This window comes from Haliotis rubra, unplaced genomic scaffold (genome assembly GCF_003918875.1).
Source record: "Haliotis rubra isolate DU_JTF1 unplaced genomic scaffold, ASM391887v1 Scf491, whole genome shotgun sequence".
Classification (NCBI taxonomy): Eukaryota; Metazoa; Mollusca; class Gastropoda; order Lepetellida; family Haliotidae; genus Haliotis; species Haliotis rubra.
Window position 1 is genome coordinate 223,182 of NW_025767181.1, and position 144,179 is coordinate 367,360.

The following is a 144,179-nucleotide window of genomic DNA, read 5'->3' on the forward strand; positions in this document are numbered from 1 at the left end:
GCCTCTACCGACGGGATCTAACAACGTATAGAGACAACCTCTACCGACGGGATCTAACAACGTATAGAGACGACCTCTACCGACGGGATCTAACAACGTATAGAGACGGCCTCTACCGACGGGATCTAACAACGTATAGAGACGGCCTCTACCGACGGGATCTAACAACGTATAGAGACGACCTCTACCGACGGGATCTAACAACGTATAGAGACGACCTCTACCGACGGGATCTAACAACGTATAGAGACGACCTCTACCGACGGGATCTAACAACGTATAGAGACGACCTCTACCGACGAGATCTAACAACATATAGAGACGACCTCTACCGACGAGATCTAACAACATATAGAGACGGCCTATACTGACGAGATCTAACAAGGTGTAGAGACGATCTCTACTGACGAGTAACAAAGTACAGATTCACAAGATGTTTAAGCTTTGGTTAACTTAGTATTTAGGTTTGAGGATTTGAAACACTCGTCGATTTACCAAGTGTAAAAGCACCCGTAACCGCACCCGAACCCCCACCCGCACCCCCACCCTCCGTGCTGAGATCATAATGAAGTATATCTGTCCTGAAAACAAAGGTAAAACGTTAAAAGTGATATATTCTCACACGCAAAAGAAACGCAAGTTTCTTACTCAAAGGAGGAATTAAACTCAGACCCCTAAAATTATAACAACGTTGGTAAATAATGATGGTTGATGGTGTTGTTAACATTTTCTGTTGCGTTTTGCAAAGCCAGTGTGGGAACAGAAGACAAAAAACGAATCATCAGAACGCACCGCTTCATGGGCATCATGCACACTTTCATCATGCAATCAAACATGCACGAGGAACCAGGCTATCGGACGGTTGGAAGCTGGAGAGTCTGTCCAAGATGTTGCCCGTCACTTTAATGTCAATATAACCACGATCTACCGTCTGCAGCATCGATACAACACAACGCAGACTACATATGACCTTCCCTGAAGAGGCCGACCTAGGGTCACCACCCCTCGACAAGATGACACATTACACGTCAACACCAGCTAGATCCCTTCCTGACAGCAAGCCAAACTGCTCGAGACACCATTGGAACGCATAATCGACGCATCAGCCGTGACACGGTCATCCGACGTCCGTGTTCCAACAACCTACGATGTCGCCGACCAGCACGTCGTCCTGTCCTCCAACCACGGCATCGACAAGCACGACTTCAGTGGGCACAGGGTCATCAAACCTGGCGTGAACGTGAATGGAGACGTTTCATATTCTCTGATGAGAGTCGGTTTTGTGTGTCACATGCAGATGAAAGGGTCAGAGTTTGGCGACATCAAGGAGATCGTTTTGCTGACAGAAATGTTTTGGAAAGGGATGCATTGGGTGGACCTAGTGTCATGGTTTGGGCCGGAATTGGACTTAATGCGAGACTTGGACCAATGTGCTTCCAGAATGTAGGTCAAGGTCGAGGACATGGGGTCACAGCTCAGCGTTACATTGACCTAGTCATCAGTCCCCATGTTGTTCCATTTTCCGCCCAACATCGTAACCACCTTTTCCAGCAGGATAACGCTCGCCCACATGTTGCAGGAGTTACCATGGACTTTCTTCAACAACACAACATCCGTGTCCTACCGTGGCCAGCTCTCAGCCCTGACCTGAACCCCATCGAGCACTTGTGGGATGAGGCTCAAAGGCGCCTGAATGAAGTGCGACCAGTGCCTACAACTGCTGATGAACTTCGTACAGCTGTTCTGGATGTGTGCAGGAGGATCCCCAGGGCCTTTACGAATCGTCTGATCCACTCCATGTACAGGAGATGTGTTGCAGTGATCAATGCTAATGGTGGCCACACCAGGTATTGAATGACGTCATGGTAATTGACTAGAATCTGCGCAACTCTTTCGCTGTCACAAAATGTAATGACGTCATCTGTTTTTGTTGCGAATGAACTGTTCTTGCTCAAATTTATGTATATCTGAAGCTGGGTACAATGTTGTGAAGCCCATTTCTGGTGTCCCCCGCCGTGATGTTGCTGGAATATTGCTAAAAGTGGCGTAAAACCAAACTCAGTCAGTCAGTCAGTATATCTGACGCTGTTGGTATTTGTATTCTATACTGTTAAAAAATAAGTACATATATACTTTATACTAGACTTGCGTTTCTTTTGCGTGTGAGTTTATATATAATCAATACTATTAGCAATAACAACGCCTCCTCATATAAGCACTCACAACAATAGAAGAAAAACAGACTCAGGTCAATAACAAGCGTTGATGTTTGGGACATTCACATGTCCCTAAACGATGTCCTTAAAACGGAATCGCTGTCCTATCCTGTGTCCGCCTAAGTTAAAATGAGTGAAATAGCGTGCACTAGTTGCAATATTGATTACCACAAAATGATGGTCGTGGGAACACGGTTGATACAGATTGTCTACCAAAGTTATGATTAACACACAGAAACATGTACAACATTAAGATATTATCTTTCTCACACAACACTGCCTCCAATCTTTGGTTTCAATAAGGATACCGTTGCTGTGACTACTGTCCAAATTGTGATCCCTGGCAACACGCATACAACTCATATGTTATGTATATTGGTTAAGTTATGCATGTTTTCGTAGTCTATTCACTGATAGAGGAAACATAAAACATTTCCATAGCCATAAAAATAATCTCAGTTAAATTGTCCATTGTATGGCACGATATGAACATGTGTTTATGAATCATTATCAAATACAACACTTATATTGATTATATTCGGAAATTGCTTGCTTTTTATCGTTACTACAAACAAAGCAAAACACAAAATCCATATTAATAAGAAATTCTTTGCTAAAAGCAGAGTCGATCGTATTGTTCCGGCAATATTACAAGCGTGTTTATGAAACGCTATCAAATGGCAGTGATACCAAGGTCCGCGAAGCTGGATTATTGGCGTCCCAATGTCAAAGGCTGTCCTTCTCAGCTGTATACGTTCTGATGTGTCATGTGTAAGTTGTTCGGTACGGTGGGAACTATGTATGCCCGTGTAAGATTACTTGAAAACGTGACATAGTGCTCTTTCACAATGATTTATCGTGACGAGAATAGTACCATTGCAGCCTACACATTAGGCCTGCTCTTCCGTATATAGCACGTGTATCTAGACAGAAAGTACAGGGATAATTTTAGAAAGCATTAAACAAGAAATCAGACAGAGACCAGGCCTCATTAACATGAACGTTGTATCATCATCGAAATCAGCCCACAATATGTATTTTCAATTTTTGTTTCCTTTTTTTTCCTCATTATTACGCACTTTAAAACTTACAATTACATATAAGTATGAAAATGTACAGAGGAGCTATTGTGTCCGCATGTCGGCATCCTCGTCCTATTGGGAAGGATTCTGAGGCTGGTCCATTGACTTACAACCTTGGCTCTGTCATTATTAACCCAATGAGCAATCTGTGTTTGCGAGTTACTGGTTCTTAACACTTCGGTGTGAAGTGAATGAACAACACATGCTTGTTTTGTTATTGGTTGTCTTGATGTAGAGGAGACAGCACAGTGGTATACCCAAACTTCATATTAGACACTGTCGTTGGTGAATCCCATGACTAAGAACATATTAATGATTACATGATTAAGTCAGTGTTCATTGTCAGAAACCCCTTTCTTTTTGCAAATAAATACTAGCTTGATTCTGGGGTTTCGTAGAAAAATCAGCAAATTTCATTATCGTAATGCCGTTTTATGAGGTGTGTTTTTAATGTCATTTTAATGCGAAACTCGGACTCCCGTGTCCTAATACTGTATTGACTCGGATTCAAATAGTCTTTTCTTTACCAGACATCTTTAATTATGCACGTTTGTGTTACAAACGAATCTGTTTTGATTAATGACAATATAATATACCCAATGCACATGCACATGGGGAATAAATGGCTTATCTTGCGTTTGGTCGGTCATCTTTACAATGTGTTCTATACTGAAAGGCGGGCGGTGGGGTAGCCTAGTGGTTAAAGCGTTCGCTCAGCCCACCGATGACTCTGGTTCGATTGCCCACATGGGTACAATGTGTGAAAAACATGTCTGGTGTCTCCCGCAATGGCATTGCTGGAATATTGTTGCATTCGTCGTAAAACCAGGAGTCCTTTTTCGTTTGCATTATATGTAAACTATATAAACTATATATAAACTATATAAACTATATATAAACTCCAAATGTAATGCTACCATCACACGTGTTTAATCTCTTAAACCGATATGAGTACCTACATACAATACCCGAAGCTAGTGAAACAATTCCACACCCCAGACATACTCTTACAAACAACATATCTGCCTACTGCGACACCCGCTGACGTCTAAACAGCTGTTGCAGTCTGCGCATGAATCGCATCCGACGAGAGTGGGTAGGTGCACGACATGTACAAAGGTCAGTTAGCGAAGCCTCAGTCAACACTGGCAACACTGACTTTCCATTTTTGCTGTATTTTATTCGCCCACACCATGTATGTATCTCCCACCGTGCATCCACCAATATCGTGACAGTACACGCATTCAAGCATCAGCCCATATCGTGACAGTATACGCATTCAAGCATTCGTCAATAATCTCCAAGCCCTCGACTGTTCAGTGTATTACATACAGTTAACGTATAACCTCATTACAACCTAAATGAAACTTGTCACTTATTTCCCAGAGGACGGCTCACCCACATGTGATCTGATTGAAAAGGCTATTTTAGCAATGTCTATCAGTCACGGTCTAAGGAAGCCACTGAAGCGAGGTCTTCCAGGGATTTCACCATAACGGAATGGGGGCATTATACCTGGTCAATCCAGGAGGTTCACCAACCGGAACGAGGGGATGCGTCCAGACACCCGAGGTTTCGAAACAAAGGAATGAATATCAAATAGTGATATCTCAGGCTAGGCTCGATTATTTCTTAGTTTCTCACAACATGATTCCCTCCATAACAGATACGTCAATAGAGGCTACATTTAAATCGGATCACTCTCCTATATCAATTACCTTTACTCTAAATGAAATAGACCGCGGAAAAGGATTTTGGAAATTTAATAACTCCCTTTTGAGAGATAAAAAATATGTCACAATGGTTAAACGTATAATCTCAGAAACGTGCTCACAATATGAAAACAAAGATACGAATGAAAATGAATTTACTATTGACGATCAGTTGTTCTTTGAAACATTATTGCTATTGATACGAGGAGAAACAATTAAATACTCATCACATAAGAAAAGAGAAAGACAGAAAGAGGAAAATAGTGTGACGAAACAGTTAGAAGACATTACAGGTAAAATGGACCAAACAAGCGATCATGAAATTAAAACTGAACTAATGAAAGAACTTGATACTTTAAGTCATAAGTTGGAAGAAATAAATACGATAAAAACGTCTGGTATTATGATAAGATCTAAAGCGATATGGTCTGAACAGGGGGAAAAACCTTCTAAATATATTCTTGGATTGGAATCACGAAACTTCCTCAATAAGTCAATTACTCGTTTAGAAAATGATAAAGGAGATGTTTTATCCAGCCGACATGAAATAGAAGATGAAGTAAAAAACTTCTACTCCAAATTATATAGAAAACAGGATATTAGCGATGTTAATCTCGACAATCTACTCAGACACTTTGATATCCCCAAATTAAGTGTAACTACATCATCAGCACTAGAAGGTGAATTGGAGTATGAAGAAGTACTTTCGGCTTTAAAATGTTTGAAAAATGATAAAAGTCCAGGACCAGATGGTTTTACCGCAGAGTTCTTGAAATTCTTTTGGATTGATTTAGGCAAATATTTAATCAAATCGTTGAACTTATCTTATAAAAAGGGGAGAACTTTCTATATCTCTTAAAAGGGGACTCATCACATGTATCCCAAAAAGCAATAAATCAAAAAATATATTTAAAGAATTGGAGACCAATTTCTTCGTTATCAATCTTCTATAAAGTTGCGTCTCTCACAGTTTCCAGACGGATAAAAACAGTTCTTAATATACTGATCAATGAAGACCAGAAAGGTTTTATGTCTGGTAGGTATATTGGGGAAATTACTAGAATGATATATGACCTTATGGAATATACAGAAACGCATCAAATACCTGGTCTACTTTTACTTATAGATTTCGAAAAAGCATTTGACACTGTGGATTGGGCATTTATAGATAAAACGTTGTCATTTTTCAATTTTGGAACTTCTATTAGAAAATGGTTTAAAACTTTGTATGGAGGAATCGAATCAAATGTTTTAGTCAATGGATATGGTTCCGCTATGTTTAATATATCTAGAGGATGTCGCCAAGGCGACCCTCTCTCGCCATATATATTTATTCTATGTGCGGAAATACTTGCCATATTGATAAGAAATAATAAAAATATAAAAGGTATAAATATTGGTAATATAGAATATTTACTTCATCAGTTTGCTGATGACACAACCTGTACCTTAGATGGTTCTGAACATAGCCTTTTTTGCAGTTTTAAATGTATTGGATATCTTTGCAAGATTCTCAGGACTAAAAATTAATATCGAAAAAACAAGGCTTATATGGATAGGATCAAAAAAAGCGCTCGAGAATGAAACTTTGTCCTCAAAAGAATCTAAACTGGGATCAAACGTCCTTTAACCTACTTGGTATAACATTTACGCTAGATACTGACGATATAGTCGAAGAGAATTACAAAGAAAAACTTAGAGCATGTGAAACACTAATGTATATCTGGTCTGCCCGTAACCTTACTCCGCTCGGTAGAAATGTAGTTCTAAAATCACTAATCATTCCAAAACTAAATCACCTCTTTGGCTCTATTCCTAATCCAAGAGATGAAGTTATAAACGCATTTCAACGAAAATGTTACAGATTTATTTGGAACAGTTAACCTGATAAGATAAAAAGAAAACAGATAATTAGTGATAAAAAAGATGGAGGATTTAATATGCCCAACATAAAAGGTATTATACAATCGCAAAAATTGTCCATGCTAAGACGCTTTCTTTCACACTCTGCTAAATGGTGTAATCTTTTTATTTTGAATCTCCCAAAGATAGGTTATGTTAATATATTTGAGTATAGTTGTCAACATTTGAGAGATAAAATACTTCCTTTTATAAGAAATAATTACTACAAAGATGTCGTTTCAGCGTGGTGGGACTTTACATCTCAACTTGAATTAAACTCTGAAAAAGATAGTGATAATGAAATCCTTACTGAAAGTATATGGTATAATAAAAATATTATGGTAGAATGTAAAACGGTTTACTACAAAGAATGGTATGAACACGGGGTTCGCTCGATTAATGACTTGATTGATAATAATGGTAATTTCTTTCAATTTGAAACGTTTTTAAAACAATTTGACATAAAAACAAATTTTTCTGAAATATCATGGTCTTATTTGCTCCGTTAAACAATATCTTAAAAGGATCAATACAGATTTAAAAACAATACAACGCAAACCAAACCCTGTTCTACCCCGATATATGCAACATCTCTGTAAGAATGTAAAAGGGACACAATACTTGTACAAAACTCTAATTTCAGGTCTAGGTTTAAAAAAACCAACATGCATCGAAATGGGAACTTAACATTTTATACGACGACATTATATCTAATGATTGGCCACTTTACAATACTATTCCCTTTAGATGTACGAAAGATACTAGATTACAATGGTTCCAATACAGACTTTTACACCATATCTTGCCAACAAACATTTTTTTAGAAAAGATAGGATATAAAGACACTAGTAATTGTAGTTTTTTGCTCCGAAGATATTGAAACAACTATCCACTTATTCTGGTCTTGCAGCAAGGTAAACCATATATGGAAAAAACTTGAGAACTGGCTACAGGCTAAAGCACAAATAAAACTCAAAATTGAAAAGAAACATGTAATGCTTGGTTACCCAAATAAAAACAATGATCCAATAAATATCATCTTAATTCTCTTCAAGGAACTAATTTTTCGAAACAAGTTTAACAACATTATGCCATCTTTTCAAGTTTTTCAACATAAACTGTTTGAATACTATATGTTAACAAAGTGTTCGTCAATAATTAGTTGTAATATCAATGCTTTCTACACGTTCTGGTCGTCATGCCATGATTTATTCTGCTAAACTATTTGATTTTTCATCATGTATACTGGAATATCACTGTTATTTGTTTGTACAAAATATTGAAAAGTGCAACAAAATAAAAAACTATTAAAAAAAGAATAGTGATATCTCAAGCGATCATTGGCTTAAACTCGAAGTTGATTTGTAATATAACTGATACTTCAACACTTCGAAGTGTCAAAACAGGCACATGGAACGTTACAGAAAACATAAAACATTAGTAAAGAGGAACCTACGCTCCCACAGAATACAAGCCTATCAACTTGTCAGGAGATGCATGCTAACTTTAGTGAAAAGGAACCAGCAAATATATACAGAAAATATACCTTAGCTTCAGCAAACTGACATGCATGTTGTACACAAGGGTCAAGACAGACGCTGTTGTAAAAGTGCAGACTGTCGTTGTAGAAAACAACCTTAGAGCTGCGACTGTCGTACAACAGCGCCCTGGGCACATAACAGTAACTGCAGGGAGGTTATACAAAGAGACTTCAGTGACACAAACTGGTAAACACAGGTAAACAATACATTATTTCACAGGCACTGTGCCTTAGGAACACCCAAAGTAACGAACATCATGGACATTAAGTTTGGATTAAATCGCTTGTCGGATATACAGCCGAAAGGTTGATGACAGACATGGTGCTTATCTTACCACGGGTTTGCTTCCCAGCGTCGATAACCTATACACCATGGGTTCATGCACATACACTAGATGTTCCAGTAACGTGTGCTTGAGACTGAGTCCGAAACGAGTTTTGCACATACTTCTGTCGTCTGCAGATCGTGGCCATGAACGGAAGTCGTCTGAAGAAGGTTCGTCGGTAGGCCTTACTCAGTGCAATGTAGAACACGAAGTCGGTGGAAAGGCTGAACATGATAAGTAAACCGTTGACGTCTTTCATCAGCATGTTGACATAATGTTCCTTCCTATATATATTATAGTCAGTCACAAATGTCTGGACCACCGAGTCTGTTGCCAGAGGAATTGCCAGCACTGTGAAGAGGAACGTCGACGTCAGGATGGTGATTGTCGTCTGCCTCTCTCGCTTTGCCGTCTTCTCTGCGTCCACAGTCGTGTTCATCTTCGCTCTGTTCTTGCTGTGCATCCTGAGAGCCAGGAGGACGCACAGGTTCATGATGAGGCCGCACACGAGGACGATGTAGGTGAACAGTACTTTGTTGGCCATTCCAAGACCAATAAGGAGGTCCCTGTTATTTATGTACATCGCCGACGGAGTTATGGTATAGTCTGTCGAGTTTAGTTTGGGAACGATATCGTATTTAAATGCTCCCGGTAAATGACAAGAAAAGCATATAATCGTCACCGATATTATAAAGATAATTGGTGATTTGATTAGACGAAAGTTTCTAGACTTCAAAGGGAAGCCAACAGCAAGGAAGCGTTCTGTGGACACCAGAACAGTCAAACAGTACATCAGGACTCGGAGAGTCGCCAAAAAGAAATTTGATCCAAACAAAGCAAAATACAGATAGGCTTGTTTCTTGACAGCGTCCGTTCCGTATATTTGTCTAAGAATGTGCCTCGAAAAAGATACTAAGGCAAAGAGGAGTTCGTCAGTGGCGAGAGCTATCAGGTAGGTGCTTGTGGGACTCCTCATGGCGGGGTCCGTGTACACCATCAGATTGAATGTGTTGAAGAGAATTGCACTGGTCAGCAGTGGGTAATAGATATATCTGCATATCTTCTCCCCTTTTACGTAATTGGCCTTGCTGAGAGAGCCCATGGATATGAGGGAAACCCTTTTAGTATTTGTTGTCTTGCAAATAGTAATGTTACCGTCTTCTTCGTTGCACTTAACAACGATGGCGCCGGTGTCGTTGCGTGGGTCGTCTGAAGTATCGTCAAAACATCCATCAGAGGCATTGTTCCCACTTCCACCAGTGGTACATTTCGCTGGAGTAGAACCCACACTGGCATTGTTCAGTCTGTCGCCGCTCCTCAAATCTTGCTTTGCAGAACGTCCTCCGAAACGTGATTCTGTTGTTCCATGCTGAGATATGGTTGTCTGTACGTGAACCTCCGTAGTCTGACCCACCACAGCCCCCAACAACATCATCAAGGCGACGACGACGACAACACAACATTCGGCCATGATGACTCTGAGAAAGTGACTCGGTGATCGCAATGAGTGTCTGTTTAACACTCCTCTGAGATTCATTATGGATGTAAAGGCAACAATCAATCTGTGGACAAACCCCACCTAATGATAATTGATAGGTGTGTGTAAAGAGTGTTAGATTGTTGGATAATCGTAATATTCAATCGATGCCTTTCGTGGCATGCTGCTGAGAGGAAGTCAACGTGGTGGCATTAGCAACAATCTATAACAGCTTGAGCCGATACAAGTTTCATGTTCTTAGCACATTTCTAATAATGATAATACAGTGTTGAGGCAGGTTTGATTTAGTAAGTTCTACTTAGAGTTCAAAAAACAATTTCTTGTGACGGCTTCTTCCGTCGACTTCAAACAACATGTTCAAGTGACGAGTTCTAAGAATTAGGACTGGAGATGTGACTTCGTGGCAGGTTCCAATAAAATTTTGAACAAGTTATAATTATTGAAACGGCGTGTCCTGACGAGATCTAAAAACGTATAGAGACGACTTCTACCGACGAGATCTAACAACATATAGAGACGGCCTATACTGACGAGATCTAACAACATATACAGACGGCCTATACTGACGAGATCTAACAAGGTGTAGGACGACCTCTACTGACGAGTAACAAAGTACAGTTCACAAGATGTTTTAGTTTTGGTTTACTTGGTATTTAGGTTTGAGGATTTGAAACACTCGTCGAGTTACAAAGTGTAAAAGCACCCGTAACCGCACCCGAACCCCCACCCGAACCCCCACCCTCTGTGCTGAGATCATAATGAAGTATATCTGTCCTGAAAACAAAGGTAAAACGTTAAAAGTGATATATACTCACACGCAAAAGAAACGCAAGTTTCTTACTCAAAGGAGGAATTAAACTCAGACCCCTAAAATTATAACAACGTTGGTAAATAATGATGGTTGATGGTGTTGGTAACACTTTCTGTTGCGCAAAACAGGCTGACATTTATACAGATACAAGCATATTGGATTTGAGGTGGGTGTTTTGTGGGGGTGGAGGGAGGGGGAGAGGGTACCTTGGTCCAGGAAGTATCAGATACCCCACATCTCAGACTCTCTATCACGGCAAAATGCCCCTTTTCAGTGCTAAAGAAAGTCATGGAAGGTTCGTTGAGGCTCTAGGATATATTCTGTAAAATTCGGTTAAGGAACGTCCGTTACTTCCCCTTACTACAGACAATCTGCCATGACCCATTGACAACAGTAATATGAAAGAAGCGGGTGAACGTCGGTATAAGTATGTTACTATTTGTGACCATGGCAGTAGAAGTTACTGTGCGATTGAACTATGCAGTTGTGACTTTAATCATACTAGTCCCTTTAATCATACTAGTCCCTTTAACGTTTAACTCATCACGGCCTTACAAGGTGTATGTCGTAACGCTGACCTTCGTCCAGGTGCCCTGGACATACCAGACCGTACTCAATACACTGTACATGTACACAGATTTGTAATGTTTGGATCTCTATGTTCAATGCGGCAAAACTCTGATTTTCTGGAGAATCTACTATTGTAAATGACTGGGTTCTGTCTCACCCGTGATTTCGCGCAGCTCATTACACAGCTTCTTCTTCTTCTCCACGGCAGACTTGTGAGACTGTAGCGTGTTGTTCAGCTGTTCCACCCGGCGCGTGGTCGTCATGATCTTGTCCACCATGTCGGCGGCTTGCTGCTCGGACGTGGACAGCTTGTCCCAGCACACCTGCAGCTTGTCCTGACTCTGCCGGAATATCTGGGTGGTCTCCGTCATGGCCTGAGCTATCAGCTTCACGTTCTGCAGGACCGCCGGGGTCGGGGACGCCACTCTACCAAACGCCTGCACGCCTACAGAAACCCCTGCTTGCAACGCCATGACGATAGAAGCAAAGGGGAGACAGTCGGAGGAATGGGGACAGACGATTCGCCTTCAGATGTCAGACTACATCCACATCTGGACGTTGTCTGCAATTAGGCCTATGACGTTGTTAGGGTGTGACGTCACAAACACGATCACGTGACGTTGTCTATAACGCGTAGTCCACAGGTTTCCCAGTGCGCCATGACGTCGTAATTAGCTGCTGTGACATAGGTCTCAATGACATATAATATGCTGTTCGCGGGTTCGAATCCCGGTCTTTGATAGGAACAATGATTTCTTTCGTATTGCCTGCATGGAAATCGTACCCGTTAGTATCACCAAAGTAGCCTAATGGACATCGTTAACTTTCAACACTATGCCCCTGTAGTGTTCCACAGAGCAAAGCATTGTTAGTGTCCACAGAGCAAAGTATTGTTTATTGCACCTGCTGCAATTGGTGAATTTTAGTTTGCTCAACTGATCGTGCTATTGCGTCCATGATCAAATGAACGTACAAGTGCAAACAGCAATGCAACTGTTACACTTTAAACAGAGAAAGGGTTTTAAATCTGTAATGCATTTGCATTTTAAATATGCAGTAATATACTTGGTGTTAGCTCTCCATTTTAACTACTCCATGTATCTTCTGTGCCAGTGTTAAATAAATATTGCATAAATGAGTTGAAGAATAGCAGATGACAGTAAAAGAAGCCATTGAAAATTTAAAAGAAAATATTTGGGGTAAAACAAGGGTTCAAGAAACAGCCAAGCATTCTAATAAATATGCTTCGTATAATCTTCAATACAAATGAATATATTCGGAAGTTAAATGATGCACCTTAAATACCTACTCATGAAGGCGTATTTTCGACTTGAAGGTCGTAATTTACAATGTGTTAGTGCATATTAATGCAGGGCGCACAATTTGGATGGTTGCGTGTTTGGTGGAAGCTTGATACCTTGTACGATTGTTTGCTGAATTTTAACAGCACGATGTTTGTTCAGCTCATAAAACCTTTACCCTATGCCCCGGTCTCTCGAAAATGTACATGCTGAGTGAGTGAGTTTAGTTTTACGCCGCACTCAGCAATATTCCAGCTATATGGCGGCGGTCTGTAAATAATCGAGTCTGGACCAGACAATCCAGTGATCAACAGCACAGGCATCGATCTGCGCAATTGGGAACCGATGACATGTGTCAACCAAGTCAGCGAGCCTGACCACCCGATCCCGTTAGTCGCTTCTTACGACAAGCATAGGTTACTTAAGATCAATATTCAAACCCGGACCTTCACGGGTAGTACATTCTGAGGGAGGGAACGTTAAGCTGAAACTGGACAAATCCTGTACGTGCGTTGTTCATGTGGTAACAGAGTTTTTGAGGCAGCCTAAAATTGCTATGCTGTTTCTCCACACCTCTTCCTCATAGAATATGTATGGGATGAGATCGATAGACATCTACGACAGGATTAGAATCAACGTGTAGCGCAAAAGGTGGTCACGGTCGATACTGACATCATTAACTGAGGTGTTACACCAACCCTCTGTCAGGGTGTGGTATGAGAACTCAATTAAAAATATCAATATCGGGTAAGATCACAACTTGCGTACAACTACTGTTTTGGTGCACACTCTGCTTGTAATTGTTTTCAGATTCCTATGCTTGATCCGTGTGCGATACCCGCATTTTTTCGGAAAGCGAACATAAAATCTCTAATCATCATTGCCATGCTTGTCATACAGCGACAGGTTTACCGACTTGGTTGATGCGTGGCATTGTATCTCATTTGCCCAGATCTATGTTCATCATGTTCATGATCACTGAATTGTCAGGTTCAGGCATGAGTATTTACAGACCGCCTTCATACAGCTCGAAAACTGTGCAGTGTAGCATTAAAAACAGGCAAACAAACAATTTCAGGGTGAGCCTCTGTCTTTAAATACCGTGTTTTGTCAATGAGTAAGGGTGAGTGAGTGTATGAGTTTAGTTTTACGCCGCTTTAAGCAATATTCTAGACATCAATATCACTGCGGGGGACACCAGAAATGTACTTTACACATTGTACCCATGTGGGGAATCGAACCCGGGTCTTCGGCGTGACGAGCGAACGCTTCAACCACTAGGGTACCCCACGCCCCCAGTGAGTAAGATGTGACGAAACATTGACGAGACAAGGAACAAATATTGCGTTGTCGTTTCCAACATTTGCACCGTATTATCTGGGGCACAGTTGTCTTCTGCTAGATAATATTTTGATTTGAGTACATTTGTTTCTTCTCTTTTTGTCATTATGCAGAGATGATGAAGTACACTTCTCTTCGTGCTTGTTCTTTATATATTTGTTTTTGGTTTTGAAACTTTTGCAAGTAAAAATAAAGAAACCTAATATACATGTGCGCTTCCAAAATTACATATTTTTATGTGTATATTTCAGCTTGAAGGCATCACGGGGGTGATAGAATAACCAAAAAATGAAATGTTTAAATGCAATAATCATAATATATTTGCATATCATTTTGTAATAATTTGCCCATTTTATTCATATCTGAGAGAACAATATATGAAGAAATATTCTGTAAACCCGTTACTGTACACGTGCACAAAGCTATTGGCAAGTGGAAACAGTAGCATTTTCACAAAGGCGGGAAATAATATTATGTTAACTAAGATTTAAGATGCGAAAACAGCTAAAGTTACCAGAAACCGACCTCTACGGTGTCATCCATTGTCGCCTGTGTACGGCCAGAGTTGCAAGGAGTCTGTGTGTCTGTAGTGTGACTGACCACAGAGGTACATGCACGACGTTGAACAACTCCAAATGACTGGCATGGCATGACTTCACACTGGATTCACATGACAATAAGACCTGACAGGCTTGCACACCTACAGTTTGGTAGGTACGACAAAAGCGGGTTTTTCAACTGTAGTCCACACAATTTGGTGGCGCCTGCATTTCGTGAAAGCCATGTTCTGTCACTACTCCAACGTCATCCGAGGTCTCATATAGGTAACGGAAAAAGCCGAGTTGACCCGAGTGTCGCACAGATCGACGATCAGTAAGAGGGCAAACTGCATCCCGGCACAATATCACAGATAATATCTATTTACATGTATGTCTGTACCAAAACTGAATAGAGTAGTATACCACCAGTACCTACATATCACTGACATACGTCATGGTTTTAGATGACCGCTGCAATGACGCGTATCTGTACCTCAAAGCTGTACATGCAGGGACGCACACGCAAGCACGCGCGCACACACACACACACACACACATACACACGACAAATATACAGACTGCCAGACAGTGTAGTTGTCAGTGCAAACTGTCAGTTACAACCATGCTCGAGGTTTACTCTATAAGGTCCATAGTCCCCACGATCTCTGCTGAGATGTTCAACACTGTAGCCTTCAATTTCTCGGGCGTGACCCCAGAAAGGTACCTCCCCACTCTTTCTAAGACATTCTGTACGATCCACGAGGCAGCCAACTCCACCATCGACTGAAACAGAGACATCGTCGTTTAAAACGTGTAGTGCTAGTAATGATGGCCTTCACCTCAGGCTGGCACGTGATTATCAAGTTGTCAGTCGTATAAGCTTTCCAAGATGATTCTTGGTCAAAGAGGCCGTCTGAACCTTATCATGCGGTAAGGCACACTTTCAAAGTTAGTCATATTGGGCTGGCGTTATGGTGCTGTTAAAATTATATACCTCAGAGTATCCTTGATAACATCGTTAATATAAGGTATAGATCGGTGATATAGTTTAACTAGTAATGTAATTTATTCTGAGAAGAAATATGGCAAGAACTGTGACGGTACCACGGCAGCAACAAAGTTGTCCATGAGGATTGTATAAGTTCCCCCTCCTTACAATTGCATAGGTCTCTGGACACAGGAATCAGCAATCCGCCATATTCCAGAACCGGCATGTACACATGTATGGTGCTCAGTGAGGGAGATAAACCTACTGATGTAACATTTGATGTAATCCCACTGTTGAGTAGATACATCTCGTTTTACTTGGCTTGTGCTCTGTACTATACTGGGTCTAGATTTTCGAAGCTCTCTTAGAGCTAAGATAGTCGTAAGTTAATGTTAATGTAAGGCACCTACGACCATCTTAACACTAAGAGAGCTTCGAAAATCTAGGCCCAGCTATGTAAAACATTTTATCATCCAAAACTGTGTTCCACTGAGATATTGCTTTTTATTACCTACGAGGGCGAACATATCGGGGTTCATATTTTCCTAGGGCAAAATATCGCTTTGTCATGGTGACATGACGTCATGAACAATGCTATGACGTCACGTTTCTTCTGTGACGTTGCGTTCTACATGCGGCGACGTGGGTAGACAGCCCATGTTTGAAAGTAGATTTGGGTTATTTTCCTCAATTTGACGACTTCGGTAATAAACAGAATATTATATTCGTGTCCATATCACACTATGTTTAAGACACTCGTGCCTAAATATCTGTATATCCCTCGCTCTCGCTCGGGAAATACCAACATTTAGGCACTCGTGTCGTAAAGATAGTATGACATGGGCACTCATATAATGTCCTCTATGTGTGAGATCAAACGATCTCCTAGGACATATCGTTTTGACTATAGATTCTGTACAATGCCCTGACGTCATCAATTACATGAGATCACAATACTTTGACACCATCCATTAGATGACTCACAATGCTATGACTTTAAATACCTGATGACAGCAAAAGGTGTCGGCCCTTCAAAGCGAAATTTCAATATTCCCTATTCCCGGTAAAGCGAAAACCAAAGTTGTGCTAGAAGTGCCGCGAAAGCGAATTGCTATGAAAACATCGGATTACCGTACTTCAGATTAGCGCGCGGCCCCAATACTCGTTCTGTGAACCGCTTAACTGAGATGAAGTTTCAGTTGTTTCAAGTTTCAGCACTTGATCTATGACAAGTTTAAGCATCAGTGTAGGAAAACCCTCCGAGAAAAGAAGTATTGGAGCTGTGTAGTAAAATTTGTTTGTTGTTTGACTTATTTGACTATTTTATTTAATCCACCGTGCAAAGACGGTTGATCGAGGAGATCTCACTAATTCTCAGTTACTGGGACAATGGCTGTCGCCGACATTTGATTATGTCGGTAGAGTCAGAGTAATTTACGTTACGTTGTGTTTGTTTACAGCTTTTCTTGTGGTAAATCATCGCACAGACCCACAAGATAATTTTTCTTGATTGGTCTGTTCATCTATTCTCGATATCTAAAAACATATAGTTTCGTTAACATTGATTTTTCTTACAATATGGAAAAATATGCTCGACATCAGTAGAGATTTTTTAAGCAAGTACTCATACGTTACCGTTTTAACTCAAAATCTAGCATCACAGTAATAGTCTTCATCACTGTACATTTGTTGTTATACATGTGCCCCAACCAAGCATTCTGTATTTATTCATCTTGCCATAACATTATTCATTACCAGAACTGACCCGTGAAGATCAGGGGTAGAATAGGTCTTCAGCAACCCATTCTTGTCATAAAAGGCGACTATGCTTGTGGTAAAAGGCGACTAACGGGATCGGGTGGTCAGGCTCGCTGACTTGGTTGACACATGTCATCGGTTCCCAATTGCGCAGATCGATGCTCATGCTGTTGATCACTGGATTGTCTGGTCCAGACTCGATTATTTACAGACCGCCGCCATATAGCTGGAATATTGCTGAGTGCGGCGTAAAACTAAACTCACTCACTCATTACCAGAACTAGTTTACGTTACTATAATTTACATTACCGCCATATTTGGAAATTTGGAAAGTTTCGCGAAACTTTTGTGTTTTGTTGTCTGGCATTGCCGAAATATCAAATGTGAATCAAACTTTGACAAGTGAAAATAGTTTTAGGTTGTTATCGCTCTCTATATATAAGTAACGTAAAATACTTTGCGGTAACGTAAATGACGTCAATGAATGCTTAACGATGTAAGTTGTGTATGCACGATATTTTCAATTCCATCTCCACATGATCCATCCATGTGACTTATCGGTGAACAGTTTGTGGCTCAAACATTTACTGATATTTATATATTAAATTTCTACCCTGACTACGGTATCAGACGGCGACTCACACTTCTTTGTTTTTCTTGTGTATTGAGAGTCCCGGGAACGCGAAATTCAGTGTTCACTGTAGCTTGACCGTTCTCGCGAAAGCGAAACCTAAATTGAGGAGGTTTAGTCCTGGGACCTGTTTCTCAAAGCGATCGTAGCGCTACGACAGTCGTAAGTCTATGTTAAAGTATGGGAGTTACGATCATCTTCACGCTACGACTGTCGTAAGTCTATGTTAAAGTATGGGAGTTACGATCATCTTAGCGCTACGATCGTGTTGAGGAACGAGGCCCAGATTTCGCTTTCCCGGGCCATAACCCAGCAAAATGCTATGACGCCATAAACTTGATGACGTCACAATGCTATGACATCGCTGCACTGCAAGTCTAATGGCAACACCGTGTTCAGAGATGTATATATATCTCATTGAAACTTAATGAAGAGCAATATTTGATAATAAATAAAATCACTTTAAACACAGCAGGATTACTCCCTACCTCTACCATAACACTGAAGAACGGTTGATTTTGATTAGTATCTATGTTCCAGCTGAGACGTCTTTAAATTCAGCCTTTTCACACAAAAAATCGTATAAATACATGGATAGCCTCAGTACGTCTGAGGCTATCGAAAACTACGAAAACTCTCACAGTCGATTGGTGATGTTGGCTTGTGGAGTAGAGATCCGTTTAAGCCATATTTTCCTCAACACCAATATCGAAATTGTTTTCAATACTTTTTGACATGATCACGTTTACCTTTGTCCGCCAGTACACTTGTTAAAACAAGGAATGGCTTCATAAAGCAGGGTGCTGTCATGTCTTCCAACAACCACGGCCCTATCACACTCTTCACTGTAGACAATTTGGGTTAAGGATTTATTGTGAAAATAAGAGATTATTACTGAATGAGAAGCCATACTTACAACATCACCATAGAAGCTGAGGCTTCTGTTAAGCTCTGCAAGATCAACGGATGCCTGTGATTCATTGAGTGATGAATTCTGCAACTCCTCGCTGATGTTGAAATCATTTTCATCCAAAGTAGGGACAGAGTCAAAGTCGAAAGGAAGGTCATCAAGGGAGACAACCTCTTGGACCTGTGCGTCCCCTCCAACTGGTTCACGTGAAACCGTGGACAGAGCAGCTCTCTCTATTTCTCGCGCTAATGCCAGATCGGGCAGAAACATTAATTCTGGACCATTAAAATTATACATTTGGTATGCATCTCCATTCCTGGAATTGTCTCTGGAAGTGGGTGATTGGAAGGTTCGCGGCTGCCGGTGTCTGTAACCTCCATGTCCACACAGTCTTGCGTGTTGACGATCGGAGGCTGGGGCTGACTCTTGGTCTTGGACTGTCTGAAACCGGTTTTTGGTTGTGCGGCCACGAGATGGCCTTTGGCTTGAGTCCAAGTCATGTCCAAACTGATCCCCCAGAAATTCGGAAGTGTGACCTTCCTCATCGAAACTAGAATTAGCTCTCGGGGGACCAATATTTTCATGTAAAAGAGCTTCCCCGAACAGTTCGTCCAACTGTTGTTTTATCCTTGGAGAGTCAGACCCGTTCACACCACTGCATCCGGGCACGGGGGACGGATCTCTGGTGCTTCCTAAACTTACAGGGTTACTGCTGGATACTTCCCGCTCCTCACCACCTACCCTGTGTACTTGGGAATGTCCGTTGCTAGATGACGACTGCTCTTTACAGTAGGGACAGTCATGAAACACAGAGGCACGCCAGTCCGGGAAGGACTCCACCTGGGATATGTCTGTATCCAGCGCATCGGGCCCACGAATCTGCTTCGATAGAGTTTTTGTAAGCTCGTCGTTTATACTCGCCTGGCTGCCCGTCACTGCACCGTGCACCAGATCATGTCCAGATAACGATTCGTGATATTTCTTCACAAATTTCTCATCTCTACCCCACACGTGTACCTCTGTCGGTGAAACATCTATTGTCGAATACGCACTTTCATCAGGAACTATTATTTCTGCAACCCCGCGACTATAGGGAACGCGTTCTCTGGGTGTGTTGCCATAAGGAGAAGTGCCTGTCTCATGAGACCTCTGTTTGGAAGAATCTTCGGTACCCATTTCAAGATGATAAGGATGCTTGACCAAGATCTTGCAGCCTCTCAGTTCATACCGGCCATGATCATGTTCACAGTAGGGATCAATACAAAACAGAACGTCCAAGACATCCTGTGGTAAAGTGTCTCTGTATCTGATGTCGTACACAGCAATGGTCCGGTCAGTCGTTACTTCTCCGCCCTTCACATTGCTCTTATCGGGCGAGCTTGGCATCTGCGGGCAGCTGGCATCATGGTCGTTTTCTGAGATACTTCGAAAAGTTTCTTGAACCCGCCTCTTGACATTATCAAGAGAATATTCAGACGATAATCCGGCAATATATCTGAGAGAATTTTCGTCTATATCGTCAACATCTACAGCCTCATCGCGAGTCTTAGTCCACCTTGGGTAGCAATTGCATGGGTCTTCGTCAACACGGTCAACGCCATCGTTAGGGTAGTCGTCCGTATCGGAGGATCGGTAACGGGAGGCACCTCTTTGGCGCTGTTTCTTCTTCTTTCTCTGTCTGTCTTTCTTGGAGGGGTGATCCGTCTTCAGTCGTGCTAGCCGTTGGGATCGTCCCGAGGAGCTTTCTTTACTTGGACAAATGTTTGAAAACGTTACTCTCTTTTCTGAAACGTCAACAGAGGATCGTTTTATGCCCGTACAGAGGGTCAGTTTATATGAAAACGTATAAATCTATTTATACTGTAAACATATTATCTATTTGTATTGTATATACAACATATTTTAAAACAGCACACATAAGTAAGAGTGAAATAGAATCATGAGTATGTAAACCATTGGTTGATAGTGCTTATCCGCGTCCATGAAAAACATTAAATGAAACAGATCAAATAATTGCCACCATCCGATCTTCATTATTGTCTGGTCTTTCGAGATGCATGACTGCCTATAACATTACATACCGGATGTAGTATCATCGCAGATGAACCAGTTGACAATGGACAGCAAGACGAGGCAGACGACAGCCGACAGCAGGTACACGGAGGTTGGATTGAAGTAGGCCAAAGTTGCCACGTACGTCAGGGCATTGCTAAAGTAGTTCACTGCCCTGTTCAGCGTGGCCAGGTCAACATTTTGGGCAGCAAGGCTTAAGTAAGCCAGGTGGAAACTGATGTTGTCCCAAATTGCTAGATGTGACAGGTGTTGATGAACACTTCTCCAGAAGTACAGATCGGGGAGGGAGGAGAACATGCTCTCAAATGGGCCTTGCGTCGTGAGGTGCTGCAATATACTCTTGATGGGGCTCATGTCGGGCATGTAGGCGTGTAGGCTACCACGAGTGGTTGCCCAGTAGTCTGTGACAAAATAACATGAACGATGTAAAATAACTGGATCATGGGAGATGTACCATGAAAAACCTGAACGTTTTTGAAACGTGTCTGACGAGCCAAAGGATTACTACAAATAGAAATCATTGAACACTGTCTTAAGTTTGTACTCAGTACAGTGGATTCATGTAAAACACAGAAAATCTACAGATTGCTTTTAAATATCATATGCATATCACGTTTAATGAAAGTAAACGTAGCTCACCATCATATGGGTTCATCATCTCCGACAGTTTTCTGCAGCATTTTTCTTCCGGCTCAAAGAGATCCCAGTCCGGCTCAGGGTATTCAGGACACATGTCAAACACGTCATATCCATCTTTGTCGAACCAGGTTATACTTGATATCACGTAATTCCAGATCTTCTCAGAAAATCCTTCTTCTTCACCCATGCCCCTACGAAGAAACAACAGTACAGTAAAAATGTAGTAAGGATCAAACTGCAGTATATCCATATATTAAACACTTTCCGGACATATTTAGTACATTACTACACAAATATTATGAATATTTGTTGCCTTGAACAGAATTTGATGGCTATACCGCATACGAAGGTGAAAAGTGGAGCATTCAGTGTAAACTAAACGAAAACATTCACAGACGTGTTTGTGGAACCAAGATAGCCAGGACTTACTTATATGTACACCATCCATCTGTGCAGGTTGAGATCTGATGAAAGATAAAAGCACCGATTACTAAGAAAAATGGTATGGTTCCCATCTCTCATTATCGGTATCAGACATCTTCTAGTTCCCTAAAAATAACGACATCCGCTTCCGGAATACCACACCCCCTTTCTGACGTCATAATTGTGACGTCACAGAACCTCGGTACACTTCAAAGTGGCGTCAGGCATCACGACAGACACACTCGTGTCTTTCCTTCTTTTTCGATTCTTGTTGGGTACAGAAACTTGTGAATTGTGACGAATGGCATGCCTGTTGAAGTGGCCAAAAATAGTATAAATTGATAATTATGCATTTATTCATGTTACGGTAAGACAAAATAACAAAGGCATTTTTAATCAAACCACAAATATGAAAATAACTACTGACATATCAGAAAGTACTGATATTTCCAATGTTAATAACGAAAGCGCTTGACATTCTACGTTTGATGTTCGTCATAAAGAGAAACGGCAAAGAGCAATTTAATTACACGATACGCGCACTGCGACTGAACGCAAGTCTATATTGCAAAGGCGAATAACTCTAGTTTGATTTGGGACCAAGTGTCGACCTCAGCAGTCGAGTGTTATACGCCGGCAAAATCATGTCACACTCTCAGGGTGGCTTGATCACATGACAATGACAGGAGATAAGGGCATGAGAATGTTCATCTGACGGGCATTTCTCGCCGGTCAGTTGCAGTAGGAGAGGCGCGGAATAAAGAAATCAGAGAATACGATGGTGCCGGTTAAAGTGATGTTATGGCTCCTGGCTTGTCTACACGTGACAGCAGTGCGATCTTACGCCATGGACGACGTAGGAGCTTTGCTAAAACGCTATCGCAAGCAAGAAATTGACCCAGAGGTCAACATGAATGTTGTGAGTAAAAACAAATTTGCCCTGTACCTTCAGCTTCTGGGTATTTTTTCAGATTGTGTCGATCTTAGGCACCGTTCATAATTTATGGCTAAGGGGATGGTGATCATTTTTATGGAGAAGCATGTACAATGTGAATGCCGCCCCCCCATTTTCTTTTAGGACCCCCCCTATCATGTCATGTACAAAATCACTGACAACCCCACCCCCGCCCTTCCAATAATTTTTAGCATAATTTCTAAAATTTATGCACAAATTGCTGACATACGCTAGTTCATGTGTACAAAATTGATGACCCCCACCTCCCCCCAGAACGAAATGGGTGACCCCCTTAAAATCATCATCATAAAACACACACACACACACACACACACACACACACACACACACACACACACACACACACACACACACACACACACCGCCCCAAGCCATAAATTATGAATGGACTCATAGTTTAGATTCTAGTACCAGTTTAGATCTAGTATTAGTACAGATTTTACGTGTTAATGATATTAGTACAGCACATATAATACTAATTAGCACAGACTGAAACTATCTGATTATATTTGTACAGCCTGTATATCATACAATGTCTAAACACATCTGCAGTGTTAGTGACACTTTATACCATGAACAAATGATGAAGTGTATGATCACTTACTCTAGATTCTAGATAATTGAGCAGGGCGTTGTGTTTGGGATTAAATTACAATCTTCTGTCAATGTCAACATATTAAGTGTCTTCTCAGAAGTATTTCAGAATATTTAATATGTTCTGCGGTATACTGGCTGCCAAACAGTTATTACTGAGTAACAGTTATCACAAATACATCAGTATCACGCATACATTGTTCTGGTCAATTACAATTCCGGTATAGGATGTTTGACTTTTCCCCCATCACTTTCCTGGCAAGGAAGACAGTCATGACCTATGAAGGTATTCATCTGGATCTTCTGAAAGGCTGATATTTGCCACCATGTCTGAAACAGTTGTCAGTAAAACTTCCCAGGTTGGAATACACAAGTTGCCAATTCTGTTATTGAAGCAGTTACTAATTACTAAAGTTTGCAGAGTTATTGCATATCACTGACAACAGGACGAATAACCACAATGAGGCCCTAATGAGGTTTTACAATTTTTGTCAAGGAAAGGAAGTATTTGTTAAGTGCCCATTTCATTTAATCGCTCGAAGCAATACTATCCATATTGTCCTCATATTTCCTTATTGCATGTCAGCCAGATTTTGAACTTGTCAAACTTCACCAACTTTCACAAAACATTTGATTGATGGTGCGATCCCTAGCGAGTGTCCTAAATGAAATCTTTGAAACTTTACTGGCAAGCTAACAGTTATCGCCACGTAACAGTTATCGCCAGTACATCAGTATCACACGTGCGCGGTTCCATAACGAGTGTCTCAAACGAAATCTTTGAAACATTACTGGCAAGCGAACAGCTATTGCCACATAACAGTTATCGCGAATACATCAGCATCACACGTGCGCAGTTCCTGTCAATTACAATTCCGGTATTTTCCCCCACGGTATTTGACCACAATAAAGGACAGCAAAAGCAAATTATTCACAGTAAGTAACATAAGAGAAAAATTAAAGATAAAGAAATGAACCCTATACAAATAGCAAGTTCAACGACCTATATAATAGCAAGTTCAAGTTCACAAGTCATTAATTGTTTCATTTCCTATCAATCTACTGTAAAAGAAACACTCAAATAGTCACACAATCAATTATTCGAGGTTACTGTATGATATAAATATATATATATTATATCACGAATGGCATGAAAAATTCTACGTGGCGATAACTGTGTGAGAAAACATCTATTTGTACTGCTTTGAATCCCTTCCGCCGCATTATGTAAAAACATGATCGGCGGCAGTGAATGGGCTGGACACATCGGTGAATAGCTAATTAAGTATCATAATTAAATTTGTTTCATTAATTTAACGAAAGGCATAGTAATTTTGTAAATATCGCTAAAATATGGCGATAACTGTTGGGCAGCCAGTGAATGCAATTTTACATATACATGTGCGATGTGTCTATTGCACGGAGTGATGCTCAGGTCACGGTGACCTCACTGTTGAAGGTTTTCAGTAAACATTTAAACAGAAGATTAAAACAGTCGGTGTCATGAAAAGATGACTTGAAGATGATTGAATTTCTTATTGAATACATAAGGTCCAAATACTACCCAGAAATTGAGAAACTTTTAAGAAAGTCGTATTTCACAACATTTTTTAATTAAATTCCTCTTATTTGTCTGCCAAGGGCTTTCAGTTTAGAATCCTTGATAGATTCCTGCCCATGATATGCTTAGATTCCCAGTTTTGTAAAGATCAAGACATTTATAGCCAATCTTCATCAAAAATAGAATCAATTAAGTTAAGTAACTGAGTATTGCCAAATGTAGAGGCACACGAACACCTATAAAAGCCATTGTTGACTTATTGTTTCATAATTTACCATCACTACATTGTGTGTTAGAGTAAAAATATCAATTTTACCTTAAAGAATTTGGAGATATGATTATTCATACCTGTTAGCACAAATTTGCCAATGAAATAAAATCCAAATGTAAGACACATTCCACATTCCATCATGTAATTGTGGTAGATACAAGACAATCTACCAGTTTTATCATGTGTATATCATTTGTGCTTTGTATTTCTGCATGATTTAAAATGTTGGTAGACCTTTTACAAACTGAGTTTCTCTACCAGCAATGAATGTACAAATTTTAGTTCTCTTTTATGAGCTGCTGAAACCACACTCCCTGTGTACAGCACCTTGTGTGAATTAATCAAGTATGCTGGGAAGAGGCTGATCTAGTTACACAGAAGTGGGAAATATTGTCGGACCCAGTCCAGACTCGATTATTTACAGACCCATGCTTGTCGTAAGATGCGACATATAGCTGGAATATTGCTGAGTGGCTGTTGATCACTGGAAAACTAACTTCACTCACTCATTACTATCAGTTTGTTCTTTTCACTTGATCTGAAACAACACACTACAAATTCATCGAACTGTGAAGACATACTTCAACATTGTAAACATCAGGTTTTAGGAAAACACAACTACAGATATGTGAACAGACGAAGCAGAAATTAACTATTCTGTTATATATTCAGTCAGTGACATGAGGGAAGATCACTAGAGTAGGAAGGTTTTTTTAGTGTGTGTTACTGATGTACTTCCTTCATGATGATCATTAAAGTAATTCAACCATGTTGGAGTTAATTAATTAGATGATGTTTTACATTAGTGTGTGTTAGTAGAAACAACAGGAAGTAGTTCCCGATGACATCTGTATTTGTTTCTTGTGGAGTAGATGCAGTGCACACACACTATGATGTTCAGTAATGATCTGGATTCACTGTGTTCTCAGCTGTATACTAAAATATTCATTTCTCCAGCTTTGATGCAACCAAAAGTTTGAATGTAATTTTCAACAGATATTTAATATGTTTCATATGCCCAGCCCATATGATAGTATTATTATTTGAACAGGTGGCACCTAATTGGGGAAGTTGAAAACTACACATGATTGTGAAATTACATGGAGAATGTAGCAGTACTAAGTAATTGGGAAATATAGTTGTAATTGAACTTATTCACATTTCAGCTCAGCAATAATGACACAGATTGATACTACACTATGCTAATGATAGTTTTCATAATATCAGGGATGAAATGCAGGTGTAGAGACTCTATTTGTTTCTGAGGGTGCTATAGGACACCAGGCAGATAATTTACATGTGCTTTTGTGAAAATAAGTTGTGCCCATACCTTTTGATCATCCAATTAGACTTAAAACATCAAAACAATTATGTTATTTCAATTATTGTTTAATAAATCAGTAAAAAATATGTAAAACTGTAAACCTGAGTAGGGCTGGGACGGGTAGGAGAAAATGGAATCGAGTACCCGCATGTACTTACCCGAATCGGAATCGAGTACCCGGAAATGTAAGGAATAAAGCGCTTCTGTCAACTTTCTGATTATTCAATCACGAGTTGACAGACATTTTTCAAGAAAACTTGAAATGATAGCAATAAGACACTGAAACTCAACTTAGGCTATATAATTTGCGTTGGTTTAAACAATATAGAGAGTAACACCATTACTTACATTCCTCCTTAAAACACAGATTGAACTTTTCGCTCCTGCTGTTACTGTAACTTGACTACTCACTGCTCATGCTCAGATATATTATAGTTGTTAATAATAACCTCTATTAATCGGACAATACCAATGATGCAAATGAGTGCTAAGTCAATCATGAAAAAGACAAGCTATTATCTGCCCTTGCCATTACAGAATTCTCTCCTTTTCCGGGTACCCGATTCCTAGAAATAGGACTCGATTCCAGCTGTACCCGACCCGGATTTGAGTACCCGAGTACCCGTCCCAGCCCTAAACCTGAGAACAAGATTTCCTAAACGTTATCAAATCTGTTCAGCTTCATTTGTCCTGGACCATAACTAGCCCACAAGCTGTGTTATCATCCAAAATAAGATTTCCTGTCACGCTCACTGGCATTCAAAATGGCCGCAGCCATGTTGAGCTGTGAGACTGAGAGTACCACTGACGTGCAGTCTAATGGGTGCCAAAATATGTTTTAAATAATTTGAGTTGGTCAAATTTATCACATTTTCCATTAATTGAATCATTGTGTGTATTATTTTAATTTTAATCTTGATACCAGGGCACATTGAAAATATTTTTTCGTGCCATTTTAATATTTACCATGCCGTGGCACACAAATTAAGCACCATTTTGATCCCTTAAATGCTAGCAACATTGATGATTGTTTGTGAGTAGTCTGTTCAACAATCCCTGAACCACATTAGTTTCCCTTCTTCCTCGTCCTCTCTGCAGTGCTAAAGCCCTAAATGAAGCAAGTCTAGATTTCCTCAGGTTATGAAGCTCCCTTCTCACTTGGGCTCCTTTTCAGTTTAAAAGGAATTATTTGTTTCTATCAAAACTATATATATTCAGAGACTAAGCGTTAGTCTAGTTTGTGAGCATCTGTTCAGGACACACAGTGTACCTTGCAATCTACTGGACGTAGTTGGTCATGGTTGCCCAGCCATCAAAGACATTGCAATTCACCATGTTGCATCCCTTAGGCAGGTCAGACACCTGTGATTGTGGGCTTGATTATGTTAAAGGTTTGTCAGCACCACACCTGTGGTGTTTGCTTCCATCAGCGTGGTAAATGTCAGAAAGCTGCATCACTTCGGGCCTCCCTCCTACTCTTGAGCTGATGTGCCATGATGCAGCTGGAATACTGTTGTAAGTGGCATTAAACTCAACTGGACTCAGGAGAAACTGTCAACAGTGAGGAAGTCTCCAGTATGGAAGGCGTAGAGCCAGAAGTAATCACATTCCATCACAGTGCTATATTGTTACAGACCACCTTGGTGGTGTACAGGATGGAGTGTCTGCCTGGACTGCTGAATGTTGGTAGTTTCATCCCACAGGCTAGTCATAGGTCAAGATGCTGATGACGGTATTTATTGTTTCCCTGCCTGGTTCAGTATAGCTACTGCTCACTAGTGGAGGTGACCCCAAGATGTAAACCAGTCTTAAGGCTCTTTAATTATTTACTAGAATCAATGCTGATGACAGAAATAATGCTACTCTGCCTGGTTCAGTAGAGCTCTCCTCAAACCAAATCTGAACTAAACATAATCCTTGCAAACAGTCACACACAGGCATGTTTGAAATTCACATAATTTGTTTTATCATTACACTTCTTACATTTGTTGTGGTCTTGTAGAGCCAGCTGATCACGAGCAAGGGCTACCCATGTGAGGAGTACAGTGTACAGACGGAGGATGGCTACCTCCTAGGGGTACAGCGTATACCGTACGGGGTACGGAACAAGGACCCCCAACGTCCTGTGGTCTTCCTGCAGCACGGGCTGCTCTGTTCCTCCACCAACTTCGTCACCAATCTGGCCAATGAAAGTTTAGGTACACAAATGTTCTCTTTTTCAATTAGAAGATAGCTCAATGAATAGTGCACAGTTGACTTGGGTCTGTATGTTTTGAGTTAGCAGATTCTTGGTAATAGAGTTTGGAATTATGAGGTTTGGGATATCAAAGACTGGCGTTCTGTGCCATACTTTGTTTTCATTTTAAGATTTCTACATGGGGGTGGAAATAACTTTAAAATTGCTAGTGTACTCCAGTACATGGCAAAATCACTTGCCCTGATAATGTTTCCACTATACCGGCCATTTTCTTGTTGATTTTTTAATAAACAACATAATTAATATTGGAATATCAACTGGACACCGGTACAGTGTGATATACAAATTTGCTTGGCCGACAGAAAAAAACACTGGACTCGGGCGTCGGGCAATGGGTTATTTCCACCCCTGCTACAGATGTCATATCATTGCACATGCTCAGAAGCCTTAAGTCTTTAACAGATGAGGATTTCATCTTGAACTTTGAATGGATTCCTTACCAGGATAAAAATATATCGTTTTGTTTGTAAAATAGATTTTACGTTTTCAATAATTCAAGAACAGTTGGTGTGCAGAAAAAGCTAGTTGCCTCTTTCAGAGAATCATAAATAGTAGAAACATAGGTTGCCTCTTTCAGAGAATCATAAATAGTAGAAATATTGGTTGCTTCTTTCAGAGAATCATTTAAATAACAGAAACAAGATTGTTGGTATGTTTATAAGTAAGGCGTTCTTCAATACAGCAGGCCTCTCTTGGACATTTACTGTCAGTCACAGCTCTCCATCATTATATATGTAGATGTACGAGACAGATGATTAATTCTGAGTTCATGGATTTATCTTACACACAGAAAACATTCTGCCTGCCCACACCAACTTTTGAAGCTGAATTACCGGGAATGGAGGATGTATTGTGTTTATATTTACCCCCATAGTCAACTCGCATGTTCACATGGACTTTGTACTTGGTTAAGAAAATATGCAAGTCATAAATCTCTGACTACATACACAGCACAATATGTCCGATGACTTGTCAGATTTTGTCTGTATCGGGATGTTGTGTATGACTCAATATCTCACCTTGGCAATGATGTTTTGTGCCATTTCCTTGGTTTTCAAGCTTTGTACCACCCAAGATTTAGTTTGTTCAAAATTGTTAAATTTTATTTTATCGGATTGTTGTTTTGTAGCATGTGTTCATGTTAGATGGTTAAGGATTTGTATAACACTTCTTTCACTGTTGACATGAGAAACAGTTCAATACTGATACATCCTCATTTGAGAATATATTTATCTTGCCTAGCATATATACTGGCTGATGCTGGCTTTGATGTCTGGCTCGGCAACAACCGCTGCAATACCTACTCTCTCCGACATGTTTCCCTCAAACCAGATCAAGATGCATTCTGGGCTTTCAGGTATGTAGAGACAATGACACCTGCAATCTTGCTGAACACAGTGCACAGGAGACAAATAATTAATACTTGAATAGACTGTAAACAGAGAAACAAATCAAGAAATATGAAAAGTCGAGCTTTTGGTGTTGATGAGGCATTCCAAGAAAACATCTTAGCATTAAGATAATCCATATTTCCCATAGCATCACTGTACCTACTACAGTCACAGCGCTAAGACAATCCACATTTCACATAGCATCACTGTACCTACTACAGTCACAGCGCTAAGACAATCTACACTTCACATAGCATCACTGTGCCTACTACAGTCACAGCTCTAAGACAATCCACATTTCACATAGAATAACTGTGCCTACTACAGTCACAGCGCTAAGACAATCCACATTTCACATAGAATAACTGTACCTACTACAGTCACAGCGCTAAGACAATCCACATTTCACATAGCATCACTACTACCTACTACAGTCACAGCTCTAAGACAATCCACATTTCACATAGAATAACTGTACCTACTACAGTCACAGCTCTAAGACAATCCACATTTCACATAGCATTAACCTACTACAGTCACAGCTTAAGACAATCCATATTTCACATAGAATAACTGTACCTACTACAGTCACAAGCTCCAATTTCACATAGATCAACCTCCATATTTCACATAGTACATAGATAACTTCCATACTACAGTAGCAGTCACACCAGCTAAGACAATCCATATTTCACATAGAATAACTCTTACATAGTGTAACTACTACAGTCACAGACAAGACCATATTTCATGTACATGTAGAATAACTCATCCTGTGTGCCTACTACAGTCAATAGCTCTTTAAGACAATCACGAATTTGCCAAGTATGACTTCCCGGCACAGTTGAACTTCGCCCTCAAGCAGTCTGGCCAATCAGACCTCTACTATGTAGGTCATTCCCAGGGAACCTTGCAAGCCTTTGCAGCCCTATCTCAATATCCAGAAATGAATAAAAAGGTATGAGAGAAGTGAAATATCTCCATAACTCCAATAATGTGCAGTGCATTGGAGGGGGATCAATTTTGTATGCATGTACTAGGGTGTTGTCATTGATTTTGTATTTGTGGCGGGGTGGGGGGTGTCACGTATTTTGTACATAAATTTCAGTGGGGGGCCATCACATTGAACATGCTTCTCGAGATTCTAGGCTAGAGTAGGTCCAGAGCAATTGTTGCTGGTCGAGATTCGAGAATAGGTCCCTAGCAACTGTCGCTGGTCGAGATTCTAAGCTAGAATAGGTCCCTAGCAACTGTTGCTGGTCGAGATTCTAAGCTAAATAGGCCCATAGTAACTGTTGCTGGTCGAGACTCTAAGCTAGAATAGGCCCGTAGTAACTGTCACTGGTCAAGATTCTAAGCTAGAATAGGCCCCAATTAACTGTCGTGGGTCGAGATTGTAGGCTAGAATAGGCCCCAAGCAACTGTCGTGGGTTGAGATTCTAAGCTAGAATAGGCCCATAGCTACTGTTGCTGGTCGGGATTCTAGGCTAAAATAGGCCAATAGCTACTGTTGCTGGTCGAGATTCTAAGCTAGAATAGGCCCTGGTAACTGTTGCTGGTCGAGATTCTAAGCTAGAATAGGCCCATATAACTGTCGCTGGTCGAGATTCTAGGCTAGAATAGGCCCATAGTAACTGTTGCTGGTCGAGATTCTAAGCTAGAATAGGCCCATAGCTACTGTTGCTGGTCGGGATTCTAGGCTAAAATAGGCCAATAGCTACTGTTGCTGGTCGAGATTCTAAGCTAGAATAGGCCCTGGTAACTGTTGCTGGTCGAGATTCTAAGCTAGAATAGGCCCATATAACTGTCGCTGGTCGAGATTCTAGGCTAGAATAGGCCCATAGTAACTGTTGCTGGTCGAGATTCTAAGCTAGAATAGGCCCATAGCTACTGTTGCTGGTCGGGATTCTAGGCTAAAATAGGCCAATAGCTACTGTTGCTGGTTGAGATTCTAAGCTAGAATAGGCCCATAGTAACTGTTGCTGGTCGAGATTCTAAGCTAGAATAGGCCCATATAACTGTCGCTGGTCGAGATTCTAGGCTAGAATAGGCCCGTAGCAACTGTTGCTGGTCGAGATTCTAGGCTAGAATAGGCCCATATAACTGTCGCTGGTCGAGATTCTAGGCTAGAATAGGCCCGTAGTAACTGTCGCTGGTCGAGATTCTAAGCTAGCAGAGGCCCATAGTAACTGTCGCTGGTCGAGATTCTAGGCTAGAATAGGCCCGTAGTAACTGTCGCTGGTCGAGATTCTAGGCTAGAATAGGTCCATAGTAACTGTCGCTGGTCGAGATTCTAGGCTAGAATAGGCCCATATAACTGTCGCTGGTCGAGATTCTAGGCTAGAATAGGCCCATAGTAATTGTCGCTGGTCGAGATTCTAGGCTAGAATAGGTCCATAGTAACTGTCGCTGGTCGAGATTCTAGGCTAGAATAGGCCCATATAACTGTCGCTGGTCGAGATTCTAGGCTAGAATAGGCCCATAGTAACTGCCGCTGGTCGAGATTCTAAGCTAGAATAGGCCCATATAACTGTCGCTGGTCGAGATTCTAGGCTAGAATAGGCCCATAGTAACTGTCGCTGGTCGAGATTCTAGGCTAGAATAGGCCCGTAGTAACTGTCGCTGGTCGAGATTCTAGGCTAGAATAGGCCCATAGTAACTGTCGCTGGTCGAGATTCTAAGCTAGAATAGGCCCATATAACTGTTGCTGGTCGAGATTCTAGGCTAGAATAGGCCCATAGTAACTGTCGGCTGGTCGAGATTCTAGGCTAGAATAGGCCCGTGTGAGTAACTGTCGCTGGTCGAGATTCTAGGCTAGAATAGGCCCATAGTAACTGTCGCTGGTTGGAGATTCTAGGCTAGAATAGGCCCGTGAGCTACTGTTGCTGGTCGAGATTCTAGGCTAGAATAGGCCCATATAGTAACTGTCGCTGGTCAAGATTCTAGGCTAGAATAGGCCCGGTAGTAACTGTCACTGGTTAGAGATTCTAGGCTAGAATAGGCCCATTGTAACTGTCGCTGGTCAAGATTCTAGGCTAGAATAGGCCCATATAACTGTCGCTGGTCGAGATTCTAGGCTATAATAGGCCCGTAGTAACTGTCGCTGGTCGAGATTCTAGGCTAGAATAGGCCCGTAGTAACTGTCGCTGGTCGAGATTCTAGGCTAGAATAGGCCCATAGTAACTGTCGCTGGTCAAGATTCTAGGCTAGAATAGGCCCGCCAAAGCTACTGTTGCTGGTCGAGATTCTAAGCTAGAATAGGCCCATAGCTACTGTTGCTGGTCGGGATTCTAGGCTAAAATAGACCAATAGCTACTGTTGCTGGTTGAGATTCTAAGCTAGAATAGGCCCATAGTAACTGTTGCTGGTCGAGATTCTAAGCTAGAATAGGCCCATATAACTGTCGCTGGTTAGAGATTCTAGGCTAGAATAGGCCCGTGAGCAACTGTTGCTGGTCGAGATTCTAGGCTAGAATAGGCCCAACTATAACTGTTCTGGTCGAGATTCTAAGGCTAGAATAGGCCCATTAGTAACTGTCGGCTGGTCGAGATTCTAAGCTAGCAGAGGCCCATAGTAACTGTCGCTGGTCGAGATTCTAGGCTAGAATAGGCCCGTAGTAACTGTGGCTGGTCGAGATTCTAGGCTAGAATAGGTCCATAGTAACTGTCGCTGGCTTAGGTGATTCTAGGCTAGAATAGGCCCATATAACTGTCGCTGGTCGGATTCTAGGCTAGAATAGGCCCATAGTAATTGTCGCTGGTCGAATTAGATTTCTAGGCTAGAATAGGTCCATAGTAACGGCTGTCGCTGGTCGAGATTCTAGGCTAGAATAGGCCCATATAACTGTAAGCTGGTCGAGATTCTAGGCTAGAATAGGCCCATAGTAACTGCCGGCTGAATCGAGATTCTAAGCTAGAATAGGCCCATATAACTGTCGCTGGTCGAGATTCTAGGCTAGAATAGGCCCATAGTAACTGTCAAGCTGGTCGAGATTCTAAGGCTAGAATAGGCCCATAGTAGCTAACTATCGCTGGTCGAGGATTCTAGGCTAGAATAGGCCCATAGTAACTGTCGCTGGTCGAGATTCTAAGCTAGAATAGGCCCATATAACTGTTGCTGGTCGAGATTCTAGGCTAGAATAGGCCCATAGTAACTGTCGCTGGTCGAATTAGAGGATTCTAGGCTAGAATAGGCCCGTAGTAACTGTAATAAGCTGATTCGAGATTCTAGGCTAGAATAGGCCCATAGTAACTGTCGCTGGTCAAGATTCTAGGCTAGAATAGGCCCGTAGCTACTGTTGCTGGTCGAGATTCTAGGCTAGAATAGGCCCATAGTAACTGTCGCTGGTCAAGATTCTAGGCTAGAATAGGCCCGTAGTAACTGTCGCTGGTCGAGATTCTAGGCTAGAATAGGCCCATTGTAACTGTCGCTGGTCAAGATTCTAGGCTAGAATAGGCCCATATAACTGTCGCTGGTCGAGATTCTAGGCTATAATAGGCCCGTAGTAACTGTCGCTGGTCGAGATTCTAGGCTAGAATAACATGTCATCATACCCTAACTGCCTATGTTGTATGAGGTGACCACAATGACTAATGTGATCACGTGAAAACATGTCATCATACCCTAGCTGCCGATGTTGTATGAGGTGACCACTAGTGTGATCACGTGATAACAGGCCATCATACCCTAACTGCCAATGTTGTATGAGGTGACCACTAGTGTGATCACGTGATAACATGTCATCATACCCTAACTGCCGATGTTGTATGAGGTGACCACTAGTGTGATCACGTGATAACATGCCATCATACCCTAACTGCCGATGTTGTATGAGGTGACCACTAGTGTGATCATGTGATAACATGTCATCATACCCTAACTGCCGATGTTGTATGAGGTGACCACTAGTGTGATCATGTGATACCATGCCATCATACCCTAACTGACGATGTTGTATGAGGTGACCACTAGTGTGATCATGTGATACCATGCCATCATACCCTAACTGCCGATGTATGACGTGACCACTAGTGTGATCATGTGATACCATGCCATCATACCCTAACTGCCGATGTATGAGGTGACCACACTGACTAGTGCGATCACGTGATAACATGCCATCATACCCTAACTGCCTATGTTGTATGAGGTGACCACAAGTGTGATCACGTGATAACATGCCATCATACCCTAACTGCCGATGTTGTATGAGGTGACCACTAGTGTGATCACGTGATACCATGCCATCATACCCTAACTGCCTATGTTGTATGAGGTGACCACACTGACTAGTGTGATCACGTGATAACATGCCATCATACCCTAACTGCCTATGTTGTATGAGGTGACCACTTGTGTGATCATGTGATACCATGCCATCATACCCTAACTGCCAATGTTGTATGAGGTGACCACTTGTGTGATCATGTGATACCATGCCATCATACCCTAACTGCCAATGTTGTATGAGGTGACCACTAGTGTGATCATGTGATACCATGCCATCATACCCTAACTGCCTATGTTGTATGAGGTGACCACTAGTGTGATCACGTGATAACAGGCCATCATACCCTAACTGCCGATGTATGAGATGACCACTAGTGTGATCATGTGGTACCATGCCATCATACCCTAACTGCCGATGTTGTATGAGGTGCCCACTAGTGTGATCACGTGATACCACGCCATCATACCCTAACTGCCGATGTTGTATGAGGTGCCCACTAGTGTGATCATGTGATACCATGCCATCATACCCTAACTGCCGATGTATGAGGTGACCACACTGACTAGTGCGATCACGTGATCACATATCATCATACCCTAACTGCCGATGTTGTATGAGGTGACCACACTGACTAGTGTGATCATGTGATAACATATCATCATACCCTAACTGCCGATGTTGTATGAGGTGACCACTAGTGTGATCACGTGATAACATGCCATCATACCCTAACTGCCAATGTTGTATGAGGTGACCACTAGTGTGATCACGTGATAACATATCATCATACCCTAACTGCCGATGTTGTATGAGGTGACCACAAGTGTGATCACGTGATAACATGCCATCATACCCTAACTGCCGATCTTGTATGAGGTGACCACTAGTGTGATCATGTGATAACATGTCATCATACCCTAACTGCCGATGTTGTATGAGGTGACCACTAGTGTGATCATGTGATACCATGCCATCATACCCTAACTGACGATGTTGTATGAGGTGACCACTAGTGTGATCATGTGATACCATGCCATCATACCCTAACTGCCGATGTATGAGGTGACCACTAGTGTGATCATGTGATACCATGCCATCATACCCTAACTGCCGATGTATGAGGTGACCACACTGACTAGTGCGATCACGTGATAACATGCCATCATACCCTAACTGCCTATGTTGTATGAGGTGACCACTAGTGTGATCACGTGATAACATGCCATCATACCCTAACTGCCGATGTTGTATGAGGTGACCACTAGTGTGATCACGTGATACCATGCCATCATACCCTAACTGCCGATGTATGAGGTGACCACTAGCGTGATCACGTGATACCATGCCATCATACCCTAACTGCCTATGTTGTATGAGGTGACCACACTGACTAGTGTGATCACGTTGATACCATGCCATCATACCCTAACTGCCTATGTTGTATGAGGTGACCACTTGTGTGATCATGTGATACCATGCCATCATACCCTAACTGCCAATGTTGTATGAGGTGACCACTAGCGTGATCACGTGATACCATGCCATCATACCCTAACTGCCTATGTTGTATGAGGTGACCACACTGACTAGTGTGATCACGTGATAACATGCCATCATACCCTAACTGCCTATGTTGTATGAGGTGACCACTTGTGTGATCATGTGATACCATGCCATCATACCCTAACTGCCAATGTTGTATGAGGTGACCACTTGTGTGATCATGTGATACCATGCCATCATACCCTAACTGCCAATGTTGTATGAGGTGACCACTAGTGTGATCATGTGATACCATGCCATCATACCCTAACTGCCTATGTTGTATGAGGTGACCACTAGTGTGATCACGTGATAACAGGCCATCATACCCTAACTGCCGATGTTGTATGAGGTGACCACTAGTGTGATCATGTGGTACCATGCCATCATACCCTAACTGCCGATGTATGAGGTGACCACTAGCGTGATCACGTGATACCATGCCATCATACCCTAACTGCCTATGTTGTATGAGGTGACCACACTGACTAGTGTGATCACGTGATACCATGCCATCATACCCTAACTGCCTATGTTGTATGAGGTGACCACTTGTGTGATCATGTGATACCATGCCATCATACCCTAACTGCCAATGTTGTATGAGGTGACCACTAGCGTGATCACGTGATACCATGCCATCATACCCTAACTGCCTATGTTGTATGAGGTGACCACACTGACTAGTGTGATCACGTGATAACATGCCATCATACCCTAACTGCCTATGTTGTATGAGGTGACCACTTGTGTGATCATGTGATACCATGCCATCATACCCTAACTGCCAATGTTGTATGAGGTGACCACTTGTGTGATCATGTGATACCATGCCATCATACCCTAACTGCCAATGTTGTATGAGGTGACCACTAGTGTGATCATGTGATACCATGCCATCATACCCTAACTGCCTATGTTGTATGAGGTGACCACTAGTGTGATCACGTGATAACAGGCCATCATACCCTAACTGCCGATGTTGTATGAGGTGACCACTAGTGTGATCATGTGGTACCATGCCATCATACCCTAACTGCCGATGTTGTATGAGGTGCCCACTAGTGTGATCACGTGATACCACGCCATCATACCCTAACTGCCGATGTTGTATGAGGTGCCCACTAGTGTGATCATGTGATACCATGCCATCATACCCTAACTGCCGATGTATGAGGTGACCACACTGACTTGTGCGATCACGTGATCACATATCATCATACCCTAACTGCCGATGTTGTATGAGGTGACCACTAGTGTGATCACGTGATAACATGCCATCATACCCTAACTGCCTATGTTGTATGAGGTGACCACACTGACTAGTGTGATCACGTGATAACATGCCATCATACCCTAACTGCCAATGTTGTATGAGGTGACCACACTGACTAGTGTGATCACGTGATAACATGCCACCATACCCTAACTGCCGATGTATGAGGTGACCACACTGACTATTGCGATCATGTGATTACATATCATCATACCCTAACTGCCGATGTTGTATGAGGTGACCACTAGTGTGATCACGTGATAACATGCCATCATACCCTAACTGCCTATGTTGTATGAGGTGACCACACTGACTAGTGTGATCACGTGATAACATGCCATCATACCCTAACTGCCAATGTTGTATGAGGTGACCACACTGACTAGTGTGATCACGTGATAACATGCCATCATACCCTAACTGCCGATGTTGTATGAGGTGACCACTAGTGTGATCACGTGATAACATGCCATCATACCCTAACTGCCGATGTTGTATGAGGTGATCACACTGACTAGTGTGATCACGTGATAACATGCCATCATACCCTAACTGCCGATGTTGTATGAGGTGACCACTAGTGTGATCACGTGATAACATGCCATCATACCCTAATTGCCAATGTTGTATGAGGTGACCACACTGACTTGTGTGATCACGTGATAACATGCCATCATACCCTAACTGCCGATGTTGTATGAGGTGACCACTAGTGTGATCACGTGATAACATGCCATCATACCCTAATTGCCGATGTTGTATGAGGTGACCACACTGACTAGTGTGATCACGTGACAACATGTCATCATACCCTAACTGCCGATGTTGTATGAGGTGACCACAAGTGTGATCATGTGATAACATGTCATCATACCCTAACTGCCGATGTTGTATGAGGTGACCACACTGACCAGTGTGATCACGTGACAACATGTCATCATACCCTAACTGCCGATGTTGTATGAGGTGACCACACTGACCAGTGTGATCACGTGACAACATGTCATCATACCCTAATTGCCGATGTTGTATGAGGTGACCACTGCTGAATGTGATGTTAGTAAACAACAAGAGATGAACCAACAAGTGGTGTATACAAATGTTTCAAACTGCTGAAGTAGGATGTTAGTGTCAAGCTGGGTAAAGAGTCTACATTGTATATAAAGAGGATTCTGTAATCTTGCTGTTGATGAGTACACTGGCAGGAGTATCATCTATGTTACCATGGTTTCACTTGATGAAGGTATACGTGATGTTTGCTCAGCTGTATGAACCTGGCAGTACATATCTCTCTTTGAATAAACCTTTGATGTGGAATGTTTATGACTGGAAGTTTAACTGAAAACACAATGAAATCCAGTGTTCATGACAAGGGTATTGATCTTGGTGTTCATTTATGTATATTTGGATGTTTCCAGGTGAAGAAGTTCTTTGCAATGGGTCCTGTTATCACTACGGGCGAGATCCTAAGTCCGATCAAGTACCTGGCTGATATCTCTGACACGGTGAGCGGACTGTCAGCATGGCCACAGTCGGGGGTCACACTTACTGCATGAATTACGCATGGCTGTTATGAATACAACATTGTAGTAAGATGAACCATTGCTCAGTAGTACAGTATGGTCTGGATTAGATTACTTACAGACAGAATATTGCTGAGTGCACTGCGAAACAACAAACACACATAACAGTCAAATGTGACATGAATATTTATGGACATATGTAACCATAGAAACTGGTCTTAACTAATGGAACATTCCTGATTACTTACCAACAATTACCTCTCTTCCCATGTTTACAAATCGAACAATGTTCACCTTCCTACAAATGTTAACCTATCTTCCAATGTTTACCTCTCTGAGCATGGTACTGAAAACACAAGAAAATCTGTCTTGACACAGGACAAACATCAACAGCTTCAAGTTTGACAATTAATGAAGCTGTTAGCAGGTATGTTGAAGGAACTGTTCTTGGTTCCCTTGTCCATGCTTTTGTGTTTTTGCAGGAGCATCTGAAGAAGCTAATATCTGTAGCCAAGACTGGACATGTCACTGACCTATGACCTGTGACCTCTGTGTGTGTGTTTCAGTTTATATACGAGTTGTTCAAGCACAGGGACTTCCTGCCCCACAACGAAATTCTGCAGCTTCTGGCCGACACAGTGTGTGTGGACGATTACACACGCTTTCTGTGCTCCAACGTCCTCTTCCTCATTGCTGGATACGATGTGTCTAATCTCAACAAGGTCAGTTCCCCTGTAGGACCTCAGTCAGGTCAATCTCCCTCTCTGTAGAACCTCAATCAGGTCAGTCTCCCTGTCTATAGAACCTCAATCAGGTCAGTCTCCCTGTCTATAGAACCTCAATCAGGTCAGTCTCCCTCTGTAGAACCTCAATCAGGTCAGTCTCCCTCTCTGTAGAACCTCAATCAGGTCAGTCTCCCTGTCTATAGTACCTCAGTCAGGTCAGTCTCCCTGTCTATAGAACCTCAATCAGGTCAGTCTCCCTGTCTCTAGAACCTCAATCAGGTCAGTCTCCCTGTCTATAGAACCTCAATCAGGTCAGTCTCCCTGTCTATAGAACCTCAATCAGGTCAGTCTCCCTCTCTATAGAACCTCAATCAGGTCAGTCTCCCTCTCTGTAGAACCTCTATCAGGTCAGTCTCCCTGTCTATAGAACCTCAATCAGGTCAGTCTCCCTCCTCTGTAGAACCTCAATCAGGTCAGTCTCCCTCTCTGTAGAACCTCAATCAGGTCAGTCTCCCTGTCTATAGAACCTCAATCAGGTCAGTCTCCCTCCTCTATAGAACCACAATCAGGTCAGTCTCCCTCTCTGTAGAACCTCAATCAGGTCAGTCTCCCTGTCTATAGAACCTCAATCAGGTCAGTCTCCCTCCTCTGTAGAACCACAGTCAGGTCAGTCTCCCTCTCTGTAGAACCAGTCTCCCTCTCTGTAGAACCTCAATCAGGTCAGTCTCTCCCTCAATCAGGTCAGTCTCCTCCCTCCTCTGTAGAACCTCAATCAGGTCAGTCTCCCTCTGTAGAATCAGGTCACCCTCTGTAATCAGGTCAGTCTCCCTCAGTCTCTGTAGAACCTCAATCAGGTCAGTCTCTCCCTCAATCTGTAGAACCCCAATCAGGTCAGTCTCCTCAATCAGGTCAGTCTCTCTCAATCAGGCTTGTAGAACCTCAATCAGGTCAGTCTCCTCTCTGTAGAACCTCAATCAGGTCAGAAGTCTCTCTCCTCTGTAGAACCACAATCAGGTCAGTCTCCTCTCTCTGTAGAACCTCAATCAATCAGGTCAGTCTCCCTCTCTGTAGAACCTCAATCAGGTCAGTCTCCCTCTCTGTAGAACCTCAATCAGGTCAGTCTCCCTCTCTGTAGAACCCCAATCAGGTCAGTCTCCCTCTCTGTAGAACCTCAATCAGGTCAGTCTCCCTCTCTGTAGAACCTCAATCAGGTCAGTCTCCCCTCTGCAGAACCTCAATCAGGTCAGTCTCCCTCTCTGTAGAACCTCAATCAGGTCAGTCTCCCTCTCTGTAGAACCCCAATCAGGTCAGTCTCCCTCTCTGTAGAACCTCAATCAGATCAATCTCTCAAACCTGCAGAACCATATCCAAATCAGTTTCTTCTCCCTGTAAAACCCAGGTCAGTCACTCTACCCAGTAAAACATCTCACATAAATAGTGCTGGATTGTTTCAGACACGGCTCCCAGTGTACATCAGCCACACACCTGCTGGAACCTCAGTACAGGACATGGTACACTTCGCACAGGTGAGGAGGCAATGCTAAACTTGATAGTTATGATAGCTTGTATTGCTATGAATCCGTTGGAGATTGGGACCCAGGATATCAGTCACTGAATCATCTGATTAGCTGGTCTATTGCTGTGTGCAGTGGTAGAAACACATATAAACAATTCATGCACGTTTCTACCATATACAGAGCCTGTCATTCAGTTCCCCATGTTTCCCTGCCATACACAGAGCCTCTCTCAGTCCCCCATGTTCCCCTACCATATACAGAGTCTGTCTTTAAGTCCCCCATGTTGCCCTACCATATACAGAGCCTGTCTCTCAGTCCCCCATGTTTCCCTACCATACACGGAGACTGTCTCTCAGTCCCCCATGTTTCCCTACCATATACAGAGCCTGTCTCTCAGTCCCCCATGTTCCCCTACCATATACAGAGTCTGTCTCTCAGTCCCCCATGTTTCCCTACCATATACAGAGCCTCTCTCAGTCCCCCATGTTCCCCTACCATATACAGAGCCTGTCTCTCAGTCCCCCATGTTTCCCTACCATATACAGAGCCTGTCATTCAGTTCCCCATGTTTCCCTACCATATACAGAGCCTATCTCTCAGTCACCCATGTTCCCCTACCATATACAGAGCCTGTCTCTCAGTTCCCCATGTTTCCCTACCATATACAGAGCCTCTCTCAGTCCCCCATGTTCCCCTACCATATACAGAGCCTGTCTCTCAGTCCCCCATTTTTCCCTACCATATACAGAGCCTGTCATTCAGTTCCCCATGTTTCCCTACCATACACAGAGCTCTCTCTCAGTCCCCATGTTCCTGTCTACCATATACAGAGCAGAGTCTCTCAGTTCCCCATGTTTCCCTACCATATACAGAGCCTGTCTCAGTCCCCATGTTCCCCTACCATATACAGAGCCTGTCTCTCAGTCCCCATGTTTCCCTACCATATACAGAGTCTGTCTCTCAGTCCCCCATGTTGCCCTACCATATACAGAGCCTGTCATTCAGTCCCCCATGTTTCCCTACCATATACAGAGTCTGTCTCTCAGTCCCCCATGTTTCCCTACCATATACAGAGCCTGTCTCTCAGTCCCCCATGTTTCCCTACCATATACAGAGCCTGTCTCTCAGTCCCCCATGTTTCCCTACCATACACAGAGCCTGTCTCTCAGTTCCCCATGTTTCCCTACCATATACAGAGCCTGTCTCTCAGTCCCCCATGTTGCCCTACCATACACAGAGTCTGTCTCTCAGTCCCCCATGTTTCCCTACCACATACAGAGCCTGTCTCTCAGTCCCCCATGTTTCCCTACCATACACAGAGTCTGTCTCTCAGTCCCCCATGTTTGCCTACAGGGCGTGAGGAGCAAGGCCTTCCAGATGTACGACTACGGATCTGCAGCAGATAACCAGAAGCATTACAACCAGGTGAGTCACATTGTGTACCACAGATGTCCTGCTTCCCTGATCTTGGTCAGATAGGTCCCCAGCAACCTGAGCTTTTGGTGCAAGGTGACTTTATGGAACAACACTGTATCATAGCTAACTTTATCTGACTAAACAGCATTGCTTCACCTTAAAACAGGTGTCACTGGATTGAGTCATTTGTTCCGTCAGGTATTCAGAAACAGGTGTGAATACTGAGGAATGTTTGGATGAATTCACCTGAAATGGTACATAGATGCTGATGTCTGTTTCACAAGACATCCGTTATTCTGTCATATCTCAATACAAATCAAACTTTTTTACAGTCAACACCACCTTTGTATGATGTCAACAAAATGGACACACCTGTCTACCTGTTCTATGCCGAGAATGACTGGCTGGCTGATGTACAGGTAAGTCAACTAACATGGACACACGTCTACCTGTTCTATGCCGAGAATGACTGGCTGGCTGATGTACAGGTAAGTCAACAAAATACACACACTTGTCTATCTGTTCTGCACTTTAAGTTTTGGTCTCATACACATATTGATGAACACCTGGTGTTTATGTTTATAACTAGCTTTCTAGATGTAGTTCAACATAACACCACAAAAATACCTGAAGAAACTGTTCTGCTTTTGTGATCAATTGTGAACAGACCTTCCCACTGGACTTGTTTTCAAGCATATGTTGGGTGAACTGATTTACTGAAGTGTGTTTTGTCTGCAGGATGTAAAGCTGCTGATGTCCAAGCTGACCCGCGGTCAACTGCAGGGGAGTTTCTACGTCCCAAAGTGGAATCATCTTGACTTCATCTGGGGCAAGGACGCTGCCACAGTTGTGTATAAAAATATCATTGACATCATCAAGAGATCATAGTGACAGAAGGGAGGAGGTGGCAGATTAATCTCATTAATATTACATCTTTTACTCTGATAAAGTACCTCTCTGCTTGAAAGTCTGAGGACACCATGAGATCACGAAAACAAAGTAAGAGGTGAAGTTCTGAATGAAGATGAAAAAAGCAGAGAGGAATTATATCAACCTAAAATGTCTTGCTTTAAATGAAATTGTTGGCAAGTGAAGGAGGTAAATGGAGTTGCTTCTACAACAGAACAGAGGATTTCTACTTGCTTCCATTTAGTATGAGGATCCAAGGTTTTTGCCAACAAATTCAAAAAAGGGGTAAATTCCAAGTTATTCATCAAAGCCAAAATACAAATACAGTGAAACCTTTTGTAGTGAAGGCCCTGTGAATCCAGGAATGATCTCTTATTGACAGGTACTGCTAATAACACTTCCATGCACATATGTACTGAGGGACATTAACACATTTGTTGTTATGTTGTCATTGTACATATATAGTTGTACCTGAACAGTTATTCACTGGGACATTTGTTACATTGGGACAGTTGGGACAGTTGTACACTGGGACAGTTGTACACTGGGACAGTTGTTGTACATTGGGACAGTTGTACATTGGGACAGTTGTACATTGGGACAGGTTAAGTGAGTATTAACATGCAGATGATGTTGAGGGTGGCATGTATACTGAACATAAATGGATGGATGGGAACAGCGGCTGTTATATATTAAAGATTCATGGATTCAACATGACATTTATTAACTAAATTAATACATCAGGTATGTATAACGTCATGGACTGACACATTCCGATGTCATGTGAATCATCTCTACTACATGCAGCAATACACACTTCTGCTGTGTGTTCTGTTATTTTTACCATCAGTATATGTAACTGTTCCCCATGTGCAAGGCTTTACAGTGTTTGTTACCAAATTCATTCAAATACCATTCCATGGAACTTGTGCTTGACTGTCATTAATTCTATCTCAACTTCCTAATGATAGCATAGGCTTGCATTCTGTGTCTGAACACAGACTGTGTCATGATGGTGCCATAATTCCCAGAATCTAGTCTCCTAACCTGGAAAATATTTGATTGTGGGATCAAGGTCATTGTTCATCATAGTGCATCTTGTTCATCAGCAACACTCTGATGAATGTCTAAGATCTGCATGAATTCAGGTTTTCCTTCCACATGAAGTCAAAAATCAAAAATGAAACTGGTATGGAGTCAGGGAATACCTGTAAGAAACTGCCGTATGTGCCTTATATTCCTGGTGTGACTATCAACATGCTGTTTATTGATATGGTTGTTTCTATTAAAGTGTTGTTGATACAGATATGGTTGCGGGTTGTTTTACACATGCAGGAAGGAAATGAAATCAGGGAAACTTCATAATTGACATAATCAAGGGCTTTCACATCAGTTTGTTTATACATACTTGGGACATGCTAGTAATTCATGACGGTTTCATGTCCATGTTATCAAAATCCTATTGTTCCTGTTATTGTATTTCATGAAAGCTTTTTTCTCACTATCCACATATTATTTAGTGTGATGGTCTATTTTGTATCCTATATGTTGCAAAATAAAGTATGTTGATTAATACTGATGTATTTGTGATCTTTCAGAGAATGAAAATTTCTGTTCACTTCAATAGATGTTCAGTTTGACACATTCCAACCTCATTAGATCGTTTTGCTCAGATGATTCCTCACAGTAGATGAATTTTGTGTTCAGTGTGTATATTCCTGTTTTCAATCAACATTTCAAAGTTTAGATGGTAAAGAATGGAACCAAAATATTTCACAAACCCTCCATCTGATTGGCTCAAGAACTAGTCTTCAGATTGGATGGTCAGAGGTCTCTGAAGTTTAGCATGAGGTGACCTTCAGGACAGGTGTTGTGAAATCTTCTCTTACGGAGGTTATCTATAGCAGTAAGAGATCAGATTTAGAGGCTGGACACCAACAGCTGGGCATTTCCCAAGGGGTAAATCACGTACACAGGGGTGGAAATAACCCATTGCCCGACGCCCAGTCCAGTGTTTTTTTCTGTCGGGCTAGCAAATTTGTATGTCACGCTGAGCCGGTGTCCAGCTGACTTTCCAATGTTAATTATGTTGTTTATTTAAAAAATCAACAAGAAAATCAGCCAGTATAGTGGAAAAATTATCAGGGCAAGTGATTTTACATGTGCCACTGTACCGGAGTACATTAGCAATTTTAAAGTTATTTCCACCTCTGGTACACATATTTGTACTATGGTGCTGTTTTTTTCCAGCTGCCACATGTTCTGCTCCTTGTGTTGAATGTGGAGCAAACCTGGTCTTGGTTTCCGTGGCCTTGACCTGTCCAGTCTGCTGATAACTCTGGGACGTGGCGGACAACAGCAGAAAGCAAACCTACATACATGACCTGCTGGGAAGAAGTAGGACATTAAGTCCTGTAGGAGATTGCGAGTATAGGAATGGGGTTACAGGAGTGATAGCTAATACTGGAAAAACACTACCCATCAAGCATGCAGCTTCTATATATGTGTAATATTCTGCACAAGTTTCTGACATCCATTTAACTCCAGAACCCATCGACCGCCTCCGTGGTGTAGTGGTTAGAGCGTCCGCCCGGAGTGCGGAAGGTCGCAGGTTCGATCCCCGACCGCGTCATACCAAAAGACGTTAAAATATGGTACTTGTTGGTCCCTCCCTGGCGCTCGGCATTAATGGGTACAACAAGGACTGGTCGGCTCAGAGTCAGTATAATGTGTCTGAGTGGGGTATTCATGCTTCACTGCAGCATGGTATCTCAGTGGGCTAGCACTATAAAACCAGCTGAAGTTTGGGCTAGTACAAGCAGCCGCGGCCGCGGCATCACACACATACACACCCATGCACGTCGTCATATGAGCGAAATATTCTCAAGCACGACGTTAAACCCAATTCCACCACCACCACCACCACCACCACCACCCATCCTTCATTCAGATTGGTGGTGGGGTCAAAGTTCACTCAGGCTTCACACTACATGACCTTGGGGGTTCACTGGTCTTCATGCAGAGATCTGATTTCTACGAAGCTGAGTCACTGATTTCCAGTAGGGAGCTGTCAACAAATGTCATTATCAAAATATATTTAAAGTTCTTAACAGACACTTTCCAATTCAGTAAGAAGTCCAGTAATTATGTGCTGATAAACATGAGAAGCAATCCAGCCAGGCCATGTATACTCTGCAGCTAAGTATGTATGGTATGATTACAGAACATCTTCACACACAGGTACAAAACGCTGGGTTTATTATCACAATGGTTAACAACATATCACAGTTTTCTTGTTGGTATCACAGCCAGTACGATGTACACATCACATTGGGAATTCAACACACATTTAAAGACGATATTGAGTAAATCTTAATGGACCATCCATACCTCATCACACAATCATAATATAACGTTAGAATACATATTGTACAATTATCACTAAATTCATTGATGTTTACTGGGAAACAAAGCTTATCACATGACTTCCTAAAATATTAAATCAAATTTTGAATTCTTAAGCCCTCTACCTGGTTGTTACTTGTGATATTATATCTCTTCCTTCTTGAATGATGTCATTGCTGTAGTGCATGGTAGTGATAGTGTATGAGTGAGTGAGTTGGGTTTTTTGCCACTTTTAGCAATATTCCAGCAATATCATGGCAGTGGACACCAGAAATGGGCTTCAGACATTGTACCCATGTGGGGAATTGAACCCGTGCCTTCGGCGTGGCGAGCAAATGCTTTAACCACTAGGCTACCTCAGCACTCCAATTGTGTACGTAAAATGGTCAGACAACAAACTTCCACCATCTTTAATGAATGTGATATTATAATTCCTTAAACTGAAGTACCATGTAATCCTTTAAACACCTACAGCAAGGGCCACATGAACTCGACAAAAGTTTAATGAAACAGGGTTTAAGTTTAGTTAATGCAATTATATAATGAGAAAAGTACATCGGACTATTATTTCACTTCAAATTGTGTAATACTAAAGAGAGTTAATAAGTTACCCATGCATATTACAAGGGTTTGGCCATGCACATTTCTCTGTGGGTACAGATTTATTGATGTGGGTGGAGCTTGTAAACACAATTTGAGACTTTGTTGCAGTCTTTGTTGAATCTGTATCCAGTTGATGCAATGAGACTGCATCAGTCTAGACAACTCTCCAGATCAGGAAATAATCTGTAGTTAGTTGCACATAATTAGGTTGTTCCTGACAGTCATTGCCCTGAAGATTCTTTCTTTCATATTTCTAAAACATCATGATCATAAAAAAACGTGGTTTGTCTAAATACTAACATTTGATTGCCTACAAAACAACTGACAAGTCATCAAAAACTGTTCATGCCCATCAAATTATAATGATAGTGAGAGACGACATTGGTTAAAGGGCTGTAGTATTCTGCTTATATAACAGCACACTTCTTGATGGGGGAAACCTGCAGTGATGCAAGCTTAAGGTTGACGTCTTTGGTAAAACCAGCGACAATAGATGCCAAGACCATCACAAGGGTGAAACTAGGATTCTGAACTCACAAACACTGAATACAACTGTAGAGTGAACTGATGTAGGCCCCCCAAAGCCCCTCATGTGCATCAGAATCTCTGGCTGGTTATCATCTTGTCTGATGCTGAGGAGGATCTGGGTTTGGGTGAGTTTGACCTTGCTTCATAGTTGACCTTCTCAGCAGACGTCGGCAGTCGGCGCTTGGTGGGGCCTCGTTGGACCTGCCACGCTCTTTGTCCAAAACCAAGACACTGCAACGACTCTGTTATGTAACGCTGGGATGGCGACACACACAGTAACACCAGCAGCTTGGCATCACCACCTGGGAAATAGCAAGAGGGAGGGAGTGTCAGAAACATTTTCTTTTACATTTCTTAAACAAATAACCATTTGTTAAATCTGTCAATTAGACTTTTGATAAATGCATAAATTGATAGAGTTTTGTATATTACTCTTAGTAATTGTATTTACCTACTAGCTGTAGGTTAATTTATGAAACTTCCTATTTGGTAGGTTTAGGCTTACCTATGGAGTCTTGGAGTAGATGTGTGAGTTTGCTGTTCCGCTACGGAACATGTGTCCGGTTCTCTGACAGTGCACCAAGCACATCCGCTAAAGCAGACAAGCTCTTGTTGATGTTTGACGCCTCCCTTAGAGCTGCTCCCTTCACACCTGACATACCTGTTAGTAGACAAACAGCTGACAGTAGACAAACAGCTGACAGTGGACAAACAGCTGACAGTGGACAAACAGCTGACAGTAGACAAAACAGCTGATAGTGGACAAACAGCTGATAGTGGACAAACAGCTGATAGTGGACAAACAGCTGATAGTGGACAAACAGCTGACAGTGGACAAACAGCTGACAGTGGACAAACAGCTGATAGTGGACAAACAGCTCAGTGGACATTTGAGCTGATAGTGGACCAGCTGAACAGGGACAAAAACAGCTGAACAGTACACCCATTTCCTTGATTTGACGGTACGCCATCCATTCATTGTCAAATCAATATATGTATTGTTTTCAAAATACAGTGCTTCATTCAACACATATCATCATTACCTTGATAGTGGACAAACCAGCCAGAAGCCATTTACCATGGTCCATGGAAAGGTCAGTACTAATGTGGGCGGTTTCAAAAGCCAATGGTTAAAGCGTCCTGATTGATCGACATGCTGAAGACCGGGTTCGATTCCCCACATGGGTGCAATGTGTGAAGCCCATTTCTGGTGTCCCCCGCCGTGATATTGCTGGAATATTGCTAAAAGCGGTGTAAAACCATACTCACTCACTCACTCACTCAGTACTAATGTGACCACTATGAAACAAACCCACTCACCTACACATTCACTGCCAGCTAGATCAACTAGCTGTAGCTTGGTACGGATGACTGCTTGCTGATTGGCTGCCGGGGAGGAGGAACCTGATTGGTCAGGAGATGACCAACCACCAGTCAGGGAAGAGTGGGTCAGGGACTGTGACCGGCTCTTCTTAGGCTGGACAGGTTCTAGAACAGTGTTGGCAACAATGCTCATTCATTTCTGTAGTCTCTTTTCACATCTATTTTCAAATAAAAAGTCTTGCATATTGAGTGAATTATTGAACTGGGAAGAGTTCAGAAAATAACTTCAATGACATGTACAAGTTGGAAGAAGGTGAAGAAATGAAACTTTCAGGTGATGTTTCAGGTGAATGATTAACAGGCAACAGGTAGCCCGGAAACATTGTAATAAACAAGATGGTCATCAAAATCCCCGCCACAGTTTTCTGTTCCTACTTGGTTCATGTTTTTTAACTCCACCACAACATTCATGGCCTCCACCACACACATACCACATTTGGCTTCCCTATCTATAACGGTTTCTGAGAAAATCTGTTCCCATTGGGGGTAACGTGCACTATGTCAAGAAACGCACGACAAGGGCCATAACTCTGTAACTCGTAACACAGTTTCCTTTTTTGAAGTCCATCAAGGCATTCATGTCCAGAAAAACACATACTACATTTGGTTTCCCTATCTATAACATTTTCTGAGAAAATCTGTCCCCATCATCACGGTCAGATGGACGGACAGAGCTCAAACCTATATCCCCCTCCCACTTCATGGCGGGGGATAATAAACAAATTCCATGAAAGTTTCATGTCTTCATGACATACACTCCAGCCAACAAACTTCATGAAGCTGATACCTTCAGTGTCAGGTTTAGGTCCGCCACGGACCCTGAAGAAGCTGGGAGCCTGACTGATGAGCGTCAGGGTGACAACCAGGTGGGAGCGACTCGAGTGTTCGTGGACCATTGTGGCGGACTCCCGCCGGGTCCGCAGACCTCGCTGTACCAGGCACATCACATCATACACGGTCGACACCTGTCTACAACACATTAAGAACACAATTACAAGCATCAACAAGCAGAGATGTTGACATGACAAGGTAGTGGTTGACATGACACATCAACACCTGTGGAGATTCCAGATGAGAATTGGTCCTCAGTAACCTATGCTTGCTGTATGGGGAAATGGAATGCAATTGTTCAATGTACCCAAAGTGTTGTTCACAATATCAATCACTGGTTTGTCTGGCCCAGATGTTATGAGTTACAGGCAGCCATCATATAGCTTGAAAGTTATTCAGTATGTTATCAGATAATATACACTCTGTCAAAACCTACCGTTTGGTTTCTTTAGGTCAGTTAACTCTCATTCTATTAAACAAATATGAACTGTATGAGTTATTTTGCAGCCTCAAAGTGATTTCACCCCACAAATCATACTTCTGAATAAAGCATAAAGTCATTAGGATGTACTACAGCAAACTTTCTAATCTTACAGGATTACACAATAAGCATACTAGTATTACACAAAGTGACATAATACATTTCCACATGTATGACATGATATCCCCCAGTTGGGTTGGTATGACTCCTCCAGTATGACAGTGTAATACAACAGTACAGTAATCTTACTTTGAGGTAATTGTGGGCAGACTGAGTAACCCATCAGAGCCAGTGACTACATCATGTTTCACGCTGGTGTCGCGACTCAGTAAGTCTCGGATGTCGTTGTTGTAGATCTCCACGACCGACACCTCCAGGGAGTGTGTTCCAGGAGGCTTCTCCGACATCAGTCTGGGATATATAACTTGGATATCATTCAAGGGGAATATAACTCTGATATGTGTCTAGGGATATATAACTTGGATATCATTCAAGGGGAATATAACTCTGATATGTGTCTAGGGATATATAACTTGGATATCATTCAAGGGGAATATAACTCTGATATGTGTCTAGGGAAATATAACTTGGATATATTACTCTTATGTGTCTAGGGATATATAACTTCATATTACTCAAGGGAATATAACTCTGATATGTGTCTAGGGATATATAACTTGGATATTACTCAAGGGGAATATAACTCTGATATGTGTCTAGGGATATATAACTTGGATATCATTCAAGGGGAATATAACTCTGATATGTGTCTAGGGATATATAACTTGGATATTACTCAAGGGGAATATAACTCTGATATGTGTCTAGGGATATATAACTTGGATATTACTCAAGGGGAATATAACTCTGATATGTGTCTAGGGATATATAACTTGGATATTACTCAAGGGGAATATAACTCTGATATGTGTCTAGGGAAATATAACTTGGATATCATTCAAGGGGAATATAACTCTGATATGTGTCTAGGGAAATATAACTTGGATATCATTCAAGGGGAATATAACTCTGATATGTGTCTAGGTAAATATAACTTGGATATCTGCCAATATTAAGTATAACTGTGATATGAGTCTTGGGAAATACAACTCTGATGTCAGTCAAAGGAAATATTACTCTGATATAAGTGAAGGAAAATATGACTCATCTATTTGTACTGGGAAATATATTTCACACATCAGTTTAGGAATATTCTGTGGATTGGAACCCAGAGAAACTAACATATCCATCTTCATTGCCTACTGAGATATTATTCTGATGTGAATCAAAGCATACACTGACATATTACATAGCCTTAGCTCACTGTGTATAACATTACTTGCAGATGCATGACATGCCCCCTCCTTCAATGTATGATTTCCCTACCTGAAGAGTTCACGTGTGGCCCTGGGAATTACCCCCTCGTCTGGGTGCATGTCGTTAGACGGGTGGTAGTCATCATTGCGGTGACTCCCTAGCATGGTGTGCGTCTTGCCACTTCCTGTCTGACCATACGCCATGATGGACACGTTGTAGCTGCAGCACACAGAAACACGTCAACACTTGACATGGTGATCCTCCAGATTTACATCCTAGTACACTCGAAACATACCAATACCAAAACCTGAGCCAATCTGACATTCTACCTCTAATCACGTGGACAGACCTTTTTGATAAACTATATTAATTTAACGTACAAAAATATAATAAACATGGGTGTGTTGTGTAGTGCCTCACCATGAGTGTGTTGTGTAGTGCCTCACCATGAGTGTGTTGTGTAGTGCCTCACCATCAGTGTGTGTGTAGTGCCTCACCATGTGTGTAGTGCCTCACCATCAGTGTGTTGTGTAGTGCCTGTCTTCTCTTCTTCTCCTTCCCATGCCTGTCTGTGATGTCCTGTAGCGCAGCCTGTAGCACCAACACCTGGTCCTGTAACACTGTGTCATAATACACCTGTAATTACACCTGGTCCTGTAACACTGTGTCATAATACACCTATAATTACACCTGGTCATGTAGCACTATGTCACATTACACCTATAATTACACCTGGTCCTATAACACTGTGTCAGAATACACCTATAATTACACCTGGTCCTGTAACACTGTGTCAGAATACACCTATAATTACACCTGGTCCTATAACACTGTGTCAGAATACACCTATAATTACACCTGGTCCTGTAACACTGTGTCACAATACACCTATAATTACACCTAGTCCTGCAACACTATGTCACAATACACCTATAATTACACCTGGTCCTGCAACACTACGTCACAATACACCTATAATTACACCTAGACCTGCAACACTATGTCATAATACACCTATAATTACACCTGGTCATGTAGCACTATGTCACAATATACCTATAATTACACCTGGTCCTATAACACTGTCATCATACACCTATAATTACACCTAGTCCTGCAACACTATGTCACAATACACCTATAATTACACCTAGACCTGCAACACTATGTCATAATACACCTATAATTACACCTGGTCATGTAGCACTATGTCACAATATACCTATAATTACACCTGGTCCTATAACACTGTCATCATACACCTATAATTACACCTGGTCCTACAACACTATGACACAATACACCTATAATTACGAATGGTCCTGTAACACTGTGTCAGAATACACCTGTAATTACACCTGGTCCTATAACACTGTGTCATAATACACCTGTAATTACATCTGGTCCTGTCACACTGCCACAATACACATAATTACACCTGGTCCTGTAACACTATGACACAATACACCTGTAATTACACCTGGTCCTGTAACACTGTGTCAGAATACATCTGTAATTACACCTGGTCCTGTAACACTGTGTCATAATACACCTGTAATAACACCTGGTCCTGTAACACTGTGTCATAATACACGTATAATTACACCTGGTCCTGTAACACTGTGTCAGAATACACCTGTAATTACACCTGGTCCTGTAACACTGTGTCAGAATACACCTGTAATTACACCTGGACCTGTAACCTTGTGATGTAATACACCTGTAATTACATCTAGATCCTGTCACGCTGCCGCAATACACCTATAATTACACCTGGTCATAGTAACACTGACACTGTACACCTATAATATACACCTGGTCCTGTAACCTTGATTTTAATGCACTATAATTACACCTGGTCGCTAGCGGCTGCGTCATAATGCGCTTATAATTTACGCACCTGGTTCTGTAACACTGACGCAATACACACCTGAGTACACCTGGTCCTGTAAACACTGCCACAATGAACCTATATGTTACATCTCTGGTTAGCAGCTGTCACAATGCACCTATAATTACACCTGGTCCTGCAACAATGTGTCTTAATACACCCAAAATTACACCTGGTCCTGTAATAGTTGCTAATAAATCATACACCTATCATACACCTGGTCCTACAACACTATGATGCAATACACCTATAATTACGGTCGCTGGTCCTGCAGCTTACCTATGCGGTGTCACAATACACCTATAATTACACCTGGTCCTGTAATAATGTCATCGCTACACCTATAATTACACCTGGTCCTACAACTTGCTATGATACAATTGCACCTATAATTACACCTGGTCCTGCAACACTGTGTCAAAATACACCTGTAATTACACCTGGTCCTGTAACATTGTGTCACAATACACCTATAATTACACCTAGTCCTGTAACAGTAATGTCTTAATACCTATAATTACACCTGGCCCTGTAATAATGCCCTGTAATAATGGTCCTGCAACATCACAATACACCCTGGTCCTATAACTATAATTAATTACACCTGCACCTGGTCCTACAACACTATGACACAATACACCTATAATTACACCTGGTCAATACACCTATAATAATTACACCTAGTCCTGCAACACTGCCACAATACTATAATTACCTGTGTCACAATACACCTACCTATAATTACACCTGGTCACTGTAACACCTACTAATTAAACGTCCTGCAACACTTCGTCACAATACACCTATAATTACACCTAGTCCTGTCCAATACACCTATATAATTACACCTAGACCTAACACATAATGCACCTGTGTCAGAATATACCTGTATAACACTGGTACCTGGTCCTACAACACTATGCAACACTGTGTCCTGTAACACTGGAATACACACCTATAATTACACCTGGTCCTGTAACACTGTGTCACTATGAATGCACCTGTAATTACACCTGGTCACCTGTAACACTGTGTCACAATACACCTATAATTACTGGTCCTGCGGCAGAATACACTGTAATTACACATGGATGTCTTACAATGCAATTACATCCTATAATTATAATTACACCTGGTCCTGTAACACTGACACAATACACCTATAATTACACCTGGTCCTGTAACACTGATACATATAATTACACCTGGTCCTGCCATATAATACACCTATAATTACACCTGCACCTGTAACGTGACACAATACACCTATAATTACACCTGGTCCTGTAACACTGCCACAATAAACCTATAATTACATCTGGTCATAATAGCGGCTATCGCAGTACGCCTATAATTACCTGGTCCTGGTCAATGTAATACACCCAAATTACACCTGGTCATAATGCACCTCATACACCTATAAGTACCCTGATCCTCCAACACTCGTCCTACAATACACCTATAATTACGCACCTGGTCCTGCAACACTTTGTCACAATGCACCTATAATTACACCTGGTCAGTTCACTGCACAATACACCCTGTCACCTGTCCTGTAACAATGCGCACTATAATTACCTGGTCCTGTAACCGTAATCATCTTATAATTACACCTGGTCAATATGACACCTATAATTACTGGTCCTGCAACTGTACCTGCAATCATGGATCCTATAACTGCTGTGTCTACCTAATTACACCTGGTCACTGTAACACTGTGACATAATACACCTGTAATTTACACCTGGTCACTCTAACACTGTCCGCAACACACCTATATAACCTGGTCGCAATGTCATAATACACTGTAATTTACACCTGGTCCTGTACCTAACACTGTGTGTCACAATACACCTATAATTACAATGGTCCTGTCCTGTACCTGTATTTACACCTGGTCCATATCACACTACAATACGCATGAAATTACACCTGGTCCTAACTTACTATGAGCTACACCTGTAATTACACCTGGTCCTGTAACTGTGTCATAATACACCTGTAATTGCACCTGGTCATAATCCTGTGTCATAATACACGTATAATTACACCTGGTCCTGTAACACTGTGTCAGAATACTCTGTAATTACACCTGGTCCTTAACACTTCATAATACGCCGCCAATGGTCCTGTCACGCTGCCACAATACGCCTTTTGCACCTGTCCCTTAACACTGACTGAAAATACTGAGTCCTGTGATCTGTGGCTTTATGCCTATAATTACACTTTCGGTCATATGGCGGCTCTTAATACACTGAGTCCCTGGTCTGTATGACACAATATGCCTGAAATTACCCTGGTCCATAACTGCCACGGCAAACCTTTTACATCTGGTCCACTGCTGTGTCCTGGGTCCACCTGGTTTAACAATGTGTCTTAATACGCCCATTACACACAATGCCGTAACACTGTCATCATGCCCTATAATTTCCCTGGTCCTACCTTGATACAGTCCACTGTGAAGTTCACCTGGATCCTGCAACGCTGTCCGAAGCCACCTGTCTTTACACTGGTCCTCCACTGCCTGTAAGTCCCTATTTACTGGTCCTGTCCCTGTGTGATAATACGTACCTTACACCTGTCCATACACCTGTAATTACACCTGTGGTCCTGCAGCATATTGTCCAATGCACCTATAATTACCTGGTCCTGTCCTGGTCCTGTGTTACACTGGATCTATAACACTGTCCTGGTCCTGTGTCTGGTCCTGTAACTGCCTGGAATCACTATAATTACACCTGGTCCTGTCCTGTGTCCGTCACCTATAATTACACCTGGTCCTGTCACTGTCGTCACCTGGGTCCACTGAATCCTGCACCTATGTCACAATACACCTATAATCCTAGTCCTGCAACTGTCACACCTGGGTCTGTGCGTGTCATGTCCTGGTCCTGTAGCGTCACAATACGCCTATAGTACACCTGGTCCATAACACTGTCATCATGTCTGTGGATCCTCGCGGTCCACTCGTCCAATCACCTATAATTACTGTGTCCTGGGTCCCTGTGTCACAATCCTGTAATTACACCTGGTCAACACTGTCATGTCCTATAATTACACCTGGTCATGTGTCTATTCACAATATGCCTGGGTCCCTGGTCCTGGGTCCTGTGTCGTAGTGTCCTGTGGTCACCTGGTCCTACTCGGTCCAATGTGGTCACCTATGTGAATGTCTGTCTCCTGTGTCGTGTCCTGGGTCCCTGGTCCTATAACACTGGTCCATGTATGATTACACCTGTCCTGTCTTTCTGTGGTGTACTCCTGTGTCACCTGGTCCGCTCCTATGACTGTGTCCTGTGGTCCTGGTCCTGTCTGTGTCCCTGGGTCCTGTGTAATTACTGGGTCCTGTAACGCTGTGTCCTGTGTCCTGTGTCCAACACCTGGTCCTGGTCCTGTGTGTCCTGGTCCTGCAGGTCCTGGATGCCTGGGTCCTGTAACACTGGGTCATGTGTACACTGTAATTACACCTGGTCCTGTAACACTGTGTCAGTGTCATGTGTCATAATACACCTGTAATTACACCTGGTCCTGTAACACTGTGTCACAATACACCTATAATTACACCTGGTCCTGTAACACTGTGTCACAATACACCTATAATTACACCTGGTCCTGTAACACTGTGTCACAATACACCTATAATTACACCTGGTCCTGTAACACTGTGTCATAATACACCTATAATTACACCTGGTCCTGTAACACTGTGTCACAATACACCTGTAATTACACCTGGTCCTGTAACACTGCCACAATACACCTATAATTACACCTGGTCCTGTAACACTGTGTCACAATACACCTATAATTACACCTGGTCCTGTAACACTGTGTCAATACACCTATAATTACACCTGGTCCTGTAACACTGTCATCATACACCTATAATTACACCTGGTCCTACAACACTATGACACAATACACCTATAATTACACCTGGTCCTGCAACACTGTGTGTATTACACAATACACCTGTAATTACACCTGGTCCTGTAACACTGTCACAATACACCTATAATTACACCTGGTCCTGTAACACTGTGTCACAATACACCTATAATTACACCTGGTCCTGTAACACTGTCACAATACACCTATAATTACACCTGGTCCTGTAACACTGTGTCACAATACACCTATAATTACACCTGGTCCTGTAACACTGTGTCACAATACACCTATAATTACACCTGGTCCTGTAACACTGTGTCACAATACACCTATAATTACACCTGGTCCTGTAACACTGTGTCACAATACACCTATAATTACACCTGGTCCTGTAACACTGTGTCACAATACACCTATAATTACACCTGGTCCTGTAACACTGTGTCACAATACACCTATAATTACACCTGGTCCTGTAACACTGTCACAATACACCTATAATTACACCTAGTCCTGCAACACTATGTCACAATACACCTATAATTACACCTAGTCCTGCAACACTGCCACAATACACCTATAATTACACCTGGTCCTGTAACACTGTGTCATAATACACCTATAATTACACCTGGTCCTGTAACACTATGTCACAATACACCTATAATTACACCTGGTCCTGTAACACTGTCACAATACACCTATAATTACACCTGGTCCTGCAACACTGTCACAATACACCTATAATTACACCTGGTCCTGTAACACTGTGTCACAATACACCTATAATTACACCTGGTCCTGCAACACTATGTCACAATACACCTATAATTACACCTGGTCCTGTAACACTATGTCACAATACACCTATAATTACACCTGGTCCTGTAACACTGTCACAATACACCTATAATTACACCTGGTCCTGTAACACTGTCACAATACACCTATAATTACACCTGGTCCTGTAACACTGTGTCACAATACACCTATAATTACACCTGGTCCTGTAACACTGTGTCATAATACACCTGTAATTACACCTGGTCCTGTAACACTGCCACAATACACCTATAATTACACCTGGTCCTGTAACACTGTGTCACAATACACCTGTAATTACACCTGGTCCTGTAACACTGTGTCACAATACACCTATAATTACACCTGGTCCTGTAACACTGTGTCACAATACACCTATAATTACACCTGGTCCTGTAACACTGTGTCACAATACACCTGTAATTACACCTGGTCCTGTAACACTGTGTCACAATACACCTATAATTACACCTGGTCCTGTAACACTGTGTCACAATACACCTATAATTACACCTGGTCCTGTAACACTGTGTCACAATACACCTGTAATTACACCTGGTCCTGTAACACTGCCACAATACACCTATAATTACACCTGGTCCTGTAACACTGTGTCACAATACACCTATAATTACACCTGGTCCTGTAACACTGTCACAATACACCTATAATTACACCTGGTCCTGTAACACTGTCACAATACACCTATAATTACCTGGTAATTACACCTGGTCCTGTAACACTGTCCTCACAATACACCTATAATTACACCTGGTCCTGTAACACTGTCACAATACACCTATAATTACACCTGGTCCTGTAACACTGTCATAATACACCTATAATTACACCTGGTCCTGTAACACTGTGTCACAATACACCTGTAATTACACCTGGTCCTGTAACACTGTCATCATACACCTATAATTACACCTGGTCCTGCAACACTATGTCACAATACACCTATAATTACACCTGGTCCTGCAACACTGTGTCACAATACACCTATAATTACACCTGGTCCTGTAACACTGTGTCACAATACACCTATAATTACACCTGGTCCTGTAACACTGTGTCATAATACACCTATAATTACACCTGGTCCTGTAACACTGCCACAATACACCTATAATTACACCTGGTCCTGCAACACTGTGTCAAAATACACCTGTAATTACACCTGGTCCTGTAACACTGTCACAATACACCTATAATTACACCTGGTCCTGTAACAATGTGTCTTAATACACCCAAAATTACACCTGGTCCTGTAATAACACTCAATAACATAGCACCTATAATTACACCTGGTCCTGTAACACTGTGTCACAATACACCTATAATTACACCTGGTCCTGTAACACTGTGTCACAATACACCTATAATTACACCTGGTCCTGTAACACTGTGTCACAATACACCTATAATTACACCTGGTCCTGTAACACTGTGTCACAATACACCTATAATTACACCTGGTCCTGTAACACTGTGTCACAATACACCCATAATTACACCTGGTCCTGTAACACTGTCATTACACATAATACACCTGTATTTACACCTGGTCCTGTAACACTGCCACAATACACCTATAATTACACCTGGTCCTGTAACACTGTGTCACAATACACCTGTAATTACACCTGGTCCTGTAACACTGTCACAATACACCTATAATTACACCTGGTCCTGTAACACTGTGTCTTAATACACCCAAAATTACACCTGGTCCTGTAACAATGTCATCATACACCTATAATTACACCTGGTCCTACAACACTATGACACAATACACCTATAATTACACCTGGTCCTGCAACACTGTGTCAAAATACACCTGTAATTACACCTGGTCCTGCAACACTATTACAACACACCTATTACACCTGGTCCTGCAACACTGTGTCACAAAACACCTGTAATTACACCTGGTCCTATAACACTGTGTCAGAATACACCTATAATTACACCTGATCCTGTAACACTGTGTCAAAATACACCAATAATGACACCTGGTCCTTTAACACTATTACAACACACCTATTACATCTGGTCCTGCAACACTGTGTCACAATACACCTGTAATTACACCTGGTCCTGTAACACTGTGTCATAATACACCAATAATTACACCTGATCCTGTAACACTGCGTCAAAATACACCAATAATTACACCTAGTCCTTTAACACTATTACAACACACCTATTACATCTGGTTCTTTAAAACTGTTAAATACACCTATTACACCTGGTGGCATCAACACCAGCTCTGAGTTATATTACAATGTCTGAAAGTGTTACTACTGTACACCTGTTCACCTGTAACTGATGCACAAATCTCTACCTGTAACTACTGTACAACTGTTTATCTGTAACTGATGCACAAATCTCTACCTGTAACTATTGAACAACTGTTTATCTGTCAGTGATAAACATCTGTTAAGGTAGGTTTCAGCTCATCCTCTGCTTCAAACATACACCGGAACTACAAGTGTTTTCCAGAGCTAAAACTTTTTCCAGAGCTAAGTGATTATGTCAGCTTCCAGTAAGCGGAGCTACATGCGAGGGTTTACCTGAGAGACTAGAGGAGTGGTCCTGGTAAACCTGTCTGTGTTGTCTGACAACAGCACTGGCATGATCGATGTGAGACTGGAACTGCTCTGGCATCTTACTGGCAACTGTCATCACTTGCCCCATCCCCTCTCTCAGCAACTACAGGAGACACAAGAATCAGTAATACAAGGCACACTTTGTTTTTATTTGTTGTTAATGCCACACAATGACAGCAGGTCTGTAAAAGGAGAGTCTGTATCAGGCAATGCAGTGGTTGACATCACGAGCATCGATCTACACACTTGGGATAAAATGACATGACATTCTACCCCGATCTTCATGTTCAGCTTAACATGAGGACTCAACCAGGACACTGTGCAACAACTCCGAGGTGACAAGATTTTGGTTTATGCACTTAATGGCAGAGATGGTGACTGCCTGCAGAGTCTACATTATTATTCCTGCCCTTATCAGACAGTGCAGGTGAGTAGATAGTATCTCTCACAGTTCCTGAACTATATAATTCTCCCTGCTGCCCAGCCCTCCCTGCAATGCTAGAGCCTTAAATGAAGCAAGTCTAGATTCCCTCAGCTTCGAAATTTCCCATCTTACTGGGGCTCCTCTTCAATTTAAATGGGTTTATTTGCTACTATCAAAATTATATACATTCAGAGACTAAGCATTAGTCTAGTAAGGTCCATGTCTGTCCTGATCTATTTGTTCCCGTTTCATGACAGTACTATAACATGGCTGACAAGGTTTTTAAAGAGGCCTTCATTGCATGTACATATTCCCCCACATATGAGTACTATTGGTATACAATAGAGTAAGGTGTACATGACAGGTAACTGTTCATATATTTGTTAATAAGCAAGAAGACTGCAATCACTCAGTTATAGAGGAAAAGAGCACCTCCATGTGGGGTCACACTGTGTAATAGACAACATTCAGACTCACTCACAGAGTCTATGTTCCTGCCCTTATCAGACAGTGTAGGTGAGTAGACAAAGTTACCTACTTCTATTTCCTGTTTAAACTTGGAGGCCTTTTCTGACACTTGACTCCGGAACCGTCTCTCTGATTCATACTTTGTTGTCACACCTGTCAGCTCCTCCCTGGAGCTCTGCACTTCCCCCCTCAGCTGAGCGAGTTTCAGATATAGCATAGCATTTTCTGTTTCAAGTGAAGCTATTCTTTCCTGTTTTTTCTGAAAGAAAGAAATGACACTTTCATAATCAAAAGATGATTATCAAAGATGCATATATCCTCATTGGAGGGTGGGTTGGGTTGGGTGGGGATATCCTTACCGTAGACTACTGGGAGATATCCTTAAACTGAGATATCCTCATCTGGAGATATCCAAAAGGTGATATCCAAACATGGAGATACTGTAAACTACAAATTGATTGGTTTGTTTGGGTCCCAGTCTCTCTTTGTATATGTTTTAGTTCTATAATAAACTATGGTTATAATTAACTCATAGATTTCACAGGTAGATATCCACATGGACAGATATATCCTTTTATCATTTGTATATAAAGATGTCCTCACTGGGATATATCCTGAAGATAAACATCCTTGGGGGATATCTTCAATGTCAGATATTCTCATTTGCAGATTTCCTCATACTGCAATCATAACAACTTCTCATACATATATAATTCAATGTTAACTGTTACTGTTACCTACATTGCTTATCTGAACTAAGGTCGTTGTCATCCTCGAAACCACAGCTATACATTTCAAATCTCCCTTCAGACTTTAACAAGCACATGACACCTGTGATGCACACACATTTTTTATTGAAACAGAGATAATAAATGAAAAAAGGTAAACGAAAGACACTAACAAAAAATCCAGTCGGAAACTTTGTGTTACAGGACACATCCCACAAGGTGATATTGGGAGATATCTCATCATATGGAGATGTCTTGAGTATGAGTATCTTTTTGGTAAATATCCTCAATGTAAATATCAAATAGAAACATCCTAATTGGAGGAGAATACTCTTAGAAAGAGATATCTTGAATGGAGATCTGTTTGTATTGAGATCTCCTTATGTGAACTGGGGTAAAATCAATCACAGGGGAGATATCTCCAATGAGGATGCCTAAAGATTAAATGTCAGGACAACCCACAATAATTCAGCTGAAAAAAACCAGCATTTGAAAGTTCAAAAATAACTTCAAGATAGTCTCTATTTTGTTGTTGTGTCTATGAACATCTATAGTTTCATTTCATTCTTTCTTTATTCTAACATTTATACCAGCTGCATTTTCTATGTACAGATTGTCTATAGGTACACAAGTTAAAAATATAACAAAGGTGGTCTCCAAATAAAAAATGCAAATAAATGATTTAGTTATTAAGTTCTCATAAAACTGCATGTTTATATACAGGTATATGAATCTAAATCTTCGTATCGTTGTTATCTGTCAGGAGTTAGTCAGTAGTGAACAACTAATAGGCCTAATAACGTTGAAAGGAAGAAATTCGAAGAACTGTCAAAGAAATCGCAGATTCTGTCAACACTGACAACAGTTGTCAAACAGCTGCGACAAGACTGTGTCGATTGATACTCACTCTCAGCTGAATGTCTTGTTCTTTCACTTTTCCTGATAGGAAATGACTCCTGTCTAATCCCAAAGGCATTATCGTTTAAATATTGTGAATCTGTGAAAGCAAGCTCAGACAATTTCGGATTTCGCCGCCATAGAAAATATTTACGTCTTCCACACAGAAAACCCGGAAGGGAGATAACTCCAAACGCATAAAAGCGAAAACACGTGAAACTCGAACTAACTAACTGTAAATTTGTTTTAATACCCTAATAACTTGGCGTCAGAGTATCCAGCAGGTAAGTCTCGGCTCAGTATTGCTAAATTCTTCATAACCTGTTATCTTTTTCGATTGCTGTGGTGTGATTCCTGTCATTAAGACTGTTTTTCTTTCATCGCTAACATTTTCATGTAGTATATTCAAGGAAGTGTTCTACAGATTTCTACACTCAACACTTAACAGTCGTAATTATAGGCTTGAAGTTTCCAAAGCAAAATGTTAAACTAGTGGCAAACGATACTGTGTCCATGTGTATAAATATATCCAGTATAGATTACCCTTCATAAACAAACATAAAGTTATTACACAAAAATATACAATATGAACGTGCAAAGAAAATGAATTTATCTATAGTGCATAGGAATCGTCAGCTGTACACAAAATTAATGAACATCTTGTTTAGTGACCCATGTACACCACAAACTAAAAATGAAATATATTTCTGAGTATAGCTAGGAATTCCTGTGATCAATATCACATAGTTTTTACATTGATCTCACAAGCTGAATTGCATCTGTGAAGTAGGAGCAGTCATGTATTAATGTCTATCCATGAATAGAATAGAATAATACTTTAATGCCTTTTCATGAATTTGTGTTACATCAGCAGAGCTACTGATGCATTAGAGAGATACCAAACATATTTACATAAATTCTCTGATTTAGGTATCTTCACATTTGTTTAAGAGAGATATGGTACTTGGAATAAAGGATGTACGGGCTCTCTTAGTTTTCACAATTGGAACTTTGTAGCGGCAGCTTTAAGGGAGGAGGTTGTATTCGAATTTAATTACTGGGAGTGGTAGAATAGTCAAGGCACGACTGCCTGCCTACGTCACAACCGACAAGTCACAGTGTTTCACTTCCATGCATGTTGTTTGTCCAGTTGTGCGAGTCAGGATCGAAACATGCCAGTAACGACAGGAGACTCACAGGCCACAGTGATGTCGTTTTCTGATTTTGTGGAGCTACACAAACCACAACTGTTGGCATCAGCAGTTCCTGAGAGGTTCTGGAACACTTTGTTTGAAAAGCTCAAAGATGAGGTATGTCTTGTTGATTTATGTTAATTGCCAACCAGGTCTTCTCTTATACAAACAAGTACAGCAGCATGCGCAGTTGTTGTACTGAGATATCTGTTGTGTTTGTCAGGAAGTATTATTCAGCTGTGTTTTTATATAATTACACAGAATACTCTTTGTTATGTCAACATTATGCATTGATAAGGATATATGTATATTTCCAAAACTGATTCAACTAATTTACCATTCATAATTTATGGCTAGGGAGGGTGATGATTATTTTTATTGAGAAGCATGTATAATGTGAATGACACCCCACCCCACCCATAAAATTTATGTACAAAGTAAGTGACCCCAGTGCATGTCATGTACAAAATCATTGACACCCACCACCCACTCACCCCTTTCCCATAATTATATTTTAAAAATATTTTTTTCTACAAAATTGCTGACCCCTACATGTACATGTGTATAAAATTGATGAACCCCCTACCTCGCCAGAACAAAATGGGTGACCCCACTTAAAATCATCACCCCCACTAACCATAAAATCTGAACATACCCTAATATGTCAGGTGTATACATATTTAACTAGAATGACATACAGTGGAAACCTGATAAGTAAAATTTCAAGGGACTCGTCAAAATTGTTTACTTATCAAGTATTTTACTTATCCAAACTTATAAAAACCTGCAAATGACAACCATATGCATGTATATGTATGCATATCTAACAATGAACAACTTATCAGGGCTGGCCTCCAGTTGTCAGTGTATTGTCAACTGCATAACGCCAGCGAGCTGTATGTAGGATGTTTGTTTAGCTGGAGACTGACACATGCCCCTCATGTCGGATTATGTGGTGATCGCTAATTTAGTTATCCGGTCTCTTTTGTTAAGTAATTTACTTCCAGGGACCGTGAGAAGACGTTTAGTTAAGCAGTATTGTTTACTTATCCGAGATTAGTTAACCGGACTCTAATAGTGATAATTAATGAAGAAATTTGCCGGGACCAAAGAAAAGTGTTTACTTATCCGGTCTGTTTAGTTAGGCAGTCTTTACTTAGGCGGTTTCATCTGTACATGTGTATTTCAGTATCATTATCAAAAGTTGTAGTTCCTGTATTTCCACTTGAGAGGAACGTTGTCGGGGAAGCATCTCCATCATGGCTAGTATGCTAATGAGGACAGACAATGATATTGACATGAGCTGTCATGGCTAAGGTTTTTGCTTGAGTGACTTTTATTGAAGGCATCATGGTCAGGGATTAGTTTTGGACCAGTTGGCAAGTTTGAATCAAGCCAATGAAACAATGCTCTATTTGCCAAATTAATGTTTTATAACTACAATCAATCCAGCAATGTAGATGATATAGATGATTCTACTCTAACAACACAGACACAGTGTGTAGGTTTCACACAGAACAGACATGTCCAGCTTGTAGAATCTCCACTGACAGAGGGCATCAGATCACATGGCTTCCATGGCCAGATATTCCTCACAGATATTATATTTGACCAGAATGAATCTGATGTTTGTTTTGTTCTTTAGTTGTTTAACACGACTCTCAGCAATATTCCAGTATGTGATGTCGGCCTGTAAATAATAAACACAATCCAGTGATTGATATGATGAACAGGATTCTGAAATGTCTTGGTCTAATATAGATAAGAGGGTGTTGACAGGAGTCATGTCAGGGGAAATGTCTTGGTCTAATATAGATTAGATAGTGTTGCCAGGAGTCATGTCAGGGGAAATGTCTTGGTCTAATATAGATTAGATAGTGTTGACAGGAGTCATGTCAGGGGAAATGTCTTGGTCTAATATAGATTAGATAGTGTTGACAGGAGTCATGTCAGGGGAAATGTCTTGGTCTAATATAGATTAGATGGTGTTGACAGGAGTCATGTCAGGGGAAATGTCTTGGTCTAATATAGATTAGATGGTGTTGACAGGAGTCATGTCAGGGAAATGTCTTGGTCTAATATAGATTAGATGGTGTTGACAGGAGTCATGTCAGGGGAAATGTCTTGGTCTAATATAGATTAGATGGTGTTGACAGGAGTCATGTCAGGGGAAATGTCTTGGTCTAATATAGATTAGATGGTGTTGACAGGGTGTTGAGTCATGTCAGGGAAATGTCTTGGTCTAATATAGATTAGATGGTGTTGGTGTTGTCTTGGTCTAATATAGATGTCATGTTGACAGGAGTCATGTCAGGGAAATGTCTTGGTCTAAATGTCTTGGTCTAATATAGATTAGATGGTGTTGCCAGGAGTCATGTCAGGGGAAATGTCTTGGTCTAATCTTAATATAGTGTTGCCATTCATGATGGTGTTGAGTCAGGATGTCAGGAGTCATGTCAGGGAAATGTCTTGGTCTAATATAGATTAGATGGTGTTGACAGGAGTCATGTCAGGGGAAATGTCTTGGTCTAATATAGATTAGATAGTGTTGCCAGGAGTCATGTCAGGGGAAATGTCTTGGTCTAATAGATTAGATAGTGTTGCCAGATTCAGATGTCTGGTCTGATTAGATGGTGTTGCCAGGAGTCATGTCAGGGAAATGTCTTGGTCTAATATAGATTAGATGGTGTTGACAGGAGTCATGTCAGGGAAATGTCTTGGTCTAATATAGATTAGATGGTGTGTTGACAGGAGTCATGTCAGGAAATGTCTTGTCCAGGAGTCATGTCAGGGTCATGTCAGGGTCTAAATGTCTTGGTCTAATATAGATTAGATGGTGTTGCCAGGAGTCATGTCAGGGGAAATGTCTTGGTCTAATATAGATTAGATGGTGTTGACAGGTGTCATGTCAGGGGAAATGTCTTGGTCTAATATAGATTAGATGGTGTTGACAGGAGTCATGTCAGGAGAAATGTCTTGGTCTAATATAGATTAGATGGTGTTGACAGGAGTGTTGACAAGACTCATGTCAGGGGAAATGTCTTGGTCTAATATAGATTAGATAGTGTTGACAGGAGTCATGTCAGGGGAAATGTCTTGGTCTAATATAGATTAGATGGTGTTGACAGGTGTCATGTCAGGGGAAATGTCATGAAGTTTTATAAATATACGGTTTGAACATTTTGGAGCATGGTACTGTTTGAACCATATGTAATGTGATCCAATGAATGTCTTCCTCTCCCTCCATGGTGTTGCAGGTGTATGATGCAGGGGACAACTTCCAGATCATATGTGAGCAGTATGTCAGTGAGGACAACGATGAAGACGATGGTGCTGACGACCATGGATGGAAGGTTATCGTGTACACAGACGATGGTATCTCGCACACAGATGAAAAAAAGTAATTTGGAATATATTTTTATATGTTACAGTTTTGTTGATATATGTAAAGTAATTATTAATTCCCTCAGATAAAGGTAATCAAAGATAATTATATAAAACTCAGAATTCCTGAATTCACTTCAGAGTCAGTTTAGAAAATTTGGTAAAGAGAATCAGTTCCACTAACTGAGATAAAATATCTCCCGGGTTTGAGACAACAGGCTTAGCTAGCTGATTGTGAGTGTGTCTGTCCATCTACAGCATCTTCCTGATTGACCATGCCTGGACGTTCCGTGTGCGTGATGCCCGCCAGTACCTGGAGGAGGTACCAGGGTTGTTGGAACGGATGACGGCGCTGATTGAGGTCTCCACAGCAGGGAAGTCAAGCGACGAGCAGAATGAGGCTGTTCTCCGTAAAATGTGGAAGTAAGAATGCTACTGTTTATTGTGTTTATTTACCTTGTTTATTTACCTTGTCTTAAACTTATGATACCCAGTGATGTCTTTTAACAGAATGTTACTATGATTTTATTGTCCTTTGTTGTAACACAAATGTCACTGAGATTCCCTAATTGTGGTTAATATGTTTCTAGTACAATTGTTTCTTGTTATTAACTAGCTGATTTAAGTTTTCAAAGATAATCTTTATTTGGCTGATAACAGGACCCATAAAGAGCAAAATGACTTTAAATCTTATTCTTACATATATAATTGCCTTGAATATAATGGTAAAATAATTCTGTAGTTGAGGAGATCAAAATATTTTGGCTTTATAGGCACTTTTTAGTTGTGAAGTTTATTTCTCTTAAATTGCCTGCATATAGTTTGATAGTTTCCCTATATGCCCTGTAAACATAACACACCAGTGTTTGTGCAGTGGGTATCATGTGGACTCTATGGTCCACAGGGTCTAATGATAGTGTTGGCGAGGCTTTCATCATCAGCTCTACTCTCCAACACTGGTACATATTGTTCCGGGGTGGTGGGGTAGCCTTATGGTTAAAGCTTTCGCTCATCATTCCAAAGACTCGATTCCCCACATGTGTACAATGTGTGAAGCCCATTTCTGGTGTCCCCCGCCATGATATTGCTAGAATATTGCTGAAAGCAGTGTAAAACTGAACTCACTCACTCACTTATATATTGTTCCAGTCACTAATATGAATAATTGTTGAAAAACTAAGACACTTCCTGTGCTAATAATAACCTGAATATATACATCATATCTCAATCATAATTTTTAATTTCAATGACATTTGGTGTATGGTTACATGGTCACTCTGACCTCCTCGCATGCACTTGTAACCATGGTGACTAGCCTGACCTGGTTCCTCTGTCCTCACTCCAGGTACACACAGACATACAGCTTTGGGCATTTATCAGAGGTAAGAAACTCTATCAATGTCTGGTTTGTCAGACACAGTCACAGTTAAACAGCAGCCTAGGTTTTAGATTTATGCTACAAGACGTGGAAATTGTGACACTGAGCCATGCTGTCAAGCCGAAGTCCAGGGTTTGATTCCCCAAATGGGTTCAGTTTCAGGTGTCCCCAACCATGATATTGCTGGAATACTGCACAAAAGATGCATAGGATCATACTGATGCACACACTCACAACTGGCCACTAAATAAAAAATATGACATATCGCCGATCTGATCTGATTCGCCTTGTGTCATGTTGACACATCATCTGACCTTCTGATCATGGTGTTCATTTGTCTGGGTGTTATTTGTGTTGTGTTTGTGAAGCAGTTGTAGAAGCTTCATAATAATGACGTGGGTGAACCTGTGACAAGTCCTAATAAATAGCTTTAACTTGTGTGTTCAGGGCTCGGAGGACTCCATGCCCATCTGGTATGTGATGGATGAGTTCGGTTCCCGCATCCAGCACTCAAACGAACCGTCATTCAGAACAGTACCCTTCTACTTCCTGCCCCGACAGATGGCGTTCAACATCATGTGGCCACTGAGGGACCTAGATCATGGAGGTACTGTTTGCCGTCTCTTTCCTGCAGATCTGGTCGATTCAAAGTTCACACAAAGTCCATCACAGTGCATGAATGGCTGATTTGATTTGTATGTTTAAAGACCATATGTGATTGTGTTATGTATATTTGTTTGTTTATGATGATTCACAATATTAAAAGTGACATCTCTGAGATGTGTGTGGAAAATACTATTTAGATGTTAACTAACCGTTTTCTACTTTTTCAAGTTATAATTGGTCTAGATGTTTGAGAAAAATAATGTTTCTTGGGGTGAATGTTGTGACAATGTCGAAAGTTGTTGTCCAGAGGAGGTGACCAGAGACTATCTCCCGAACGTCAGAGACGCACTGGTGCGACGAGCCCGACTCACTCCATGGATAGATGATGATCTGACCGACGTGAGCTGCGAGCAGACAGAGCCAGACATGTCCTACTTCCAGGTCAGAAACAACTCGCACAGTGACACTGGAGCCAACGTGGGAGGGGGGTACCGGCGGGGAGGGGAACTAGCGTGGAGGGAATCTACTGGGTAGGGGAACTAGCGTGGAGGGAATCTACTGGGTAGGGGAACTAGCGTGGAGGGAATCTACTGGGTAGGGGAACTAGTGGGGAGGGAATCTACTGGGTAGGGGAACTAGCGGGGAGGGAATCTACTGGGTAGGGGAACTAGCGGGGAGGGAATCTACTGGGTAGGGGAACTAGTGGGAAGGGAATCTACTGGGTAGGGGAACTAGCGGGGAGGGAATCTACTGGGTAGGGAACTAGTGGGAAGGGAATCTACTGGGTAGGGGAATTAGCGGGGAGGGAATCTACTGGGTAGGGAACTAGGGGAGGGAATCTACTGGGTAGGGGAACTAGCAGGGAGGGAATCTACTGGGTAGGGAACTAGCAGGGAGGGAATCTACTGGGTAGGGGAACTAGCAGGAGGGAATCTACTGGGTAGGGGAACTAGCTGGGAGGGAATCTACTGGGTAGGGGAATTAGGGGAGGGAATCTACTGGGTAGGGGAACTAGTGGGAGGGAATCTACTGGGTAGGGGAACTAGCAGGGAGGGAATCTACTGGGTAGGGGAATCTACTGGGTAGGGGAACTAGCGGGGAGGGAATCTACTGGGTAGGGGAACTAGCGGGGAGGGAATCTACTGGGTAGGGGAACTAGCGGGGAGGGAATCTACTGGGTAGGGGAACTAGCGGGGAGGGAATCTACTGGGTAGGGGAACTAGTGGGGAGGGAATCTACTGGGTAGGGGAACTAGCGGGGAGGGATCTACTGGGTAGGGGAATCTACTGGGTAGGGAACTAGCTGGGAGGGAATCTACTGGGTACAGGAACTAGCGGGAGGGAATCTACTGGGTAGGGGAACTAGCGGGGAGGGAATCTACTGGGTAGGGGAACTAGCGGGGAGGGAATCTACTGGGTAGGGGAACTAGCGGGGAGGGAATCTACTGGGTAGGGGAACTAGCGGGAGAGGGATCTACTGGGTAGGGAACTAGTGGGGAGGGAATCTACTGGGTAGGGGAACTAGTGCGGGGAGAATCTACTGGGTAGGGGAATCTACTGGGTAGGGGAACTAGCGGGGAGGGAATCTACTGGGTAGGGGAACTAGTGGGAGGGAATCTACTGGGTAGGGGAACTAGCCACTGGGGGAGGGGAATCTACTGGGTAGGGAATCTCTACTGGGTAGGGGAACTAGTGGGAGGGAATCTACTGGGTGGGTAGGGGAGGTGGGAGGAATCTACTGGGTAGTGGGAGGAATCTACTGGGTAGGGGAACTAGCTGGGTCTAGGGGAACTAGCGGGGAGGGAATCTACTGGGTAGGGAATTAGTGGGGAGGGAATCTGGGTAGGGGCAGGAGGGAATCTACTGGGTAGGGAAATTAGCAGGGGAGGGAATCTACTGGGTAGGGGAATCTACTGGGAGGGGAATCTACTGGGTAGGGGAATTAGAGGGAATCTACTGGGTAGGGAACTAGCTGGGAGGGAATCTACTGGGTAGGGAAACTAGCGGGAAGGGAATCTACTGGGTAGGGGAACTAGTGGGGAGGGAATCTACTGGGTAGGGGAATTAGTGGGGAGGGAATCTACTGGGTAGGGCAATTAGTGGGGAGGGAATCTACTGGGTAGGGCAATTAGTGGGGAGGACTACCAGCAAGGAGGGGGTCACATTTATTCCAGTTGACCATTTACCTGTTCTAGTTCCCCGTTTCTCCATACTTCTTGTGTGCATACTTGACACTTCTAAACTGGGGAATGTTATGGGTAACTTACGTTGAAACTAAACATCCAACAACACAATGACTAACTCATATGGTGCAATATATTCAAATATATTACTGAAGACTATTTGTGAATAAATCCACAATACTCTATCATCCTGGGTTTTAGAACAGACAGCGAGCATTATCAGAAAATCATGTTCGATGTTGCAATGTTCGTGTTATGTTATTGGTGTTGTTCCTCAGGCTTACAGGGAGAATGAGAGTTTGCCGAACCTGGACGTGGAGTTCCCACCAGTGCCGACTGACCGGAGCCTCAAGGTGTACATGGACTACGGCAAGATGTTGAAGGACCATCTCACTGACCCTCGCTTCCAGCTAGTGGAGGACATCACACAAGCAGACGTCATCTGGACACACAGACATTACAAGGACTTCAAGTAAGGGTTTTATTGATTTCTGACCCTGTGGATTGAGTGAGGAGTGAGTGGATTGAAGAGAGTGAGTGTGTGAGTTGTCAGTATTGCAATCACCAGTGTTCCAGCCCTTTCATAGATCTGTAAGTAATCAAGTCCAGAAAAAGCTATGGCAGAAAGCAAGCCCTCCCTCTGGATCAACTGACACAGTGTAAGGAGTATTTAATGACAACCATTGGAGTCTTCCTTCCTTTAAATCCCCACCATGGATGACTGAAATAGAGGCCACACAAATGGAACTCAACCCATCATGTCAAGTCCTGTATTTCATCATGTGGATCAATTTGTTCTTATTTAATTATCATTGATATAATTTGTTACAATTACCTCACCTCATCCTGCCCTTTTAATTGTTTAGACTCTGTTACCTCTCTCCCCAGGGAACTGAGTGAAGAATTTCCAGGAAAGTTTGTGAACCAGTTCCCATTTGAGATGACTGTGACAATCAAAGACCTCCTGGCCATTGTCTCTCGACGCGCAGCCAAGAAAGATCAGTCCCAGAATGCATCGCAACCAAGTCCAAAATGGCTGCCAGTCACCTACAACCTACAGACAGAACTGCCACAGTTTGTCTCTTACTTCCAGCATAGGGAGGCTCAGTAAGTAGGGAGGTAACTCCACCGGCTTCCGTCCCACAGTCAATGAGAGACAAGTGAGAAATATGCATTTAAAACATGTTTATAAATAAAGCTAAAGGTTGTAATTCATTGTTCCTGGATGAATTGGCCCGTGTAAGAATTGAGGCAGTGTAAAAGGTGTAAAGCAGTAAAATGTTCTGAGCCATATGTCCTTCGGGAGAAGCCATTTGGTTATTATGTGAGGGAGACAGATCTTTCTGAGAAATAATCAAGTCTCTGTCACAGAAAATGTTAATGTGTCCAAAACTATGATTACACAATGCCATTTAGAAAGTGATCAGATGTAACATATGTTATATTTGGGATTACACTTTCTTAGTAAAGTACAGATTCTAGTACTTTTGTTGGGTTGAGTCCCATCCGGGATTCGAACCCACACCCTCAGAGTCACAAAAATGAAAGTCGGGACAACTGGTAGTCTAGACTGCAGACTTTGTGTACTCCTCTGATAAGTGTAAATTGGCACGGCTCCCACGGCCGAAAACTATGATTACACAATGCCATTTAGAAAGTGATCAAATGTAACATATGTTATATTTGGGACTCAACCCAACAAAAAGTACTAGAATCTGTACTTTCCTAAGAAAGTGTAATCCCAAGTATAACATATGTCCAAAACTATGTCTAGACCAGGACCTGTACAGGAGACTAGGTTAAATGTCCGAAGCATACAGTTTATTTGTTTATGTTTTACTAAATATTTATTTGAGCAACTCTGTTTGTATATAAATGTATCACAAATCAAAATCCCATGCCCCTGTTTGGAGATATTATGGCTGCTCCCTTAGGGGTCATCCATTTGATATTCTTGTAGGGCAGGGGATTATATTAGTAAAATAATGTGTCTAAGAAATTAAGTAAGCTGTCTTTAGTTTATACAAAAGCAGCAATATTTGTTAGACAAACTTGATGGGGTAGAATATGTATATGGCCTCCTTTCAGCGACAACAAATGTATGTTTAAAACATATTTTGTACTGGCCCCTCCCAGAATTCTTATTTGTAAGTCCCTATTTGTTGTTTGTAATCTACTGTCTGTCATGGCAGTTTGTTGGTGTGGCACTCTCGGACTTGCTGTGTTTCAGGGGTCTCGATAACACCTACATCTGTAAGCCGTGGAACCTGGCGCGAGGTCTCGATATGGACATCACCGACAACCTGGACCACATCGTCAAACTTCCAGACGGAGGACCCAAGGTAGGGACAGACACTTGCACAGATGATTTCCCCACATCAGTACAATATTCTTTGCTTCCCTGATATATCTGAACTGTTGTTGGGAGCAGGGTAACCTCCATGTGTGGTATGTCCCTGATATATCTGAACTGTTGTTGGGAGCAGGGTAACCTCCATGTGTGGTATGTCCCTGATATACCTGAACTGTTGTTGGGACCAGGGTAACCTCCATGTGTGGTATGTCCCTGATATATCTGAACTGTTGTTGGGAGCAGGGTAACCTCCATGTGTGGTATGTCCCTGATATACCTGAACTGTTGTTGGGACCAGGGTAACAGGTGTGGTAATATATCTGAACTGTTGTTGGGACCAGGGTAACCTCCATGTGTGGTATGTCCCTGATATATCTGAACTGTTGTTGGGAGCAGGGTAACCTCCATGTGTGGTATGTCCCTGATATATCTGAACTGTTGTTGGGAGCAGGGTAACCTCCATGTGTGGTATGTCCCTGATATATCTGAACTGTTGTTGGGAGCAGGGTAACCTCCATGTGTGGTATGTCCCTGATATATCTGAACTGTTGTTGGGAGCAGGGTAACCTCCATGTGTGGTATGTCCCTGATATATCTGAACTGTTGTTGGGAGCAGGGTAACCTCCATGTGTGGTATGTCCCTGATATATCTGAACTGTTGTTGGGAACCTCCATGTGGGTAACCTCCATGTGTGGTATGTCCCTGATATATCTGAACTGTTGTTGGGAGCAGGGTAACCTCCATGTGTGGTATGTCCCTGATATATCTGAACTGTTGTTGGGACAGGGTAACCTCCATGTGTGGTATGTCCTGATATATCTGAACTGTTGTTGGGAGCAGGGTAACCTCCATGTGTGGTATGTCCCTGATATATCTGAACTGTTGTTGGGAGCAGGGTAACCTCCATGTGTGGTATGTCCCTGATATATCTGAACTGTTGTTGGGAGCAGGGTAACCTCCATGTGTGGTATGTCCCTGATATATCTGAACTGTTGTTGGGAGCAGGGTAACCTCCATGTGTGGTATGTCCCTGATATATCTGAACTGTTGTTGGGAGCAGGGTAACCTCCATGTGTGGTATGTCCCTGATATATCTGAACTGTTGTTGGGAGCAGGGTAACCTCCATGTGTGGTATGTCCCTGATATATCTGAACTGTTGTTGGGAGCAGGGTAACCTCCATGTGTGGTATGTCCCTGATATATCTGAACTGTTGTTGGGAGCAGGGTAACCTCCATGTGTGGTATGTCCCTGATATATCTGAACTGTTGTTGGGAGCAGGGTAACCTCCATGTGTGGTATGTCCCTGATATATCTGAACTGTTGTTGGGAGCAGGGTAACCTCCATGTGTGGTATGTCCCTGATATATCTGAACTGTTGTTGGGAGCAGGGTAACCTCCATGTGTGGTATGTCCCTGATATATCTGAACTGTTGTTGGGAGCAGGGGGTAACCTCCATGTGTGGTATGTCCTGATATATCTGAACTGTTGTTGGGAGCAGGGTAACCTCCATGTGTGGTATGTCCCTGATATATCTGAACTGTTGTTGGGACAGCAGGGTAACCTCCATGTGTTGGGATGTCCTCCATGATGGTATCCTGAACTGTTGTTGGGACAGGGTAACCTCCATGTGTGATGTATGTCCCTGATATATCTGAACTGTTGTTGGGAGCAGGGTAACCTCCATGTGTGGTATGTCCCTGATATATCTGAACTGTTGTTGGGAGCAGGGTAACCTCCATGTGTGGTATGTCCCTGATATATCTGAACTGTTGTTGGGAGCAGGGTAACCTCCATGTGTGGTATGTCCCTGATATATCTGAACTGTTGTTGGGAGCAGGGTAACCTCCATGTGTGGTGTCCCTGATATGTCCCTGATATATCTGAACTGTTGTTGTTGGGAGCAGGGTAACCTCCATGTGTGGTATGTCCCTGATATATCTGAACTGTTGTTGGGAGCAGGGTAACCTCCATGTGTGGTATGTCCCTGATATATCTGAACTGTTGTTGGGAGCAGGGTAACCTCCATGTGTGGTATGTCCCTGATATATCTGAACTGTTGTTGGGAGCAGGGTAACCTCCATGTGTGGTATGTCCCTGATATATCTGAACTGTTGTTGGGAGCAGGGTAACCTCCATGTGTGGTATGTCCCTGATATATCTGAACTGTTGTTGGGAGCAGGGTAACCTCCATGTGTGGTATGTCCTGATATATCTGAACTGTTGTTGGGAGCAGGGTAACCTCCATGTGTGGTATGTCCCTGATATATCTGAACTGTTGTTGGGAGCAGGGTAACCTCCATGTGTGGTATGTCCCTGATATATCTGAACTGTTGTTGGGAGCAGGGTAACCTCCATGTGTGGTATGTCCCTGATATATCTGAACTGTTGTTGGGAGCAGGGTAACCTCCATGTGTGGTATGTCCCTGATATATCTGAACTGTTGTTGGGAGCAGGGTAACCTCCATGTGTGGTATGTCCCTGATATATCTGAACTGTTGTTGGGAGCAGGGTAACCTCCATGTGTGGTATGTCCCTGATATATCTGAACTGTTGTTGGGAGGAGCAGGGTAACCTCCATGTGTGGTATGTCCCTGATATATCTGAACTGTTGTTGGGAGCAGGGTAACCTCCATGTGTGGTATGTCCCTGATATATCTGAACTGTTGTTGGGAGCAGGGTAACCTCCATGTGTGGTATGTCCCTGATATATCTGAACTGTTGTTGGGAGCAGGGTAACCTCCATGTGTGGTATGTCCCTGATATATCTGAACTGTTGTTGGGAGCAGGGTAACCTCCATGTGTGGTATGTCCCTGATATATCTGAACTGTTGTTGGGAGCAGGGTAACCTCCATGTGTGGTATGTCCCTGATATATCTGAACTGTTGTTGGGAGCAGGGTAACCTCCATGTGTGGTATGTCCCTGATATATCTGAACTGTTGTTGGGAGCAGGGTAACCTCCATGTGTGGTATGTCCCTGATATATCTGAACTGTTGTTGGGAGCAGGGTAACCTCCATGTGTGGTATGTCCCTGATATATCTGAACTGTTGTTGGGAGCAGGGTAACCTCCATGTGTGGTATGTCCCTGATATATCTGAACTGTTGTTGGGAGCAGGGTAACCTCCATGTGTGGTATGTCCCTGATATATCTGAACTGTTGTTGGGAGCAGGGTAACCTCCATGTGTGGTATGTCCCTGATATATCTGAACTGTTGTTGGGAGCAGGGTAACCTCCATGTGTGGTATGTCCCTGATATATCTGAACTGTTGTTGGGAGCAGGGTAACCTCCATGTGTGTCCCTGTATGAACTGTTGTTGGGAGCAGGGTAACCTCCATGTGTGGTATGTCCCTGATATATCTGAACTGTTGTTGGGAGCAGGGTAACCTCCATGTGTGGTATGTCCCTGATATATCTGAACTGTTGTTGGGAGCAGGGTAACCTCCATGTGTGGTATGTATCTGAACTGTTGTTGGGATAACCTCCATGTGAACTGAACTGTTGGGAGCAGGGTAACCTCCATGTGTGGTATGTCCCTGATATATCTGAACTGTTGTTGGGAGCAGGGTAACCTCCATGTGTGGTATGTCCCTGATATATCTGAACTGTTGTTGGGAGCAGGGTAACCTCCATGTGTGGTATGTCCCTGATATTGTTGGGAGCATCCTGAACTGTTGTTGGGGTTGGAGCAGGGTAACCTCCATGTGGGTATGTCCCTGATATATCTGAACTGTTGTTGGGAGCAGGGTAACCTCCATGTGTGGTATGTAACCTCCATGTGTATGTCCCTGATATATCTGAACTGAACTGTTGTTGGGAGACAGGGTAACCTCCATGTGTGGTATGTCCCTGATATATCTGAACTGTTGTTGGGAGCAGGGTAACCTCCATGTGTGGTATGTCCCTGATATATCTGAACTGTTGTTGGGAGCAGGGTAACCTCCATGTGTGGTATGTCCCTGATATATCTGAACTGTTGTTGGGAGCAGGGTAACAGGGTAACCTCCATGTTGTGGTATGTCCCTGATATATCTGAACTGTTGTTGGGAGCAGGGTAACCTCCATGTGTGGTATGTCCCCTGATATATCTGAACTGTTGTTGGGAGCAGGGTAACCTCCATGTGTGGTATGTCCCTGATATATCTGAACTGTTGTTGGGAGCAGGGTAACCTCCATGTGTGGGTATGTCCCTGATATATCTGAACTGTTGTTGGGAGCAGGGTAACCTCCATGTGTGGTATGTCCCTGATATATCTGAACTGTTGTTGGGAGCAGGGTAACCTCCATGTGTGGTATGTCCCTGATATATCTGAACTGTTGTTGGTTGTTGGGAGCAGGGTAACCTCCATGTGTGGTATGTCCCTGATATATCTGAACTGTTGTTGGGAGCAGGGTAACCTCCATGTGTGGTATGTCCCTGATATATCTGAACTGTTGTTGGGACCAGGGTAACCTCCATGTGTGGTATGTCCCTGATATATCTGAACTGTTGTTGGGAGCAGGGTAACCTCCATGTGTGGTATGTCCCCATGATATATCTGAACTGTTGTTGGGAGCAGGGTAACCTCCATGTGTGGTATGTCCCTGATATATCTGAACTGTTGTTGGGAGCAGGGTAACCTCCATGTGTGGTATGTCCCTGATATATCTGAACTGTTGTTGGGAGCAGGGTAACCTCCATGTGTGGTATGTCCCTGATATATCTGAACTGTTGTTGGGAGCAGGGTAACCTCCATGTGTGGTATGTCCAGATATAACCTGTTGTTGTGTGGTATGTCCCTGATATATCTGAACTGTTGTTGGGAGCAGGGTAACCTCCATGTGTGGTATGTCCCTGATATATCTGAACTGTTGTTGGGAGAACCAGGGTAATATATCTCCTCCATGTGTGGTATGTCCCTGATATATCTGAACTGTTGTTGGGAGCAGGGTAACCTCCATGTGTGGTATGTCCCTGATGTACCTGAACTGTGGATGTTGCTGTGATGTTGCAGGTGGTGTGTAAGTACATCGAGGACCCGGTGTTGTTCCACCGGGATGATGTGGGGATGGTCAAGTATGACATCCGGTACATCGTACTGCTGTCCAGCGTCAAACCACTCAAACTGTTCGCCTACAATGTTTTCTGGCTCAGATTCGCCAACAAGTAAGTTTGAAGTTCTCTTTCAGCCACTTTTGGTGAGGTAAGGTGAGGTGAAATTGGGTTTAACGTCGTGCTTGAGAATATTTCGCTCATATGACGACGTGCATGCGTGTGTATGTGTATGTGCGGCTGCTTGTACTAGCCCAGACTGAAGCTGGTTTTATAGTGCTAGCCCACTGAGATACCATGCCGCAGTGAAGCATGAATACCCCACCCAGACACATTATACGGACTCCGAGACGACCAGTCCTTGTTGTACCCATTAATGCCGAGCGCCAGGCAGGGACCAACAAGTACCATATTTTAACGTCTTTTGGTATGACGCGGTCGGGGATCGAATCGCGACCTTCCGCTCTCTGGTAAATGGGCGCTGTAACTGTCACTACACCACGGGCAATATGGTACTCATTTTGGGGGTTCAGTTGACTGGTACAGTCACTGCTGAATGTTAGGTGTTCAACACTTTTATGTCCTTCATCTGGTAACTGTTGTCATCGTAGTGTAAAGCATGTCATCATGTTGAGCTGTTCAAGACTGCTCTGTGACGTGTTTGTTGTAGGCCCTACTCTCTCGACCACTTCGACGACTATGACAAGCACTTCACAGTCATGAACTACCGGGAAGAGTCCCCGCTCAAACAGGTAACCATGGTTACAGCTGCCTAATGTAGATTGGGATATTTGTTGATATCATTTTCATTTGGTAATGTTTGATTGATAAGGATATCTTTATCAGTAGATATATACAGTAGGTAAGTGTGATGTGTGAAGTATTGGTGTAAGCGTCATGTTTCAAGCCCTTCAGATTATGAATTGTTTACCAATGTTTAAAATGTACAGCTCTGTACTGTGACATGTACATGGTGTGTGTCAAGGTTACCAGACATCATGGGATGGTGGCACCGATGACTCAGTCAACTTAGTCGCTTCAATTTACTGTGCAGAGTTGTGTCCCTTCAACACTCCGGAAACTTGTGATTGTGAGTTCGAATCCGGTTTACATTGGATTTGTCAGCCCTATACTCATTATCATGGGTTTCACTAAAGGGATACGTGTCTGAGGTCTTCATTACTCTCTGCTTGTCCCCCACACTAAGCCGACAGGCGGTGGTATACCTGGCAAACTGTTCAGCCCAACCCAGACTTACAGGGGATGTCTAGTATATTCCTTGGTCACACTGCAGCATGCTGGTGGACTCCATATCAGATGGACTCCATATCAGAAACTGGTTAATTGTGATGACATTTTCAGATTCACTACGATGAGTACATCAAGATGTTTGAGAAGCAGTACCCTGACTTCAGCTGGGACGGACGTGGAGGTGAGTGACTTGTGCCATACTCCCTGATACACTCTGTCTGTAGCCATGGTGGAGTGTGGTTCAACATAGTAACTTATGCAAGGTATTAACATTGTTATATTGCTGATGTAGGATTTCATCATTGTAGCCTGAGTGATGTGGAATTTCAACATTGTAGCCTGAGTGATGTAGGATTTCAGCATTGTAGCCTGAGTGATGTACGATTTCAACATTGTAGCCTGAGTGACGTACAATTTCAACATTGTAGCCTGAGTGATGTACAATTTCAACATTGTAGCCTGAGTGACGTACAATTTCAACATTGTAGCCTGAGTGACGTACAATTTCAACATTGTAGCCTAACTGAATGTGTGAAGCTGACATTTCACATGCTTGTTCCCACCAGTAATTGCATCTGAATTTGTCATGAGATTTTAATCAGACTTTTACTTTATCTGTTTTATTAGATATATTGTAAGAGTTGTCTTTGGTCAGAACTCTGTTTGACTGTCAGTGATGGCAGCATTGTTTGTTTTTTGAGGCTGTATTTGTTGACATGTGTTAAAAAGTCCTCTTGCTGAAGAAGTACAGTGTTATGTCCAGATGTATATACTGTTGTTTGCTTGCTGCTACCTGACCCAGAACTGTTTGTATTTCAGAGAGACATCTTCACCATGTTCCGGGAGTTGTTTGAGGCTGCCTCCTCCCTCCCCCACCCCAGGGCATCAGCCCCTCCCCAGTCACGGGCCATGTATGCTATTGACCTCATGCTCAAGTGGGACAAGAATGACAAAGGTGAGTTGTTGTCATTGTGAGTTTGTGCATGCATCTCTGCTCTCTGTATGTCTGTTTGTCTCTCCCTGTCTCTCTCTGTATGTCTGTTTGTCTCTCCCTGTCTCTCTCTGTATGTCTGTTTGTCTCTCCCTGTCTCTCTCTGTATGTCTGTTTGTCTCTCCCTGTCTCTCTCTGTATGTCTGTTTGTCTCTCCCTGTCTCTCTCTGTCTGTTTGTCTCTCCCTGTCTCTCTCTGTTTGTCTCTCCCTGTCTCTCTGCTGTCTGTTTGTCTGTTCTGTCTCTCTCCTGTCTCTCTGTATGTCTGTTTGTCCTGTCTCTCTCTGTTGTCTCTCTCCCTGTCTCTCTGTTTGTCTCTTATGTCTGTCTCTCCCTGTCTCTCTCTGTATGTCTGTTTGTCTCTCCCTGTCTCTCTGTATGTCTGTTTGTCTCTCCTCTATGTCTGTTTGTCTCTCTGTCTCTGTGTCTGTTTGTCTCTCCTGTCTCTCTCTGTGTCTGTTTGTCTCTCCTGTCTCTCTCTGTGTGTCTGTTTGTCTCTCCTGTCTCTCTCTGTCTGTTTGTCTCTCCTGTTCTCTCTGTATGTCTCTCCTGTCTCTCTCTGTATGTCTGTTTGTCTCTTGTCTCTCCCTGTCTCTCTCTGTATGTCTGTTTGTCTCTCTCTCTGCCTGTCTGTTTGTCTCTCCCTCTGTCTCTCTCTCTCCCTCTCTGTCTGTTCTGTCTCTCCCTGTCTCTCTCTCTCTCTATGTCTGTTTGTCTCTCCCTGTCTCTCTCTGTATGTCTGTTTGTCTCTCCTGTGTCTCTCTCTGTCTGTCTGTTTGTCTCTCCCTCTCTCTCTGTCTGTTTGTCTCTCCTGTCTCTCTCTGTATGTCTGTTTGTCTCTCTCTCTGTCATGTCTGTCTCTCTCTGTGTATGTCTGTTCTCTGTCTCTGTCCTCTGTCTCTCTCTGTGTATGTCTGTTTGTCTCTCCTGTCTCTCTCTGTATGTCTGTTTGTCTCTCCTGTCTCTCTCTGTCTGTTTGTCTCCTCCTGTCTCTCTGTCTGTTTGTCTCTCCCTGTCTCTCTCTGTATGTCTGTTTGTCTCTCCTCTCTCTCTCTGTCTGTTTGTCTCTCCCTGTGTCTGTTCTGTCTCTCTCTCCTGTTGTCTGTTTGTCTCTCCTGTCTCTCTGTCTGTTTGTCTCTCCCTGTCTCTCTCTGTCTCTCTGTTTGTCTCTCCTGTCTCCTCTCTGTCTGTCTGTTTGTCTCTCCCTGTCTCTCTCTGTGTCTGTTTGTCTCCTGTCTCTCTCTCTCTCCTGTCTCTCTCTGTATGTCTGTTTGTCTTTGTCTCTCCCTGTCTCTCTGTGTCTGTCTCTCCTGTCTCCTTGTCTCCTGTCTGTCTCTGTCTCTCTCTCTGTTTGTCTCTCCTGTCTCTCTCTGTCTGTTTGTCTCTCCTGTCTCTCTCTGTCTGTTTGTCTCTCCCTGTTCTCTGTGTCTGTTTGTCTCTCCCTGTCTCTCTGTATGTCTGTTTGTCTCTCTGTCTCTCTCTGTGTGTCTGTTTGTCTCTCCCTGTCTCTGTATGTCTGTTTGTCTCTCCTGTCTCTCTCTGTTTTATGTCTGTCTGTCTCTCTCTGTGTCTGTTTGTCTCTCTGTCTGTCTGTGTTGTCTGTCTCTCTCTCTGCTGTCTGTTTGTCTCTCCTGTCTCTCTCTGTGTCTGTTGTGTCTCCTCTCTCCTGTGTGTGTTTGTCTCTCTGTCTCTCTCTGTCTCTGTTTGTCTCTCCTGTCTCTCTGTCTGTCTGTTTGTCTCTCTCCTGTCTCTCTCTGTATGTCTGTTTGTCTCTCCTGTCTCTCTCTGTCTGTCTGTGTGTCTCTCCTGTCTCTCTCTGTATGTCTGTTTGTCTCTCCTCTCTGTGTGTCTGTTTGTCTCTCTGTCTGTCTGTTGTCTGTCTCCTGTCTCTCTCTGTATGTCTGTTTGTCTCTCCCTGTCTCTCTCTGTATGTCTGTTTGTCTCTCCCTGTCTCTCTCTGTCCTGTTTGTCTCTCTGTCTCTCTGTATGTCTGTTTGTTTGTCTCTCCCTGTCTCTCTGTCTGTGTGTCTCTCCTGTCTCTCTCTGTGTTTGTCTCTTGTCTCTCCTGTCTCTCTCTGTATGTCTGTTTGTCTCTCCCTGTCTCTCTGTCTCTCTCTCTGTATGTCTGTTTGTCTCTCCTGTCTCTCTCTGTATGTCTGTTTGTCTCTCCCTGTCTCTCTGTATGTCTGTTTGTCTCTCCCTGTCTCTCTCTGTCTGTCTGTTTGTCTCTCCCTGTCTCTCTCTGTATGTCTGTTTGTCTCTCCCTGTCTCTCTCTGTATGTCTGTTTGTCTCTCCCTGTCTCTCTCTGTATGTCTGTTTGTCTCTCCCTGTCTCTCTCTGTATGTCTGTTTGTCTCTCCTGTATGTGTCTCTCTCTGTCTCTCTCTGTTCTGTTCTCTCTCCTGTCTCTCTCTGTATGTCTGTTTGTCTCTCCCTGTCTCTCTCTGTATGTCTGTTTGTCTCTCCCTGTCTCTCTCTGTATGTCTGTTTGTCTCTCCCTGTCTCTCTCTGTCTGTTTGTCTCTCCCTGTCTCTCTCTGTCTGTCTGTTTGTCTCCTGTGTCTGTCTCTCTGTCTCTCCTGTCTCTCTCTGTCTGTCTCTCTCTGTATGTCTGTTTGTCTCTCCCTGTCTCTCTCTGTATGTCTGTTTGTCTCTCCCTGTCTCTCTCTGTCTGTCTGTTTGTCTCTCCCTGTCTCTCTCTGTATGTCTGTTTGTGGGGATGTGTTTGGAGGGTGTCTGTGGGGATGTGTCTATTAGAGTGTGTGTCAGTGTCGAGATGTCTGAATGTCACATGCAGCATGGAGGATGCAACTCATACAATGACCTTGATGAAGGATTGCTGCATTATAAAGGAGAATAACACCATTGGAAGGAAGTGATGTATAAGGAAGGAAAAGATTTTGCTGAGAATCTGCCAGTAGAAGAGAGAAATACTTCCAGAGGAAAATACGTGATATTTACCAGTTTTAAGACTCGTGACAAATTTGACAACAAGGAGCATCTTTTACCAGTGTATTTTAATAATATGATATATGAAAAGAAGTATTTTGCAGAGCTCCAGATAAGATTTAGCTCATGTGGGTACTGTACCCACTGTATTTTTGGGGGGTGGGTATTATGAATGTTGAGTGGGTATTTCATTTTCCGTTACCCACTGCTTTCAAATATTTGCGTATTTCAGTCCTTTTACTCGCCTAAGTATATCGTCATCGAATAAGATTCCTAAGCAGGTATGTTCTGCCTCATGTCATACCTAATAAAAAACTACTTAAATATAATGGAAATGATTTCATAAAAAATCACTCATCCTATACTGACAGTACAACACTTGTCCTATACTAACATTACAACTTGATAGCAATCGATGTCTTTTTCATTACGCGAGCGATTTTTATAAATATATTTCATACGCATTTGTTTTAAACTTTTTGCGTATCTAACATTTTAAATGCGTAATTGGTATGCAACAATTGTTTAGCAATGCGTAATTGAAAATTTTCTATGCATATTTTACCTGGACACGCAGCTTATCTGGGCCTCTGATTCTGGAACCCTAGTTTGAATCAGTACCCAGCAACCAAATGCTCGAGTTCCGAGTGGACTAAACTGGTTCATGTAGTTATTCTGATGGACTTGACTGTTTGGGTGTTCTGTCCGGGTGGTACAGGCAGGGATGGTTGTTCTTACTTGCTGGTTTGTGCCATGATGTCTGAGACAACAGGCAACATACCATTCGCTACACAGAAACATTTGAAAGTAGTAGTTCATGCAAGGGAAACAACTCTTGTTGACATATGACCATATTGGTGTGTGTGGATGATATCAGGGCTCACCTTTTCACTGTCTGTACCAGGGTATCAAGGTGTGGGCTGTATGTTTCAGTTTGTATCTTATTCTCCAGGTGCTGATCATATTTGATGGCTTTTTGTCTCCATGGTTACAGGTGAGCGCGCTACATGCAGCCCCAGATCTGTGAGGTGAACTTCAGCCCCGACTGTGATCGAGCCTGTCAGTACCACCCCTTCTTCATCAACGATGTCATGAGCGTGCTCCTCCTAGACGACACAGTTGACAAACATGTCACCCTCGTGTCATGATAACAGCCATTGGTCTGTCTCAATGTAAGACTTCAAGCTACATTCTTCATCTGAGAGGAAACTGTACTTATTGTCAGAAGATGAAGTTTTTTTCTTGAGGAGGTTAAATAAGGTCAAAAGATTTTTGTGTTTGACAGACACTCTTGGAAAGTCCAGGGTTTGTATTCCAGGTCTGCCAATCTTCCACATGGTGACTGCCCTAAGTCGGGGAGTTACAACAATATTACAGCAAACATCAGGACAGAGTCCCTTGTTCACAGCCGTGTTCATCCTGTCTCCTGGAGGACAGGAACGAGTAACTGGTATCAAATGTACTTGAGAGGAGATTCCAAGTGCATGATTGGCTACTCTGTGGTGATGACCTGAGGTCAGATTATGAGGACTATTTTCATGATTGTTGTTCATTGATACATTTCTCTTAATCAGTCAGATTCATCTAAGGTGACAGAAGTTAAAGTTTAAAGAGTTCAGTTTCTGGATATCATCTAGTTTGCATAATCATCATAAAGTTGCATTAGAACACATTCCGGAGATCTGTCAAGTGCTTTAGTCTCAGAATGTGAACAGTGTTGTGAGTTACCAATATTGGGTAATGGACGCCAGAATTGGTCTTCACACCATGTACATATGTAGGGACGCAAGCCCATGCCTATATTTTGATGAGTGAATGCTCTAACCTCCAGGTTACCAAATCATCCCTCAAAAGGTATCTGATTTGGCAGAATAAGAGATTATTTCTACATATTTTTTATGTATCAAAATTCTGTTCTATCCAGTCTGTGTTTAGACGATATTCCTGTGACGTATATCTGTAGTGCAGTACCACTGTATATCTACCACTCTTCATCGCCTATATGTCATCATACTATTGTAGGAGTTCAAGGGCTTGTGGGTGAATAATAAATACTGCATAGCACTTAATTCGAAGTGTTCCTTTTTTCTTTCATTTGAGGTCAAGTATGATGTTTATGGAGTCTGTATATTTGTATTTGGTAACAGGTGTATTTGGGCATCTTGAATCCCATCTACAATAGTGAAAGGGAGATATTTTTATACACTTGACATGTGGAGTTGGTCTTTGGTCATGGATGCATGTACATAGTGTGGTCCAGGTAGTCATCCTGCACACCTGGTATAGTTCCTCTTGATTGAAGGCGTTATGGAACAACACTTCTGCATTAGGAACACAAAGATGATGTTTTCAATATACTACAGTGAATGTGGTGTGGTAGTAGACACACTTCAAGGATATCTTGTGTGCTGCTGTTTTGACTCATTGATTTGGTTAGTACAGATATATGCTCAGTGCGAGTCAGTAATATGTGGGTAAAGTTTCAACATGAACAAGCCTATCTGTATAATAAACGCATCAGCATTTGTGGCACCAAACCGATCCCATTAAAATCAGCTGTTTCAGGATACCTCTCTGCATGGAAAATAGGGTTTCTGCAACCAGAGATTCTTCACACACACACACACAGAGGGATGTTTCAGAGTAGAACATCTGATTTAAATTATATGGGGCGTAATCACACCTGAGTATTTGTTTGTTTTGTACATGGCCCAATCCCATCTAATAAACACCAGGTATTATGAACGTGCACCTGATAAACTCGGGCAATAAGGTAGCTGTCATTGTTTCCCGTCAATACTAACCTTTCCTTTGGAATGAATAGAAGTTGTGTCCTGAAGCAGTGGATGAGACATCAACCCACGGACTCAAAACACTCCAGAGAAAAGGTGTGGCTGTATTGTGAGTTTTGTTTGTTCGTTGTTTGTTACTTAACGCCGCAACTAAGCGATATTCCAGCTACATGGCGGCTGTCTGTAAATAATCGAGTCTGGACCAGATAATCCAGTGATTAATAGCATGAGCATCGCTATACACCATTTGGATACGATGAGTGTTAACCAAGTCTGACCCGCATCTTCATGGGTGGTATTGCCAGGTACAAGGTTTAGGATCATGTTGGCTCAGCCAGTATTTAGAAGAAAACTAGTGACAAAGAAAGTAATGTCCAAACAGACAGTGTGATCAACATTATTAACACTCCCTGTTTAAAGTGAGTCGGTCATCATTCGCCAGCAACGTCTCCGGTCCCTTTCCCATTGTAGGAGTGTGAGTGAGTTTAGTTTTACACCGCTTTTGAATTGACTTCTCGCATTGTACCCATGTTGGGAATCAATTAAGCCGGGTCTTCGGCATGACGAACGAACGCTTTAACCACTAGGCTACCCCACCTCAACCTTCCCACTGTAGGCTAATGGTGGGCTGAATATTGTTGATACTGTTATAAAACACTAGCTCTCGTGTTCCGCGTGACGTATGTATGGCCCAAAGTGAAGGCTCATCACCCATAAGTTCCCGCCTCTGACGTTACAGTATAAAAGAAGCCAACTAACAATGCACATTTTCTGCTACACATGGTCGACTGTGGTCTGATTATTCCGCTGCAACGTGAGGTTACGTCCCTACATTTGTACACTGGGTAGCTTGCGCCATTTAGATTGGCACTGACAGTGACGCGTTGTGTTCATCCATGTGTTGCGATGCCACCCCATTCCATTACACGTCCACCCTCAGAGTGACGACCTTGGGTGACGTCTTCCTGGACACTTGTAGACCCTTGCACGGCCATCAGTGCTGTCCAGATGAAGCCTCCACTCTTTGATCTTGATTTATGAACTTCAGATGCTGTGTACACCATGCATGGCGTGACTGACGGGACGTGGAATCAACTGAGAGAAGTGCTGGATGTCAGGGCCAGATGCGCTCCCCATCCGGTTGTGCACGGCTCTGCCACTAATTGATGTCAACCACAAATTGTTTCAGCTGTTAATGTGGCAGTTTGATATCGATTCCATAGATGCATCAACCGAATATGGTTGTCTTGGTGATTTGACGTCACAATTGAACGACCATTGTTTCACAGATGAAGTGTAATCTTCGAGTGGTTTCACAGTGCAAGTGCAATTGTCAAGCAGGCGTCAACCCTTGAATTTCAGTGTCTGCACGATTATAACCTTGGTCAGTTAGTTCTACACGCCCTACTGGTGCCTCTTGTTTATGAGAAACAATCCACTCAACTCAGTCAGGGCACCGTACTTTCAAAGTAGCGTGCGAGAACAGGGATGGGGCTTAGCTACGTTACACCAGTGTCACAGTGGGTTAGATCGCTGTGTGTTCCGGGGATTTGGTGCCTCAGTATTTGGTTAATTGTGCCAATCCTGGATGCGAATCCATAAAATTACGAGAAATCGTACCTTAGAGAGAAGGTGTTATCACAAAGATAATACTAAAGCTGTTTTGTATCCAAGACAGCGTGGGTGTCAAAGTTTCACCAAGAGTCCTCTGCGGTCACTTATAAATAGTGTTATAAGGTAAAAATGCATCCCTAAAACCATGAGAGAATTACATCAGATTCCGTATTTAGATTTGCAGTTTTGCTCATGAATCATAACGGTTAGGCACGGTATGGAGACGGAAAGTCTCCTCAGAATGGCGTTTAGCCGTAGGCTATGGAAAGAGAGACAGAACACATTTGTCGTGAAATACATAAGAGATTAATCTTACATTGAAACAATACCAAATCAATTAAAAGAGGTGAGTCACCGAACGGTGCTGCCCGACATTCATCCAGTCACAACACACAATATTCATCCAATCACGACATACATGAGTGCAAGCTCGGATACAGGATTAACGAATTAAAACGATGCGTTGAAGCATGTGACCAAAAATCAGGCTAGGTTCGAACCATTTAAAAACACATGTTTGGCACTACGAGCTCAGTGTGCGGGTTGATCGAGCTCAACATTCAGGAAGCTAATCCACGCCACTCAGCTGCCCGTGTGGTACGAACCTGCCCTGCCTGTTGTTGAAGTTGTAGTTAGAGAGATGGACTGAGACAGAGTAAAAACTATGTGAGTTTAAATTTGGTGTTGCGCTTATCTTTGAATGTATGTGTACCAGTACCTGAATGTTATGTGGTTAGTTAGGAGTCACGGTCGTCGACCCCTCACTCCTTGACTTAACATCCTGCAACGGACCAAGCGAGTGGAGCGCCAGAGCTACCATCTCCCCGAACAATGTGGAACGACCATAATTAATAGGTAACGGTGGTAGGGTTTACTAACACCCAAACGCCAGTTATGACATGGTGGAGTCTGCGGGTTCTTCTTGAACAAAATGTTTAAGACAATCCATTTCGCTGTTTTTCGTATGGTCGTTCCTACCCTTTTATTCCTTTCCGTTGACGTTTGACGGTAGGTTCCCTTTTCGCGGCTGGGATATGTTATCTGCAGTTTTCCCTCAGGATATTTGGAATTTTTGTAATGGAAATTTTTGTCGTGGAAATGATTCAGATTCATCTACGTCCTATGACAGTCCGGTCCAATCTCGTCCCATCACTTCTAACATTTTTACTAATCCCGCCCGACTTGGTATAATACAACCACCCACGTCAACGTCTCACCCTCCATCTGCTCCCTATGACCTCTCCCTATCTCTTTCTCAGGAGGATTTAAAATTGTCATTTTCCTCTTTAGATTTGTCATCTACCAATAGTTCTTATGCCCCTGACTTCAATATGGGCGATTCCACTTTAATGCCAGAACATTTCACAGGTAGGGACACGTCTCATGCTGCCGAGTGGCTTGACCGTTTTGCTCATTTTGGTAACTTTAAAAGGTGGACCGATGCACAGAAAATTGAAGATTTCCCACTCTGTTTTAGAGGACGCGGCGTATCTATGGTACAAAGATCTTATAGAATCGGCAGAGGAAGAAATTGTCCGTTCTGATGAGATTGAGAAATTGTTCAAGGACAAGTATGTCCATCCCACTAACCGTTGGGCCCGTTTGGAAACTTTTGTGAGTCGAAAGCTATCCCCAACAGAAACTATAGATACCTATTTGGCGGACTTGACTGAGACGGCTAGCCTGTTGGGAAAATCAGACACGGACTTAATGGACGCTTTTGTCCGGGGATTGGATGACAACACTAGGCGACATGTTTTAATGAAACAACCAACTGTGCTTAATGAGGCAGTCTCATTTGCGCGATTGGCCAGGTCAGTTATTCCACAGTCTGCAGAAAGTACGACTATGAAGCTGGCAATAGATACTCTGAGAGAGCAAATTGCATCGCTTGCGGGGAAACTCACTCAACCAGCACCAAGTATGAGTAAAGTTTAGCTTAACCCGTGATATTCAAGCTTTAGCACACAGAACTATTCGGTAATGACCAGCTCTAGCAGCAGTATAAACATTTTGGGGGGTATGAGTTCGTAAAGCGTTCCTTCTGGTAAACCCCAATAACAAACATCTTTCAGCTCGACGACAACCATGGACCAAGTGGCAACGGGACAACACACACGACGGAATACGTTCAGGTGTTTAATGAAACAAGCTCTAATATACTAGTCGAGGCCTTTCTTCAAATTCTTCGTTTCTTGGACACTTGTCCTCACACATTCAGGTCAAATCCCTTTTCAAGTGTATACTTTCTTTTGATAGTTTGTATTGTCCCTCCATGACTTATACATGGGGCGACATTACTACACTAAACGCCAAAAGAAACGTTACCCTCCTTTCTTAATGACGGAGGTACCTATCTTCAGCTGGCGTTGTGATGCGTGGACGTCCACTTCTTGGTCTGTCCATGATGACCCCAGCCTGTCTGAAGCCCTGAATAAGCCCGTGATACGATGACATCCGAGGGCGCTGTATGTCGACCCCATCTGCACCATCCCAATGGCTCTTTCTCTCTCTTCAGCTGTTAATCGTGGCATATTTCTCGTACTTGTGTATCATATCATGCATTCTAGTCTCTCGTTATACGCTGTAGAATAATTCTATACGTGAAATGGATGCAAATACTGCTTGAATATTGCTGCGTTTTGGCTATTGATATTGCTATGTGTAAACAGAAAATGGAAAAATGGTACTTTGCAAGCAAAAATGTTTACAAAGATAATTTTAGATGTTCCTAAACACTTTTTCACAAAATCAGACACGTTTTACTTGTTTTCACTAATGCAAATCAGCAGAAAATGTTTTGAAAGACTGAAATCATAGGAATGATTATTTGGCAATTTTACACACTCTACAACAGTTGTTTCTTGTTTGAATAGTTGAAAATTTGTGGCTTTAAATGGTGTATCTTTGTCTTAAAGCAGAATTTTATTTCAACCTTTCTTTTGGACATCTAAATCACTGTTATTGGTTTATTTCTTTCATGGCGTAAATAGGACAATCTAACTCTTCTGAAAAAGATGCATTTCACCTAAATATGAATGCATTTGAGACATTGTTTTCGTGACTTGCATAAAGCTGTGTTGTTAAGCTTTCTTGTAAACTAATACCTTCTAACATATCTTTGATAGTTTTTAAGTAATTCATAACAGTAGGAGGGTAACGTTTCTTTTGGCGTTTAGTGTAGTTCAACTAGATCGGGGATTCGCTCGTACGAGACCTCAGTTTACAATACCAATATATGTTAACTTCTTGCCCCGAAAAAGAGTTGACAGGTTGCCGAATTGTATCCCACGAGCGAGAGAACGTCTGAGCTTTATGTGTCAATGTAGATACAAACCTTATGATGGCGAATGAGTAAAAAATCTGTCTCATACTGGGAGACTCCAAATCTGAAGTCCAGATCGGGACATTGGCAAAGTTGTCAACCCGACACACTATAAACGAATTAGTAAAAAAATGAGTAAAAAATCTGTATCATACTGGGAGATATAATACACTGCATCACCGAGGATGGGGAAGAACAGTGTTTTTTTCATTATAACACTTCACAGCAGGACCTGCGTTATAGAGGGGCGAAGTCATTCTTCACAAAAGGTCCCTCTCACAATGTGTGGATAAGAACTCATTAAAACCATTAAACTTCACATGGAGGTGTTTTAATAAACAGAATCAAAACCACTAACAATGCTGTTTAGTAGACAGTACAGTTATTCGGGGCCGCATACAGTCCTAAGGCAAGGAGGTGACACAAGTGCATCTGGTTTCCGGTCATGTTGAATCAGTCATCCTAACACAGGGATCCAGCCACACTGTACTGGCAGTCAGTACTATGAGAAACTGACACTAGGCAAATGACTGTCGACTGCCGTCTAAAACAAGTGATACAACCCCTTGTACACACATACTAACATACCATGCCGTGGCGCATAGTGATTGACGAACACATGCTTTAGTTGTTTGTCCACCACTGTGGCCCAAGTGACGGACATTGGGATTATAACAAACTCCAGATTTGTCCCGGTTACATATCCATGTCGGAACACGTGTCCAACGTAGCGACCTGTCATGCCCTACTATGGAATTACATGCACCAGATATATATTACTCAAAATAACACTCGATATTCTCACATGACTGTAGGTAATCTACCATGACTTGTGGTCCAACTATGAGTGTTGCCTTGAGTCGTATAATTCGTCATTTTACTGTTCACTGATTAGGTCGTGATGTTTCAGAACCATGTGATGTCAAATATTTCCGGGTCACTTGAATTCTCGCCATAATGTTGCTTACAGAATAACAGTAGAGTCAAATGAACAAAGAACCACTTTGATTGAGGGCTTATACACACATTGCACAGCATTCGTGCACTGTACGTGGACTCTACATAACTTCTGTCGGTGTCTTTGCATCGTTTCTGTTGGTGGTCTGTGTGATTACACTATATCCATGGGTGGTCTGTGTGATCACACTATATCTGTTGGTGGTCTGTGTGATTACACTATATCTGTTGGTGGTGTTTGTGATTACACTATATCCATGGGTGGTCATGCAGTGGTGCAGAACTGACCTTGTCAAGCCAGCATACTGGATCATTGGTGATAACAAACATGGACAGTGTCGGACACTACGTATGACTCCAAATCTGAAGTCCAAATCGGGACATTGGCAAAGTTGTCAACCCGACACACTATAAACCCTGGGACAGATCATGTTGTAAACAATACCCAAAATGTCACAAATTCCGGTAATTGCACGCGTCCGGCATCCAGTCGTCACGACCTAGCCGCTAATGGAATGATGGCTCTACACACATTGATGACGTCATGACTTCTTCAGGCCAAACACTCTGTCTAAGAATGTCCTTGACCGACGTTTAAACTCGATGATCTCCTTACACAGGATATGGAAGGCTTCGATGACCTTGAGGACGTCCTCGGACGCCGATACCTCCAGGAAGGCACAGCTGAATTCGGCGGCAAGCTTCTGTCCTGGAAACAAAGAAAACATGGATGGATTGAATCCCTGATTATATCAAGAAACTAGTACCGCATTCTACCCCGGCCCCTTTCGTAACTGTCACTTCCTTCTGAGTTCGATTCCAGTGCCTGAAAATACCCATCGACTCTAATTACAATGAGATGGTGACCTCAGTTTCCGACGTCATGACACTGAAGTGGCTAATGCGTCCATGGAAAGGAACATGGTCCGCAAGTCGCGCGAGGTGCTACTTCCGGTAACAGATTTCCGCTGACATGCATGTATTCAAGGACCAGTTTTGGTTCCAAATTGCGCGACCGCAAAATATGACTTCACTAGACTGGACCAAGTGTACTGTCAAGCCTGACTGCACAGCTGTTGATACCTATATACGTGCTGTTCGTGCAACATAGTCCAAGTGTTTTTGAAGCCGGTTGAATGTGAAAGTGTTCTGAGACAGCGTTAGTCGAGTATTAGCCAGGCATGCCCCCTGTAACAGTGCTACTGCCATTGCCGTAAAACGTTGTTTGTCACCGGAAGTACTAAAGTCTCGCAAAGTGCCGTGACCTACTTACGAGCCCTATATGATCAAACTCGACAATAGCATCCCTGCAGTATGTAATATTTTACTGATAAGCAACATCGATCCGCGCTGCAGCAAGAAGATAAAACAGTCAGAACAGACTGGCCGTCTTGCACACAGACATTGTGGACAACTAATCTTCATTTGTGTGTTCGTTAATCAAGAGCACGAAATTGTTCGTCTTACAAAGGACCATGTATTTGAAGGACAGACCAACTAACCGTTTTGCTTCCACTACACGTATGTGCAACCACCCATTATACATATTGTAAGTAATAAGACGGCCACCATCGCGATATACAATATATCATCGTATCACTGACCTTCATCTTGTGTGACCTGACGCACGTGAGCAAGGTCAGCTTTGTTCCCGACAACGATGACAGGTGCGTGAGCGGCTTTTTTGGCTTCTTCTATCTTCCTCCGCACATCCTGCAGTATGTCATAGCTCTTCCGGCTGGTCACGGAGTACACCAACATGAATCCATCCGCCCAACGTAGTACCTCCTCTCTCGCCCCGTGGTCATCGTTCTGGTCAAATAACACAATCATAATAGAATCCTAGTACAATTTTAGTAATTAAAACTTGGTACAAAGCGACCACGACTCGGAAAAACTCATCATTTACTAAAATAGGAAGAAGAGGTTTCTAGAGTGACGCGCGTACACGTGTGTGGACATGGCTGCTTATAGTAGCCGGACTAGTGGTATCTCCCATTGAGATAACAAGTGTACTGACTATGAGCCAACCAGTCCTTGTTCCATCCGCTTCGTGCCTCGCGGCAGCCAGGGTAACAACAAATATCTTTACGTCGTTTTCTTTGACGCGGCCTGGGGATCGCACCAACAACTAAATATTCGACGTAGACGCTATTATCTTTAGACCATGGAGGTGGACTTTTGGGAAAATGGAAAAAACAACAACTCTACTTACAAATGATCGAGTGTCCAGCAATTCAAATGCTATAGACTCCCCCTCTATGCTTGTGGTGCACTTGTACTTGGTCTCTGCAGAACACAAAGAGGTTGTTAAGTGAGTGAGTGAAGGTTGTTTTAGTACGCTTTTATCAATATTCATACAACTTGGGGGCTTATGGAGGAACACTACACATAGAGCATGAAGTGAGTGAGTTTTACGCCACTTTTTGCAATGTTCCAGTAATATCACTGTGGTAGACACCGGGCCTTACACATTGTACCCATTTGAGGAATTGAGAGAGTGAATAATCTGTAAATAATCGAGTCTGGACCAGGCAAGCCAGTGATCGACAGCATGAGCATCGATCTGCGCAATTGGGAACCGATGACGTGTCAACCAAGTCAGCGAGCCTGACCACCCGATCCCGTTAGTCGCCTCTTACGACAAGCATGGGTTACTGAAGATCAATATTCTAACCTGGACCTTCACGGGTATTAAGAAATTGAACCCGTGTATTCGGCGTAAGAAACAAGCGCTTTAACCAAATATTCCACACTCATTATGTGCGTTTTTCCTATCTGAAGATTCCGTCAACCTAACGACGCTAACTTCAAACACGTCTACATGCATTGATCAATTTCACCCAAATTTTCAGTCTAGAAATTAGAATTGGCATAATTAATTATTTTTCTTTTAATTTTTGGCTTCCAGGAGTGGTTTTAAATTACGCTATCTGGCCGTGGTGTTATCGCGTTGATCACTGCAGCTGTCTATGGAATGCTGGTGTACTGGTTCTCCTGCAAGAACAGACGAGATTCCGTGCATGGAGAGGTGAGGTTTTTGTGCACACCCGTACCTCACACTATCATACAGATGTGTACTGCATGAACAAGTCAATATTTACATTTATCAAGAGATTTGACCCATCTTCGCCACAGGCTTCAGACTGCAGTGATGACTGCCCGAACCACCCTCCCCAACACAGTTCGACAACGTTTACGTCATCACGGGATCAGACCATCGACGTCCCGCCATACGGCCTATCCTGACACAACGTCTAATGACGAAACTCGCCGAATGTGGTGCCGAAATCATGCCCGCAGACCCTAGTTTTTGGTGGAGAAATATTTGTTTTACAGATGATGAGTCCAGGTTGGCTATTTCCCATAGTGATGGACATCGCCAACGTGCCTATGGGCAGCGATGGGAGAACATTATGCACAGGCCTGTGTCTTGGAGAGAATTGCTTTGGTGGTGGTTCCGTGATGATTTGGGGTGGAATAACAGCACGCCAAAGAACCCTTTTTGAAGTTTATTGTTCAGAACAACTTAACTGGTGTTGGCTACGGGATCCGAATTCTTCGACCTGTGTGGCAATTTCCTTTTTCTTCAACGTCATGGCCCTGGGTTAACATTCCATTAGGACTAATGCGACTATGAGCCAACCAGTCCTTGTTCCATCCGCTTCGTGCCTCGCGGCAGCTAGGGGCAACAACAAATATCTTTACGTCGTTTTCTTTGACGCGGCCTGGGGATCGCACCAACAACTAAATATTCGACGTAGACGCTATTATCTTTAGACCATGGAGGTGGACTTTTGGGAAAATGGAAAAACAACAACTCTACTTACAAATGATCGAGTGTCCAGCAATTCAAATGCTATAGACTCCCCCTCTATGCTTGTGGTGCACTTGTACTTGGTCTCTGCAGAACACAAAGAGGTTGTTAAGTGAGTGAGTGAAGGTTGTTTTAGTACGCTTTTATCAATATTCATACAACTTGGGGGCTTATGGAGGAACACTACACATAGAGCATGAAGTGAGTGAGTTTTACGCCACTTTTTGCAATGTTTCAGTAATATCACTGTGGTAGACACCGGGCCTTACACATTGTACCCATTTGAGGAATTGAGTGAGTGAATAATCTGTAAATAATCGAGTCTGGACCAGGCAAGCCAGTGATCGACAGCATGAGCATCGATCTGCGCAATTGGGAACCGATGACGTGTCAACCAAGTCAGCGAGCCTGACCACCCGATCCCGTTAGTCGCCTCTTACGACAAGCATGGGTTACTGAAGATCAATATTCTAACCTGGACCTTCACGGGTATTAAGAAATTGAACCCATGTATTCGGCGTAAGAAACAAGCGCTTTAACCAAATATTCCACACTCATTATGTGCGTTTTTCCTATCTGAAGATTCCGTCAACCTAACGACGCTAACTTCAAACACGTCTACATGCATTGATCAATTTCACCCAAATTTTCAGTCTAGAAATTAGAATTGGCATAATTAATTATTTTTCTTTTAATTTTTGGCTTCCAGGAGTGGTTTTAAATTACGCTATCTGGCCGTGGTGTTATCGCGTTGATCACTGCAGCTGTCTATGGAATGCTGGTGTACTGGTTCTCCTGCAAGAACAGACGAGACTCCGTGCATGGAGAGGTGAGGTTTTTGTGCACACCCGTACCTCACACTATCATACAGATGTGTACTGCATGAACAAGTCAATATTTACATTTATCTAATCCCAAGTTAAGGAATTCCTCTATTTTCTCTGATATAGAAGCCGTGGGTACAAAGAAATGGAGAATAATTATTCGGGTGCTGAAAATGCCAAATTTAAGTTCAGGGGAACTTATTGCTACGGATATATTCTTGCGACAATTATCAGCCAGGTTCAAGTGACAACTAGCCGTGCTTTAAGTTATCACACGATGGAAGGACCACCTACACATTTATTGTTGAAATGAGTGAAAAGGACGATTTATCTAAAGAGAAAATAAGCCTTGACACGACAATTATTTTAATAGTCTATGTACTGTTGGTACCGACATTCCTTATCCTTGGTTTATAACCGCCTCGTGTCCAAATATAAGGACATGACATGGGTGGATCCAGGAGGGATCCCCCCCCCACACACACACACACACACACACTTTTGAAAATGACTAAAGACCACATTGAAGAATTTTTCTTGCGTTGGCGGAGCCAAGGAAGGGTTCAGGGGTTCGAACTCCCTTTTCAAAATTCCTGGATCCGCCCATGCATGAACACCCGATATTTCAGCACGACTGTAGTTAATCTGCACTCACTGGTGAGCATTGCAACATACATCCATCCAATTGTCGGTGTTCTTTAACATGTTTTGAGCAGTATAGATGACATGCACCTGTTGGTTGTGGAACCATGCTGCCAGGGGAATGTACAAGAATGACGATAATATCTTCAAAATAGAAATTATACGGAAAGGTTAAGTTTGCCATGTTTCCATCAAACAGCACCAAAATATAATGGGTTTGAAGAGATGGAACATCTGTCCCTTGAGACATATCCAAGACACTCCGTTGAGAAGTAATAACAATTAAGATAGGAAACACCATGTTTGTTTGATATAAGGGAAAGCACGATAATTTGATATAAGGGAAAGCACGATAATATGTTTCCAACAATAAACTCTGAAGAGTCTGACAACCGCCGACTACCCACATCAAAGACACTTCAAGCCTAATTATGATCGGGCATGTTCAACCAACGTGATTCGGGGCTGTTCCGCTCAGGAATTCTTGGAAGTGTGCATACATCTCTCGCTGGCAACGTTTACGGAGGAGTGCTGGAGGGCGTATTTCTCAAAAACATATTTCTGTTACATGATTAAGGAAGCTCAATTTTAGGTAATCAATGCCAACCTTCTTACTAAATTTATACTTTGGATGCTAATTTGTCTCTAAGACACCGAGTTTACCTGTGTAGACACAGTGAATAATGACTTAATGGTGCATAGGAGCCTCAAGTTGTCGAAGTATCCAGCAACAATGATGACATTAAAGCTACCAAACTAGTAGTAAGTAAAGGCGTCTTGGCAAGTAAAACTAGAGGTTAATAACATCAGTACTGACCCACGCTATATATGTCACCATGTCTGCTGTTTCTGTGCTTGTGGTGGGTTGTATTAAAGTTGGTTCCAGCGGTAGTGGTAGTGGTGGTGTCCTCTAGTGGCAGTGATTTGTGGTAGTGGTAGTGCAAGTGGAATGTATAGTGGTAGTGAAATTATTGTAGCGGTAGTGAAAGTGGAATATATAGTGGTAGTGAGAATATTATAGTGGTAATGGTGGTGTCCTCTAGTGAGTTTGGTTTGACGCCGCTTTTAGCAATATATAGTGGTAGCAACAATTATTGCGGGGGACACCAGAAATGGAATATTTAGTGGTAGTGAAATTATGTAGGGTAGTCGAACCCGGAATCTTCGGCGTGAAATTATTGTAGCGCTTTGAAAGCCACTATATAGTGGTAGTACCGCCCCTATAGTGGTAATGATTGTAGTGGTAGTGAAAGTGGAATATTTAGTGGTAGTGAGAATATTATAGTGGTGATGATTGTAGTGGTAGTGAAAGTGGGTAGTGACAGTGGATTGTAGCGACAGTGGGTTATTGTTCACACCACTGCAGAATCAGCAATATCCAAGTTGGACTATGGACTTTATAAAACCAAAACCTTTACAAGAAAACCACTGATAACGCGTCACCACGCAGTTCACGCCACCTGGGGGAATCTACCTCCATGGGGTTATTGGGGATGCGAGTGTACTGTGGCTACCAATGGTATAAGTCGGTTGTACGTCTAGTGCATCAAGGTTAAGGTACATCATTACCACCACCTAGATGAGGTTAAACCCGACGAACACCAATCAGAACGTACCAATCAGAACGTACCAACAGCCACGTGTTACTGGGATATATCTATGCAGCCATGTTGAATTACTTATGAGATGTTCATCCTCACCTCTATAACCTCCTTTTCTAATTAACCATGACGACCACTCATTTCTATCTACATATGTACTGACACAGTCAATACAAAAACAACACTATGTTTCTAAATCAGTTTTTGAGATACGATGAGAATGTGTTTGTCCTTTTTTGTGCATTACTTCTCGTTGTCACCCAAAGTGTTCGTTTAACTGAAAAAAAATGATAGCCAAAAACTACTAGTACAGAATTATATTAATGCGTTAATGAAACATCATTACAGTTGGCGTTAAGTTGATTCTTTAAGGCAGATACGAAGAATAAACTTGCAACAGCAGTTTGGATGATAGATTGTGAGATTATAAATGTAAGGATAGGTGCAAGTAGATGCACCCAATCAGTAGCTCTATGCTTAGTGGAGAGAAACTTAAAGGTCTTTTTCACCATGGAAACAAAAGAAAAAAATTAGAACAAAATATGAAAAGAAAAATTTATGTCTGGGGAAAATCCCTGTGTACGAGTCCAGAATGTTTCCATGGAAGTATGAGACGATAAATTTAAGAAAAAACCTCAAAAGAGCAACAGTCACCAGTCAAGCTGATGAGCAAAATATAAATAACTGGTTTTGAGTGGTGGGTGAGGGGGCTTGGAATATGACTATATATCACCTTTATTGAATTGTGCTGGGTGTAAAGGGAAATATAACGTGAAATGGCGAATCATTACTTGATACACGAATCTCTAATGATGAAGAAAGGATGCACTTACCCATAGACTGGTCGTACTCTCCGATGAACCGTTTAGTCAGGAACCTCACGGACAGAGCTGCAAACAAAACACATCAGTGTCAGAATCAATGGATATATACACACTTTACCTACAACGTTGAAACATCTACCATTACAGACTTCTGCCATTCCATGAGATCTTCAAAATATACTGCTCGACCACATTAAGTTATTGGCTTAATGGTTATTTTGGAAGACGATAGGGTAACCCTCATGGAACAGTACATCAATTTATATCAAGTTTAAACTTGTTCGACAGCCTGAAGTTCAAAAGGTCGTTGTTAGAACTTTACAGAAAGTCACATGCATGAAAATATGCCTGCTAAACAATGGATAATGATGAGGGTGAATCTTGGATTCGAACCTACGATAACAGGATCACAGGGGATACAACTCTGCACAGCGAGTTATGGCGCCTTAGCCAAAGGGACCAAACATAAATTCTAATGGGGAGGACGGTCCGAAGCCAGAGAGAACCATTCGAACCCATAATCATTCCAATCTTTACTGATCGGATTCTAAGATGGTTTGGTAGTGGTTGAAGCGTTCGCTAGTCACTCCAAAGAACTGGGTTCGATTCCTTGCATGCGTACAATGAGTAAATGCGATGTGTTGTGATTCTCGTGATAGTGTTGCTAGTATGTTGATACAAGTTTCGTGTCACCTCACTTGCACTGATCGGGTTATACACATGCCAGCTGTTACAGGCAACCCTTATAAGTTTGGTGGATATAAGGGCACCGGCAAAATCCATCCTTTAGGAATAAAAACGGCATTTAAGTATGTAGTTATAATACGTGCTGGTGTTAGCCAAAATCTGAGACGGAATAGATCCACGGTACAACATTATCGTAGGAGCCAAATATAGGATCGGTTAGTTGTAGAAGGTGTCCTTGTCTATTGTATGTCGCTGTACAGGGACGGTATGGGGAGATGCTCTAGCTATCAGCCACTACGTTGTATGGTCTAGAAGGTTACCTGTGGCTGTCATATAGCTGGAATGTTGCTGACTGGCGACACACAGTGTACACACTTTTAAAGTAAAGACGAAAGTAAACAAAGCAAACATTAACAGCAAACAAATATCCACTTACTACGTGTACTGTATAACCCTTATGGGGAGGGTGCCCAAACTCAAAGATGGAATTTGATAATCCTTGGCAGTGTTTTCACTACGCAGTGTGCTAACAACGTCAAAGACAAGATAATCTCAAGCAAATAGACACCCTCCTAATGTGATGTTCGTTTACATTCACAACAACCACGGACGTTAACCCGCTAGAACAACAAGGACCGTCTACACTGCACCATATAGAACAAGATCTGTGACAGCACTTATTACAGCCCTTCGTCAAAACACTTTCCTCAAAGTTTTGATTGACTGTAGATTACACGGTGGAAAACATCCAAAGGGCAGATATGGTTTTGAATTACGACCTATGATAGAGTTATGCCATTGTTTCTACTGGCTTTGAAACTGAAACATTCATCCGGCGAAGTAGAACTATGTCCTCAATATGTTGTTTCGTTCCCAAAATTGATTTTGTTATTGTATCCGTTATCAACATCATGGCTCTACTTCAGGTAACAGAGGGAACGTAGAGGTATGTGTCAACAGAGTCTGCAATCGACAATATCACAGTCATATCACAGTCATATCACAGTCACAACGCAGCAATGTCACTGTATCCGGAACAGACCAAATTAAACTAGGTTATTAGTCTGGATCAGACCGAGGTAAAATTGGTTAAAAGTTCAGGGAGAGCACCTGACTATTACCTGTGACCAAGGGCCGCCACTGAGATGAGTTCACGAAGGCAGGTTAAACTTCAGGATTTCTACCTAACTAATTGAGTTTATTCTTCGTCGAAACCACAGGTTTTATAGTTTGAGACAGATATATAGGTTATCCTCTGACCCTTGCAGTATGATGTCAGTGTTGACCTGTGTGTTTGAGGCAAGATTCGTACATGGGATATCTCGGTCAGGTTGTTAGATGTTTGTGTTCACACAAGTGTCTCCTCCTTCTCCTACTCAACAATAGGATTATGCACATCTTGTTCAAGATATTTCTTTTTATTTCTGCCAACATATGTTTACAATCGCCATGGTTACAGATTTGATGGGGGGAAATATACGGAACACGTGTCCTAAAACATCCTGGTCTTTGACAAGATCATGATGAACATCTTCAAGGTGACGGTTCTCCCCAGCCTGCCACGCCCCTCAAAAGACTTCACTATGGTGACATCTATTTTGGAGAAACAATTCTTGTCGATACATTTATTGGCGAAACACCATTTCCCATTGGCACAAGAATCAAAGTACACAAGACGCCTGTTGCTAAATCATTACTATTGGAACACCGCACCAACAACCTCGACCAAACACTCCTGGCAAGAGCCCCTACACAAACATCAACCGTAGGTTGAAAAAGGATCCCATGAAACAAGCCAGACACCAGGCCCCAAGGCAGCTGCCCACACAGGAAGTACTCAAAGTATATGGACAGCAATCAGTACGCCAAACAGACACTACTGTTGTTATTTTTGCTAAACATGTTATGTCTGTTCCAGGTCATCAAACGCAGAACAAATACTGTTTTCAATTTGCTGTCACGCCTAGTTAATCCCATAATCATTTTAACCCTGTACTGTAATCCTAAACACAACCTGACTGTATATAATCAAGTAGGTGTAAGTTACACCTTTCACTCAGTGAAGGGGCAAAATATTGTCACGATCATCCAGGCAGATAGGTCGGGAGATCTATATGATCCCTTTGATTTCCCTTTACATATACATGAACGGATATATATCCTTCATCAGAAATAAAGAAGATCTGAATATTTGTTACACATTAACAAGGACTGTATATTTAACAAAGTGTTTCCGTATTGGAAGTGGTATATTCTGGAGAAACAGGCATCGCTGATTATATACCATGCTGGAGGAAGAGACCTTAGGGACCGTTCATAATTTATGGCTAGGGGTGTGATGATGATGTTCAGGGTGGGTCACCCATTTTGTTCTTGTGAGGTAGGGGGTCATCAATATTGTACACATGTACCGGGGATGGGGTTGTGAGGGTGGGGGTGTCAGCAATTGTATACACATAATATTAAAGAACAATTATGGGAAGGTGTGTGGGGGGTTCATTGATTTTGTTCATGACATGCAAGAGGGTCACTCCTGTACATACATCTTTAGGGGAGGGAGTTATTCGCATTGTATACGGAACTCCATAAAAATCATCATCACCCATCCTAGCCATAAATTATGAAAGGTCCCGTAGTGAAAACACTTAGTAGACGTTTCACTTAACAAACTATAACAGCTAGAATTCTTATACAGCTTCACATTCCACTCAACAATACACACTGAAAGCTCTGACAGTCACACACCTATCTACATTAGAGTTAAGTGGCTGAAGTGTCAAACAAATTGTTCTAAACCTTGACTTGACAAGCCATTATTAACCTCCCCTCAACCCCACTCCCAAGCAGTCGGTATAGGGTAGTGCAGAATCGATGCCATTTCAGAGCCGCCCCCACCCTCTCGATCGGTACAAGGTCATGCAGATAGTTTCATATCAGGTCGTATAGATCCAGTACAATTTCAGACCCGATCCTTCGATATAAGGTCATGCAGACGTAGCATCATGTCAGACCCGACCCTTCAGTATAAAGTCATACAGATCCACTACCATCCCGGCCCTTCAGTATAAAGTCATACCACTCCGATAAAGCCATACAGATGCAGTACCATCCCGGCCCTTCAGTATAAAGCCATACAGATGCAGTACCATCCCGGCCCTTCAGTATAAAGCCATACAGATGCAGTACCATCCCGGCCCTTCAGTATAAAGCCATACAGATGCAGTACCATCCCGGCCCTTCAGTATAAAGTGCCATAGTACCATCCCGGCCCTTCAGTATACAGATGCATCCCGGCCCTTCAGTATAAAGCCATACAGATGCAGTACCATCCCGGCCCTTCAGTATAAAGCCATACAGATGCAGTACCATCCCGGCCCTTCAGTATAAAGCCATACAGATGCAGTACCATCCCGGCCCTTCAGTATAAAGCCATACAGATGCAGTACCATCCATACGGATGCAGTACCATCCCGGCCCTTCAGTATACAGCCATACAGATCCAGTACCATCCCGACCCTTCAGTATAAAGCCATACAGATGCACTACCATCCACGCCCTTCAGTATAAAGCCATACAGATGCAGTACCATCCCGGCCCTTCAGTATAAAGCCATACAGATGCAGTACCATCCCGGCCTTTCAGTATAAAGTCATACAGATGCAGTACCATCCCGGCCCTTCAGTATAAAGTCATACAGATCCAGTACCATCCTGGCTCTTTCAGTATAATGCCATACAGATCCACTACCATCCCGACCCTTCAGTATACAGTCATACAGATCCACTACCATCCCGGCCCTTCAGTATACAGTCATACAGATCCACTACCATCCCCGCCCTTCAGTATAAAGTCGTACAGATCCAGTACCACCCTGGCCCTTCAGTATAAAGTCATACAGATCCACTACCATCCCGGCCTTTCAGTATAAAGTCATACAGATCCACCACCATCCCGACCCTTCAGTATGCAGTCATACAGATCCACTACCATCCCTGCCCTTCAGTATACAGTAATACAGCCATCCCGGCCTCCTTCGGTATAAAGTCCATACAGACCCAATACCATCCTGACCCTTCAGTTCGACAGTCATACACGGATCCCCTGCCCACGGTATAAGACCACTGACGTCCACTACCATACGGCCTATCCTGACACAACGTCATCGACAAGCTCGCCGAATGTGGTGCCGAAATCATGTCCGCAGACCCTAGTTTTGGTGGAAAAATGTTGTTTTTACAGATGAGTCCAGGTTTAACATTTCCCATAGTGATGGACGTCAACGTGCCTATAGACGCGTGGAGAACGTTATGCACTGGCCTGTGTCTTGGAGAGGAATCGCTTTGGTGGTGGTTTCGTGATGATTTGGGGTGGATTAACAGCACGCCAAAGAACTCCTTTGGTGATTGTTCAGGGCAACTTAACTGGTGTGGGCTACAGGGATCAGATTCTTCGACCTGCGGCAATTCCTTTTCTGCCACGTCATGGCCCTGGGTTAACATTCCAACAGGACAATGCCCGCCCTCATACGGCAAGGGTTGCTATGGATTTTGCAACACCACAACGTTGACTTACTGCCTTGGCCTGCAAATTCACCGGATCTCTCCCCGATAGAGCATGTTTGGGACGAGATGGATCGACGTCTACGCGGTCTTCCCCATCCGCCAGATAACGTCCTTGGCCTTGGAACAGAACTTGATATAATCTGGCGTGACGTCCCACAAGCCTTCCTTGCACGTTTGATAGGCTCTATGCGTCGTCGATGCACTGCTGTTCTCTCATGCCGATGGTGGACATACCCGTTATTGAGCTTGTGACATGGTCGTTTGACCCCTGTCCCGCTTGTGGACTCGTGACGTCATTGTGATTGACTTTTCAATTGAAATTCTCCCGACTTGTTATGGTCTCATGATCCCTCCATTAAAGTTTATATGTACCTTTGACATTGTTATCGTACTTATCACCTGGGATAATATTTTGACAATGCACAGTTTCTTTATGTGGCTAGTGTATAAGGTTATCCTCTGACCCATGCTGTATGATGTCAGTGTTGACCTGTGTGTTTGAGGCAAGATCCGTACATAGGTTATCTCCGTCAGGTTGTTAGATGTTTGTGTTCACACAAGTGTCTCCTCCTTCTCCTACTCAACAATAGGATTATGCAAATCTTGTTCAAGATATTTCTTTTTATTTCTGCCAACATATGTTTACAATCGCCATGGTAACAGATTTGATGGGGAAAGTATACGGAACACGTGTCCTAAAACATCCTGGTCTTTGACAAGATCATGATGAACATCTTCAAGGTGACGGTTCTCCCCAGCCTGCCACGCCCCTCAAAAGACTTCACTATGGTGACATCTATTTTGGAGAAACAATTCTTGTCGATACATTTATTGGCGAAACACCATTTCCCATTGGCACAAGAATCAAAGTACACAAGACGCCTGTTGCTAAATCATTACTATTGGAACACCGCACCAACAACCTCGACCAAACACTCCTGGCAAGAGCCCTACACAAACATCAACCGTAGGTTGAAAAAGGATCCCATGAAACAAGCCAGATACCAGGCCTCAAGGCGCTGCCCACACAGGAAGTACTCAAAGTATATGGACAGCAATCAGTACGCCAAACAGACACTACTGTTGTTATTTTTTGCTAAACATGTTATGTCTGTTCCAGGTCATCAAACCCAGAACAAATACTGTTTTCAATTTGCTGTCACGCCTAGTTAATCCCATAATCATTTTAACCCTGTACTGTAATCCTAAACACAACCTGACTGTATATAATCAAGTAGGTGTAAGTTACACCTTTCACTCAGTGAAGGGGCAAAATATTGTCACGATCATCCAGGCAGATAGGTCGGGAGAATTCACATCTATATGATCCCTTGAACATGCATTCCCTTTACAGATGTCGTAAATTCATAACTTCACATATACATGAACGGATATATATCCTTCATCAGAAATAAAGAAGATCTGAATATTTGTTACACATTAACAAGGCCTGTAAGTGTTTCCGTATTGGAAGTGGTATATTCTGGAGAAACAGGCATCGCTGATTATATACCATGCTGGAGGAAGAGACCTTAGGGACCGTTCATAATTTATGGCTAGGGGGTGTGATGATGATGTTCAGGGTGGGTCACCCATTTTGTTCTTGTGAGGTAGGGGGGTCATCAATATTGTACACATGTACTGGGGTGGGGTTGTGAGGGTGGGGTGTCAGCAATTGTGTACACATAATATTAAAGAAATCTGCTTAACAATTATGGGAAGGTGTGTGTGTGGGGGTGTGTCATTGATTTTGTTCATGACATGCAAGAGGGGTCACTCCTGTACATAAATTTTAGGGGGAGGGAGTTATTCGCATTGTATACGGAACTCCATAAAAATCATCATCACCCATCCTAGCCATAAATTATGAAAGGTCCCGTAGTGAAAACACTTAGTAGACGTTTCACTTAACAAACTATAACAGCTAGAATTCTTATACAGCTTCACATTCCACTCAACAATACACACTGAAAGCTCTGACAGTCACACACCTATCTACATTAGAGTTAAGTGGCTGAAGTGTCAAACAAATTGTTCTAAACCTTGACTTGACAAGCCATTATTAACCTCCCCTCAACCCCACTCCCAAGCAGTCGGTATAGGGTAGTGCAGAATCGATGCCATTTCAGAGCCGCCCCCACCCTCTCGATCGGTACAAGGTCATGCAGATAGTTTCATATCAGGTCGTATAGATCCAGTACAATCTCAGACCCGATCCTTCAGTATACAGTCATACAGATCCATCTACCAGACCCGACCCTTCAGTATAAAGTCATACAGATCCACTACCATCCCGGCCCTTCAGTATAAAGTCATACAGATGCAGTACCACTCCGGCCCTTCAGTATAAAGCCATACAGATGCAGTACCATCCCGGCCCTTTCAGTATAAAGTCATACAGTCCATACAGATCCACTACCATCCCTGGCCCTTCAGTATACAGTCATACAGATCCACTACCATCCCGCCCTTCAGTATAAAGTCATACAGATCCAGTACCACCCTGGCCCTTCAGTATAATGCCATACAGATCCAATACCATCCCGACCCTTCAGTATACAGTCATACAGATCCACTACCATCCTGACCCTTCAGTATACAGTCATACAGATCCACTACCATCCTGGCCCTTCAGTATAAAGTCATACAGATCCACTACCACCCTGGCCCTTCAGTATAATGCCATACAGATCCACTACCATCCCGACCCTTCAGTATACAGTCATACAGATCCACTACCATCCTGACCCTTCAGTATACAGTCATACAGATCCACTACCATCCCGGCCCTTCAGTATACAGTCATACAGATCCACTACCATCCACGCCCTTCAGTATACAGTCATACAGATCCACTACCATCCCGGCCCTTCGGTATACAGTCATACAGATCCACTACCATCCCGCCCTTCAGTATAAAGTCATACAGATCCAGTACCACCCTGGCCATTCAGTATAATGCCATACAGATCCACTACCATCCCGACCCTTCAGTATACAGTCATACAGATCCACTACCATCCCGGCCCTTCAGTATACAGTCATACAGATCCACTACCATCCCTGCCCTTCAGTATAAAGTCATACAGATCCAGTACCACCCCTGGCCCTTCAGTATAAAGTCATACAGATCCACTACCATCCCGGCCCTTCAGTATAAAGTCCATACAGATCCACCACCATCCCGGCCCTTCAGTATAAAGTCATACAGATCCACTACCATCCCGCCCTTCGGTATACAGTAATACAGATCCACTACCACCCTGGCCCTTCAGTATAAAGTCATACAGATCCACTACCATCCCGGCCCTTCAGTATAAAGTCATACAGATCCAATACCATCCCGACCCTTCAGTATACAGTCATACAGATCCACTACCATCCCGGCCCTTTCAGTATAAAGTCCATACAGATGCAGTACCATCCCGGCCCTTCAGTATAAAGCCATACAGATGCAGTACCATCCCGGCCCTTCAGTATAAAGCCATACAGATGCAGTACCATCCCGGCCCTTCAGTATAAAGTCATACAGATGCAGTACCATCCCGGCCCTTCAGTATAAAGCCATACAGATGCAGTACCATCCCGGCCTTTCAGTATAAAGTCATACAGATGCAGTACCATCCCGGCCTTTCAGTATAAAGTCATACAGATGCAGTACCATCCCGGCCTTTCAGTATAAAGTCATACAGATCCATTCCCATTTGAGAGCTAAGGCCTTCCCAACACATCTGGTGCACAGGATGCTTCCTTGTTTATTTCATTACAGAGGCTGTTTGTGGTGTGTGCAGCGCTCGTGTAAACACCGTCAACGTGTCTAAACAAAGGAGGGGATTTCTAACCTTTTTACCACGTTTCTTATCAGGAGTTACACGCTGTCACGAGGTAATAAAAGTCAGTTATCTCAATAAGGCCTTATTGAACAGCCATGCTGCATCAGCAGGAGATCATGATGTACGCATCGTAACGTCATTGTTGTCAGTATATTCTGGGTTTAGACCTACTGAATGGCGTCTTCATGGTTCTTCACTGTTCTACTGCCTACCTGTAAGGGGTATATTATCAGTCAGTAACACCCTCCCTGTCGGAGATATCACTGCACAATGAAATTACGGTTGTATTACACAATAAGTGCGGACGGGCTACCTTACATCCAGACATAGAATCTACTCCCGATCGATATATACACTACTGGGGACTTATCTCCAAAGATACAAGACATAATATGCACGCGTTTCTGAACCAAATTGGTCTTTTCGAAGCTACTACGATTTATTGCATGGCTCGAGAGCAATACGTGTTAAATAAAGAGTGAACATACTTGCAAATTTGTTTCGTAGTATCGCAAAGATTGCGGCATGGCGATATACCAATCATTCATCATGGCGTTTTCTTGCGACCTTGAACTTCGTCTTGGCAGCGACAGTACCTCACCTAGGAACAGCTGAACTGTCCTCATCTCAACCGAACCAAAACCCATCGCGATTCCTTGATGCTTTGTTATCACAACATATAAACTACCTTCTGACTTCGTATTCAACAGGAATTAACTGACTGGATCGTCTTCGCCAACACCGAATTGCTTTTACGAACATAGAAAGATTCTGCATTCAGCAGGAACCTCCAACTATCTGGTGTGTGTGTGTGAATCCTTCCATTTGTGTGTTTTCACCTATCTTTTCTTACAATCGATCGTTTAAGTGAGGAATGAATAAAATACTACATGCGTACACATTGTGCCCGTGTAGGGAATCGACACCCGGTCTTCGCCTTGATGAGCGAACGCTTTAACCACTAGGCTACCCCACCGCCCCCCGTGTAGGGAATCGACACCCGGTCTTCGCCTTGATGAGCGAACGCTTTAACCACTAGGCTATCCCACCGCCCCCCGTGTAGGGAATCGACACCCGGTCTTCGCCTGGATGAGCGAACGCTTTAACAACTAGGCTTCATCACTGCCCCCTTTTAGTGGCAGAGGTGATGTCGACGATGAAAAAAGGTAACGTTGGACGCACAACACGCGGCAGATAACGTGCCACGTCAAAAAGTCTCATCACTTTCAGGTGAGCTAAGAAATATCTGCATAAGCGTAAAGATCAAGAATTTCTTCATGAAAAAGATGTAGAATTTGACTGCGCGTTGTACGTTCCAGACGCATCAGGAATACGGCGATTATCATGGCAGGAATGAGGCCTATTATTACCACTGACAGGGCCTGCAGTTGGATCTTCTTAGCCGAGATTTTTCCAGCTGGAGTCTATGTGAGTGGAACATGAGACGTAGAGTAGATGGTCTGTATACAGGAAGACCCTGTGTTATCTCTGCTACAGTACTTGAACACGGAAACAAGTAAACACAGCCACGTGGTCGGCCCCGCCCAGCCAAGGAGGACCCAAGGAATAGACGTCTGGTGCTACACCTTATTGGGAGATGTAAGATGTCACCTTCTGAAGTTAAACTTCAACAAGATGCATCTGATCGTATTCAAAGTTGGTATCTCAGCGATTTTCAGAGACGTGTTTCAGATATCGTAAATGAAGTGTTGCAGAGTATCGTGGATGAAGTGTAAACGTTATGGTAGTAGAGTGAGTGAGTTGGGTTCAGTACTGTTTTAACTGTTTTCCAGTTGTATCATGGCTGTCCATCTGTCGTAGTTGATGTCTGTCAATGTATCGTAGAAGACGTGTGAGTGCCGTAAATGTTACAGCCTAACGATGTATCGCACATAAAGCCAAACAACGTATGGTCGATATAGCCTAACAATGTATCGTAGGCAGAGCCAAATAATGTATACGATATAGCCTAACAATGCATCGTAGGCAGAGCCAAACAATGTATACGACAGAGTCTAACAATGCATCGTAGGCAGAGCCAAACAATGTATACGATAGAGCCTAACAATGTATGGTCGATAGAGCCTAACAATGTATGGTCGATAGAGCCTAACAATGCATCGTAGGCAGAGCCAAACAATGTATACGATAGAGCCTAACAATGCATCGTAGGCAGAGCCAAACAATGTATACGATAGAGCCTAACAATGTATGGTCGATAGAGCCTAACAATGTATGGTCGATAGAGCCTAACAATGTATGGTCGATAGAGCCTAACAATGTATCGTCGATCGAACCCAACAATGAATACGATGTATCGGCTCACCACAACCAGTCGACCACGTCCAGCAACTAACCACCATTCATTTCCAATGTTTCACCTTTAGGAATTACAGTTTTCTGGATTGTCAAGATTTCTACATTTTGTGGATTGCCAGGGTTTTTATTTTTCAGTCTGTTTACCATATGTTGCGAAGTATTATAGAAGGCGAACCAGGTGTGTAGGCATTGCACCACTGTAAACAAACAGCGAGTGTAGGCACAAGCCTGATTCCAGGCACGGGGTTACCCTGAACCACTCGGAGAATTCCAGGAACCTCACAGATACAATCTCTTAAGTCAAGAACAGCCGTTGTGTGTCAGATTAGCAAGACTGGTATGTGTAAAAACTGCAACAGGTTTCCGATTTCCAATACTTAGAATTGCTGTGTAAATACCTGTGCGAGGTGAAGATTACGTGGAGCAATAGAGAGGAGTGGCGCGAACTTCCTCCACTTGGCCACCTCGGGTAGTACAACCTGACGCCACAGTGATCAGAACTATTGGAATAGGTGTAGCGGCGAGAGAATCGGTGTAAAGACTCTCTCGAGTATTTCATTTGTGTCGTGGCTTGTCAATATGATGTTGTGGTCTCTGCTCTATGCAACGAACGAGTGAGTGAGTTTAATTTTACGCCGCCTGTAGCAATATTAAAGCAATATCACGGCTGGGGACCCCAGAAATGGGTTTCACACATTGTACCCATTTTGGGAATCGAACCCGAGTCTTCGGTTTAACGAGCGAACGATTTAACCATTAGGCTACCCCACCGCCCACTGCAACGAGCGAGCGAAAACATGGTACTGACAAACCCATGACGAATCCGGGGTTGGAACTAACGATAATATCCGGCATGACTAAGGGAGGCAACTCTGCGCGGTGCATCAGATGACAGTGCCGCCACTGTATGGAGATTATAAGCAGATGCGTGCGTGTATACTATGTTATAGTGTATGATGGTTCGCACACTGCCAACTCATCCTGTCGGGTAACTGTTGACCGTCAGAGGCTGCTACTTCACTCCACGTAGAGCTAAGAATGACAATAGAGGGTAGCTATTAGTGAGTGAGTGACTTTCCTACAGATCGAATCATCAGGGTGATACGAGAAAAACACATACACATGCAACAGGGTGATTGTGAGGATAGTGCGCTCTGGACGGGAGCTCTACCGTTACAGAGGTGTACCGCTGGTAACTCAGGTTAGAGAAGCGAGACGGGGGCCCTACCGTTACAGAGGTAACTCAGGTTAGAGAAGCGAGACGGGAGCCCTACCGTTACAGAGGTACACTGCTGGTAACTCAGGTTAGAGAAGCGAGACGGGAGCTCTACCGTTACAGAGGTACACTGCTGGTAACTCAGGTTAGAGAAGCGAGACGGGAGCTCTACCGTTACAGAGGTACACTGCTGGTAACTCAGGTTAGAGAAGCGAGACGGGAGCTCTACCGTTACAGAGGTACACTGCTGGTAACTCAGGTTAGAGAAGCGAGACGGGAGCTCTACCGTTACAGAGGTGTCCCGCTGCTCAGGTTAACGAGACACCGTTACAGAGGTACACTGCTGGTAACTCAGGGCTTAGAGAAGCATTACAGGAGCTCTACCGTTACAGAGGTGTCCTGCTGGTAACTCAGGTTAGAGAAGCGAGACGGGAGCTCTACCGTTACAGAGGTGTACTGCTGGTAACTCAGGTTAGAGAAGCGAGACGGGAGCTCTACCGTTACAGAGGTACACTGCTGGTAACTCAGGTTAGAGAAGCGAGACGGGGAGCTCTACCGTTACAGGAGGTTACCGCTGGTAACTCAGGTTAGAGAAGCGAGACGGGAGCTCTACCGTTACAGAGGTACACTGCTGGTAACTCAAGTTAGAGAAGCGAGACGGGGGCCCTACCGTTACAGAGGTAACTTAGGTTAGAGAAGCGAAACGGGAGCTCTACCGTTACAGAGGTACACTGCTGGTAACTCAGGTTAGAGAAGCGAGACGGGGGCCCTACCGTTACAGAGGTAACTCAGGTTAGAGAAGCGAGACGGGAGCTCTACCGTTACAGAGGTACACTGCTGGTAACTCAGGTTAGAGAAGCGAGACGGGAGCTCTACCGTTACAGAGGTGTACCGCTGGTAACTCAGGTTAGAGAAGCGAGACGGGGGCCCTACCGTTACAGAGGTAACTCAGGTTAGAGAAGCGAGACGGGAGCTCTACCGTTACAGAGGTGTCCTGCTGGTAACTCAGGTTAGAGAAGCGAGACGGGAGCTCTACCGTTACAGAGGTGTACTGCCCGCTGGTAACTCAGGTTAGAGCGAGACGGGGCTCTACCGTTACAGACTGGGTAACTCAGGTTAGAGAAGCGAGACGGGGGCTCTACCGTTACAGGGGTGTACTGCAGGTAACTCAGGTTAGAGAAGCTAGACGGGAGCTCTACCGTTACAGAAGTGTAGTGCAGGTAACTCAGGTTAGAGAAGCGAGACGGGAGCTCTACCGTTACAGAGGTACACTGCTGGTAACTCAGGTTAGAGAAGCGAGACGGGAGTTCTACCGTTACAGAGGTGTCCCGCTGGTAACTCAGGTTAGAGAAGCGAGACGGGGGCCAAAGATTACATCTGCAGTAAGGTTTTAGCCTTTCAAAGGGTGATAACTCATCGTTCTGGTAACTGAAGCATCTCGGTAGAGCTCGAGAACATTTCTGGAGGCTGGAGATACACTAATATACACATTCTGTAACTCTGTAATCTTCGAATAGCTTCACACAATAAATAAACCAAGAAGTGTTCCTTGTAATGCCTAACGAGACCCAAAAACCTTAAAACGAGAAATAATGCCTAGTCTCATTGGATTGAATATTGACCCATCTCACCGTAATGAGGCAAGACAGGATCCTTTACAATTCTTAAGAGAGAATGTTGTTACGCCGCTTGTTGCGTTATTCCTGCAATATCAAAGATACGGACACAAGAAATTGGCTTCACACATTGACACACATGGGAAACGAATCCGGGCGCCTCATATGGGATTCGAACCAAGGATGAGAGGATCATGACGGAACTGTCAACAATGACATACAAGCCATACTCAAAGGCCATTTTGAGCACCCGATCAGCAGACTTGTATACAACACTGAGGAACTAACACAGCGGGGACCTGTTCTAAGGGCAAGGCTTTTTTGAGATTTCATCATCAAGGCTAACTATACAACCTTCGAAGGGCAGAAATGGCTAATTGTGTGTCATCGTATCCAGACTGCCTGGATCATCCCATACAATCAATTATAATTCCCATTGGACGGCCCGCCATGATATGGTTGGAGCACTGAGGCTATTGCGTAAACAACACTCACTCACTCAAGAATGAATGAATAGGTCGGGTACGACGTCAGGGACTGCATTGATACAAACAACGCTGACAACAACACGTGTTGTGTATACGCCCCACACCCAGACGTAAAAACATAGACACGGGTACAGAGCCACTCCACTCCGACCCAGCATACCAAAGAGGATACGTGCAGACAATCCACAAACATACGTCACCCCGCTCCAGAGGTTTTTATACATAAAAATGTAGTATTTCCTCCTTTAGATCTCGGGACACGCGATATCATAACAATGTGCCCGACTGAGCTAGGTTCCAGCGATGTGCCCTGCACTCTCGAGGAGCGCTTCTCCCTATAAGCTAACACAGTAAAGGTTAGGTGCTCGCCTAAAGGCCAACGTGGAACTACGATTCAAGTAACTTACTCCACACCCAAACAACAACTGCTGCATAGCTCGTCGGTATCTGTCGCAGCGCCCCCAAGCGAGAGGAAACCCAGAATACAGAAAAAGACCATGTACCTACTGAATCGGAAGTTTTGACATTAAAAACGTAAACAGGGCCGTGTTTAGAGACACATATAATCTGTACCGAGACAGAAGATCAATGCGGCCGAGAGCCATACATCCCCTGCTCGCCTGTATATTGTTTTATGTCCTTTACAGAGGTAATAACTGATAGCATTGACACGTTCCTGGGTCTGACTCAATAAACAACTGACGAACACATTAACAGCTGTTACTGTGATAGGGTATCCTGTTGCATCGTTTTGTTTAAGTCGGGTCGCTATCATTATGCTCCTCTGTGTTGACTGACAACCATTATCGTATTTAACAAAGATGAAGATACAGACACCAGATCGACAGGGAGGTTGGACTGCTGTCTGAAGATGCACTAGATGGTGCATGCACTGAACCACCTTATATAGGGAGGTCAAACACATATTGCCATGACCAATCTTGTCTGAAGATGCACTGAAAACCTTACAGGCGAAAACATTGTTACGACCCTCAAGCTGCAACATTTGCAGTTTGCCTATTGCCCTCATGCAGGCTGATTCCTCCTAAATATTCATCACAGATTTTAAGACTGCAGCGTCTGTTAGGTCCATGGATACATCTCCAACGCGTCATTCGTTGAGGTACACCATTAATCGTTGAGTCGTTTTTTTTGGGGGGGGGTTCTCATGATGACTACGGATGGTCAATCACAAACCGAATGTGGGAGGTTGTAAACCCCTCGACATAAAACTTGTTTCTCGCACTATTTGCGCTGCATCTCGTTTACGATGATCAGGGGACGGGTTGACGATGATCAGGGGATGGGTTGACGATGATCAGGGGACGGGTTGACGATGATCAGGGGATGGGTTGACGATGATCAGGGGACGGGTTGACGATGATCAGGGGACGGGTTGACGATGATCTGGGGACGGGTTGACGTTGATCAGGGGATGGGTTTACGATGATCTGGGGACAGGTTGACGTTGATCAGGGGATGGGTTGACGTTGATCAGGGGACGGGTTGACGATGATCAGGGGACGGGTTGACGATGATCAGGGGACGGGTTGACGATAATTAGGGGACGGGTTGACGATGATCAGGGGACGGGTTGACGATGATCAGGGGACGGGTTGACGATGATCAGGGGACGGGTTGACGATGATCAGGGGATGGGTTGACGATGATCAGGGGACGGGTTGACGATAATTAGGGGACGGGTTGACGAAAGTGTCGATAATGATGGTCACGATGGACATCACGCTGGAAGATGGAATAAATATCATAATTGTTGGAATCTGAGTTGACTTATTTCACCTTTACGTTAGTGTCTGGTAGATTCCGAGACACGCTCCTTCATTTTGGGTGTCAGGGTATACAGAAAACATGTTCAACTGTTCCGAGTTGAGTGGTATATCCGTCATCTTCTAGGGGCAAGGGAGATAACTGGCTGGAATTTCGAGGCTCGACATTACCGGAACCAGTGGCTATTACGAGTTGCGTCCCTTCTTCGTCCTTCCTACTGTCCAATCAGATTTCACCTCTCACATCACCGGCTACTGCGTCCAACAAAATGGACGATCTGATTAAGTCAGTCAATACAAAGAAACATTTCACATTCCCTGCCTGACGTACACCAGGCTGACGTAATTCATTTAGTAATATTGTGTTTAAATAACATTCACTCAGTCAAGTGACGCCAAAAGAACTGTCTCGGTTTGAAATGAAGCATACAATTCTGTGGATAACTTCTTGTTTATTGCATAGAGCGACGAGCGACGTAGATTCTCACCCACATGACCTACTGTACGAATGCTGTAGAGGTGGATTTTGCCTTCCTGCACAAGCTATATGAGTGAGTGAGTGAGTATGGTTTTACGCCGCTTTTAGCAATATTCCAGCATCATCACGGCGGGGGACACCAGAAATGGGCTTCACACATTGTGCCCATGTGGGGATTCGAACCCGGGTCTCCGGCGTGACGAGCCAACGCTATAACCATTAGGCTGTCCCACCGTCCCTTGAGTGTATGAAAGGACACTTTGTTCATAAAAACATGTAAAATGCAAGCCATAAAGAGAATCTTCTATTTATTTGTTTAATTTGTGGTAACCACTGAAGAATTCAACAGTCGGGTCTTCCATACCCACGTCTCTGAATTACCTACATCTAGTATGTCAGTGTGCTCCAGGCATTAAAGTGTTGACAGGGGGGACTGGATATAAGTAAAATAGCAAGCATAGTTGGATAGAGTCTATCGCTTGACGAGTCCTGTGCAGTGTTTGAATTGTTTTCTTGGCAGTATTTAAGCTCGGATTCGCGTACAAGGCACGACACGAAAATGTGAAGATTAATATTTATTATTAATGCCAATAAAGCGTATTACTTCTGACAAACACATACGCTCAATGTATAAACATATGTTACTATTCAGCTCAGCTGAAGTTAAAGGACACCCGACGTTTTTCATATTACTATAGTAAATCTGTCATGGTTTGTAGTTATTGTTACAAATATTTCCAATTTCCAATTTTGAGTCGTATATATCTATTATATCTCTATATTCATACCAACACCGCCCACCATGAGGCAGGTCTCGATGATCACCCGGGCTGGTATATACAATAACATTACCTTTGAGCATTCTTTATGTCCCCAGGATCAGTTGAATTCGTTTACAGTAAACAGAGACTTTAGCATTCAGTAACAATGAATTAGAAAACAATCATTGTAGACGTGGGTAAGGTACTGCACACATTGCAGCCATCTGGAGAATCGAACCAGAGCTCAAGACGTGACGAGCGAAGCCTTATCCAATAAGCCACACGATCGCCAAGATTATCTTAGCAGATGCTGTCAAACTAATAAAGCTATAGGGGAAATGATTGATGACCTGACCCAGTTTCTCTGTCTGACGACATCGCCAATAACAACATGGTTGTTAACGCGCTGTCTTCAACACCAGCAACCAGACACCTCGCGCCCATCTTCACATGTTCTCTAGCATAGCGCCATCAATCAAGACGACCCTTCCTGCTCCACATACGGCAACTATGCTGATTCAGCGCCTTGTACGCAACCACGGCCTGACATTGCGGCACTACTACCTGGAGCCGACGTAGTGAAAGGAGACATTTGGATGTGGTTATCTCAAAGTAGGGCTCCAACGATTCTCCTGTTACAAGGATGCCATACTCTGCACAGTATGATACAAAACAAGTGTCATCATAACAAAGTTATAACAAATGGATGAGCAAGAGCCCCAGCCTGTAAACGACAGTTAGAATTGAGGTTAGGCCAGAGACCATTTAATACTATTAATGCTTGGGCATTACGTTTCACACCTTCACAGATCTTCCTCATACACATTTGTCACGAAAAAAGAGAGTGAGTGAGTGAGTTTTGGTTTATGCCGCTTTTAGCAATATTCCAGCAATATCACGGCGGGGAACACCAGAAATGGGCTTCACACATTGTACCCATGTGGGGAATCGAACCTAGGTCTTCGGCGTGACGAGCGAACGCTTTAACCATTAGGCTGCGCCACCGCCCCTCACGATATGAGAACAGCACCGGGGCACAAAGTATGCTTAACCGTTACACCTTTGTCTCCGAGATGGCCTCCATGAACGTGCTAGCATACATCAATGCACATACTTACTCTAAATACCACGATTGGTAGATGAGAAATCAACTCTGAAAATGTCATTAAACGTCACACTAATCACATACTGTACCAAGCTGATGACGGAACGAAGACTGGTATTAATATACATCAACTGAAGTTACCTGTACTTGGACTTTAATAAAATGTGTTGACGATACAGCACCATCACATCTTCAATCTCCTCTCCTTCAAAACACGTGAGCAATTTTATGAAGCTTTGGGCAATATTCTGTTAATTAACATCACGACTGGGGCAGCATGAATGGGCAATGAGGTACAGTAGTCAAGACTCGAACCTGGGTCTCCGGCCACGCGAGCGAGTGAACGCATCAACAAGTCTGCTATCCAAATCATCGTCTGTATACATATTTTGTGGATATGTACTATGTACTATGTCCAATATTATTTCTGCCCTACTTGTTAATCTCCTTACATTGTACGAGAGTAATTTCAATTAGTCAGATATCATGTCTTGAGTAATTAGATCTGACAGAAACTGAAATGTCATGCCCATTTCACTCATGATAAGAAATGCTATAACCGTAAACATACCTCCTTTGTAACAAACGCATATATTATTGTGGGAAACGTTCGTTTAAACAACGCATTCATGTAATAACTAGTGACAGATACTATCTGTCTGACAATGTGCCGTCAAATTGAGTTGTAATTTGTCTTACAAGAGTTAGCTTTCCCACTCAGCGACCTATCCGAACTGAATTATAGAAACGTTAACACGAAACATCTCAATTAAAAATCCGTTTGTGTAAGTGATATATACATTCATGGAATATATATAACCATGGTTGAATCCAGTGCAGGCCTAGGGGGAGATAACTCTCACAAGAGGTTGAAGAGGGGACTCTTACTTTAAGGAGTAAATGATTGGCAGGCAAGTAATGGGTACCAGTCTGCAGAGGTAAAGAAAGGAGAGCTCTTTATTTGACAGGTATTTGCGAAGCGTTAAGGTATGTGCGGACCATCCTGACTTCCTGATACACTGACACAAACCTGCTTTGTATTTATTAATTTGCACCGGAACACGCACCTCCTTGGTACTTTTTCAACATTATTTCCAATTTTCTATTTTCTGCCCGGAAATTACTGTGTTAAGTGTGTTTTGAATCAAGAGTGGGACTTGTATGCTAAAATTGATCTTTGAGGTTTCCACAAGCTGACACACTTTCCATACTACTCAAAAGTGTAGGGAACCACCAGATTCTTTCATATTACTGTAATATGCCACGGAGACGTTATGATGTTGTTGACGATAAACAATGTTTTCTTGATTTCTTGGAATGAAAGATTACTAGTAACGAAATATAGCATTATGGAAGGATCGAATGCTCCCTAAGTATTGTGTAATATAGAATATAAGAAGACATTTTGAAATTGAAAATATTGCCTTTTCGAGATCCCTCTGCCATTCAGACGACTTGGCATTTTCAAACAGTAAATGCAGCTTTGTTGCATTGTACCGTTTAGTTGAAAAATAACGTGGTCAAAGTTGATCATGGTGGTGCAACTGCATGTGCAGCACGTGTTATCACTGGAGCTACTTCTATCTGACAACTGTGGTTGGCTGGTCTGCCTCTCGTGGAGCGTCATGTAAACATTACTGTACCTGTGCGATCTGCTCCATTGTGACGGTATTATAAACAAACAGCAGAACACTCATTTGGTATATTGGTATACACAGCGAAATGTTATCAAGTTGGGATAACTCGATCAACCCATACCGCGGTGTAAATATCACATAACCACAGTGTTTGGCGTACATCCTGGCACTTTGGGCGCGCCCTGCTGGGAAATGTTGCCACTTGATGTCGTCAGCATCGTGAAAGGAAAACACAAACATGGTGGCATGTTTCATAAACTACTCCAGTAATTCCAAGTTCAGCTGGTTTAATCTTCAACGGTGTTTGCAAACAAAAGAATAAGTATTTTTACGTCGTTTTCAGCAATATTCAAGTGCTTTTACGGGGGTTGAAGGGTGTCACAAGAAACGAGCATTATACATTGTACCCATGTGGGGAATCGAGCCCGGGTCTGAGCAAACGCCGCTTTAACCACTGGGCTAACCCACCGCCCCATCCTACAGGTGTGAGTAACCACCATATGGCAGTCATATCGAAGGCGGTGATCTACGGTATCAAAATAATGAAGGTTTTCATACATCAGGTGCAATATATTATATATAACATATATTAAAGCACTATTTAAAACAGTTATATTATAGGTTGTAAGATATTATAATTATGATTCATATTCTGTAGATAAATTTGAAAAGTGAGCAGCTACGTCAGTACTAGGATGTGTCTCATGTATCTCCACGTCTACCTGCTGCTATATTGCCTAGTCTGTTACAGCATGTGTCTCATGTATCTCCACGTCTACCTGCTGCTATATTGCCTAGTCTGTTACAGCATGTGTCTCATGTATCTCCACGTCTACCTGCTGCTATATTGCCTAGTCTGTTACAGCATGTGTCTCATGTATCTCCACGTCTACCTGCTGCTATATTGCCTAGTCTGTTACAGCATGTGTCTCATGTATCTCCACGTCTACCTGCTGCTATATTGCTATATTGCCTAGTCTACCTGCTCTGTTACAGCATGTGTCTCATGTATCTCCACGTCTACCTGCTGCTATATTGCCTAGTCTGTTACAGCATGTGTCTCATGTATCTCCACGTCTACCTGCTGCTATATTGCCTAGTCTGTTACAGCATGTGTCTCATGTATCTCCACGTCTACCTGCTGCTATATTGCCTAGTCTGTTACAGCATGTGTCTCATGTATCTCCACGTCTACCTGCTGCTATATTGCCTAGTCTGTTACAGCATGTGTCTCATGTATCTCCACGTCTACCTGCTACTATATTGCCTAGTCTGTTACAGCATGTGTCTCATGTATCTCCACGTCTACCTGCTACTATATTGCCTAGTCTGTTACAGCATGTGTCTCATGTATCTCCACGTCTACCTGCTACTATATTGCCTAGTCTGTTACAGCATGTGTCTCATGTATCTCCACGTCTACCTGCTGCTATATTGCCTAGTCTGTTACAGCATGTGTCTCATGTATCTCCACGTCTACCTGCTGCTATATTGCCTAGTCTGTTACAGCATGTGTCTCATGTATCTCCACGTCTACCTGCTGCTATATTGCCTAGTCTGTTACAGCATGTGTCTCATGTATCTCCACGTCTACCTGCTGCTATATTGCCTAGTCTGTTACAGCATGTGTCTCATGTATCTCCACGTCTACCTGCTGCTATATTGCCTAGTCTGTTACAGCATGTGTCTCATGTATCTCCACGTCTACCTGCTGCTATATTGCCTAGTCTGTTACAGCATGTGTCTCATGTATCTCCACGTCTACCTGCTGCTATATTGCCTAGTCTGTTACAGCATGTGTCTCATGTATCTCCACGTCTACCTGCTACTATATTGCCTAGTCTGTTACAGCATGTGTCTCATGTATCTCCACGTCTACCTGCTGCTATATTGCCTAGTCTGTTACAGCATGTGTCTCCATGTATCTCCTGCTGCTATATTGCCTAGTCTGTTACAGCTGTGTCTCATGTATCTCCACGTCTACCTGCTGCTATATTGCCTAGTCTGTTACAGCATGTGTCTCATGTATCTCCTAGTCTACAACATGTGTATCTCCACGTCTACCTGCTACTATATTGCCTAGTCTGTTACAGCATGTGTCTCATGTATCTCCACGTCTACCTGCTGCTATATTGCCCTCCATGTCTGTTACAGCATGTGTCTCATGTATCTCCACGTCTCCACGTCTACCATTACTATGTTGCCTAGTCTGTTACAGCATGTGTCTCATGTATCTCCACGTCTACCTGCTGCTATATTGCCTCCTGTTACAGCATGTGTCTCATGTATCTCCATCTACCTGCTGCTATATTGCCTAGTCTGTTACAGCATGTGTCTCATGTATCTCCACGTCCACTGCTGCTATATTGCCTAGTCTGTTACAGTGTCTCATGTATCTCCACGTCTCCCTGCTGCTATATTGCCTAGTGTTACAGCATTGTCTCATGTCACCTGCTGCTATATTGCCTAGTCTGTTACAGCATGTGTCTCATGTATCTCCACGTCTACCTGCTACTATATTGCCTAGTCTGTTACAGCATGTGTCTCATGTATCTCCACGTCTACCTGCTGCTATATTGCCTAGTCTGTTACTAGCATGTGTCTCATGTATCTCCACGTCTACCTGCTGCTATATTGCCTAGTCTGTTACAGCATGTGTCTCATGTATCTCCACGTCTATATTGCCTAGTCTGTTACAGCTGTCTCATTGCTCCACGTCTACTATTGCTGTTACAGCATGTGTCTCATGTATCTCCACGTCTACCTGCTGCTATATTGCCTAGTCTGTTACAGCATGTGTCTCATGTATCTCCACGTCTACCACCTGCTGCTATATTGCCTAGTCTGTTACAGCATGTGTCTCATGTATCTCCACGTCTACCTGCTGCTATATTGCCTAGTCTGTTACAGCATGTGTCTCATGTATCTCCACGTCTACCTGCTGCTATATTGCCTAGTCTGTTACAGCATGTGTCTCATGTATCTCCACGTCTACCTGCTGCTATATTGCCTAGTCTCCACGTCTACCTGCTGCTAGCATGTCTGTTACAGCATGTGTCTCATGTATCTCCACGTCTACCTGCTGCTATATTGCCTAGTCTGTTACAGCATGTGTCTCATGTATCTCCACGTCTACCTGCTGCTATATTGCCTAGTCTGTTACAGCATGTGTCTCATGTATCTCCACGTCTACCTGCTGCTATATTGCCTAGTCTGTTACAGCATGTGTCTCATGTATCTCCACCATCTACCCTGCTGCTATATTGCCTAGTCTGTTACAGCATGTGTCTCATGTATCTCCACGTCTACCTGCTGCTATATTGCCTAGTCTGTTACAGCATGTGTCTCATGTATCTCCACGTCTACCTGCTGCTATATTGCCTAGTCTGTTACAGCATGTGTCTCATGTATCTCCACGTCTACCTGCTGCTATATTGCCTAGTCTGTTACAGCATGTGTCTCATGTATCTCCACGTCTACCTGCTGCTATATTGCCTAGTCTGTTACAGCATGTGTCTCATGTATCTCCACGTCTACCTGCTGCTATATTGCCTAGTCTGTTACAGCATGTGTCTCATGTATCTCCACGTCTACCTGCTGCTATATTGCCTAGTCTGTTACAGCATGTGTCTCATGTATCTCCACGTCTACCTGCTGCTATATTGCCTAGTCTGTTACAGCATGTGTCTCATGTATCTCCACGTCTACCTGCTGCTATATTGCCTAGTCTGTTACAGCATGTGCCCCATCTCATGTATCTCCACGTCTACCTGCTGCTATATTGCCTAGTCTGTTACAGCATGTGTCTCATGTATCTCCACGTCTACCTGCTGCTATATTGCCTAGTCTGTTACAGCATGTGTCTCATGTATCTCCACGTCTACCTGCTGCTATATTGCCTAGTCTGTTACAGCATGTGTCTCATGTATCTCCACCTACACGTCTACCTGCTGCTATATTGCCTAGTCTGTTACAGCATGTGTCTCATGTATCTCCACGTCTACCTGCTGCTATATTGCCTAGTCTGTTACAGCATGTGTCTCATGTATCTCCACGTCTACCTGCTGCTATATTGCCTAGTCTGTTACAGCATGTGTCTCATGTATCTCCACGTCTACCTGCTGCTATATTGCCTAGTCTGTTACAGCATGTGTCTCATGTATCTCCACGTCTACCTGCTGCTATATTGCCTAGTCTGTTACAGCATGTGTCCCAAGTATGTGTCTCCACGTCTACCTGCTGCTATATTGCCTAGTCTGTTACAGCATGTGTCTCATGTATCTCCACGTCTACCTGCTGCTATATTGCCTAGTCTGTTACAGCATGTGTCTCATGTATCTCCACGTCTACCTGCTGCTATATTGCCTAGTCTGTTACAGCATGTGCCCCCAAGTATCAGAGCAAAGGTATCTCCACGTCTACCTGCTGCTATATTGCCTAGTCTGTTACAGCATGTGCCCCAAGTATCAGAGCAAATGTATCTCCACGTCTACCTGCTACTATATTGCCTAGTCTGTTACAGCATGTGCCCCAAGTATCAGAGCAAAGCTGTGCCCTATGTATCTCCACGTCTACCTGCTGCTATATTGCCTAGTCTGTTACAGCATGTGCACCCAAGTATCAGAGCAAATGTATCTCCACGTCTACCTGCTACTATATTGCCTAGTCTGTTACAGCATGTGCCCCCAAGTATCAGAGCAAAGGTATCTCCACGTCTACCTGCTGCTATATTGCCTAGTCTGTTACAGCATGTGCACCTACCTGCTACTAGTATCAGAGCAAAGGTATCTCCACGTCTACCTGCTACTATATTGCCTAGTCTGTTACAGCATGTGCCCCAAGTATCAGAGCAAATGTATCTCCACGTCTACCTGCTGCTATATTGCCTAGTCTGTTACAGCATGTGCCCCAAGTATCAGAGCAAATGTATCTCCACGTCTACCTGCTACTATATTGCCTAGTCTGTTACAGCATGTGCCCCAAGTATCAGAGCAAAGGTATCTCCACGTCTACCTGCTGCTATATTGCCTAGTCTGTTACAGCATGTGCACCCAAGTATCAGAGCAAATGTATCTCCACGTCTACCTGCTACTATATTGCCTAGTCTGTTACAGCATGTGCCCCCAAGTATCCCAAGTATCAGAGCAAATGTATCTCCACGTCTACCTGCTACTATATTGCCTAGTCTGTTACAGCATGTGCCCCCAGTCTGTTACAGCATGTGCCCCCAAGTATCAGATCAGAGCAAATGTATCTCCACGTCTACCTGCTGCTATATTGCCTAGTCTGTTACAGCATGTGCCCCAAGTATCAGAGCAAATGTATCTCCACGTCTACCTGCTACTATATTGCCTAGTCTGTTACAGCATGTGCCCCCAAGTATCAGAGCAAATGTATCTCCACGTCTACCTGCTGCTATATTGCCTAGTCTGTTACAGCATGTGCACCCAAGTATCAGAGCAAATGTATCTCCACGTCTACCTGCTGCTATATTGCCTAGTCTGTTACAGCATGTGTCTCATGTATCTCCACGTCTACCTGCTGCTATATTGCCTAGTCTGTTACAGCATGTGCACCCAAGTATCAGAGCAAATGTATCTCCACGTCTACCTGCTGCTATATTGCCTAGTCTGTTACAGCATGTGCCCCCAAGTATCAGAGCAAATGTATCTCCACGTCTACCTGCTACTATATTGCCTAGTCTGTTACAGCATGTGCCCCCAGAGTATCAGAGCAAATGCTATCTCCATTGTCTACCTGCTACTATATTGCCTAGTCTGTTACAGCATGTGCTATATTGCCAAGCATGTGCATCAGAGCAAATGTATCTCCACGTCTACCTGCTGCTATATTGCCTAGTCTGTTACAGCATGTGCACCCAAGTATCAGAGCAAAGGTATCTCCACGTCTACCTGCTACTATATTGCCTAGTCTGTTACAGCATGTGCCCCCAAGTATCAGAGCAAATGTATCTCCACGTCTACCTGCTGCTATATTGCCTAGTCTGTTACAGCATGTGCACCCAAGTATCAGAGCAAATGTATCTCCACGTCTACCTGCTGCTATATTGCCTAGTCTGTTACAGCATGTGCCCCCAAGTATCAGAGCAAATGTATCTCCACGTCTACCTGCTACTATATTGCCTAGTCTGTTACAGCATGTGCCCCAAGTATCAGAGCAAATGTATCTCCACGTCTACCTGCTGCTATATTGCCTAGTCTGTTACAGCATGTGTCTCATGTATCTCCACGTCTACCTGCTGCTATATTGCCTAGTCTGTTACAGCATGTGCCCCCAAGTATCAGAGCAAATGTATCTCCACGTCTACCTGCTGCTATATTGCCTAGTCTGTTACAGCATGTGCCCCAAGTATCAGAGCAAATGTATCTCCACGTCTACCTGCTACTATATTGCCTAGTCTGTTACAGCATGTGCCCCAAGTATCAGAGCAAATGTATCTCCACGTCTACCTGCTGCTATATTGCCTAGTCTGTTACAGCATGTGCACCCAAGTATCAGAGCAAATGTATCTCCACGTCTACCTGCTGCTATATTGCCTAGTCTGTTACAGCATGTGCCCCAAGTATCAGAGCAAATGTATCTCCACGTCTACCTGCTACTATATTGCCTAGTCTGTTACAGCATGTGCCCCCAAGTATCAGAGCAAATGTATCTCCACGTCTACCTGCTACTATATTGCCTAGTCTGTTACAGCATGTGCCCCAAGTATCAGCAAATGTATCTCCACGTCTACCTGCTGCTATATTGCCTAGTCTGTTACAGCATGTGCACCCAAAGTATCAGAGCAAATGTATCTCCACGTCTGCTGCTATATTGCCTGTCTGTTACAGCTGCTACTATATTGCCTAGTCTGTTACAGCATGCTACTATATTGCCTAGTCTGTTAAGCATGTGCAGTATCAGAGCAAATGTATCTCCACGTCTACCTGCTATTGCTATATTGCCTAGTCTGTTACAGCATGTGCCCCAAGTATCAGAGCAAATGTATCTCCACGTCTACCTGCTGCTATATTGCCTAGTCTGTTACAGCATGTGCTCCACGTCTAGCTATCAGATCAGAGCAAATGTATCTCCACGTCTACCTGCTACTATATTGCCTAGTCTGTTACAGCATGTGCACCCAAGTATCAGAGCAAATGTATCTCCACGTCTACCTGCTACTATATTGCCTAGTCTGTTACAGCATGTGCCCCATGTATCTCCACGTCTACCTGCTGCTATATTGCCTAGTCTGTTACAGCATGTGCCCCCAAGTATCAGAGCAAATGTATCTCCACGTCTACCTGCTGCTATATTGCCTAGTCTGTTACAGCATGTGCCCCCAAGTATCAGAGCAAAGGTATCTCCACGTCTACCTGCTGCTATATTGCCTAGTCTGTTACAGCATGTGCCCCCAAGTATCAGAGCAAATGTATCTCCACGTCTACCTGCTACTATATTGCCTAGTCTGTTACAGCATGTGCACCCAAGTATCAGAGCAAATGTATCTCCACGTCTACCTGCTGCTATATTGCCTAGTCTGTTACAGCATGTGCCCCAAGTATCAGAGCAAATGTATCTCCACGTCTACCTGCTACTATATTGCCTAGTCTGTTACAGCATGTGCACCCAAGTATCAGAGCAAATGTATCTCCACGTCTACCTGCTACTATATTGCCTAGTCTGTTACAGCATGTGCACCCAAGTATCAGAGCAAATGTATCTCCACGTCTACCTGCTACTATATTGCCTAGTCTGTTACAGCATGTGCCCCCAAGTATCAGAGCAAATGTATCTCCACGTCTACCTGCTACTATATTGCTACTATATTGCCTAGTCTGTTACAGCATGTGCCTAGTCCCAAGTATCAGAGCAAATGTATCTCCACGTCTACCTGCTACTATATTGCCTAGTCTGTTACAGCATGTGCCCCCAAGTATCAGAGCAAATGTATCTCCACGTCTACCTGCTACTATATTGCCTAGTCTGTTACAGCATGTGCCCCCAAGTATCAGAGCAAAGGTATCTCCACGTCTACCTGCTACTATATTGCCTAGTCTGTTACAGCATGTGCCCCCAAGTATCAGAGCAAAGGTATCTCCACGTCTACCTGCTGCTATATTGCCTAGTCTGTTACAGCATGTGCACCCAAGTATCAGAGCAAAGGTATCTCCACGTCTACCTGCTACTATATTGCCTAGTCTGTTACAGCATGTGCACCCAAGTATCAGAGCAAATGTATCTCCACGTCTACCTGCTACCTGCTATATATGCCTAGTCTGTTACAGCATGTGCCCCCAAGTATCAGAGCAAATGTATCTCCACGTCTACCTGCTACTATATTGCCTAGTCTGTTACAGCATGTGCCCCCAAGTATCAGAGCAAATGTATCTCCACGTCTACCTGCTACTATATTGCCTAGTCTGTTACAGCATGTGCCCCCAAGTATCAGAGCAAATGTATCTCCACGTCTACCTGCTACTATATTGCCTAGTCTGTTACAGCATGTGCACCCAAGTATCAGAGCAAATGTATCTCCACGTCTACCTGCTACTATATTGCCTAGTCTGTTACAGCATGTGCACCCAAGTATCAGAGCAAATGTATCTCCACGTCTACCTGCTACTATATTGCCTAGTCTGTTACAGCATGTGCCCCCAAGTATCAGAGCAAAGGTATCTCCACGTCTACCTGCTGCTATATTGCCTAGTCTGTTACAGCATGTGCACCCAAGTATCAGAGCAAAGGTATCTCCACGTCTACCTGCTACTATATTGCCTAGTCTGTTACAGCATGTGCACCCAAGTATCAGAGCAAAGGTATCTCCACGTCTACCTGCTGCTATATTGCCTAGTCTGTTACAGCATGTGCCCCCAAGTATCAGAGCAAAGGTATCTCCACGTCTACCTGCTACCATATTGCCTAGTCTGTTACAGCATGTGCCCCAAGTATCAGAGCAAAGGTATCTCCACGTCTACCTGCTACCATATTGCCTAGTCTGTTACAGCATGTGCCCCCAAGTATCAGAGCAAAGGTATCTCCACGTCTACCTGCTACTATATTGCCTAGTCTGTTACAGCATGTGCACCCAAGTATCAGAGCAAAGGTATCTCCACGTCTACCTGCTACTATATTGCCTAGTCTGTTACAGCATGTGCACCCAAGTATCAGAGCAAAGGTATCTCCACGTCTACCTGCTGCTATATTGCCTAGTCTGTTACAGCATGTGCCCCCAAGTATCAGAGCAAATGTATCTCCACGTCTACCTGCTACTATATTGCCTAGTCTGTTACAGCATGTGCCCCCAAGTATCAGAGCAAATGTATCTCCACGTCTACCTGCTACTATATTGCATAGTCTGTTACAGCATGTGCCCCCAAGTATCAGAGCAAATGTATCTCCACGTCTACCTGCTACTATATTGCCTAGTCTGTTACAGCATGTGCACCCAAGTATCAGAGCAAATGTATCTCCACGTCTACCTGCTACTATATTGCCTACATAGCGTCACGCTCCTAAGCAACCTTCTTTCCAAACCAATACTAGTCAAGGACATCCTAGTTTCTTACGGGTATGAGTGTGTATTAAGCCCACTGTGATCCTTGTATGTGTGTAACTAAGCAGAATCTTTTAAAAAAACAGTGACACTCTTTCTTATCTTAGCTTTCATTAACTATCATTCAGTCCACTTGTCAATTAAAGAAAGCTACAAAAGCTTGCACCTCCGCGCTATAGGTGAAGCTGTCACCACAAACATCCATTACTGCGTTAACCCAGTTCCAACTCGCCATTAGCTGGCCATTCCATGCTTATATTAGCAGCTGATTAGCGGTCAGCACTTCACATCCTCCATGGCCAACACGCGTTCCTGCTCCGGTCTTTCAACAGACAGGGCCACCATAACGCGCTGTCCAACTGACGGAGTACGTCTAATCAGGGCCTGAATTCCTCCCCACAGAAGACAAATGTATAGACTGAGATTCTCTCCACGTGTCAGTCAGCGTCTGTAGTAACCTGCTGTCAGCCAAGGTTAATTGAAAGCCAATCCCAAAGCTCCTCAGCTGAGAAAAGCGAGACCGCGGCTAAAGTTTATTGCCGCTTTGAACAGTATTACAGTTACACTGCACGAACCAGTCACAGGCGTTGATCACTTCAGCGAAATCCCCGAGCATGGATATGTTCTGAAAGATCAAAGATCATACCTGGGTGAACCGCCGCCTTCATCCTCAAACACTGAGTGCCTCGAACACCTTCAGTTAGACTAATGCTTAGTCTCGGAATATATATAAGTTTGATAGTAACAAACAAGCCCATTTAAATTGAAAAGGAGCACCAGGGAGACCAGAGATTCAGAACCTGAGGAAATCTAAACTTGCTTTATTTAGGGCTTTAGCACTGCAGAGAGGGCTTGGCAGTAGGGAAAATAATGTGATTCAGGGACTGAGAGACAGACTAACCTTCAGTGAAATGGCTTTTTACCGTTGATCAGTTCCCCTTCCTTTAATATTCATGTAAACTCAATTTTGTAAAGTGTATATTTTCTTTTACATTTTCTCTGCGTATTTATTGATTTAAACAACTGTTAACCATGGAAAGACGCCGATTACACCCATCACTGTACTTTCTTTGAAATATTAATCTTAGTACTGAGCCTCATTAGGTTTGTAAATCTCGGATACTTTGACTTGATGCAGCAACGCCAGTAGTTCTTGCCGTTCCATCAGCAACTTCGTCCTCTCACGCGCACAAGTCCATTACACTAAAAATATGATTTTAAAAAAAAAGGAAATATCGTTTGGCCGCATTCGTGAAAGAGGGTTTGGGTTGGGGGGAGGGAGGGGGAGGGAGGGGCAGCTGCTAAGTGAAATGAAAAACGTCGAATACTGCAAAATGTCATCTCAGTTATAAAATAATTTCAAGGATGGAAAGATAGCAACACAGTCCAAGCCTCTGTGGTGCACTGGGCTCCATATACCCATAGTGTGACAGTCTCCGAAGATATGACATCCTTAAAAAAATAGGTTTACACAATAGTGTAAAACTCCCAACTCGCGGGGAACAGAGGCGTGAATACTGACTGTACGGGAGTTGAGCTGCTACAGAATTCCACGAAGACTAAACCAACGCTTTGGCAAGGACATGCTTTAGCCTATTGCAGCCAGAGTTGAGATTTTAAGCAAGGACAACCTTCACGACAATATAAATCAGTCCAAATCATCATCTTCGTGGTATTACACTGGTTTGTGAGTAAGCCCTTGTGAAAGTTGTACCCGGGCTAAAACACTTGTTTGTGAGCAAGTCCATATGAATGATGTACCCGGGGTATTACACTGGCTTTGTGAGTAAGCTCATGTGGAAGTTGTACCTGGGTAATGCACTGGTTTGTGAGTAAGCCCATGTGAAAGTTGTACCTGGGTAATGCACTTGTTTGTGAGTAAGCCCATGTTGAAGTTGTACCTGGGGGTAATGCACTTGTTTGTGAGTAAGCCCATGTTGAAGTGGGGCGGTGGGGTAGCCTAGTGGTTAAAGCGTTGGCTCGTCACGCCGAAGACCCGGGTTCGAATCCCCACATGGGTACAATGTGTAAAGCCCATTTCTGGTGTTCCCCCGCCGTGATATTGCTGGAATATTGCTAAAAGCGGCGTAAAACCAAACTCAGTCAGTCAGTCAGCCATGTGGAAGTTGTACCTGGATAATGCACTGGTTTGTGAGTAAGCCCATGTGGAAGTTGTACCTGGGTAATGCACTGGCTTGTGAGTAAGCCCATGTGGAAGTTGTACCTGGGTAATGCACTTGCTTGTGAGTAAGCCCATGTGGAAGTTGTACCTGGGTAATGCACTGGTTTGTGAGTAAGCCCATGTGGAAGTTGTACCTGGGTAATGCACTTGCTTGTGAGCAAGCCCATGTGGAAGTTGTACTTGGGTAATGCACTGGTTTGTGAGTAAGCCCATGTGGAAGTTGTACCTGGGTAATGCACTTGTTTGTGAGTAAGCCCATGTGGAAGTTGTACCTGGGTAATGCACTTGTTTGTGAGTAAGCCCATGTGGAAGTTGTACCTGGGTAATGCACTTGTTTGTGAGTAAGCTCATGTGGAAGTTGTACCTGGGTAATGCACTTGTTTGTGAGTAAGCCCATGTGGAAGTTGTACCTGGGTAATGCACTTGTTTGTGAGTAAGCCCATGTGGAAGTTGTACCTGGGTAATGCACTGGTGTTTGAGTAAGCCCATGTGGAAGTTGTACCTGGGTAATGCACTTGCTTGTGAGTAAGCCCATGTGGAAGTTGTACCTGGGTAATGCACTGGTTTGTGAGTAAGCCCATGTGGAAGTTGTACCTGGGTAATGCACTGGTTTGTAAGTAAGCCCATGTGGAAGTTGTACCTGGGTAATGCACTGGTTTGTGAGTAAGCTCATGTGGAAGTTGTACCTGGGTAATGCACTTGCTTGTGAGTAAGCCCATGTGGAAGTTGTACTTGGGTAATGCACTGGTTTGTGAGTAAGCCCATGTGGAAGTTGTACCTGGGTAATGCACTTGTTTGTGAGTAAGCCCATGTGGAAGTTGTACCTGGGTAATGCACTTGTTTGTGAGTAAGCCCATGTGGCAGTAGTACCTGGGTAATGCACTGGTTTGTGAATAAGCTCATGTGGACGCTGTACCTGGGTAATGCACTGGGAGAGAGAAGAGAAAGGGACAATGCAGTTCAGTGGCAGATATCTCTGTATGTTGATTAACGCTTCCCGTGAAAAATATATACCAATATCTCTTACTCGTCATAAACGTTTTAGCCTGGCTGGTACTGATAGCAATGAAATTATATAGATAGTGTAATTATGTGCCCGGGTAGGACAGGGCCTACGTTGAACGCTTATACCTCCCTCAGGGGTACAGAAGGGTGTTTGGGGGTGCATCCCTCCCTCAGGGGTACAGAAGGGTGTTTGGGGGTGCATACCTCCCTCAGGGGTACAGAAGGGTGTTTGGGGGTCCATACCTCCCTCAGGGGTACAGAAGGGTGTTTGGGGGTCCATACCTCCCTCAGGGGTACAGAAGGGTGTTTGGGGGTGCATACCTCCCTCAGGGGTACAGAAGGGTGTTTGGGGGTGCATACCTCCCTCAGGGGTACAGAAGGAGGGTGTTTGGGGGTCCATACCTCCCTCAGGGGTACAGAAGAAGGGTGTGTGGGGTGGGGTGGGTGCATACCTCCCTCAGGGGTACAGAAGGAGGGTGTTTGGGGTGCATACCTCCCTCAGGGGTACAGAAGGGTGTGTGGGGTGGGGTGGGTGCATACCTCCCTCAGGGGTACAGAAGAAGGGTGTTTGGGGGTGCATACCTCCCTCAGGGGTACAGAAGAAGGGTGTTGGGGGGATGAGCAACATTGTTTCCAGGTTTTGTAACGATGGTAGAATTCATCTTATTTTACATGGGGTTTCTCATTATTCCACAACACGTCGATTAGACATATAGCGTTTCCCATCTTTAAATTTTGATTAAAATGTGTAAAATTAATAATCAATACGTAAGAACGCAGTTACATATAAAACTGACCGTAACAGTGAACCAGTGATAGTGCTATACTTACATAGTAAATATGCATGCATTGAAAGCAAACTTCAGTTACCAACTATAGCACGGTATGATACACAGTTCGGCAGAACGAATAATCTTTTGAAAGATGAGTTGTATGTTTTATGGTCGCTTTGCAGTATACTTCTGCTAATAAAGATTTACTTTCAAACCAGACCATGGTGGCGTGTGGCGTTGCGAGTTTTATGTCCGGCCATCAAGAAGAGAATCGGCTTCAAAGACACCTGTACATCTCATCAGAGGCCGGTGTACCTGTTCTGGACTGATACACAGGTACACACCTGTAGCCAGTCCAGTGTAAAATGGCACCGTGGCGATAGAACTGGCAAGTTCATTGGCGCTTTTAATATCTGCCAGCAAGGAATTTCCTGTTAGTGAGTGCGTTTGTTGTTCCGCTCTTAGCAATAATCCAGGCATATAACGACGGGGGACACCGTGAACTGGCTTCACACATCGTGCGCATGTGGAGAATCGAACCTACGTCTTCGGCAAACACTTTAACCATGAAGCTACTCAGGATATGTGTAATACAGATATTGTAATTATAGAAATTGTCTTCTCTGTCTCATACCTTTACCTGACTCAATACGCAAACATGTACACACTAACATATTTTAAATTATTACTTTCATATCTGTCGAAAAAACTTTTTCCTGAAATAGTATAGTGTGATACACAATAATATAAAATTTATCGAAAATGTAAGATTCACCCTCCTGGATACATAGTTCTTCGGATCTAGTCCAGCACGAACTCAATCTTCAAGAGGAGTACTTGTTATAAGTGTATTTCTGACTTGGCCGGGTAGCTCTGCCACCACGTGTGAGACAGAACTCTCTGTTGTGAAAACTCGCAATGAATGAAGAGACGAGGAACGATCGGGGGAGTGTCTGAAAAAAACTATTCTGTTCCAGAAAATACATGCACAATTTGAAAAAGATACTTTTGTCACCCTCCACCAAAAATATAAGGTTAACTCCTTTGAAGACATGGTAGACAAAAGAAAAAGACATTATGCGTCTAACTTTGGGGAACAATGCTTGTCACGTTTGTGAAGTGAGGTTGGGCTGAATGGCAGGCTGACCCGCCATGTCTACCGACGTCTACCGTCTCCCTGGTGTGGTGATGTGTGCTGTGCACGTGTGCGCGCTGAGTCAGGAGTCTAACCTATAGCACACGTGTATATATCGGGAACAGCCTGCCTGTCAATATGGTTCATGTTAAATACACGCGCGCCTTGCATCCCTGCACAGCTTCAGCCTTCCTTCCACATACTGGAGGTAGAAGCTGGGTGGCAGGGGCATACAATACAGCCTGGTTATAGATGACAGACAACTGAACCACAGCACTGTGATGGGTGCATATCCAATATCGAGGTTATGAAGTCAAGGTATCACCCGGTGTATTTCTAGAGATACCACCAGCAGAAATATATATTTATTTGGAAGTCTATTTAGATGTTTGCACGAACCTGGATTTCCCGACCCCATTGTTTCTTAATATTTCATCTGTCAATCAGAGCTTCATATTGACGAGCCAAGGGTGAAACTGTCTATCATTTCCTAACACGAAGGGTCTGTAACTACAGGTATAAACACCATGGTGTCCGTGGGGTGTTAAAGAAAGGGGTGTTAAAGAAAGCAGTGCAATGACCCGCGACACTCGGGCAACCCGAAACAAATATTTAGAATTATTTATAACTGTATTCCTGTTTACACAGTCGCACAAATCAACAATTTACGTAATTAAAAAAACAGGGCAATGAGGAAATGAACGCGTCTGTGTGCGGCATCTCCGATATACCGCCTGGCACGCACGAGGCATGGAATAACGTTGTTTAACGGCAGCTGGCCGGACACTGTTACAACACGTACATTAAACCAGTCGACTACATCCGCCAGCTAGGATTTGTGTGATATATTGTGTTCTCCATGGGGGACATGTGTTTCCAATAGTCACTACCTTTACCCTGACATATACTTCTCCTGCAACTCGCCGCCCGACACGAGACATATTGTTGTAGTCAAGGGGAAAACACCACAACACGGGGAAATTAAACTCATGATGTAATAACAACCTTTGCAAATACAAAAACGGAAATCTGATAGAAAGCGTGAAATAGTATCCCCTTGCAAAAATCGCTATCGATATATTTTGCTGTTACGTTCAGGACATTATACATAAAATACCCGAAATAAGCAAAATAACAATAGTTTAGTTAAAATGAAACGGAAGAGAATAAAAATAAAAGGCTATGAAGAAGTGTGGAACAATGAGCAAACCCTGACGAAACCCAACATGCACTATTCACTACTAACAAACCTGATAACACTAGATACATTTAAGTCCCTACGAGCCCTACTGACACAGGAGTGGTCCTTCAACTCGCATAGTATACCCCTGACTGTGAGCTTTTCTGAAATTCTGTTAGTTACGTGATGTCTCTATCACATGTGACGACACCGACGTCTTTCAACGACAGGCTCCAGCCGACACGTTCATCTCCCGCACCCCTACCGACGTACTCACCGCTCTTCCCGACCCCCTCCATGCCCAGGACAGCCACCTTGGTCTCCCCAAGGGACGACTTCTTCCTCCTGAGGTAGGGTCTGAGGGTGGAGCCCGTGCTCACCGTGGTCGGCTCCGACATCCCGCTGGCCGCACTCATCCTGTGTCAGACGGAAGACTTGTATGTACCTCTCTACCACTGTGTGTGAACACTCCGTCGTCACATGGAGAGTATTGACATCTGGGTGTGCCCTCACACTGGTTCCACAGGTGACAACAGTTTCAGGTGTAACGTTAAATTCAGGTGTAACGTTAATTCAGGTGTAACGTAAAATAACTCATCACTGTTCTAGTGATTATGTTAAATCAACAAATGTTATTATAATATAATACTTAGCACACAATCTTCCAACACCACATTTACATGTAATCCAAGTTGTGGATTGAACAGGTAAATATCCAGGTAAGTCTGTCTACAGGTGCACACAGGTGTAGGTTATCCCAGCGCTGACATTCATCACATCACAGGTGAGGGTGTATCGAGGGTCAGTGAGCTCTATTACACTGATGGAAATGTTCATATCTCTGTCAGAGGTAGCGCAGTGATATACCCAGATGGAAGCACTTCGTTGTGGTGCAACAGACCTCTTCTCCAGCCTGGCATGTTCTCGCCACGGCTATTTATGAAGCTGCGCGTGGCCGAGTAAATTGGTGATACCCTCTCATCCAGCCAACCTCTGCTCTTGTCTTCTGCCGCACGTGAACGCACGAGCGAACAACTCGTGTTACGTCGGCACGTTCAAAACGCGCGAAATCTTGTCTGCAGCAGACGACGAGTCGGGCTCACGGTACAGGCCAATGAATACACGCTTAAAATAATTACGTTGGAACACTTTACGCAGCATAATATTACTTCTTGTGCTATATTTCCTGACCTCATTTCCTCCAAAGAGGCATTATTCACGTTAGCTACCTATATTACAAAATGAATTTAAGTTCTGAAAATGCTATGCAAGAAAAATCAGTTATGTCGATTAAAACAGAGATGAAAAAACAAATTTGCCGGATAACCGATTGAAGATTTAATGAAAATGTGTTTATCTTGAAATCAGGATATATCTCTGAATCCCTTTCATGACGAAATAGATCTCCAGCATGGTGGTAACGAATCCACCGTCTAAAATGTACTCGATCGCTCTTCGCAGGTGTAATTTGTATCATGCAAATATTGATGACTTGAACTTATTAACATCATGATAGAAACTTCCAGACGTGCCTCAAAGGGCTTGGTGCTTCAACGCACGTGTTATAGATAGCTGTAGATGTTTTCTAAACATAAGCAATTATGCTCGATGTATATTTCCCTAATTTGCAAGAGTTCTCCATCGTAACTGACACTTGTTTCCTGGCAAAGGGGTTGGGCAAATAAACGTCAGAATGGAGTGAGTGAGTGCGTTTAGTTTTACGCCGCGCTGAGCAATATTCCAGCTATATGACGGCAGTCTGTAAATAATCTAGTCTGGACCAGACAATCCAGTGATCAACAGCATGAGCATCGATCTCTTGGGAACCGATGACATGTGTCAACCAAGTTAGCGAGCCTGACCACCCGATACGTCAGAATTGAAGAATGGGGACATATAAATATTGGTGCCATGTAGAGTTTCCATCGTTAATGGTCCCCATCTTCCTGTGTGATAATGATGATTATTATTGATTTCCCACGCCTCTTAATCTAATGGTGAACACCAGAATTGCTTTTCACATTCTGTACCCATGACCAGAATCGAACCCGGGTCTTCGGTGTGAGGAGCGAACGCTTTAACTAACCCTCGATTCTGAACATGATACGAGTTGTTGAAAGGACATCCCAGCACCTTTAGGCGGACAGAAACCTTCGCTAGTAGGTTCGAATCCCAGGACTTTGTCACCGCTATTCCGGTGCTCCAGGAGTTTTCTTTTTATCGCTCCGTTTTTTTACCTGAACTCCCTCTTTCTGTCTATCCCGGTGACTATCTGTCCTAATTATTCCCCACCGTGTCGTCAGTATTAGGTTAAATCGGAATGATATAACGGCTTCAACCTATGGCGCCAATGTTATTTGCATAATGGTATTAAAGACATTTAAAATTACCGATGAATTGTGATGAGAGTTGTCGTAGACATAATAATAATGGCACCCTGAGAAGGTGAGTGGTGCGGATATTAAAATGAATCCCCCTTCAAAGGACTTTGTTTATAACAAATATGCACAATAATATATTGGACTCTGTGATTTATTCGTTTTATAACGCTGGATGCATGGTGTCTGCAAGAGCCCACACGTACAGAGGTCAGCCGGTGGAGTAATCTTCTTCACGTAACACTGAAGATGATCCCCTCGCAGCCGGCGGTCCCGGAATCTCCGCCATTCCGTCAGTCAGTAACATCTAATCGAACACGCCCTGAATGTACACCATCAGTCAAGACCTCCCCATCACCACAACCATTGTAAGTAAATGTTGGCAGCACTGACAGGTTTAAGGGGGAACACTCGCTATGCGTGTAATACAGCGAACAAGTATTCCATAGCGTTACAGAGTGTCGCGTAGAAGTGGGTTATACCGAGTAGACGAGGGTTATACCACTTAGAAGAGGGTTATACCGCGTAGAAGAGGGTTATACCGAGTAGAAGAGGGTTATACCGCGTAGAAGAGCGTTGTTATACCGCGTACAAGGGTGTTATACAGCGTAGAAAAGAGTGTCATACCGCGTAGACGATGGATATACCGCGTAGACGATGGTGGTACGGAGTAGAAGAGTGTTATACTGTCTAGAAGAGTGTTATACCGCCATAGAAGAGGGTTATACCGCGTAGAAGGTTATACCGTGTAGAAAAGGGTTATACCGCCGTAGAAGAGGGTTATACCGCGTAGAAGAATGTTATACCGCGTAGAAGAGGGTTATACAGCATAGAGTAGTGCAACAAAGTGTTCCAGAGTTATGACACAGAAGAGTTTTATACAGTACTGTAGAGTGTTTTAACATCGTCGTCGTGATGAGCCCGGACTGTACATTGTTGGCAGCGTCGTGCCTGGCAGACGGTCATCTACATCATATATACCGGCTTCTTTCTGTTCAGAGCTAATGGTCAACATGTTTACTGGACAACGAACGTCCGCGTGTTTCGTGCAGGATTTGGTGCCGTCTGTTCAGGTGTAGGAGGGATTAGTGGGCAGGAGAACACCACTGGTCAGCGTTGACGACCGTACATCTCCATCCAAATGTCCTACCATTTCTACAATATGTGCCACGGGTCTATTTAGTAATACAATGTAGAATAGTGCGGGTCTTTATAGTAATACATCGTCGGTAAGAGTTGGGTCTGTCACCAATTATCGCCCATTGGAATTGTAACTGTAGAAATGTATTCCAAACTTGCAGCTTAGAGTCAAATGTCTTGAATGAGTGTGATTTCCTGAAAAAACGTGTTTGAATGTAGGATTTTAAACTGTATATGAAATCTAACAACCCAAAACAAGACGTATTTAAATATTTACATACATTATATATCGCTGATTTTAATGACTTGTGTAACATACTTTTAACACGTCGATATGTGAGAGACTCGTAGATCCACGTCAGCTACGCTTGGGGATGGTGTTATTATGTCACACGTTGTACTACGAGTAACTCAAGCTGGTAAAACTATGTCTTACACGTAAAATAGTGACTGTAGGCGTCGAGCCAGAATACTTGAAACACTCGTGTAGGCGGAGAGGTAATTGATTGGACTTTTTTCTTTTCCACCATTTTTGTAGAGGGCGTCCATTAGCTGACGTATACCATGTGCCTCCTGTTAGCTGTACTGTCGAGCGAGCAGATATCAAGGACTGACACTGGGTATAACACCGCTACCATGTAAGCGAGTAGCGTTTATTTAATTTTGTTTCAGACTAAAGGTATTTTTTCTTACATATTTGTTGAAATTTAAAATTATTCTTTTAGAATAATTGATACTACGCAAAACAATATACGTTCATGAATATCATTTTACTTTCATTTGACCTAGATATGATGACTTTTGTCGTAAATATTTACCAAGTGACTTCGAAACGAATATGTATAACTTTAAGAAACTACTTAACAAATAACGTACACAGTTTGAAAATGTTCAGCCTATATATAATGTATTCTTATGAACGAAGATGTAAGCTATTAGTAGAATGATAAATATCATGATATTATACTTTTGTATTATCATATCATACCTTTATCTACTTTATGTATGTTCAGATTACCTGTATACATGTATGCGGATGGGCGTGTATACATATATGTAAACTGTATTGTATGCATGAAACTGTCTGTATATGGGCCCGATGGCCTTTGTACCGAAATAAAGCTTTGATTGATTGATTGAATATCAAGAAACGACTCTTATAATTCTTATTTTCATTGAAGCAAAGGGGTTCGATAAGGAGAGAAGTTGACACCTTCAGTGTTCTCATTAGTTTTAAATAATGTTAATTATTACCTGAAAGTGCATTGTGTTCAGCGAGGAAGATACACAGTTGTTCAACGAAACGTCTCTTCAAATTGTTCAACGAGGAAGATACACAGCTGTTCAACGTAACGTCTCTGAAATGGCTGCCACTGCTATTCGCAGCCGATATAGTCTCATTTTGGTGCGTAACACAAACACAAATTGATACTTTCTACAATAACTGCAAATATTAGGAATTTACGATAAATATCAATAAAACCATAGTTCTTATCTTTAGCGACAAGTAACGAATTTCAAGACGGTGTTTTTACTAAACAGTGTATCCAATGAGGAAGCTGGAACGT

General features: G+C 43.0%; 6 protein-coding genes across 7 annotated transcripts; 2 read left to right on the forward strand and 4 right to left on the reverse strand.

The window, feature by feature from the left end:
• Positions 1-8,830: 8,830 nt before the first annotated feature.
• LOC124291423 lies at positions 8,831-10,249 on the reverse strand. Its single transcript, XM_046728411.1, has one exon. It carries the CDS (start codon positions 10,247-10,249, stop codon positions 8,831-8,833), a length of 1,419 nt encoding a protein of 472 aa, XP_046584367.1.
• Positions 10,250-14,619: 4,370 nt separating this feature from the next.
• On the reverse strand, positions 14,620-22,414 carry LOC124291417. The gene is made up of 5 exons (XM_046728405.1): positions 22,267-22,414; positions 21,838-22,028; positions 21,207-21,599; positions 19,132-20,909; positions 14,620-15,621 (listed from the first exon to the last, which is right to left on the reverse strand). The coding sequence occupies exons 1-5, from the start codon at positions 22,350-22,352 to the stop codon at positions 15,472-15,474; spliced, it is 2,598 nt and encodes an 865-aa protein (XP_046584361.1). The 5' UTR covers positions 22,353-22,414; the 3' UTR covers positions 14,620-15,471.
• Positions 22,415-22,838: 424 nt separating this feature from the next.
• Positions 22,839-46,347, forward strand: LOC124291432 (lysosomal acid lipase/cholesteryl ester hydrolase-like). Its single transcript, XM_046728420.1, has 10 exons — positions 22,839-23,179; positions 28,989-29,184; positions 30,486-30,605; positions 31,447-31,592; positions 40,101-40,187; positions 40,772-40,927; positions 42,385-42,456; positions 43,801-43,872; positions 44,196-44,282; positions 44,602-46,347. Exons 1-10 carry the CDS (start codon positions 23,039-23,041, stop codon positions 44,749-44,751), a joined length of 1,227 nt encoding a protein of 408 aa, XP_046584376.1. The 5' UTR covers positions 22,839-23,038; the 3' UTR covers positions 44,752-46,347.
• A 1,670-nt stretch (positions 46,348-48,017) lies between these two features.
• LOC124291424 (kinesin-like protein KIF25) lies at positions 48,018-65,223 on the reverse strand. The gene is given in 11 exon segments (XM_046728412.1): positions 48,018-49,164; positions 49,374-49,610; positions 49,814-49,969; positions 50,629-50,796; positions 51,479-51,660; positions 52,253-52,414; positions 53,390-53,539; positions 53,808-53,940; positions 62,504-62,642; positions 63,502-63,690; positions 65,067-65,223. Coding segments are annotated over 10 exon segments (1,581 nt in total). The 5' UTR covers positions 65,136-65,223; the 3' UTR covers positions 48,018-49,164; positions 49,374-49,377.
• A 6-nt stretch (positions 65,224-65,229) lies between these two features.
• LOC124291431 (tubulin--tyrosine ligase-like protein 12) lies at positions 65,230-88,446 on the forward strand. Of its 2 annotated transcripts, none has more exons than XR_006902210.1 (15): positions 65,230-65,340; positions 66,207-66,366; positions 69,507-69,649; positions 69,892-70,056; positions 70,979-71,015; positions 71,459-71,618; positions 71,925-72,058; positions 74,078-74,271; positions 74,688-74,906; positions 76,030-76,141; positions 81,151-81,302; positions 81,859-81,940; positions 82,551-82,620; positions 83,259-83,398; positions 87,378-88,446. XR_006902210.1 is itself a non-coding variant. In XM_046728419.1 (15 exons), the coding sequence occupies exons 2-15, from the start codon at positions 66,229-66,231 to the stop codon at positions 87,523-87,525; spliced, it is 1,896 nt and encodes a 631-aa protein (XP_046584375.1). In that variant the 5' UTR covers positions 65,230-65,340; positions 66,207-66,228; the 3' UTR covers positions 87,526-88,446. The 2 variants fall into 2 exon arrangements, 1 of the variants encoding a protein (XP_046584375.1); XM_046728419.1 differs by having other exon boundaries at positions 82,551-82,624; positions 83,261-83,399; positions 87,379-88,446.
• A 5,977-nt stretch (positions 88,447-94,423) lies between these two features.
• On the reverse strand, positions 94,424-140,148 carry LOC124291445 (ras-related and estrogen-regulated growth inhibitor-like). The gene is made up of 5 exons (XM_046728441.1): positions 139,371-140,148; positions 102,783-102,839; positions 98,896-98,969; positions 96,670-96,877; positions 94,424-95,774 (listed from the first exon to the last, which is right to left on the reverse strand). The coding sequence occupies exons 1-5, from the start codon at positions 139,507-139,509 to the stop codon at positions 95,608-95,610; spliced, it is 645 nt and encodes a 214-aa protein (XP_046584397.1). The 5' UTR covers positions 139,510-140,148; the 3' UTR covers positions 94,424-95,607.
• Positions 140,149-144,179: the final 4,031 nt, after the last annotated feature.

Bases quoted from the DNA above. Each gene is read 5' to 3' on its own strand.
- LOC124291423 (XM_046728411.1), bottom strand. From the start codon at position 10,249: ATGGCCGAATGTTGTGTTGTCGTCGTCGTCGCCTTGATGATGTTGTTG.
- LOC124291417 (XM_046728405.1), bottom strand. From the start codon at position 22,352: ATGGGAACCATACCATTTTTCTTAGTAATCGGTGCTTTTATCTTTCAT. The intron at 22,029-22,266 runs GTAAGTCCTGGC...GTTTCTTCGTAG, and splicing joins GATGGATGGTGTACATATAA to GGGCATGGGTGAAGAAGAAG. The intron at 15,622-19,131 runs GTAAGTATGGCT...TCTCTGTTTCAG, and splicing joins TCAGCTTCTATGGTGATGTT to TCGATGGTGGAGTTGGCTGC.
- LOC124291432 (XM_046728420.1), top strand. From the start codon at position 23,039: ATGGTGCCGGTTAAAGTGATGTTATGGCTCCTGGCTTGTCTACACGTG. The intron at 40,188-40,771 runs GTGAGCGGACTG...TGTGTGTTTCAG, and splicing joins TGGCTGATATCTCTGACACG to TTTATATACGAGTTGTTCAA. The intron at 40,928-42,384 runs GTCAGTTCCCCT...GGATTGTTTCAG, and splicing joins ATGTGTCTAATCTCAACAAG to ACACGGCTCCCAGTGTACAT.
- LOC124291431 (XM_046728419.1), top strand. From the start codon at position 66,229: ATGCCAGTAACGACAGGAGACTCACAGGCCACAGTGATGTCGTTTTCT. The intron at 69,650-69,891 runs GTAATTTGGAAT...GTCCATCTACAG, and splicing joins TCGCACACAGATGAAAAAAA to CATCTTCCTGATTGACCATG. The intron at 72,059-74,077 runs GTCAGAAACAAC...GTTGTTCCTCAG, and splicing joins CAGACATGTCCTACTTCCAG to GCTTACAGGGAGAATGAGAG.
- LOC124291445 (XM_046728441.1), bottom strand. From the start codon at position 139,509: ATGAGTGCGGCCAGCGGGATGTCGGAGCCGACCACGGTGAGCACGGGC. The intron at 96,878-98,895 runs GTAAGTAGAGTT...TTATTTGACCAG, and splicing joins TGCTGGACACTCGATCATTT to AACGATGACCACGGGGCGAG. The intron at 95,775-96,669 runs GTCAGTGATACG...CTTTGTTTCCAG, and splicing joins TCAGGTCACACAAGATGAAG to GACAGAAGCTTGCCGCCGAA.